Genomic DNA, 144,179 nt, shown 5'->3' on the forward strand with positions numbered 1-144,179 from the left:
TTCTCAATTAACCTAAATAATCTCAATTGATCATGATTCTATCATGGTATATGTATAATATGGAGTATGTAAAATTCAAATAGAAATATTTAAACTATGTTAGCAAATATTTTAACTGCAGAATAATAATTCAAGAAAAATGATACCAATAAATACAATGTTTATTATAATGCAAATATGATTATAAGAAGCATAGTACTCCTCAATTTTAAGATCGAAAAAAATTTACTCCGATCATTCTTCATATACAAAAATTATAAAAAAAAAAGTAAAACTAATATGGGATGCAGCGCCTGATGTTTTTGGGTATAGAAACGTATTTAGTATCTATGATGATATTTGTGGGAAAGGTAAAGTAATTATTGCAGCATATTAAAACTGTTTGCAAATACTATTTTTATAAGGCCATGTTTAGTAGGGGTGATAATCCATCTAGGTATGGAACAGATGCCAGCCTTATTTAGGAGGAGTTTTCAGTTCTGCAACCCTAGCCACACTTGCCGCCTCCAATATTTTCTCTCTGTATAACGCTCCCTCTGTTATTTTTCTAGTTTACTCTCCTCCTCGGTTGTAATCGACGCTTCTGCCATGTCTTTTGTCACCGGTGAATGCAGCAGTGGCGGTGGAATTCATAAGAGCATCTTCAAGGGAAGGGGTAAATGAAGAGATAAAGAGAAATAACTACCATATTTATCTCTTCTTGATAAAATTTCATGCTCCAAAGGAAAAAGTATTTGGAGAGGTATTATACTTTCTTTCATTTTGAGAAAGATATCTCTACCTCTTCTTGGAAGAGAAGGTAAAAAATTAGTTACTTTTGTTTGCCTTTTTAATTTACCTTATTCCCTTTGAGTCCATTACTTTTTGAGAAGGTAAATGAGAAATATACCTTCTCAACTTACCTTTCATCCTTGGAGATGCTCTAATAAGTATCTCCGGCAGGTAAAGATTGGACTTTTGATGAATCTCGAGATATAGCCTAGTAGCTGCAGTCGTCGTTCTTCTTTCTCTCTCTCCTCTTCTTTTTTGTCTTCTCACCTTTCCTCCCCATCTTTTTCGCTCCGGATACCTTACTTTCTCGCGGCTAACCGCTGCCTTGCCGCCACCACCCCTCGTCCCTCAGCTTTACCGCCCTCCCAACCGTCGTCGGAGCTGTCGCCACTTTGCTATACTGCAATAAAAAATCAAAACTCAGAAAATCAGTACACTAAAATGCAGGTTCAATTAGTGATGTGTTTATCTAAGCATTTAATCTTCTCTAAGAAGACACTATTTTATAATTGTTCCAAATCTTGATTGGGAAGCTATCACTTGACCAATTTTCTATCCAATAATTGTTATTTCTCAAAATGATCAAAAGAGCAAACAAAATAGCTTCATATTTTCCCTCCAAAAAGGATAAAATTATCTTTTCAATTAGAGTGTCACTTTATATTAGTAAGGTTATTATAAATAAGGGCAACTGCATTTTAAACAAGTGACTAAACTTCTCTTTTGGGGTATATACTTGTTATTCATTTGAAATATGGAGTAGATATTGATGCCAATTTTGGACGTATTTGGGGTTTTTTTGCGAAACCCGTCTAATTTTGATATTTGCGAAACCCGTCTAATTTTGAAAATATCAACCGTTAAAATATTATACCTTCTTTCATTTTGAAAAACTATCTTTACCTCTTCTTGGAACAAGAGGTAAAAAGTTAGTTATTTTCGTTTAATTTTTTTATTTATCTTATTTCTTTAGAGTCCATTACTTTTTAAGAAGATATAATTATCTTTTTGAGAAGGTAAATGAGAAATATAACTTCTCAACTTACCTTTCCTATTTGGAGATGCTATAAGTCAACTTAGTTTTAACAATTTTAAAAAATTAATTCGCGCTGTGATATAAGTGCATATTTTCAATGAATGGATTATACAATATATGATTATATGTTGATATGCTGCTCAAAGCCTCAAACTTTGGCCTACCAAGTATAGCTGGATTATTTGATTGAGTAAAGCTTATACTTGAAGTTAATTATAGGCATAATTAACATAAATATGGTTTGATTGATAACTACGAAACTCGAATAGGATATTACCTTTTGAATTTATCATTCAAAACGATAATACAGGGGAGTGATCCTAACTAATTAACCATACCAAACTAAGACTAAATCTTAGTCATTTGATTAGAAGATCTAATCGTTGAAATAATGTTACATTATAGTTAAAAAAATTAATAAATAAAATTAGAGGGTATTAATGTCAATTCACTCTCATTAAAATCATCTTCAAACTTTAAATTTACGTAACTCTCTCGATTTAAATTATTTTTTTACAAAAAATATATCAAATTAAAGATAATTTTATAAGGATTCCAACGAGATCTCAATTGCATATGTTCCGACGACGTTCGGATGATGAAATTTGATATTTTTTATTTTAGTTTTCGTAAATGTTGATAACCAGATTTTTATCAACAAATACATCAAAAAAATCTCAATAAAACCATGTAAAAATCTCAATAAAACCATGTAAAAATCTCAATAAATATGTGTTGATATTTTCTTGTACAAGTGTTGATATTCTTATGTCATATTGTTGATATTTGTAATACACTATATTAATATAAAAAAACATTCATGAAAATTGTCATATGATGACATAATGACGATATTATACCCTTTTGTTGATATTTTGTTTACTATTTATTGAGATTCATAAGATTTAATCTCATCCACTCATTTTAAAATCTAAGGGTGGAGATTTGGTCTTGATTTTGGATTAAGGTGATATAAGCATTACAATATGATCCCGATAATATATACTTATAACCCTTCTACTTTATCTACTAGGAGTATTATTTTTTTTAATAAAAGGAGCATTAATTCTTTAAATTTAAAGACGAATAAAACGTGTAAATATAAATCTGATAAATAGCTAGATACTAGTCATTGAAATCTTTTAGTATCAAAATCACAGTCTTTACTACAGATTATATATCCAAATCTGATACCAAAGCCGAATTCTTGTAGGAAAAGAGTTTTTTTTTAAACATATAAAAAGAGACTCTCTCTAACAAGAAAGATACATAGACATAGTTGTTCTTAACTTTTAATAATAGTTTGAATTTGAAAGCATGGAGATGGAGATGGTTGAGATACACGACACAAGCATGATGAGCGATGAAGTCCTGCAAAATTTTACATGTGAAATATGTGTAGAACCAGCAATGTTGACGCAGAAATTTGGCCATGGCACCAATTGTGTTCATAATATTTGTTTCATGGTACGTTGTGGAGTATTCTATTAGTCCCTCATTATTACTTAATTATTTTTGTTTGCTACAAATTTATAGAACCGTAAACTAAAATTACATAATTAGGGTTTCATTGTTTAAATACTCCATGAAGTAATGAATGGTTAATTTATGAGTTTAAGTTGAACAATATATATTTATGTATGTCAAACTTTGTGATATACTATTGATCAGTGCATAGGCAGCCACATCCAATCAAAGCTTGATGAGAATATAAGTAGCATCCACTGCCCAGATTTATACTGCGGAAAAGAACTGATTCCTATGGAATGCCGGCCGGTAATCCCATCTTCGCTCTTCGTAAAGTGGTGTGATAGTCTGTGCAGATCAGCCGTTTCAGGCGTCACAAGCTGCTATTGCCCTTATTGGGACTGCTCTGAGTTGATCCTCAATGAGTGCAACGAGGCGACCACACAATGTGTGTGCCCCGGATGCAAGAGGCTCATATGCTACTCGTGTAGAGTTCCATGGCACGCCGGGTTTAGGTGCAGCGAGACCTCCCAAGTAATGGATGAAAACGACGTTGAATTCGGTCGTTTGGTTGAGAAGATGAAGTGGACAAGATGCCCGAGTTGTGGCCAGTCAATAGAACGCCTTGGTGGCGGATGTCGCGTTGTTATATGCAGGTATTCTATCTTTTATAGTACTATACTACTCTTATATACTACTTTTTTTTTTTTTTGTCTAATTTGCTATATATAGGAGTACTATTGATAACCAATTTAATTATTGCTTTAATCAATTTAATTCCGTCTTAAATTCAAATTTTAGAACTGTACATTTTAATTTCTTATATTTTCTATAATTAATTTAATTTCCCTGCCATGCAGATGTCGTACACTATATTGCCATGACTGTGGTTCAGAACACTGTACACACGTGCGTCCATATCACAGAGTAGCTATATTTTGTTGCATAATGATTCCATTATTGTTTTGTTTGTTCTGTGTCTCAATTATTTTATATTTAGAGCGTAAATAGAGTCGGAGGAATTTGAAATTAGAATTCCATCGATTATTTCTGTTTTTCCTAGATTTTTTGTTATTAATACTACGTTTAATTTATTTCATGTTTTTTAAAGTAAATTATGTCATATGGATAATAATTCCTCTATACGTATTTAATTAATTATTTATTTGAAAGGTAAAACGCATTCGAGGCCTCCCTTCGATTCTAAGTCTCATGTGGCCATTTTTTTAAAAATCTAAACTGTTAATTCATACCTTCTTAAATTTTATTATTATATACACTTTCTTAATTTACATTAGAAAAATATGATATGGGTAAATATCTCATATCAGATGTCTTAGAAATCTTTTAGGGGTCTTAAATACCGCGAGAGAATAGATTCGAAATCTTTTTAAATCTTTTTTCCAAATACTAATACAAGTAAGTTTTTGCTAGATTAGTTAATATTTTTAATAATTTGTGCAGCTCTGATACGAAGCCGAATTCTTGGAGAGTAGTATATCTTTTTAAACGTATATTCTTAAGGACAAGTTGTATTTTCAAAATAGGTTGATTTTTTCCGTAATTTTTTTTTTTTTTGGTAATTACCCAGGGTAGGGCTGTCAAAATGGATATCGGGATCGGGTAATTGGATACCCGAAACCCAAATAATCGGGTTTCGGATCGGATTCGGGTATTCAGAATTTTGGATTTTCGGGTATCGGTAACCCGACGAATTATCCGATTTTTTTTTTTTTTTAAAAATCACAAATTATAAATTTATCATGAGGTTATATACCCTTTGACCAATTTAGTGCTTGCCTTTGCTAAATATGATAATTAGATAAATGCGTAGAACATTTATATATTCTTAAAAACTTTCTCTGGTTAATACCCGTGTAACATTCTCATTCAATGGAATCACCGGACTCAATCAAAGGAAGAGCCTCGCCTAAATGGCTTTTAGGTATGTATATGCGATTCGAGTTCAATTATGAAAAATCAAGCCATATCAAATTAAGTTTAAGAGTTTTGATGGTTGAGATACCATATAGTTCTATAAAACTAATCGTGATATGGTTCAAGATACTTTTGCTTATATATGGCACGATTATGGTTTTCAAGTTTTTTTTTTTATATTTGAATTATTTTTAACTTATAATGAATTCAAGTTCTATTTTTTAAAACAAAATATATATATATATATATATATATATATTCGGTAATTACTACAGTTCAATAATAGTACTCCATTTGTATATATTACAGTAATAATTAAGATTCAGATAGTATTGCAGCACAAAATTTGCAACTATCAAATTAAATACCAATCCAGCCATTTGAGTAATGAATCAATTGTTACATATTCAATTAAGTCAGTTACGAGAATTATTAATTATTTGATTAATAAATATGTTCAGTGATTATAGTTAATTTTTTTAAAAAAATCAAAAATCAAAATCACAATCGGGACTGGATACCCGAGTCGGGTATCCGGATACCCGAAATCAAATTCGGATCGGGTATCGGGTATTGAATTTTAGGAATTTCGGGATCGGATACCCGAAAATTTCGGATCGGGTATCCGCGGATACCCGATTTGACAGGCCTAACCCAGGGTATCCACCTGCGGACCCAGTGACTATTCCTGCGCTGATTTGTAGGCATCTCAATGGGTGAGACAGCTGGCCCACCGTAAATTTTTAATCTAAACTGTTAATTCTTACCTTCTTAAATTTTATTATTATACAACATTTAAAGTTCACCGGAAGAATCAAACTATTTTGAAAGTTCATGACTTTACACGCAATTTGTCCCTATTCCTAATATATATATAGAAAGATACATAGTCGTATCTTTAACTTTTAAAAATAGTTTGAAAGTTGAGAAAGACAATACAAGCATGATGAGACTCATGAGAGGGCGATATTTCACATGTGAAATCTGTACAGAACCAGCAAAGTTGAGCAAAAAATTTGGCCACTCCACCAGTTCTGTGCACAATATCTGTTTTATGGTACGTTGTATTCTTTAGTCTCTCATTATTATTTTTTCTATGCTTTCAATCTATATATAAAACCCTTCATTAAAATTAGATAATTAATTAGGGTTGGGTTCATTGTTATATTACGTTTCTTTTTCACAGAGAATATAATTTTATACAGTTTTAAGTGTTTAACATTAGGGTATATCATTCTGGATAGATAGTTATATGGTTATTGATAGCTATAATATCACTAATTGTAGTCAAATTTTGGATTTTCCCAAGAATTTAATGTGCTTTGATTTAATTGGCCTTAACCTAATCTAATTGAAGAAGAAGAAGAAGAAATTTGGGCAAACATGGGCATTGAACACACAATCCTAAATTTGGCAAAATATGGACATGAAACGACATCGTGTACAACTATTCAAAATGTCATTATTGCTTTTCCCATTCAAAACACGATTGAAGTTATTGATATTTAAGGAGATTCAGAAATTCATATTAGCAACCAATGATCCTAAAACTAATGGGAGTTAGTTTCTTGTTTATTTTGAATAATCAATAAAACATCATAAAACTATATAAGGTTTTTTGATGAGTTTGAGTTGAACTATTAATTCATCTAATTATTAATTTCATATCTATTAAACTTAATTTGTGATTGATTAGTGCATAGGCAGATACATCAAATCAAAGATTGATGAGAACATAAGTAGCATAAAGTGCCCAAAGCTGGATTGTGGAAAATCCCTAACTCCTCTGGAATGCCGGCCGATAATCCCATCAGCACTCTTCGTGAAGTGGTCCGATGCTCTCTGCAGATCATATGTTTCAGCTTACGCAAGCTGCTCCTGCCCTTATCAGAACTGCTCTGAGCTGATCCTTAACGAGTGCAACGAGGAGACCACGAAATGTGCGTGCCCTCGATGCAAGAGGCTCATCTGCTACAAGTGTAGGGTTCCATGGCACGCTGGGTTTAAGTGCGGTGAGAGATCTCAAGAAAGGGATGTAAACGACGCTCGGTTCGATCTTTTGGTTAAAAAATTGAAGTGGACAAGATGCCCTAGATGTGGCCAGTCGATAGAGCGCGTTGGTGGCTGTCGCTTTGTTGAGTGCAGGTATTTATAACTATCTACTTCCATCATCCCTTATTAATTGGCACCGTGTTTCAAGATCTTATAAAAGTTTAAAATGTGAAAAGAACCTCATGCATATATAATTATACTGGACCAATGCTAAACCATATAATTTCTTAGTATATTACTCCCTCCGTCCCAGATTTGTAGTAACATTTTGCCATAAAAGTCCGTCCCACATTTGGAGTAACATTTAGAATTTACCATATTTGCACATAAAATTTTACCCCATTATTCACTAAAATTACACCCAAATGCCATTATCTATATTAAAATAAATCAAAACAAAAATAAAAAACCAAAATGTCAAAGAGGGACTCACTTTCAACTAATTCACTTCATTTATTACACACTCCATCATCTCACTTCATTTATTACACACTTCATCATCTCACTCCACCATCTCATTTCATTTATCACACACTTCACCTCTCACTTCATTAATTACACACTCCACCAATTTCTTAAAACCCGTGCCATGACTAAATGTTACTACAAATGTGGGACGGAGGGAGTATATACTAATTGCATTTGTTTTTCATGTGCCATGTAGATGTCACACAATATATTGCCATCAATGTGGTTCCGAAAGATGCTATAGTTCACGTGGTTATGCAGAAGGATGTTATTTACATGCTATTGGTACATGGCGTCGAGTAATTGCTCAATTGTTTCCAATATTTCTTCCACTAATGTTCTGTGCGTCAATTATTATATACTCCTTATATTTGTGACGTTTTATCTTAAAATCAAAATTAATTGTTGACAGGAGACGATGTGGTTTTTATAGAATAGTGGTTTTTATTTACATGGTGATGCTATTGGACTTTATTTTTTTTATAATGATGGATTAAACTAATCCAAATTTAATGCTTAGATATATTATTGGATCATTCATTTGTTTTTCAGTTTCAATTTAGATATAATTTTGGATTTACTTTGACTCCGAAATTGTCTTTCTACATCAATATAAGATATGATTATGTATTTATGTTTCGATTACCAGCATTTTGTGTAGCCATCATAAATGCAGAGTAAATAAAAAATTCCATCGATTATTTTTGGTTTCGGAAGATTATTTGTTATGGATAAAACTTTGTGTGAAATGGTATACAATTAAAATCACTTTTAACCATTCTAAATAAGTGAAAACTAAATGTTGGCAGATAAACAGAATGCTTGAGGTAGGTAGTTAGAAACTATACATGACTAGTTTGCAACTCACCCAATCCAATCTAAAGGAGAAACATATAAATCTATATATAGATTTATTGGATTGGTATATGTATAAACTCTAACCGTCTCATTATTCAAGAGACATATTCGTTTTTAAGCAATACAGTATAACATTAAAAAAAAGCAATACAATATAACATGACACATTACCTTTTTAAGACATTTTTATTACTTGCACAACTTTAAATTGCGGCAAATTGCTGTGAATTTTAGTCAAATTCTGATACGTCGTTCGCAACTTTGAAAAGCAGTAATAAAAACCATGATTTTTTTTTTTTTATCAATTTTCCCAGTTGGACTAATTGAAATTAAATATAATGTGGCACCCAAAATATTCAATGAGGACAACAATATTCGTAAATTTTATATTATTTTTCTTAACACAATTAGCAAATAATCATCATTAATTTGAAACACGTGTGCATCACAACATAATACAAATAGAAAACTAGATTTTTTTTGTCATGGAAAAATTGGGGAAATTGTTAAAATATATTTTTACGACCAATTTTCAAAGTTGCGGAACATATACTAAATATGACAAAAATACATGGTTTCCGGCAAATTGCCCTTTAAATAATAATCACACCACTTTTGAACTTTTCTAAATATCCATGTTAAAAAAAAATCAATTATAAATAATGAGATGGAGGGAGTACTATATATACTGTGAAAGCGTCAGAGCCTAGCTTGTTTCCTACATTGCCGGGTTATCTTGATCGGCTGGAGTTGGAAGTGCCTCTGCTGATGGCCTTCTTGGTTTAGTACTGTATTTCTTAAGTAGCCTATCCTTGTTTTCTTTCCACCATCCTTCTGCCTGCTGCTCTGCAAATCTTCGCTTGCTATACAGATAATCAAACATGTCAGCACAACTACTTCACTCTTCTCAGAATTTTTCTTCTTTTGCATGTTTATACCAGAAATTTAACAATGAATCCAATGATCAGCAGCCGCATGCATGTATACATATTGACAAAAATTTTGGATAAAGGCCATAACTAATGTATGCAGATTGACTAATTCTCACAACTTTAATGTGCTAATGGGACTTAGCATGTAGACTTTTTTCCAGGAGGCAAATGAATCCATCAAGAACTTTATTGCTCAATGATGTTTTGCATTTCCTTTTCCTATTCAGCTAGCATGGATAATAATTACAGTTTGTAAATTCCTCTTGTATATTTTATTTTGAGGCAACAAGCAGGGTCGATATATATTTCACTCTGATTCAACTGTACTTGTGTAGCAAAAGAAAGAGCAATGGTGCTGGTGCTGTAACTAATGTGCCGGCACTGCACTGAGTGGTACGAGATAAGAATGAAAACTGAAGGGCTTATTGTCTCAGCTTCCATCATTTTGTATTACGTATATTCTATGTGCATTATACAAACAGGAAATTTGTTACAATTCCTTCAAGCTTCATAAAATCCATATCCAACTTTACATATGAAAAATACAAGTATATTAGGGTCCATGAGATTACTCAAGGATTGCAAGTGAAAATATAAATTTAAAAAATCAATCCTGCTGAGAAATCAGCAGAGTGGAAGATAGGTGAAAGTTGGATTCATTAGAAAGGTCTAAGCTTAGATCCAAATGAAGGAATTTCCAACTTTTCTTGGATGTAACAGACTCACATATGGGGCATGGTGATAGTTAGAGCATGCCAATTTTTTTTAATATGGAAGAGTCTAATACTGACATACCTGAATCTAACCCCTTTGAAGATCTTGGTCCCATTTGCAAGTTGGATGACTGTTACATAGACACCTGGTTCAAATTGTTCGATAACTTCCTTCTGTCCCTCCATTTGAGCGACTTCCGGGGTCCCTGAGCTGGACTGATGTGTAGCTTTTGCATAAGAAACAGCTAATCCATTGGTCTGTGACATGTCCTGAACCGCTGTATTCCCAAGGTAATTTTGATATGCTGGAAATGTAGAGTTGTCATCAGATACTTGCATACGAACTGTTTCCAGAAGATACTCAATTTCAGAGTGCAAGTTTTTGTAAGATTCATTCTCAGATATCTCTGGAGGCAACTCATTTCTAATCTCCCTCATCTGCAAAACAAAGAGAATTTTTTTCACATGTATCAGTATTAAAATTAATTTGATGGTCAAATTTGACAAATTTATGTACGAAATCATGCTTATTGTATATCAAAAATTTGAAACCTCATCATGGATATCAAAGGGATTAATTATGGAGTAGTTCATAGCATGGACTTCTATTTTTCTTTTTCAGTTTGTAGTCTCTAGTTCGACTTATATTTATATAACTTGAAATTTGAGTAATTGTTGAATTTTCAAAAGAATAAGAATATTATATGCACAATCAAAGTTTACAAGAATAGAACTAAATAGATTAAAACGTTATAAAAAAAAGGAAAAAAATACCTGAGCCGTAATTGTCTTGGCTGCTTGCGTTGCTCTGATACATTTGAAAGATCTATCTGCAGCCAATAGAGTTGCATCGTCTGCAGATTTCTTTAACTGCTGAATTTCTGTTTCTTGAATTTCGCTCCTTTGTCTTAAATTCTTAACCTGAGGATAAGTTGGAAGCAACAATACTATAGGAACTCACAAACCAATGTATGACAATCAACATAATAAGGATGATGAATCCATACTTGGTTCTGCGATTTGGAAATCTCTTGTGTTAATATATCATTTGACTTTTTTAAAGAATCAAGAACACCCCTCGAGTATACCGGAGTAGAAGAGTGTGGTGGACTTGGTCTTCTCGAATACGGGGAAGAAGACTGATATTGTGGCTGAGGCTGTGAAGATGATGGTAGAGTAACAGGCCTTAGAGCATATTGGAGTGCACTGAGTGAACTTGGGAAAGCAACGTCCCTCAGCTGCACAAGAGATGGAACTTGCGATTCACGAACAATAGAATAGGTATCATTCTTCAGTCCACCACCTCCTGACTTGATCTCGAGGTATTTAACTGGCTCCATAGACGGGGGGATCAGAACTCGTGAGGTTTTTGTCTCTCGGTCTATTCGAGAACTAGTAGTAGATGTTTTGCGATAGACAATTGATGAAATGCCCATTTCCGCTGCCTTTTTAAGTTTCATGTAGCAAGAGTCACATACTCGGTGAGGTTTCCCAGGTGTAGGAGCAAGAGCTGCTTTTATTGCCTTCTTCGTACTGCAGTTATGGCAATGCACCATTCCACAGTTATAACAGTTATGCCGTTTTTTAGTAAAACCAAAAGCCTGCCTGCAAGATGTGCATACTGACTGATCTACTCCAGATACCCACTTGTGGATGCATATACTCGTCGTGTAATTTGATCCACATGAGAGATTTTTGACATGTTTGTCTTTAAGTGCTTCCACCAATGTGGGAACATTACGATCTTCAGTGTCACCGTGTCCTAGTCTGCCATTGGCTCCTCTCCCCCAAGCAAATACGTCGCCTCTTAAAGTGAGGACTACAACATGATCCGCCCCACATGCGATCTGTTCAACAAACTCCCCCACCAATCTGTCTTGTACCAAACAAGGAGCCTTTCCATCGGATTGCGGATTTCCTAGCTGACCATATGCATTATTTCCCATACTGAAGACATGACCTGATGTTGTGAGGGCAATGGTCATGTTATGGCCACATGCCAGCTGCATCATGTTATAATCAATAAGGGTGGAGACACAAGTTGGGAAAAGATAGGCGTCCTTGTTTCCATGACCCAATCGATATTTATCCCCATCGCCCCAGGTGAATAACTTCCTAGACGAAACATTTGCTCCTGACTGATTACTAACTTCTATTATTGCAGCAGTATGCCATGCGCCACAGGAGACAGCAACAGTTTTAAGTCCATTCAACGAGTTGACCTCTTTTGGGAACGGAACATTTTCACGATCACCATGACCCAAAGCTCCAAACATTCCATCACCAAATGTAAACAATTTTCCTGAAGAAGTGACCACTGCTGAATGCCAGGTACCACATGCAACTAACAAAACTTGAAGGCCTTCTAAAAGTCCAGAAACTCTTTTGGGAATCCAGTGGCTAACATCATTTCCATGACCAAGAAGCCCTGCATTGTGGGCACCATCACCCCATGTGTATAAATCACCAGATGAAGAGACAGCACCTGTATGAAACTCTCCACAAGCAATGTAATCAATATTGGTAACAGCCAAAAATTCTATTAGCCGAGGACAACTAAAGTCCTTTTCGATGCCGTGACCCAGCCTACCCCCGGATTCTTCGCCCCAAGTGAAAACCTCACCTTGTCTTGTAACAAGAGCAATATGCCGATCACCACAAGCAATCTGTTGCACATCAAGTACTATATTTGTTTCCAATGGTTTCGGAGTCAGTACATCAACCTTTATTGGAATAGGTTTCCCAATTACATCTTTTTCCCCTCCATCAGACCAGATCTCTCCCCAAAGAAAAACATCACCAAGTGATTCTATGTCATCTGGCCCAGAACTTTGACTTGAGCTACTAGGATTACTCGAGACACTAATCCGGAAACCATCTGCACAACTTGTCCTTTGCATACTGTTACATTCAGACCCAACATGTGAGCTTGAAGAACTGACGCTACTATCACGAGAATCAGTAGACACTCTGCGCGGTGTACCGTCTAGTACTCCGAATGTGCGATTATCTTGAGAGATATCACCCCCACCATGTAACTGAAAACACATATGTGAATCAGAACATGAACAACAGGACTGTAGTTAATGTTTAATCAAATTTATGTGGATCAGAATTTGAAGATTTATTTAAAAAAGATACAACCTCCGTCCCACAAGAATATGCACTTTTGGTTGGGCATGTGTTTTAATGCACAATTGGTAAAGTAAGAGAGGTGGAAAGAAAAAGTAATTAAAGTATTGTTAGTGGAGAATGGTCCCACCTCAATATAGAGAGAGTTTCAAAAATTAGAAAGTGCATATTCTTGTGGGACGGACTAAAAACGAAAGAGTGTATATTCTTCTGGGACGGAGTGAGTATTAGTGTAGCATCCTTGTTAAATTCATGGAAGACCATATAGAAAAGTGGACATAATAATGCTCTCTAAAAAAGATGGAAACAACGGTATAACTCTACGAATAATAGCTATAACAAAATTACATCATTAAAATCGCTTTTTGTACGCCTACTGCGTGATTGGCCAGTTGATATTAAAGATTTCAGACCAGCAATCCAGATTTCAGCCTCAACTTTGTCCTTGCAGATCTGTAAAGGACGAGACAGAACTAGTGTGTTTTCTCATTGAAATGTTTGCTTCAATTATTGAAAAAAAAAAAAAAAAGAATTCTGACCAGATCAAGAGATCTCTCTCCGTTATGATGTATCAATGAAAATGACAAGTACTCCTTCTCTGGACGCAAATATCTTTTGAAAACAGGCTATACAGAGATACATGACAACAAAAACAGCATTCTGAGTTAATCAGTTTCTCCATGTGATAAATTATTTTGTTGAGGTAGTATAATCATAACTCATTAGCAAGATATATACTCCCTGATCCTGGTAATTCGGTAACTCACAGTTCTCTGTCCTTGAATAATCCGTGAAACAGAAGATAATGTTAGCTGCCTTTCTGATCCATGCGAGTACCAGATTAATGTTGCTTCATCCTGGAAACAATAAAACCCCTATCTTGTTACTCATACTTTTTGAGAACTAATTAAGTATAAATAAACCAAAGCGAATTGGCTGGAACAAGGAAAGGAAAACTCAAAGTCGCAGGGAAAGATATATTTTCATGTCTTTCTAGAATTGCTTTCTCCATCAACTTAATAAGTCAGTATATTTTTATTCTTCCATTTGAAACTTATATACATATACATGAGATTATCTTACAGGATCTTCGTATACAAAAACTTCATTTTAAAAAATATAATAAATAGATAGATAATCAAGTGAAACTAGTTTGTGATTTTAGAATAGTAAAGCTAGAAAACTATCTCAATAAGTAAAACAATGAAAAATGATAGTAATTGCTTACTGGAGAAAGTCTGAATGCACAAAATTTAGGCTTCCCTTTTCTGCTATACTTGATTAACTGTGTTCCCTTCTTCAACAGAATGAGTGCCTTCAAGGAATACATAGAATGACATGAGGGGATAAGCATCCAAAATAATCACTATTTAATTGGACGGTTATCACTTTGTATCTAGTAATATCACTTCGTTGACTAACAGTTTATCATTTCATCAGCTATATTCTATCTGTATCTTCTGAATTTGAGCTACTATAATGACTTGTAGAAATTATTCTATTCTCACAATTTTCATAATATATGAATTACAAAAAATGTATAATTTTTCGATTGAATATTCAAATTCCACATTGTCCAAGCATCTAGGAGTTTTAATTAAAATTTCTGCAAATATGAAGTCTCTAACACAGCTTAGGGAGAATCACATCAACTATATATTCTCAGGATTAGGGAGAAGCAAATGCACAATACGTGAATAAATTTATCAACTCACTAATAGGTAACTACGAGAGGGGAAATCCCAAGACAAACACAATCTGGATTTAGAAGAGGTTAATAGAGTGGGTTTCGACCTGATCAATGTCGAAGCCAGCAGGATCTGCCATTCCATCTGAAACAAATCAAGCCCTATCCACCGAACAAATCGATTTCTCGTCCCAATTGTCTTCATAGATGATGCAAATGCACTCTTCCTCTAAAGATAATCATGAAATCCCTAGAAACAGGGGTAAATTTAGTGGCGCATTACTAAGATTCACCATAAGAAATCAAGAATTTCGATTGAATTCATAGCGATATTTGGAGAATTTTGGTAAATGGGTTTGGACAGTTTGGTGATCATGAGATTTGGAGAATGTTGGGAGCTCAAGCGGGCGATTTTGGCGCGCTTATTGCCATATGTTAAATCACAGCCCGTTTATGGATCAAATAAATTTAGTATTCACACTTCTTTTTAAAATATTGTTGTCGGTGATACTAAAAATAATTAAATTATACTCCGTCCAAAAAAAATATGTTTAATTAAGAACAGTTTGTCTGCAGCTGCTGCTGTTGTGTTGTACCCGTCTCGGTTTACATGTTTTTATATTTGGATGATTTGTATATCAAAAAATGGTAGGATAGATTTGGACTCAAATTTATCATATTTCTTTCACATGACATAAATCGAGATAGATTTAAAGTTTGCACAGTACTCGAATCGAGTACAAATTATAAATTTAAAAGTTAAAAGTGTGCAATATGCATGATGCATGGATCATGCCATATGTATGCAAGTCATAGGGCCCATGAAATCAGCATGCACCAACAGTCTAGGTCGTGTGCTAAGCTCAATTTGCGCAAGGTCGGTGCCACCCCGTCGCTAACTGATAAATATACACACGATATTTAGATTAAAACGAGAACTTGTGGAAAGTTTCTATCCATTCTTTCACACAGGAAGTAGGAGTGAAAGAAAAGAGGTGAAAAAGATCCACGTTGTAATCTCCATCATCTCATAGTTTAACAAGTCGGACGAGTGTAGAACATCATATTTATAAGGGCAAATACGACATTTCACATATAATCAATAAATTAATTTAAGCTATCTAACTTTTAATTTCTTTTTATTTGATTCTTAATTTTCTAATTAAGTAATACTATCATTAAACCCTTAGTTTCACTTTTATCGCAATTTTTATCTTAAAATCTATCTTGACATAAGAAAACTATCGTCATATTCTATTGTGACTAACAATTATGTCTAAAAGGTCAGGGTTCAGACCATAAACTAATCAACATGATTAAACGTAACTAAAAATGGGGAAAATAGCAATATTTTGATTAAAAATGTAAATTAAAATTAATGTTGAGAGTGGGATTTGAACCCACGCCCTTTCGGACCAGAACCTTAATCTGGCGCCTTAGACCAACTCGGCCATCTCAACATGTTGCCATTTACACAACAATACTTACATGATCTACTCTTAATTTAGTAATTTAGATAACGGTGGGTAAACTTCAAAAGAATAATTAATCACAGCTTTCCGTCTTATCTATATAGTCGATAAGTCGAACTTCGAACTTGACTTCATTTTTGGATTTTTATCTTTGCCTTGTTTCTGAATCGAGCTTTAATGTTTATAAAGATAAGCATCAAAATTAAATCTTAGAATATATAATTAGATAAATCGCCCATGTAAAATATGATAAATTAGCGTTTAATTTCACACGATAAGATAGTCATACAAAGCCTAATTTATGCTCTGCACATGGAAACTATATAGTAAGTAGTATAACATAATTTACCAAGCCAAGCATGAAATAATAGAGATAAACATACAAGTGGGAGGCATGCAAAACCATTGTTCTCCTCCTCTAAGCTTTTTTGCACTCAATATTTTTTATAAAACTGGTACAATCTATCAGGCATGACGAAGTTGATGTCGGTGCCATCCATTTCACTTCGCATAAACTTGAGCACTACGCGGCCCCAAACCCTCCTCACTGGCTTCGACACAAGAAGAAATATCTTGCGCGCGATTCTCCAAAACAGTAAGAGCATGCATGAAATCACATATTGTATCATCTTCCTCATTATAATATATTCGATGGTGTAGCTAAGCTACCTGCACCTTGATATATATCTCACACAAGATTTATTTTTGTGATAATGGAAATTTCCAGACTTATCACAACAGCCACATATATTTCAATATTTGTTGAATATTTTGAAGACGTGAAAATTTGAAAGAAAAAAAGGGTTTCTGATAATGTGTAGAGTTAATTTTCAAGTCCACAAGTTACAAGCTTAATAGTGATGCGATTGCTACGTATGTCAAGAAAACTATAGAAACTGATTTTGTCTCTTTTATGCGCCGAAAGAGAACCACGGCTCACGTGGTGCTTTCTCATTCATTGTTATCTAAATTCATCACATCAAGTACTAGTATATTAATTTTTAGGTTACTAGTGGCGACCAAAATTCGATATATTAATTATTTGGATTCGAATTTTTGAATTTTAGGATCATTTTATCTTTTTTTTTTATGTAAAATTTAGATTTTTGATTCGGTTTGGATTGATTTTTCCAAAATAAAAAAAAAATCTGAAAATTCGAATTTTATTATTATTATTATTATATATTCCATTCATCCATAAAAAAAAAAATAGTTCTATTTATGGACAGTACAAGGTTAAATGAAAAAATGGGTAAAATAGGTCCACTCCACTCCCCTCTATTATTTGCAAGGCTAATAGCCACTCTTACAAATATTGTAGTTTTGATGATTAATTAGGATCAGTCCAAGAAGTACAACCACATGATTAATTTGCAGTATTGTGTTTTATACTGTTGTTTGGTAGATAAAATAAAAATGAGATACTTTTAGCAATGTTTTTGACGGATTAGATATTTAGATTATTTCGTAGATTTAACCGTAAAATAACATTTTCGTAGATTAACTGAAACATAACACTGTTGAAGTGCCTTAGCTGGATAATAAAGATGTGATAAAAATACTGCACAGCTGTAGCCATGATAATCTTACAAAAAAAAGAAGGCTGCGACAAACCAAGTAAAGCTGAGTACGGGTTAATCCTAGCTAGTTGGTTTTTGCTTTAGTGGCCTTCTTCTTTGGAGATCTCCTTTGCAATGAGTTCTGCATGCCAATGTAGAAGAGAAGAGCTCCAAGCAATGCCAAACCCTAGAGAAAACATATGTGCATGTAACATCCAGAAATAAATCAAATTCACTTAAAACTTGTGAGGAGAATGGTTTTCAGATTCAAAGCATACCTGTGTGAACTTGACAAAGAGCTGATTAAACTCTTTCTTGTCAGCTTCGTAGTTGTAGAAATCGAACAGGATGGGAGTTGAGATTGCTTGATGCAGTAGCTATTACAAGAATTGGAACCCATTAGAAACAGGGATAAAGCCCACAAGACCAGAAAATACACATAGAGTGGATGATGAATACACGTACCAGGATCGCAGCTCCAAAAGTGCTGTCAAAGACGAATAGGAGGCCTCCGAGAGATTTCATGATGATAGCACCCAATATCAAATGTTTCATCTGCAGTCATAGTTGTCCAAGTCAAATGCGGCATGAACAATAAGGCTTTGCTACATTTAATTAAGTAGATAGAAGCTCCTTACATCTACATGAGGGAATTGGATTCCAGTTTGGGTTGTGACATGCTTGGAAAAAACGTCGTATTTCAGCTTCAAACTCTTTGCAGCCGGCCCACCATCAACTCCAAATTCGTTGAACCTGAAAGCGTAGGACGCATAAGAAAAGTACTTCACATATGTATAGCTACTAATCTAGCACAACTGAATGGCTAGACCGAAAGAGGGCTCGGATGTCCAAATATTCAGCCCTTTTTGTAATACACTCAGCATACTGAATGAAGTGTGTATGTATATCATGGCACCAGTTCCACAGCTAAATTGCTTATTAAAACTCCAATCATCTCATATAAAGAGAAGTTGACTTGTCGTTAATTGACTCAGAAGAACTTGATGAACACGTACGTAATAACCATGCCTTGTGCATTAGGACAAACACTGTTTTATGACAATGGAAATATCTCAAAGATTACATGATCGCCACAGTTACTAACATTCACACAAAACATTCAAAACAGAGATGCAAAATATTTAAACTTGATGATAGATTCAAGACCTACAATTCAAAGACAACAGTCATATCACATCACAAACTTCAGTTCTAATCCTTCAGGTGTCGACATCCAAGCTAAAAAGCAATTTGAGCCAATAGAGGTAAATGTTGAAATGAATTAATGTATTGAATACACTAGTTCATTTTCTTTGTTAACACAGAAAATAATTTGATTATACAAGTTCCAATCCTGATCTCAAAATTGTTGATTAAGATTCTAAAATTTCCTAACTAAAGTGCCACACATTCTTCAACAATATGTTGGATAGTAGCAGAAATCTCTCCTGTTGTTAGGACAGAGAAATAAAAATGTATCAATAAGCATAAAGTGACATTTTATAAGCAGCAGCTACACAAGTTTTCAGCAAACTATTACATCCATTTAATGATCCTGTGGCTGAAACATTCCATGAGATCCTAAACCACTAACAACCAGTTTCAGGATTGAGCCCAGTTCATGGTCCAGAGTAGTACTATTATTTTACTATGTGTTAGACATTTTGTTTGGTGGACCACGGGTAGTTTTTTATGTAAATACTAAGTGTTATTGTGAGATTGAAGAACCAATGGCATATGTAGGGAGTACTAAATTTTGTTAGAAAAAGGGTCATGTTAAAGTAAATAATGTGAACTAAACATAGGGTAGACCTGCTATCACTGATCTATATATCCAATCTTCCATTGATAATGAAAAACAGTGGATCTATCAAAAAAATATGAAAAATAGAAAGACCAATAAAATAAGACAGGAACCTGAATTGACTAACCACTCCTATTAAGCATCCTCACACTAGAGTAAACAATATTCTCTCATGATTTAACTCAAATTGAAACCCAAATATTAGTTTCATTTTAACATGAATGGAGCTCAAACAAGTCCAATCTGCAAGTTAACAGTGCACCAGTAAGCAAGAAACAAGAAAAAATCAAGTCTTTATACTCCAAACATAAGCAACACACAATACTATTCAAATTACAGAGTAGAAAATCAACAATTGTGACAAACAAGAGCAGAATAAGATACACAAATCGGGAGCATAATGAAGAAGAGCAGATCTGAGTGAGAAACAGGTCTTACTCTTGATAGGCGGAGAGAGCGAAGAAAGAGACGAAAAGCAGTCTACCGAAGAAAGATATGAGCGCCATTGCAGAAGTGGAGATACCTCTCTCCGTCCCCCCTCCGAAATTGGAGTCTGGTTTCAGAGCAATTCAAAAACAGAGATTCAAACGTGGGAGCAAATGGACTACCTTTTTTTATACCTTTGAAAATTAAAAGTTCCACAAAAATAAAGACTGAAATTTGCCCAATTTTGAAAAATGAACCTTTTTTTTATTCGTTGATGCATGATCGCCTAATTCCAATTTAACAATATTTAGTTTATTTTTTTGACTTAGACATGAACTTCTTGTTTCAAGCTCCAACTCTGAAAATACAAAGGGGAGAAAAATAAACGAATAAAACATTTGATTATCATATTTTCAAAGTGCATATAACAAATAAAATCAATAATTTGAACGTCAAAGTGGCTAATATCCATTTGGTCAATTCCAATTGGAGAAAATGCTCAGTGCTTGCTTGGACCGTCTATATATTTAGGTTTTTGCTTGGCTATTGATGTTATAGGTACAAAATGGTTTATAATGCGACACTGAAAGGGTTTTAAATATTATTGAATTTGTATAATAGTACTCCCTCCATCCCACATAATTTTATCCAGTATTCCATTTTAGTCCGTCCCATATTTCCTACTCACATTTTATTATAAAACCAATACTTTAAAAGTAGGATTCACATCCCACCAACTTTTTCAACCCACTTTTTATTACATTTCTTAAAACCCGTGCCAAGTCAAACCGTGTAAAATTATGTGGGACGGAGGGAGTAATATTCTTTATTATAGTGTTAGATATACAAGTACGAAGTATATTTTCAAAAAATCATACTAGTACTATTTTGCAATTCGACTCACGGATTAATTCATAGATTATAATTATAAAAACATTTGAGTATATAGAATATGAACAAACCCATGTAATTGCACGCTAACTAGATGTAATGAGACAGATCATAGATCTTGATTTGTTCTTAGTTTACTATGTAGATATACATATACATCATAGGTATGGAATAGTGATTGCAGTGCAATCAAGATACACGTTCTTACCGTTGTTTCAAATTGAATGATTGTTAATTCAACAATTAATGAATTAATTAATGTTGGCCGACGACCTTAACGTGACCTTGCTAAAGAACAGGGAGTAGTATTTAATTTTAAGGCTACCTAGCTTGAAAGATCGCCCATATAGCTTATTACTAATTCTCCAAAAGTTTAAATTTTATAGAAGTAAACATTATTCCAAAAAATATTTTTATCTGTTGTATCCGAAGAAACATCTTAAAAAATGAGTTATGTTTTTAAATGAGGTGTCTGCATGTTGGTTGTTTTGTGGAACCAAGGAGCAAATAATCGTAAATTTTGGGGTGGTCACTTACAAGTTGATTACGCAAAGTATATAAAATGTACTCCACTCACTTTTTCCACTAATCGGAATATTGGAGTGTGCTATGAGTGGGTGGGGAAAGTTATAGTTAAATGGATTGCATGAGGTATATACTTAATTACTCCATGTATGCAATTGGTCTAATTGGTCACTGTATCGGTGAACGACAGAACTGGGCTCAAATTCAACAATAAGCCCAAAAGGCTCACTGTAGTAATGGAGTATTGAGTAGTATTAAGTACTCCCTCCGTCCCAGAGAAGTTAACATACTTTGAAAATGGCACGAGATTTTAGGAGATTTTGTTTTGTATGTTAAATGGAGAGAGAAAATATAATTTTTATATTCATGTGAGAGAGAATTTTTTTCAAAAAGGGAAATGTGACATCTTTTGTGGGACAAACTAAAAAGGAAAGTGTGCCAACTTCTCTGGGACGGAGGGAGTATTAACCAACCCAATATTATACTACTCCTTCTACAGTCCTGCTATGTTATTCGTCTAATCTATTTTTAAGAATATACACATACCGTGATCATTCATCTAATACATAGTGCGATCTCAATAACATTAATTCCTCCAACCTAAATTTTAGTCACGAGAAATTAATAGTGACCCTCTAAATTAAGTAATGACTTGCACTATCACTCCAAGCAGTCAAATTGTTGGAAAAAAAACGTAAAATAAAATATAATGCAAATAATCGCATTAGCACGGCCGCCTAATAAGAAAATTAATCATTCCCGCTTCAATGATAATTACTTCTAGATGCCCACACATATAACTCATGAACTGAATAAACTAAAAATATACTCACTCCATCTTACAATACGTATAAACAATGGAAAAAGTTATAAACCTTATAATTATTATTAATATTGTTAAAAATGTAAGAAAAATATTAAATTAATGTATCAAATAGTTAGAATAAAATGAAATAGTTAATAATACATGATATATTGCTAATTTAAAAGTGAGAAACATTCTGATACTCATAGTAACTTAATTGACACGATTAAATAGAGACGTCAATTAAATGAAGCTACCCTAATAAAAGTGAATCTTAATAAAAAATTTGAGTGCTACAAAATTTGCCGCAACTTATAAACATCATTAAATCAAATTATCTATAAAGCAAAACCCAAGTGAATTAAATAACTCCCCAACAAATTACCCAACTTGAATATCGGTCATTCCTTCTCCCCATTTACACACAACTTCTTCCAATAGCGAGAAGAAACACGCACAACACACAGTCAAAGGCGAAGGGCCGGAGAAATGGGTTTCTTTTCTTTCCTTGGACGTCTGCTCTTCGCTTCCATTTTCATCCTCTCTGCATGGCAAATGTAATCAAATCCTTAACCACTCCTATTATATGTTCGTTGCCTTTGCTTTTTGCTCAGATCTGTTTTTCTATTTGCTTTTGCTTGCCAAAAATTGTTGATGCATATTCCCAGGATTGCTGCTCCAGAAATTTTCTTAGATCTGGATGCCCCTTATTTGGCTGTGAATCTGAATTTTCTGTTTTCGTGTGAACTTTAAAAGGTTGAATTTGTTGTTTTATTGGATTTTTGTTGTTTGGTTCATGCATTTGGTGTTTTGATCTATGAATTAAAGTATTATTGTTGCACTGAAATGGTTCATTTAATATTCTAATCCACATGTTTTTAAATTTTGAATTATCCAGCCTTCTCTGCGTTTTTTTTCTCTGTGGATTTTATTAAATTTTCACTTTCGGCTCTTGAATAATCGTTGTGTTCCTGGAGATTTGACTCTTAGGAATTGTTTTCATTTCGAATTATTGTTTCATGGTCTAAGACAATCATATACATTTTCAACTTTGATACTCATTAATATGGATTCAACTTAAAACTGATTTTCCCGCATATTTGGAGGAGATTTAGCATTGATAGTAGCTTCATTTGGATAGGGTCTCGTTGGTAGGAGCATAAGGGAGTGGAGGGTAAATTCCAACCTACTGAAACGGATAGACGTTGGGGCAGTTATTGCTTCCAGTTCTTGTTTGGTTGTTTGTGCCCCGGTCAATTTTGACTTCCTTTCATTCATGTTGAGAACATTGATTCCTTTTTAACTGCCTTGAGAAAAGACAAGTAGAATGATTCTAGGCAAAGATTTGTGTGTGATATAATTTTCTGTAAAGGTTAATTAGAAAATTACTTTATCTGTTGTGTCCTGGATTTTGTTGTTTAAAATGTTGAGATTGGAAGACAAATATGCAAATGATACTGGTAAATAAGAATTAATAATGTTACTCATTAAACACTGCTGATCTCTGAAATTTGATGATACGTCTAAATTGGGATGATACTAAGCTGCTATTCTGCGCACACACAGAAGTGGTTGGTTAGGGGGTTTAAATGACATGTGTCACAATACTCATATATCACGTGAAACGTACTTGTGAGTTGTGATTTTTGAGTTCACACTGTTTATGGGTCTTCATGTATGGTTGGGGGTGGTAAATGACCTAATTTGTACATAAGCTGGGGCTTGTGTGTTGTATCCTCAACTGCCTAGTGCCTAGTGCTTTCATAACGTTTTATAATGTTGTTTAGCATCTAAAACTGGTTTAATTGCTTGATATGTTTCCTACGTTAGAGATGTTTGTCTAGCACCCCATCAGCATGAGTGGTTTTAACTTGAGAGGCCTAATGTCATATTTGTTGAGTAGATCTCTTAAGTCATTTTCTGTAACTGTCTTTATGAGCATATTAAATAATTTATTGCCTTGTTTTATGCATGTGTCTCGTAGTTATTTGGTTGACGTTAAAATTAAACTCGTCCGCGGAGATGCTGGACCATCCCCAGTTGTTTGGCCCACAGTTCTTGGTCTTCTTTCTATTTTTATTTCTCTTTTCGGAGTTGTATTCATTTTCTTGACGTATTTGCTTGCCCCTTTTCAGGTTCAATGAATTTGGAGACAATGGTGGACCTGCAGCAGAACAGTGGGCTCCCAAATTGGCTCTTGTCAAGAAGCATATTGATGGAATAATTGGGAAAAACAATTTCCACATTGATGTAAATCTCCAATTAATTTGTGTTACTCTATTTTCCTTGAACACTCTGAATCATTGGGTGTTCTAATGCCATATGATGTCTGATAATCAAACATACAGGCCAGGACTTTCGTTGCTGCATCCATCTTCCTAAATGGATTTGGAGGACTTCTATTTGTTCTTGGCAGCAGTTTTGGTGCTTATCTTCTGGTGAGAAACCCTATCCTGTCTTTGCTCTCCGATATTTGCCACTCATTCGATCTTTAAAAGCAAAACAACACAAAAGCTAATCTTGTCTGCTCCTTGCAACAGATGTATTACTTGATATTGACAACTCCTTTGATGTATGACTTTTACAACTACGAAGCTGGAAAGCCAGAGTTTTTCAGAGTCTTATGTGAGTTCCTTCAGGTATGGAAAAAGAAAATCTCAACATTGGTATTTCCTGTGGTTGCATGTAAAGTTGAGCTCGCATAACAGTTTTCATGAATTTCCTATCAGTGTGCGGCGCTTGTTGGTGCATTGCTGTTCTTCCTCGGAATGAAGAACTCGATTACAAGGAAGCAACCCAAGAGAAAGATCACCAAATCGAAGGCTGCTTGAATGCAATGAGAGAAGCAGGCTCTGGGAAATTGTTTAGGGGAGGTTGGATTCAAAGGCATAGGTTAAATTAGGCAGAGTCGATAAACTATTCAATGTCAGCTCCTATTTGCTAAGCCAACATCTGGTGCTGTATTCTGTTTCCTTTTAGTCAATTTTTTAGACTGTAACCCTTTTTTTTAAAACAAGCAATTTGATATTTTACGCCCAATTTTTTCCTCATTTGTTCACATTCAAGGCTTATTATTGCTATTTTTTTTACACTTGATTTAGTTCTAGCATAATCCTTTGGTATTCTCAGTAGCCGTTTCCAGGTGTTGTCTTACTAGTTTATATTGCGCTGAATGTAATAGTTCATAGTATGATATAAAGCTTAGATTGTTGAACAAGTAAAAAATAAAATTCACTCCTCCGGCAACCCCATTCTTTCATCATCTTTGTTGCACAGTGTGTCGGGGTATATATGGCCAGTAGCTAATAGTCTTTGGGATCCTGCCAATATCGAGCGAAAGATGGCTTGACTAAAGCTTTCTGGTAATTTCAGTAGTGAGATGCCTAAATTACACAGTTCTTCTAAACACGTACGTACCATAGGGACCTTCAGCAATTTCTACAAGCTTCCTCCAATGTTTTCTGACCTTTCTTGGAGTTATGTCTGGTGCACGTAGCTACCTGTTTCAAAGATGTCTGAAATTTTTTTGGTACAAAAACAGTGGCTAGAATATGTGACTTGTACTGTGGAACAAGAGAAATGATCTATCAGGCTGGTGTTTCCAGCCTCGTGTAATATCAGAGAAGTTTCAGTTGGTGATGCCTCAGTATGGCTAAGAAGATCTCTACTTCTCTTATAATGCTTAGTTCTATCCTGCTGATTTGAGGCCAAACAACAGATATAAAACTCACAAACTCTCATCTGAATATTCATGGAACAAGGCTTATCCAAGTCCCCAGATCAGTCCTATAATATAGACTTCAAAACATTTATAATTTTTTGAATAATTATCATAGGTGAAAGAAGATAACCATCAACCATGGAACGAGATTATGGATTTTACATCCTTCACATGTTGTCCTAGATTTTCCCATGCATGTACATGAGCCCCCTCGCGCGATAAGGAAAACATGATCAATGGTCACGTTCTCAGTGCAAGAACAATATCTGTCAACTGGAAAGTAGTACTCCCTCCGTCTCACATTTGGAGTCACTTATTGTTATAGCTCGGATTTTAAGAAAGAGTTGAAGTGTGTAATAAATGAAGTGAGATGGTGGAGTGTGTAATAAATGAAGTGAGATGGTAAAGTTGGTTGAAAGTGGATCCCTTTTGACTTTTGATTTTTGTTTTGATTTATTTTAATATAGATAATGACATTTTTATGTAATTTTGATGAAGAATGGGGTAAAATTGTATGACCAAATATGAAAATTTCTAAAAGTGACTCTTAAATTGGGACAGACTTTTATGGCAAAAAGTGACTCTTAATATGAGACGGAGGTAATATTTTATTTCTTACAACCTCTCTATCATTATAATAAAATGTAACATGTTTATGACTACCTAACTTTTAATACTCCCTCTGTCCCTGATCAAGAGTCACACTTGCATTTTTGCACTCATTTTGTAAAAATGATACTCCCTCCGTTCCATAGTAGTGGAGGCAAAACTTTTCGGCACGGAGATTAAGAAAAATTGTGTTAGATGAGTTAAGTAAAGAGAGAATAAAATGAAAAATGAAAAAGGTAGAGAGATGAAGATAGAAAAAAGTAAGAGAGAGTAAAGTAGGTGTGGAAAAATGTGTTGACTTTTACTAAAAAGGGAAATGACTCTATTACTATGGAACGGACGGAAATGGAAAAACGCCCATGTTACTATGGAACGGAGGGAGTAATAAATAGTTAAAGTGGAAAAATGGTAAAGTAAGAGAGGGAATAATGTAAAGAAGACTCTTCTCTACCTTATTCTCTATCTTATTTTACTATTTATCGACTTTAACTATTTATTATTATTTTTACAAAATGAGTGCAGAAATGCAAGTGTGACTCTTAATCGGGGACGGAGGGAGTATCAAGTTACGAATGACCATTACTTGACAACAAAGTCACTGTGTAAGAAGACCGAGGTTATCAGATAAGATATGACTGTTGAGCTAGATAATATTTTGAATGTTCTTTAAACGCTTGCACGTGCTAGTAATTTCGTTTAATTAAAGTAAGATGTTATGCTTTCGAACCACACGTACCATGTTTTGGAAATGAGTTGTGCAAACGGTGAATATATGCATGCTCTTCTTGTTTGGATCTCGAAGTTGGATATGTGCTTATGTTTATTGTGGGACGAAGGTATTACTACTCAAATTTCAATATTATTGGTCAACTCTTGACAAGTATGTGAACCCTAAAAATAAAAGGAAAATGGAAAAGAAAAAGGAAAATTGGTCCCTAAAATCATAAACTTTGCACAAATTCTGATTTTTTTCATGATATTTTAAATTGGTACCATATATCATAAACATTCAAATTGTTGGATACTTCCCACGGGCCACGGCAGGTCAAGAGTAAAAATCCGACTAGCTTATGTGGAATTTTGAATCCTATTTGACAGAATTCTCATACATGGCATGTTATGTTGGCACATCTATTTGGAATATTAAATACACTACTACTTTTATACAATAACACAAAATCTGAAACAAAACAAATTTAATAAAACACATTATCCCAAATTAAAAACACACAGACCTGTGACACTAAAGAGATCAAAAATACGTTTCTCTCTTTTACAAACCCTACGATGCATTTTAGGAAATTTCTTTAGGGCATCCGCAACGCTGTCTCTTATCCGTCTCTTAACCGTCTCATCTTTTCACTATTCATGGGCCCCACTATACTTTTCAGCTCATCTCTTAGGGCATCCGCAATGGGGCGGACGATGGGTAACCCATCGTCCGCGCCCGATACATCGTCCGCGGACGATGCGACGCGGTTTAGTTTTTTTTTTTATTATTTTATTAAATTTTCAAAACCTATATATATCAAATTCACTTCATTTTTCACACTTCATTTTTCTCACTTCACTCTCATCAAATTCACTACATTTTTAAGCAAGATGGATTCCGGAGATTATCCGAATAGTCCGATGTTCGGTGGTGCACGATGGCCGGGTACAGAACCCAACGAATACCGGCCATTCGACACCAACACCGAGTACGATCCCGACTTTTCCACCGACTCATACGGGCTGTCCGATTTGGAGCCGTCTCCACACCGCCCCTCCGCCGCCGCTGCACCCCGTGGCCGGCCCGCCACCGCCGCCGCTGCCGCTTCTGGGTCCGCCACCAAGAAGAAGCGGACAAAGGCACGAGCCCAGAAGTTGCCTACAACGGAGGTGTGTGAAGAGTTCGCCTCGGGCAGGACGAACTACTCCGACCCCGAATCCATCGTCTTGACGAGATGTTGGATTGATGTTTCGGAGGATCCGGTGTACGCCAACAACCAGAGGGTGACTGAGTATTAGGAGCGCATCGCCGAGAAATACAACGCGGCCAAGCCGGCGAACGCGTACAAGCGCCATAGGGAGCAGCTCCGCAAGCACTGGGATCAAATAAAGAAGCAGGTAAATTTGTTCGCGTCGGAGTACGAGAAGTGCGAGAGGGAGCAGGGCAGTGGCGAGAGTCTCGCGGATGTGCGGGACAACGCGATGCAGTCGTACATTTCATTGTACGGCGATTTCAAGCACTACCAGTCCTGGGCGCTCTTGAGGGACAAGCAAAAGTTCGTTGGTGGTGTGATTCCCCAATCGACGGCGGCGAGGAGGAGGGCGTCGAAGCGCACCTTCAATGATTATACAAGTAGCGATAGCGGCGCGTCTCCGATGGACCTCAACAGTCCGGTGTTCGAGGATGAGAGTTCCGTCACACCGATGTCCTCCCGGCGTCCCCCTGGCGTCAAGGCTGCCAAGGGCAAGGGCAAGGCCACATCCTCCTCCGTCGTGCCGCCTGAGCAAGCCCCGTTGCCGACCCCGAGTTCGACGCCGTCCGCGACTTCGACCGCGGCCCATGCGTACGCGGATTTGGCGGCCTCCTCCGACTACCGGACGTTGTTGGACGCGCACACCGCCCTCATGCAGGCGACCAACCCGGCTCAAATCGAGGGCATCCAGCGGATGATCGATGGCCTCAGCCGCAAGTTGGGACTTCTTTAGACTAGCCTCCTTTTTTTGTATTTTCAGCTTTTTTTAATTTCTTATTTTGTAACTTTTTTTTAATTAAGTAAAATTAGAATTTCCCTTTAATTGTGTTGTTTTTATTTGTTTAATAATTTTATTTACATTTGCAAACATAATAAAAATATAAATACAAAATAGTGAAATGCTTAGGGCGTCGCTTAGGGCGGGCTATAGTCCGCCCCACTGCAGGTGGAATAGGAGGAGGATAAAATGCTGACGTGGCGATGCATAGGGCGTCGCTTAGGGCGTCCCATTGTGGATGCCCTTAACTAATAGACAGCACCTGCATCCCTCCATCTCTTAACCATCTCTTAACTATGCATTCAATTTCATTTTTTATTTTTAATTCCAACAAATTCAATTAATAAAAAACACACTTCATTATAAAAAAAATAAAATTACAATTTAAATACCTAAAAAAATAAAAAAGACATAATTAAAAAACTAGAAATTACAAATTGCACACTTAAACTCAAATAAAAAAAAATGGAGGCAAAGAAGCAGAAGAAGGTGTTCTCTAGTGACGATCATCTAACGGTTGCCAAATTTTGCCCAAATGTGCTCCATTAGATCCTCCTGGAGTTGGGCGTGGGCGGTAGAATCACGTGTCCTTGCCCGAATAGACAACCGCTCTTGCAAAGACGGATGCACTCCCGTTCGAGGCGGACTACTTGCGGTTGAGCTTCCCGGGGTTTCAGGGTCGAACCAATTTCCCGCCTCAGGTCCTTCGTCGGCGACAATCATGTTGTGCAAGATTATGCACGTATACATGATGTCGACCATATTCTCCATAAACCACTGTCGAGGCGGGGCTTTGATAATGTTCCATTGAGCTTGGAGAACCCCGAACGCTCTCTCCACATCCTTGCGAGCAGACTCTTGCTTCTGCGCAAAAAGAGACTGCTTTTCGTCCGCAGGCCTGTTGAATGTCTTCACGAAGGTTGGCCACTTCGGATAGATGCCGTCGACAAGATAGTACCCTATTTCATACTGGCGATTGTTAGCGACGAAGTTGATGGCCGACGCTTTACCATTCAGAACTTCAGTGAAGAGGTCGGAGTTGTTGAGCACGTTGACGTCGTTGTTCGAGCCGGGGACCCCGAAATACGCATGCCAAATCCATAGACGGTAGTCGGCGACGGCCTCGAGTATAATGGTGGGGTGGGTGCCTTTGTGGCCGCTCGTGTATGACCCCCTCAACGCCACAGGGCAATTCTTCCATTGCCAATGCATGCAATCGACACTCCCGAGCATCCCGGGGAATCCGTGCACTTGTTCGTGAAGACGGAGCAGAAACTGACAATCTGCGGTGGTTGGCTTCTTCAGAAATTCGGCGGTGAAGGCTGCCCGGACGCCTTTGCAGAAGTTCAACAAACAAAGTCGCCAAGTGGATTCTCCAACGTGTAGGTATTCGTCGAACGCATCCGCCGTATGCCCAGTAGCAAGCTGACGGATCGCCGCAGTACATTTCTGGAGTGTCGTGTGGCTAGGACGGCCAATGTACTCACGATATGCAAAAATAGCGGGCATGACATACGGAAACGGCGACGGAAGTAGATATCTCCCCACACCGGGTTCGGATTGAAGTAATCACGTTCCAACCTTGCGGCGCCTTCCTCCCGGTTACGGTGGATATATGTCCGGCGTCGCCTAGGAGGCGCGGCGACTTCCTCCTCCCTACGTCGATCTTCTTCTAGCGATTCTTCCATTATTCGACGCATTTGCTCGAATGGATCCATAATTGATTAAATTTGGGAGAAGAAAAAAATAAAGGAATGATTTTATAGAAGTGATTGGAGAGGAAAGAAAGAGAGATGAGAGAATAGATGTGTGTTTGTGTGTAAAATGGAGAGGAGTATATATAGAATAAAAAAAAAAATTAAAAATATGACCGTTGAATGGTCATATTACCGTTTTTTTTTTAATTTTTTTTTTTCGAAAAATCTGATTTTTTTAAAAAAAAATTGAATTATGACGTCATAAATCCGACGCCCACTCGCGGGTCGGCGAGTGGGCGTCACGCCGGGCGCGTGTCTCACCAACTCGAGGCTGGCCTCGTCGGGACGCGTCGGGCGTCGAGATATCTCGTCTCGTCGAGACGAGACGGGAGCCGCAACGCTGTTTCGATGCCGTCTCATCTCGTCGAGACGAGACCGAGACGGTATCGCGCAGCGTTGCGGATGCTCTTAGGGATTCGTGGATTATTGATAAAAGAAAGAAGCAATAACAATTTTGGTTTTCTATTTCAGCTTGTGGTCGCGAATTACCGTCCTCAATGTCAATGGGGTGGGTGTTAAACATTACATGATCAATGGACATGGGAGAATTTTACTTTTACTGTTATGTTTTTATTCATTGTATAATACTCCTCTTATATAGAGGTTCAATACATTTGTACACAAGGAAGGTTTCCTATCTAGAATAAATAATACCAATCTATTCTACGACAATTATACTACCAATCTTCTAGATTGATTCTAGATTGATTCCCACAAATCATCTTAATTGATTTGATGAAATCTTTCCATTCTAACACTCCCCCTCAAGCTTAGTAGTGGGGTCACCAATACATAGCTTGCTCAACGCATCTTCAAAATTCCTAGAACTGACTGCTTTGGTGAGAATGTCCGCCAACTGATCCTCTGACCTCACAAATGGAAATTCCACGATTCCTTTCTCAATTTTCTCCTTAATGAAGTGTCTGTCGACTTCCACATGTTTGGTTCTGTCGTGTTGCACCGGATTTTCCGCAATGCTTATTGCCGCCTTATTGTCACAATACAGTTGGCTTTTCTGAGGTTGAAAGCCAATTTCTGTCATCAATCTCCTTAGCCAAAGTAATTCCGTTAACCCACTTTTGATTCCTCTGAACTCTGCCTCCGCACTGGATAGTGCCACCACCTTCTGTTTCTTGCTTTTCCAAGTCACTAAGTTCCCTCCAACGAAGGTGAAGTAACCGGAGGTGGACCGTCTATCTACTGGATTGCCGGCCCAGTCCGCATCCGTATACCCATTTATCTCTAGATGTCCTTCCTTTTTGAACAACACTCCATGACCAACAGTTCCTTTCAAGTACTTCACAATTCCCAGCGCAACTTCCATATGATCAGTTTGTGGTAAATGCATGAACTGACTTACCACTCCGACTGCGTAGGCGATATCTGGTCTAGTATGGGAGAGATAAATGAGCTTCCTAACTAAACGCTGATACCTACCACGATCTGCCAGCTCAGCACCTTCCACGATCCTCAGCCCATGATTCACCCCAATTGGTGTATCAGGAGGCTTGCAATCTAGTAGTCCAGTTTCAGCAAGGATGTCGAGAATGTATTTCTTCTGTCTCAAAAATATTCCCCCTTGAGATCTCAACACCTCGATCCCTAAGAAATATTTGAGGACGCCTAGATCTTTCATCTCGAACTCCTTAAACAAACTATCTCTCAGCTTCTTGATTTCTTCCGCATCATTACCGGTAATAATCATGTCATCTACGTAAATGATCAGACACGTTACTTTCCCTTCTTTCCTTTTGATGAACAATGTATGGTCCGAGTGACTCTGGTGGAATCCATACGAGACCATAGCATCAGTGAACCTCCCAAACCACACTCTCGGTGATTGTTTTAACCCATACAACGTCTTCTTCAAGTGGCAGACTTCTCCCTTTCCAAACCCCTGTGTAAAACCCGGTGGTGCCTCCATATATACCCTCTTCTTTAATTCTCCATGCAGGAAGGCGTTCGTGACGTCGAACTGGTAAAGAGGCCAGTCCTGATTAGCCGCAATCGAAAGAAGAACTCTTATTGTGTTCATTTTCGCGACTGGCGAAAAGGTTTCTGCATAGTCCACACCATATGTCTGAGTATATCCCTTTGCTACCAGCCGTGCTTTATACCTTTCAATGGATCCGTCTGGTCTCCTGTTAATTGTGAACACCCATCTGCACCCAACTTGCCTCACTCCCTCTGGTAACTTGCTCTTATCCCACGTCTGATTTCGAGCTAGGGCATCCATTTCCTTCTGCATGGCTGCCCTCCAGTGTTTGTGCTTCATAGCTTCCTCCGCTGAGTATGGTATATCTTCCTCCTCACACAGTGCAACTTCAAATGCTCGTGCCATCTCCGACAAATGACTGATGGCACTATTTGCTATCGCATAACGTGTACTTTTGCCAATTTTTTCTGGGGAATACCTTTTCGGCGGAACTCCTCTGTTTAACCGGTTCGACAATATGTACCGCCCAATAACCTCATCAACTGTGACCTCCTCAGGTATGGAGATGTTCTCGGTAACCCCTTGTGACTCATCTCCCCCTGCCTCATTACTAGCAGTTCCAGATGATTTATCAGAATCAACAGTATCGGAGTTAGGGAGAATACTTACATTAGATATTAGGGGAGGATCTTGATTCGGGGCACTGAGTTGGTTGGGCTGTTCCACTGAGACCTGCTCGGTGATTCCGACAACCTTCTCGGGTGGGTTCGCAGTGAGGTAGCTTGGCAATGGCAACCAACTTAGTGGGTCACTATTTCTGCTCTCCCCCTCTCTCCTCTAATTTTCACTCTCCCCCTGACCACTAAGGTGATGGAAAAAATATTCTGATTCCAAGAAATTACAATTCATTGTGACATGGATTCGTTTGGTTTTAGGGTCATAGCAACGGTACCCCTTTTGACTTACCCCATACCCCACAAAGACACATTTCACAGCACACGGTGAGAGTTTGGTCCGTTCGTGTTTTGGAATATGGACAAAAACTGAGCTCCCGAAGATCCTAGGTCGGAGGGTCAATGCTTGTGGAATTTTAGCTTGAGTTGAGAGAACTTCAAGCGGGGTTTTAAACTCCAGGGTTCGTGTGGGAAAACGGTTTACTAAGTAGGCTGCAGTGGCTAGAGCTTCAGGCCAGAAATGTTTTGGTGTTTGGGATTCAAGAAGCATTGCTCTAGTCATTTCGAGGAGGATACGGTTTTTTTTTCGGCTACACCGTTTTGTTCCGGTGTGTGAGGACAGGTGGTTTGGTGAAATATCCCATTATCACTACAAAAGGATTTCATACCCGAGTTGACAAATTCTCCCCCATTGTCAGACCGAAGAGTTTGGATATTTTTTTGGTACTGATTTTGCACAAGTTTACAAAAGTGTATAAAATGAGACACGACTTCAGACTTATTCTTCATAAAATAAACCCATACCATACGAGTGCAATCATCCACAAAAAGTAAAAAATATCTAAACCCTTGACCCCCCACCACTGGTGCGGGTCCCCATATATCAGAATGCACTAAAGAAAACAAAGTCTCAACCCGTGTGTTACTTAACTGGTAGGATTGTCTATGGCTTTTGGCCAAGATACATGTTTCACAATGCAAATTCTGGGAAAAACTGGGAATTAACAAATTTAAATAACTCGCAGAAGGATGACCTAGGCGACGATGCCACAACCAAGCTTCTCGATTTGCGGACCCGTGAGTCAGCAATGCGGTTCCTTTTTTAGCTATCTCGTCGACGTAGTATAACCCATCCCTCTCAGTGCCACGTCCAATAATCTCCTTCGTCCTGATATCCTGTAAAAGGCAAAAATTTGGCTGCATCAGCAAGGAGCAATTCAGTTCTAGGGTGACATGGCTAATTGACAATAATTTATGCGACAGAGACGGAACATAAAGACAATTTGACAACTTCAACGTCGATGATATATTTACTGTCCCGACCCCTTCAACAATTGACACTTCTCCACTGGCCGTCTGAATGTACGCCTTTCCCGGCTTTGTAGGTTAAGTGATGTCGGAGGCATCGTAAGTCATTGTATCCGTCGCACCACAGTCAAAGATCCACCTGTCATTTTTTTCCTCACAATTTGTGGATACTGCACATGCAGTTGACACATTCCCGAGTATTTCAAAACGATTTTTACATAAAATAGTTTCACTATTGCCCATTTCTTCACAAATTGGGGCCTGATTGCGGTTTTCGAAATAATTGGGGTCATTGTGTACAACTTCCAAAGTTAGAGGGTCTGGGGGTAAACAGTGGGGTTCAATGTAGGGTTTATAGAAACTTGGGGGGCTTGGGTGCAAAAATGCCTCAAGCCCTAAATTACCTTGTGGAGCTCGTATTGTGTCCGCCGCTTCCTCATTTTTTCCATTTGCCATATTTGCACTGGCGACTCCTCCGTTCACATCCTCCGTCGGTCGCCGGTCGCCGTTGTTGCCTCGGGTTGATGCGGCCTCAGTGTTGCCCCTGATGGTGGCGGGCGCTCCATCTCCGGCTACTGTCACAGCCGCACGTCCACCGCTGCCTCTGCCCGAAGTCGGATGTCCTCCTCTATTCGAACCTGGTGGCGGTGGTCGGCCGTTCTTGGCTTCCCACCACTCTGGGAAACCGACTACCTCGAAGCAGGTCTCCTTGGTATGTTTTTTCCGGCCACACACCGAACAAACCATCTTCGATCGGTCATCCTCCGTTCGCCGATTCCAGCCACTATCGCCGCTGCTCCTTTGTGATTGAGGCGGTCGGGTTCGCACGGCTAGTCCGGCACCCACTCCCTGCAGCGAGTTCTTCTCCTCGATGTAGGCAAGTTGTAAGACGCTCATCCTTGCATCCTCCCTCCTTATTGTGGCGTACGCATCATCTAACGATGGAAACGGTTCCATCTTGAGAATTTCCCTCTTTGTGTTTTCATATTTGTCATCTAAGGCTGTGAGTAATTGATACACCCTATCCTCTTGCGTGCAGTTTTCGTAGATCTCGACATCCTCCTGGTATTTCATCGGATTTGGTGATTTTTGGTCGATGGCAAGCCATAGTTCCTGCAATTGGCTCCAAATCTCCTCTAATGTTTCTCCTTTCTGTTTCAGAGTGGTCGCGCGGCGACGGAGGTCATAAACTTGTATCCTATCTCCGCGCTTGAGTAAGTCACGGCCAGGCTCTTCCACACATCACAGGTTGTTGCGTGTTTGGATATCCGGCTTACAATCTTTGGTTCCATATTTTGAACCAACCACGTGAAGACACAGTGGTCCGCCTGTTGCCACCGTGCAAAGGCCGGATCTGTCTTCAATGGGGGGGGGGATGCCCGGTGATGTGGGAGATCATTCCCCTGCCGCTGATGGCTCTCTCCATCAACACGACCCAGAACGAGTAGTTCTCATTATTCAGCTTGTACCCGATATCCAGTGATTTAGTATCCACCACAATTTCCGGCGGTGGTGGTGGTTGATGGTTGTTGGTCGCATCTGTGTTCGCCATGGCAAAACTATTGCGCATGAAGTTTGCAAACATCCTTGCAAACTCTTCTGTCTCGTTTTTGTTGGTAATGATTTGTTTGGCTTCATCAGATTCTGACATCCTTTTGCTGTTTTTCACAGGTTTTAGTTACAATTGGTCGGGGAAGGTATAGACGATTATGAGATTTCTCTGAGTCACAGAAAAAATCCTGCTCTTGATACCATGTTAAACATTACACGATCAATGGACATGGGAGAATTTTACTTTTACTGTTATGTTTTTATTCATTGTATAATACTCCTCTTATATAGAGGTTCAATACATTTGTACACAAGGAAGGTTTCCTATCTAGAATAAATAATACTCCCTCCGTCCCAAGTGACTTATATTCCTTTTTGGGGTGTCCCACTATAAGTGATCTATTTCCATTTTTAGCAAAAAGTTATCTCTCTTACTTTATTCTCCACCTACTTTATTCTCTTCTCTCCTCTACTTTTCCCTCTCTCATACTTTACTCTCTCCACTTTAACTTATTTAAATACAATTCCTTAAATCTCGTGCCCAAAAGAAGTAGGTCACTTATCTTGGGACGGAGGGAGTACCAATCTATTCTACGACAATTATACTACCAATCTTCTAGATTGATTCTAGATTGATTCCCACAAATCATCTTAATTGATTTGATGAAATCTTTCCATTCTAACAGTGGGTCCTTGATTTTATTTTATTTTTTCCAATTTCTGTCGTTTTTTTTCCAACTTGGTGATGGTGAGTACGTGTTTTAACTCTCCCTTGTTTGTTTGTGTTTATATTGGTCAAACATATAAAAAGTTTGATTTGGACCACACGATTGACTTACCAAGTTGAGCATTGAATCGACATGTTTATTCATGTGCTTGAAGTTTTAATAGTTTTATAAACACCATGAATTAGATTACAAAGTATTTTTTTATTACAAGTTGATTGTTTGTACAAATTAATTGTTGATTGAAATTTTAATTCTAACTTGCAGGCTTGAATTTGATATACATTTTCATCATGGTGGGTTTATTGTAAAAGATGGTAGCTTGGAGTTATATGTAGGGGGAATATAATTTCTAAGGTTGATTTTGACAAAGATAAATTTGGGTATTTTGATTTAGTTGATGAAGTTAAGCAGGTGTGCTATAACAATAAGTGGAGTAAACTCCACGTCTATGAAAAATAGTACTCCCTCTATCCTATAATAGATGTCACAATTTCCCTTTTAGTTTATCTCATAAAAAATATCACATTTCCTTTTTTGAAAAAAGTTTTCTCTCACATTAATATAAATATATTGTTTTCTTTCTCTAACTAACACACAAAACAACATCACCTAAAATCTTGTGCTAATCTCCAAGTGTGTCATCTATTATGAGACAGCGGGAGTACTAGAGATGACAAAGATGTGATGGTGGGCTTAGAACAAGAATTTTGAATATGTATTTTATTGGTAGAACAAAATTTGGTGTTGGTAAGCCTAGCGTGGGGGTTCCTGGCGTTGTTGAGTTCAGCGAGGGGGATCCTAGCGTGAGGAAGTTTAACCGGGGGTAGGGGGTGCCTAGCGTGGGGAAGTATACTGCGGGGGATCCCGGCGCTGGGAAATTTACAAAGCGGTGTTGTATGAGAAATCGAAGAATGCTAGTATGAGTTTAGTTGATGGGGAAAATAAAAGTTTCATTTACAACTACTTGATGTAATACCAAAGTACTAAAAGAATAAAATACTCTATCCGTCCCATAAAAATAAGGATACTTCTTTTTTTAAGTCCGTCCCATAAAAATATCTCATTTTCATTTATGGAAAGTTCTCACAAACTCATTATTCATACACATCAATTTATTTACAACTTATACCACTATGGTCTACTAACACAATTTAAACTAATCTTCATCTCATCTCTTTTACTTTACCAATTACTATGTATTAATTCTCGTGTCGTCCTAAATGTCTTTATTTTTTTTGGAACAAGTGGAGTATTACAAATTAATTACTCCCCTCGTCCCATTCAAGATGTTCACCTTTTCTTTATAGTTTGTCTCATTCAAGATGTTCAGTTTCTCTATTTGAAATAAAATCTATCTCTCCTTATAAATATTATTCAATTACTTTTTCCACTCTACTTTATATAAACAACTATTCCACCTAGAACTCCATGCCACTCAAGAATGTGACCATTTTGAATGAGACGGAGGGAGTAATATTCTACTCCTTCCGTCCATGAAAAATAAACAAAGTTCAAAAAGGAAAGTTTTCAACTAATACTAACCTACACATCATTCTAAATGTGGACCCCACAATCCACTAACACCCATTCCACTACATTTTCTCTCCCTCTCTCTTACTTTTTCCTATTTCTCTCTCTTCATTTATCAATTATACATTAAAACCCATGCCGTTCACAATTTTATCTATTTTTCGTGGACGGAGGGAGTACTTGAGCAAAAGTAAGAAATCCAAATAATTAAGCGTATCATCTTTGTTCTAGAGTAGTAATTCTTACTTTAGTTGGGGCCACTTTTGAAATCAGTTCCTATTTCAAATTGAGTAAAAGTTAATTATGGTTGTAAATATACTGCCGATATACGAATTTGGTCTAAAACATTCACTTTTTGAAAAATGGGTCCGTAACAAATGAAATTCACGCCGATCCGGTCCATTTTTAACGATTCCGTCAATTTTTACGGTCATCCGTTAATAAGTGTTTTGTTGACCGGATTAGCCATTTTTATTACCGTAGCTAATTTTTCTTTTTTTAAATTCCAGAAATATTGTAAAATAGAAAATCTTTAAATATAAACATGAAAAATATGAATCAAAATCAAATTTTTTTATTCTCCCTCTCTTTCATTTCTTCTTCCCCACACCACCAAGAATCTAATTTTCTTTCTCTGCAACTTGGTCCGAAACCCGTTGGGCTTGTCGGATATGGAGAGGTTGCACTGTCGTAGGAGTTCTGGCGACAACGACGGGCCATCGACGAGACGAAGCCGTCACCGTCAACCTAAGTTGCCGTTTCCGACGAAGCAATTGAATTTTGATTTTGAATTTAGACTTTTGAATTTTGAATCTTAAATGTAAGCCCCTGAACCTATGTTCCTGAATTCCGACAATGTTGAAATGCAAATGAAGGTTCTGAAACTGGATTTGAAACATCTACATAGTATCATGGACTACAATTTCGTCGAAGATGAAGCTGAAAAATAGAACAAAATACTGTCAAACTAGTCCAACATATTCATTATCAATATCAAATACCACCTGAACATTTGCAATAATTAGATGACTAATAATCTGAGATTAAGTTTAATCGGGTCAAAATTTTGCTAATCGACGGTTGACCGTCAAAAATTGATGAAACCGTTAAAAATAGACCGGATCGACACGAATTTCATTTGTATTGACTCATTTTTCAAAAAGTGAATATTTTGGACCAAATTTTTATATTGTTCATATGTTTTAAGACTAAAATTTACCTTTCCTCTTTCAAATTTTAGTCAAACTTTTACTCAAACAGTACCCAATTTCATTCCACACATTTTCATTCATTCATAGCCCCACAACTGAAAGATCTTCAAACAAAAATAAATCAAATCCTTATTCATCCTTCAACTCCACACCGAGAAAAGGAGCGAGTGAGAAGACCGTGATTTTCAGCAGTCCATTCTGCTGTTGATTTCTCCCTTCCACAAAAGGTATATTCTTCTCAGTTGCATGAATACATAATCTCTATTAATTCCATGATCACAATTTCTTAATGTCACAGTTTGAGAAGATCGTGAATTCAATTTCTTCCTGCAATCTCAATTTGTTCTATCCAACAACCGAAGGTATCATTCCTCTCAATTAGATTTTTCCCCATGTTTATTCCTGAATAATGATAGTAGTTCATACTCCGTACATCCTAGAAGCTAGAACAAACATTGAAATCCTCTCGTTTTACGTCTTAGGTTCAAGTCTCAATTGCAAAATTCAATACTCTGAATAAAAAATTGAAATCGAACAATTAGAAAACTTACCGAGAACTGAGAATTAAGAATTAAAGGGTAGGGCTTACCTTTTGTGAGAGGCGGCGCTGCCTGACTGAATGGCGGACAGCAGCTACTCTGGACTTCAATGGCGAAGGGCTCGGAGAATTGGCGTGAAAGGAGAGTTGCAGCTCTGTGCTTCGTGTTTAGGGAATTTTTAAATCGGGACTTTCTGATTTTGAGTTGAAGGTGTGCGACTGACGGCGAAATGAGACTGATTTGAGATACCAGAGAGACAGTGAGATACGTGTAACGTATTGATGGGTGGGAGTATTTTACTTTTATTTTCTTTTCCATTTGTTTAATAGTATTTGGGATGTACACATTACGCGTTAAACATAGGCCACTTAATTATTTTGTGTTGGGTCGGCAGTTTGGAATTTTTCTAGTAATGGGTTGGAAATTCTTTGGGGGGGGTGGGGTTAGATCATTTTCCCCGTCCAGTTAATTAAATAATTTCTAAGCTAATGTTGGATCGAGCTTTAACTTATGGAATTATGTTTTTCCTAATGAAAAGATGAAGAACAAAATAAACACACATGCAGATGCATGCATTTTTTTTTTTATAAATTAAATAATTTTTCTAAAGTCTAATTTTTAACATCTTATGTTCTTTTAAAAGAGGGTGATTTTTGCACACTATGCTTAAAGCCGGAACGAAAGGTCAAGTTGAGGAATTAAGCGAATGAAGTGGACTTTCTTTTTAAATACGAACTATTATACTACCTCTGTCCCTGAAAATTTGATACATATTACCATTTCGGTCCGTCCCTGAAAATTTGATACACTTCACTTTTACCATTTTTGGTAGTGGACCCCATATTCCACTAACTCATTCCTACTCACATTTTATTATAAAACTAATACTTTAAAAGTAGGACCCACATCCCACCAACTTTTTCAACTCATTTTTCATTACATTTCTTAAAACCCGTGTCGGGTCAAAGTGTAGCAAATTTTGGGGGACGGAGGTAGTATGTGTTAAGTTTATTTTTATGTGAAAAAGGAGGTGAAGTATATCCGTCATGCCATGTTTTGTTTTTAGATGGAACTTATTTGAATTGGCTTTGCCATGTATATTTAATTGAATTCGGGTCCCAGCTGAGCCGCAAACCCTACTCGGATTAGTGTACACCCAGATCGTGCACCATCTTTCGAGTTGGTCAGTCTAGTGACTTAGAATGTGGCCACGTACCCTGTCTTGTATGATTAGATATGGTAGGATGATGGTGGATATAGATGAAAAATGGTTGCGCAACCAACCTTACGATGAGATGTTTTAGTCAATGTTTTAAAAACCGGATCGGCCGGTGAACCGGTGAGGCTACTGGTTCACGGTTCAACCGGTCCGACTGGTTCAATCACTGGTCGAACCGTTTTACCTTGCAAATATAAAATTAAATATGCTCTTACAAAATATATTAAATTTAGAGAGTAATATATTACAATTAATATTAACATATAACAAAAACATATATTAAACATTTTAAGTAAATTAAATATTAAGAGTATTTAAAGTAAGTGAATGATAAAATCTAGATATTTATTAAATATATAAATTTTTAATTAATGTAGCCAAAAAAAGTACATATTTTACATATAATAAATAGATAAAATTCATATTATCTCAAAACATTTATGTGGTGAAATAATATTATAGACAATATATAAAACTAAACATCAATTTTTAGTTAATTTGGATAAATATATTATTATAAATATAATAGTATTATTAGTTATTACATAAAATTAAACTTGAATTATTAGTAAGTTTGGAGTAATATATGGTAAATATGGAGTAATAAACTATATTAATAATGTATATATTACATCAATAAAAATAAAATTTAGTGGCTTATAATTAAAATTAAACATATCATAACTAAAAATAATTTTAAAGTATAAAACTAAACATAAATTATTAAATTGTGTGGACAAAAAATTATAGAGTTAATATATAAAAATAATTAATGTTCACAATATTTCATTCAAGACCACGTGGTAGAGTGGTAAAGGTGTTGGTTTCTTACCTAGAGGTCTAGGGTTTTTAAAATGTCCAGGTTAAGCGGCGACAAACTAGGTGAGTATTGTCAATGCAGAATGTCTTATTTAGTATTATGGATGTGTGATGTCTTCATACATAACATCATTCCATGTCTTAAACGCTTCCGCTAAGAGTCTCTCTTTTTTGAATTGTTTTATCATTGAGAGACTAACTCTATTAGATTGATTACCGTCGAGTCATTGTTTATTTGGAGTTTATGTTTTGATGATATGATACTATGTCATTGTCAAGTTATTTTAGTTATTCAAGTGTTTTGGTCAAAGTACATTGTTTCCCCTCTTTCTTCTCCGTTCTTTAGTCTTTCCCTAATTGCGATCAACCATATTTTCTATCTTTAGAAAGTGTGGTCATATCAGAGTGGTATCAGAGTTGTGTTTTTTCTGCTCTAGATCCAAGAGTCTTCTTTCAGTCCTAGTTTAGATTAATACCCCCTAAACTTATAGGTTAAACATTAAAGACTTAACATCCCGACTCGTCACGCTCAACCGCAACAATGAGGTAAAGAAGCATATTTTTGGAAGGAGACGTAAAAGCTATGGTTATGAAAAGATTTTTTCATCTGGAAAATGTTTACGTCTTGAAAAAAAGATTTTGAATTTTTTTTGAATTTTAAATGAAAGGATTTTAGTTCTATTCTTTGGAAAATCGAGATCTTGAAATGAATGAAAAGTATGATGTTGTTGTGACTTGAGATGTCAAAGTGATATAAGTTTATGCATGTTTAGTTATGTGGTACATGAAACTTTATGATTTAGTATTCCAATTTCAAATGTTAAAGCATAATTTAATCGAATTTCATTATTTAAATAATACTCCTTGATACATGTATATGGAGTAGTTCAGAAAGTTCAGCATTTATCATGCAATTATTTCTAATAAAATTTTGGAACTGTCGGAAAAGGGGAGAAATGCATGTACAAGAATGCTTGTAAACTTTATTAGTTTCAGAGCATTCTGTTTGTAAGATCTCGCTCTGTCTCCACATAAAAACGCAGCTCACAAAAATGGAAGAAGCAACTGCCTTGGCATTCATTCAAGCTGTAATTAGAAACACGATCAACATCTCGGAGAAGGACGTCTTGATGAAGGTTGTCTTGAAGAAGGATGTCTTGAAGAAGGAGATGTCACTAATATGTGGTCTGAAAACTGCCAACAAGTTCTTGAACAGCCTAAAACGAACCCTCAGCAATGCTGATGTGGAAGACTGGGTGAAGAAGCTTGGAGCTGTGGTGTTAGATGCTGAAAATGTTGTGGATGAAGTCAAATATCATATTCTCTCCAAAGATATCAACATTTTCAAACCTCACACCAATAAAACTAAGCTCCTAGCACACTTATCCTCGCGTATTCTGTATGGAAGCCAGGGACCACTGGCCCTTAGAATCAATAAAATCAATGAAAACTTGGAATCTCTTAACCATGAGGCACCAAGAATTGGCATTGAAGATTTGGATTATGCGATTGCAGAGCAGACTTATGGAAGTGAATATACTGATTCTTTTCCTGGTTATCGTGTTTTTGTTGGAAGAGATAATGATTTGCTAGAATTAGCTGACCTGCTCATCACCATCACAGAACAAGAGGAGCAGGTGTTCTCCGTCCTTGCAATTCAGGGCACGGGTGGAATTGGAAAAACAACTTTGGCTAGAAAACTCTTCAATCATGAAAACATCAAGAATCGATTTGGCGAATCACGCATTTGGGTGCATGTAGGTCCATATTTTGATCCAACTGTTCTTTTCATGAAAATCCTTGCAGCATTTACTTCTGATCGAGTTGAGACTAGGCGTGACATTCTCGAAAGGCTTCAACAAGCTTTCATAGGCAAAACTTATCTTCTTGTTCTTGATGATGTCTGGAATCATGATGTTTCGAGATGGGAAGATTTTCTACATTCGTTGGCTGGAGTTATTTCTACCAAGGGAAACAACATCATCATCACGACCAAGAGTACAAGGGCTGTTGAGATAATGATGCCGAATCACATTTATCAAGTAAATGGCTTATCAGATGAAGAGTGCTGGTCCATAATCAGAACCATAACTTATGGAAATCTATATGTGCCATCAGGTTTAGAGATCATTGGAAGAGAGTATGCACGAATTTGTAAGGGTTTGCCGTTAGCTGCTAATATAGTTGGGGGAGTTTTTCGTGGTGCATCTGAAGATTACTGGATGTCGATGCTGGAGTATCATCAAGATCAGGAGGAAACTATCTTAGATTTATTGAGATGGAGTTTCAGGGATTTGTATTCATCGCTGAAGACGTGCTCCGCATACTGTTCAATTTTCCCACGAGGTTGCAAAATTGTGAAGCAGGAGCTGATTGAGCTATGGATGGCAGAAGGATTTCTTCAACCAGAAAAAGGAGATGACATGGAGTCTGTAGGAGATATGTTTTCAAATGTACTTCTACACAAGTCACTACTTGAAGTTGTTGAGAGAAATGAAAATGGAGAAGTGGAAAGTTTCGTGATGCATGATTTAATGCATGATCTATTATCGTCTATTTCAGGTCCTATCACAAAACAAGTGGCAGAATATAAGCGCACGTTATTCTTGGAAGGTGAAGTTTCTGATGACATGTTATTAGACTATCCAAGTCTGCGCAATCTTAGTCTTACAAGAGTTAAAGAGTTACCTGATTCAATCAGCAAATTGATACATTTGAGAAATCTTAATATCTCAAAGTCATGGATTACACAATTGCCAGAGTGGATTGGTGAACTCCATTACTTGCAAACGCTAAGAGCAGATACGAAACATTTGTGGAAACTGCCAAGTTCGTTGAAGTACTTGATTAACTTGAGGCATCTTTATGTTCTCTCTCGTGTAAAGTTACCGGCTGAGATGGGGAGGTTAACTAATCTTCGAACACTGAGGCACTTTGCAGTGGGTGAAAATAAGGGAGCTCAAATTGAAGAGTTGAAGAGTCTGAACAATCTTCAAGGAGAGATGCATATTTCTAATTTGGAAAAGGTGCATAACAAGGAAGAAGCCATGGAAGCAAATATATATCAAAAGCAAAATTTGTATGAATTGGTGCTCATATGGAGTGAAGAACGAGAAGGTGCAGGAAATGATAAGAGTGTATTGGAAGGCCTCCAACCTCACCCGAACCTAAAGAAGTTGGGGATTGTAGGATTCAAAGGAAAAACATTGCCTAAATGGTTAGGGAGCCTCTCGTCGCTAAGTCATTTATCTCTTTCTAGTTGTAGCAAGTTGAAGCGTTTGTCCCCCTCGGCAACATTAGAGCACCTCACCGAATTACGACATTTAGATATTAAAGACTGTCCAAAATTTCATATTGGATTTGAGTTGCGCAACACTCCCCATCTCACTATCAAGATTGATGACCATTGCACCAAGTAAGTATCGATTGTTTCTTCTTTGTTCAAGGAATTAACTATTTCAACTACTTCCCAATTAAATCATATGTAGAAATGTCTTCTTTAATAACATGCCTCTCTCTCTCAGTCAAATCGTGGATGGAGAAATGTCTTCTGTGGGTAATGAAGTTCTTACTGAGAGCCATGGAAATACTCCCCATATCACCTACAAGGTTGATGGCCAGGAGATTGAACCTTACACCAAGTAAGTATCAATTGTTTCTTCTTATATAAGGAATTAACCACTGCAACCACTTCCCAATTATATCATATATATACTCTCTGCTTTGACAACATGCATCTCTCTCATTCAGCAAAATCTTGGAGGGAGATAAGTCTTCTATGGCCAATGAAGGTCTTACGGAGAGCCATGGAAACACTCCCCATCTCACCAACAAGGTTGATGACCACGGAGATAAACCTTGCACCAAGTAAGTATATAAATTGTTTCTTCTAAAAAAGGAATTAACCATATTACACCTACTTTCCAATTATATCATGCTATATATTCGCTGCTTTACTAACATGCATCTCTCTCTCAGAGAAATCGTGATGTCATCTGCTGCCAATGAATTTCTTATTAAGATCCTTGGCAACACATTAAAGGAAGAGTACTCTAGCGTTGGAGATGCCAAACAGCTGCAGAGAACTTTGGGCACTATTCGGAGTTACTTGAGTGATGCCCAAAACAAGTCCATTGGCGAAGAGGGTGTCAAGTTCTGGTTAAGGGAGCTTCAAGATGTGGCTTTCAAGGCTGATAATGTTTTAGACAAACTCAACTATCATTTTCTGCAAAACCAATTGAAGAAATTGAAGAAACCCAAGGCCAAGGATAAGCTCCTATCATGTTTCTCATCCTTTAATCGCATTGCACGTCAACCAAATATGGCTTCGAAGATCAAAGAAATCAATATGGCATTCGACTCTATGATCGAAAGGGCAGAGCAGCTCGGTGTTCAAAGCAAAATTGTGGAAGAACCATCTGCGGCTAGTGTTTCCTCTGATTCATTCACTTCCGTTCCAATCTTTATTGGAAGGGGTGATGATGTGCAAATACTGGTTGAGATGCTGATATCTGACCCAGGTAAAACGACATTCTCCATCCTTGCGATTGTCGGAGCGAGTGGGGTGGGAAAAGAAACGCTGACCAGGAAAGTTTTAAATCATGAAGATGTCAAGGCTCGATTTGGATGGCATGTTTGGGTTCTTGTTACTCGAATTTTTGATCCAGTCATGCTTTTAAAAAAAATCCTTTCAACGTTGACGTCAGAAACTAATATTGGTGGAACTGAGACTGAGGAAAGTATCCTCAAGAAGATTCAACAAGTTTTGAAGGCTAAAACTTATATTCTTGTTCTTGTTGATGTTTGGAATGAAGATGTTCCGAAATGGGATAAATTTTTAAAATCTATGTCAGGGGTTACTTCTACCATGGGAAATGCGATTATCATCACTACCAGGAATTCTGAAGTTGCTTCATTAGTGAATCCAGTTCACACTTATTGTTTGAATGGCTTGTCAGATGAAAATTGTTGGTCCATAATGAAAGCAAAATCTTTTCAAAATGGAGATGTGCCACCGGGACATGAGGTCGTTGAAAGAAAAATTGCAAAAGGATGTCAAGGATTGCCATTAGCTGCCAATATACTTGGCGGAATGCTTAGCTATTATAAATCAGAAGAAGAGTGGCACTTTGTTGAAAAAATGCTTTCAAGTGGTAAAGAAGCTGAGAGTATATCAAATATACTGAAATTGAGTTTTGATAGTTTGCCTTTGTCATCACTCAAGATGTGCTTCGCCTATTGTTCAGTTTTTCCTAAAGGTTGGAAAATTGTGAAGAAGGAGCTGATTGAACTGTGGATGGCCGAAGGGTTTCTTCAACCAAATGAAGGAGATGACATGGAGTCTATGGGTGACATGTTTTCAAATGTACTTGTACACAATTCTTTAATTCAAGTTGCAGAGAAAGATGGTTATGGAAATGTTTTGAGTTTTGTGATGCATGATCTTGTGCATGATCTTGCAAGTGCTGTTTTAGGTTCTTCAGATGGCACAAATCAAGTTCTATACTTGTTTCATGGAAAGGATCATTCAAGTATCATCCCAAATGTAACAGCAAAATCTTTGCGTACGTTAATTTACCAAGGTGAAATTCTTGATACCGCCATGTTCTCGAGTTACAAATCTCTGCATGCTCTTAGTCTTGACTGCGATCAAGTTAAAGAGCTGCCAAGTTCTATTAGAGAGTTGATACATTTGAGAAATCTTAATGTTTCAAGAACAGGAATTGAATATTTGCCGGACTGGATTTCTGAACTCCATTACTTGCAATCCATAAATGGATCTACAGGATCCTTGAGAAAACTGCCAAGTACGTTGAAGTACTTGATTAGTTTACGACATCTTTATCTGTGCCAAGATGTAGAATTGCCAGCAGAGATTGGGAGATTAACTAATCTGCAAGCACTCAAGTTTAGAGTAGGGGAGCGCAAAGGATACAGAATTGAAGAGTTGGGGAATCTGAACAATCTCAGACAACTATCTATCTATGACTTGGAAAAGGTGTGTGATAAAGAAGAGGCTCAGCAAGCAAATATATCTCAGAAGCAAAATTTATCTGAGTTGAGTTTTGAATGGGATGCAAATATTGAAGGTGAAAGAGAACATGATGAGGCTGTATTGGAAGGCCTCGAACCTCACCCACACCTTAAGATGTTAAAGATTGCAGGATTCGCGGGCAAAAGATTTCCATCATGGTTTCAGAAGATGGTAGCTGGAGATAAGCCTTTGATAGGGCTGATTGAGATAACACTGAGTGGCTGCAAAGTATGTGAAGAAATCCCAGAGCTGGGGCAGTTGCCAAATCTCAAAACTCTTAGTTTGTGGAGATTGAGCAAAGTGACGTACATAAATTCTCAATTCTATGGGAATATTGTTGGAGGTGACAGTTTTCCAGCGCTTGAAACCCTCTTATTGAAAGGTATGGATGAGCTGAAAGTGATACAAGGTTTTGGCGATAAAGTGAAAGTATTTCCAAGGCTTGTATCTTTGAAAATCTACTGGTGCCACAAATTGGAATGTCTCCCAAGTTGGTTATTCGTTAAGGCTTGTGGTCTCAAAGAACTGGATATAAGGCATTGCTCCAAGTTGAGTAGATTACCCGATGAGCTAGTCAAGGCTCGTGGTCTTAAAGAAGTGGATATATGGCATTGCTCAAAGTTGAGTAGATTACCAGATGATCTACACACTCTCGATTATCTAGAGTCAATGACTATAAAAGGTTGTCAAAATCTGAAGTCGATAGTGAATCCAGAGAGCGGAGGAACGTTCAAATCCCTTCGTAGTTTGGAGATTCATGATTGCCAAAAGCTGACAGCAATGGTAGAGCCACATGCGCCTTCGCTCAAGAAAGTGTCTATGATGAGACTAAAATGCCTTTCGAATTTATCCAAGTTTCTTGATTCATTGCAACACTCAACTTCGCTAGCACAATTAACCATTTTTGGGGTACCTAAATTCACATCCGGTAATGAGATTTGGCCTTTCCATTACTTGCAAAAATTAGAGATTGATGTTAATATGGAGTCGTCAAGCGAGACTGTTGAATTGATGATGAAAAACTGTCATTCATCTCTTGGTGAGCTAAAGTTGAGAGGAACTCTTGGGAATGTGCCTGAATCAATTCAGAATCTCCCCGCTCTTTATAGTTTGGAGTTGGAGAATTTTGGAGTAGACAAGCTGCCTAAATGGTTTAAGGATCTCTCATATCTGAAAAGGTTATGTCTATCTAATTTTCCAGAGTTGGGTAATCTGCCCTCATTGAAGCGCCTCACCGAATTGCAGGAGTTGCACATTTGTAATTGTCCGAAAATGAAGATTAATTACGAGGGGCGCAAGATTTCCGATGCTTGTGTCATCTACGTTAATGGTCATGCGCTTTAGATCTTCTCCTCAATTGTAAGTACTACTCCTACTTCGCTTGCTTATATTATTGTCCATTTTCCACTACATTTAAATGAAATGGCTTAAGGCTTATGTTGAATATTGATTAGATAAATAAAATTAGGTTAAAAGCACAATTAAATTAAACTTCAAATAATATCAATAGATAGTTTAGTGTATATTTTGAAACAAATCAAATTTAGTAACTACATTGATACAAGCTCTATAGTTTAGTACTAACAATTTATAAAATTAACCATTCCTCTCCCATATTGTACATAGACAAGTATGTCTAGAGTAAAAGAGTGTTATCCATCTTTTTTAACACACCCATGTAGTAGTAAGTAGTATTTTCCTCGTAACATTTTTAAGACTGTAGCCACTTTAAATGGAGCCATGAAGAAGGTAGTGTGGCCGGACAAAAGAAGAGATTTAGAGGAACTTTAATGCTAAATGAAAGGTTGGTTTGGAAACTCTTTTGTAATTTAAAGTTTAAATTAGTGTGGGATGGATTTATGATTATGCATATTTAGGATGTTTATATTAGGCTGATTAGTCTTAATTATTTAAATTTATTCTAGACTGATAAAATCATAGGAAAGGTAATGCATGTTCGTAAAAAGAAATTTTGAAGCTAATTATGAATGTGTGTAGAAATTGAAATGATCTAGAGTCTAGACCACTGCATGTTAGATCCAAGACTTCTTTCTTAGGTGATTTTTCTCATATACTGGTTATTATTAGTATATATGTGTTGTTTGATGATTACAAATGCTCAATAGTGGGTTAATTTGAGATGTTAATTTTATTTTTTTTGGTATTTGGTAAAACTGCCAATAAACATATATACTAGCATAGTGCAGCAATATATAATTGTTGAGTAGTGGTAGATCCAGAACTCCAAAATAAAAAGGACAGAGTTAAATACTCCATGATTCAATATATTTTTAATTATTTAATAAATTATATATTATTGTTAAAGTATCACTTGCTTGAGGAGGTAAATCCATGTAGCCTAAATAAATACTCCTAAACATGCATTAGGTTTGCACACATATTATTCATCGGATTTAAATCATAATGATTTGATTGGTTTTCTTATTATAATTAGTTGATTTTGAAACATGTTTGAATACATATCCATTATTACTCCTTATTACATTACTAAGAAATGAACGAGGTTACATAAAGTTGTAGTTCCAGATCCTTCTGATAATTTGATAGTATATATGTATTGGCATTAGTGATGTAAAGACAAATAGACAATCAATCAACACATTATTAACATTCTCTTTCAAGTAATCTGCTCACTAAGCTTTCTTCTCTCAGCAATGGTTTCCTATCTATTCTTTTAATGAATCCTTTGTCGGTCTTGTCGCATGGTGTGCAGGTTCAACGTAGCGTGAAGTCCATGGATGACCGGGCGCGAAGAAGCTGGTCCGATCAAGAGGAAGAAACATTATCTCACTAACTGAGGAAGCTGGCAGCAAACGGCTAGAAATCTTATAAGGGTCCGTTCAATAAAAAAAATTGGAATTAGAATTCTATGGAATTGAATATGAAGGAATGAAATTGTAATTCAATGTCAAATCATGTGTTCGGTAAAAATGATATACGGAATTAATTTGAATGAATTGATATATAGTGTGTGTAGTGTGTGAAGGTGCACTATTTTGTATTCCAATTATTGATATAGGATTAAAATTGTGAAATTGAAAGAAATTGAAATGGTAATTCAATTCTGAATCCAAATATAAATATTTTGTGATACCAAATGGAATTCAAAGCTCAAATTCCACGAGCTCAATTCCATGATACCAAATGGATTCTAAGGGATTTCGCATAGGCTATTTGTTCAAACTGGAAGAAGTGTTGAAACATGTGTTGTTCGCATTATACATTAAGACTACCTCGCATATAATTTCAAAGATAACTACATGGAAAAAAAACTACTGCTCGTTTCATCCTGGAATACAGTGGGGTGGGATTTAACCATAACAGGGACTACAAAATTGATCGCTCTCCTACACATTGCTTATGCCTTAAATAGCAAAATAACTTCTTATTCACAAACGCACAATCCATTCGAAGATTGACAATGCAATACAAATGTTGGACTGGTGATGGTATAATATAACGACCGAGAATGCTACACGGACGTGCCATGCGCCTTATATTTATCCTCCTATGACACCGCGTACGAAATATAAAATTGAATAGATCACACAATCTCTGCACTTCATAATTCCGCAGAATATCCTTCAACAAAAAAACAACGGAAGCAACTAATTTGCTTTTCCTCGTGCAAACTGCGAACCAAAGGTATATAATCTCATAATGTCGTTGACCTTTTGAGATTTAAGATTTTTACTTTTATTATTTCTTTTCTCTTCTTTTTTAATTGACTAAACTTCTCTTTGATTCAATGGCCTTGGTAAGAAATAAGAACTCACCATCCTCATGTCCTAAAAATTCGCTTAGAATTAATAAACCTTGAATCAAATACACACAACAAAGATGTGAGATTGCCAATTACTCTACATGGCTGAAAACTTATGGGTCAAATTATATACTCCCTCCATCCCGGCTAAGATTACACGTTCCTTAGTCGGTACGAGATTTTAAGAGTTATTGGTTAAAATGTTTAATATGAGAGAGAAAATGTGGGTATAAGTATTAAAATAGAGAGAGAAAGAAAGATGAATATTTTAATAGGAATGAGAAAAAGTGGTTGAGTGTTATTAATTGGAGAGAGTTAGTTTCCAAAAAAAGGAAATGTGTCATTTTAGTTGGGACAAACTGGAAAACGTGTAATCTTAAGCGGGACGGAGGGAGTAGTATACCGGAGAATGGAAGCAGTAGCAATATTTAATAAAGTGACCAAGTAGGTCAACTCTCAACAAATACGTACATGGCTGCGCAGATGGTTGATTGACTTGATTCAGCAAAAATATATAAGTATGACCGAATGAGAGGCTGAGAGAGCTCGGAGACCGTAAGTCCACTTCAACAGTTGTTTGAGTTAGGCAGCAAATAGTACATAATTAGTCAACAGTTTCATAACTGGTTGGTTCATGTAGATTAACACAATTAATTTGATTCCCCTCATCTTTTGTTTTTTATGTTTCTTTGTTGCTGTGGATTAATCAACTACTTGGATCCTGTTTCTGAGGTGAGCCCTATTTACAATTGAGTTTATTTATGTTGAGTAGAAATGATCATGACTAGCTGGGTTTCAATTTGTTGTCCGTGTCGTGTCGCTTAAAACAAGCAAATTACTTGAGATTTTAATTTTTGGTCTTATTTTTCTATTTATAAGTATCTTTTGATAAACTGAACGATGAAAGCCGCTTGCATTGGATTTTCTTTCTTAATCATCAAAAGAAATTGTCAAACGTCTTGCTACTCTCTAGGATGTTTGAACTAAAGCTTATATAGACGTCTTCTAAGTTCCAACAATGTTTCAACAGTTTCTTTAGTTGTCAAGTGTTTAATAATTGAGCTTAAAGAGACAATTGTGGTTTAGAAAAGAGAGTCCTAGTTAGATGCAGTTGGATGATTTATGTTAGAAATAACAAATAGTAGAATGATTGTGTTTGTAAATTGATTGTTTATTATAAGTTCATCGAAAACATAAGATGAGATCAAACAACTTTTTTTTTTATTGAACTTATTTTCACTTCTTACATGCTACTACTACTAATACTTTAAGAGCTTATAAATCAAACATTTCTCAAGAACTGATCACTTCCTCCCAAACACCCTCTTTATTGATTAGCTCAAGTGCACCTTCTTCATGCATTCATGTATGTAGAATTCATTTATTTGTTATATTGCCGGATTAAGTTATTGTCCAAGGTGTACTTTTCTTTACGAGAATGTAAAACCAGAATCTTATTGTAGAAATCCGAAAACAGAATAACTAAAAAGTGTAGAAAATAAAAACAGAGTTCTTAATTACTTGTTTGAGTATTTGATTGTAGTCTCTATAAATTCTAACAGGTCTCATAACCAGAAGATGACATCTGCCAAAGAAGATTCGCAGACTCAACTAGTTGAGACATTAGTATCTTCCCTCCAGAAGATGACATATGCCAAAGAAGAATCACAGAGTCAACTAGTTGAGACATTAGAATCTTCCCTCCATAAAAAATTTGAAAAATTGTCCGCAGATCCTTCATATTCCTATGCAGCATCTATCTATAAAGTTTCTCGGACACTTAGGAAAAAGAATGAAGGAGCCTATACCCCTCGATTAGTGTCAATTGGTCCATTACATCATGATCTATCGCAACTTCAAGACATGGAGCCTTTTAAATTGAGATTCACACATAAGTTCTTGACTAGATGTGGAATTGACCTAAAAACCATAGCTGAATTTGCAGCTAAGGAAGAGAGTTTTGTTCGTGGGTGCTATGAGGGTAGAGTTGAGCTTCCTCGTAACAGACTTGCAGAAGTGATTGTGTTGGATGGAATATTCATTGTTGAACTTTTCCTAGAAAACTATTTCATTCAACTGAGGGACAAATATGAAAGAATATTCGATATTCGATCCTGCATGTACAATGATTTGATTCATGACATGTTGTTGGTAGAGAATCAGCTGCCTATGAAAATAATGGAGAGCCTATTACATTTTGTGGATCTTTCATTCTTTAATGAAGGCACCATGGTCACCATCTATGATCTTGCTCACAAGTTCTTCAAGAACATTGGTTATACAAGTGAGGTGCCATTGACGGCATTTTGTTGTCAGGCTAGGCATTTTGTTGAGTTCCTTCTATTTCTTCATGCTCCACCAGAGATACATGCTTTGCCTTATGCACCTGCATCTGAGAAGTTTGATTACACTTGTAGTGTAGGAGAGCTTGTCAAAGCTGGAGTCAGACTTCATGCTAGAGAAGGAAATTGTTTATTTGATGTCTCTTTCAATAATGGTGTGCTGACTATCCCCAAATTGACAGTAAATGGATCGACTGAGACGTTCTTCCTCAATCTTATAGCCTTTGAGCAGCAGGGCTATTATGGCTACTCTTCCAAGAACATTACGAGTTATGTGATGCTCATGGATAGGTTCATAGACACTTCTGGTGATGTTGATCTACTTGTTAAGCATGGCATCATCAAGAATGAATTAGCTCGGAGTCAACAAGTAGCAGACCTTTTTAATAATCTGCACACAGAAGTAAACGATTTCTATTTCACTGAGCTCTGTGGAGAGTTAACTACTTACAGCAAGAGTAGGTGGCACCAGTGGAGAGCCAGTTGGTATAGATGGAGTGTGACGCCGATGCAAGAGTTCGGAGGCAGATGGGACAAATGGAAACAGATTTTGGGAAGCGAATATTTCGGCAACCCTTGGTCTGTCTTATCTGTTATCGGTGTGATTTTGATACTCGTTCTTACAATAACACAAACAGTCTTTACAATCCTCCAGGTATTAGTTTCACATCTTATGATTGCATTGTATTACTAACTTTTTCCCATTCAAAATTTTGTATTCCCTCTGTGTCTAAGTTAATCTATTTGTATTCCTGTTCCATGTTAAATGAGTCATTTTCTCCTTTTGACAAATCAACTTTATTCTATTTTCATTTTTTTTCTCATTTTATTACCTTTTTCACTTATGTACTTCTCATTCTATTTAATTATATCTCTACTTAATTTACTACACACAATTTTTTTAACACGTGCCAAAAATAAATGCTTCAATTAACTTGAGACAAAGTGATTATTATTTATTTAGTTAAATGGTCCTTGTGCATTTCTTGATAAGGTAGTACTGATGAACTTGCACTGTAAACCATAATAGCTTGATCTGAATAATAGCCCAACAGCCTCTACCTAAATAAGCTTGGCTAGAAATCGAATGTGTGGGTGATTGACATTTCACTACGGATAATCTTGGTAATGGATGATATAAGTTTTGATGTAGAAATAGTGAGAGTGAATAAATAAGAGAGAAACAAAAAATGTACTCCAAATATTTTTGGGAGTAATAGAGAGTAAAAAAGTAGAGAGGGGAGAAAAAGTCGTGTTTATATTACCAAAAATGGAAGGAGATTAATTATTATAGATGGATATAATGAAAAAGATTATTTGTAAATGGAGTAGTATAATGTTACACTTACTATTTCAATGCCAGCTATTGATGTCCAAAACTCTTAATTACACTAGTGCTGCTCTATCCTTTGTCACTTAAAGCTGTTTTAGCTCATCCTATTATCTTATTTTTTGTTTAGGTAACGTCAGCTGATTGACAAAGCTTTGCTGGTTAATCCAAATAAATGATCTTGCTCAAATTCTCCTTAATCATGTTCTGGTGAGGTTTACCTTGAGTTCTTATTCACCTTCTACCTATATTATTTAACTTTAATTTGAATTGTGTTTGGTATGCTGCAAATGACATTTAATGACTATTGTATATCGAGATCAATATTTCAAGTATTGAATCGGTGTTTTGTCTAACACTAATTCATAATAGGAAAAGTTAATGATAGGCGAAAGATGAAACTCATACAGTAGTTTCAGTTTTTTATTATTTACGTTGATTTAGGATAGTTATATTTTATTATTGGGGTAACTGCTTTTAAAATCATGAACTTTACACGAATTCCGGTTTTTCCCACGAACTTTAAAAAGTTCATATAATACCACGAACTTTGTAGTTGGTTGCCGATTTCCCATATCGGGTTTTCCGGCAGAGTAGGTCGCCACGTGGATTATTTTTCTACGTGGCAATAACATGTGGCAATGACATGTTAAATTTTTATTTTTTTTACAGACTAATTTAACTTAACCTAAATTATAGTTTTACCCAATTTTACCTCTTCAGTCCCCAATTTCACGCCGCCGCCTAATTGTGAGAGAAAGAGAGACGCCTAACTTCACACTGCCGCCTAACGACGACTCTTCGCCGCCGTCGAGTCGCACGAGCAGCAGCAGCACAGGAGACAACTGCAGTAGCGATTTCCATGGTGCCAAACCCGTAAGTCTCTCCCACCCCCATTCACTGAAATTAGACAGCAGCATGAGCGATTTTCTGTCCTCCTATTGTTTGTGTATACAAATTCGTGTGGTATGGAGTGAGATTAGTTGGTCTTTTACTATTGCTTCAACTTTGGTAAATGCAATTTTGCATATATATTTGTTTATTGCGTTTCTGATTCTGCCCTAGGGGGCATCAATTGAGGGAATTTTAGTGTTTATGTTTACATTATTGTATTGTTGGTCCCCACAGTATTGAAAACTGAATTTGTATATGATATGGTCCCCATTTACATAAATTAAAGATGACATTTTTATGGGAATCTGAATTTTTGCTACTGTCCCCATATATTTGGCCCCACTGGCATTGTTTTTCTCGATATTTGTTGGATTCTAGTATATTTTGGCTACTGCCCCATACAAATTGCTACTGCCCTGTTGTTTTTTTGTTTATTTTAATTCTAATTTTGCTTTTTTAACCTTGCCAGGAAGCCATTTGGCATTGTTTTTCATCATGGAGGAAATTTTATTCCAGATGGAAAGTTTGAGAAATATATAGGTGGTGAAAGGTCAGTAGCAAATGGGTTTGATCCAGATAGGTTTGGCTACTTTGATTTGGTGGATGAACTGAAGAAGTTAGGGTTTGAGAGATGGAGTAGGCTTTCCTTTGAGAAGCCATGGTCAGTATACCAAGTTCATATAAAAGGTGATGCTGAGGTTATGCAAATGATATCACTTCTAAGCCAAGTGAGAGCACGAATGTGTAATGTTTATATTGTGGATGAGAGGAAGTGTGAGGAGCAGCTAGTGAGTGATAATTCTATTGGTGGGAGAAGTAGTGTGCTGGACAGTATGGGTAGTGAAGGCATGAAGCAAAGTGTTATTGAATCTGTGGGTGAAGGGGTAGGTGAGGGCATGAGAGATGGAGCTGGTGGGGATGTGGGAGATGGAGCTGATGCGGCCATGGGAGAGGGAGTAGGAGATGTAGATGCGGGAATGGGTGAGGGAGTAATGCAGACAGATATGGGACTATTTCATGACAGTGATGAGGATGATGGGAATTATATACCATCGTGTGGAGAGGATGAAACTGACGATGACATGGATGCTGAGGAGTTAGTATCTGAAGATGAAGAATACACACAAGGCAGGATGAAAGTAAAAGAAAAGAAGATCTTTGTTATAACTGATGATATGTTCTTTGGGATAGCCGATGGAGGTTTGAAGAGTGACTATATATCTGAGTACGAGAATTCTGAAGAAGATAATATATTATACTCCGACTCAACAGATTCTGAAGATGAAGGTAGACGAAAGAGGGACAGACATGCTAAGGTGATGTATGATCCAAGGTGTGATCACAAGACACTGAAATTCACTGTGGGAATGGGGTTTGTGGATGGTTTTCAAGCCAGAGATGCGTTGACAGATAATGCAGTGGAAAATGGATGGCAAATTCATTTCAAAAGGGCAAATAAGACACAATTTGAAGCTGCTTGTCAAGAGCCTTGCCTTTGGTTTTGTTCTGGAAGTTTGTCTACGAAGCATCAGGCAGTGATAATTAAAAGACTAGAGAATGATCACACTTGTCCAAGAGCTATGAGGAATAAGATTGTGACCTCTACTTGGATTGCTAGGAAATATTTACATGTCTTTAGGCTAAATCCAGCACTTACTTGCAAAGATTTGGGAAGAGACCTAATGGAGAGGTTTGCATTCGATGCAACAAAGTGGCGGTTGTATCATGCCAAAAGGAAGGCCATTGATATGTTGGTGGGAACTGTTGAGGATCATTACGCGAAGTTGAGGAGCTATACATTGGAGTTGGGAAAATCTGACGTTGAGGGCAGGTTCGAACTTCATGTGAATGTGGGGGCTGTATTTAAGGCTATGTATATTGGATTCAGTGGGTTAAGAAAGGGTTTCAAGGAGGGATGTAGGAGGGTAATTGGGCTAGATGGTGCTTTTCTGAAGACGTACCTAGGAGGGATCTTGTTGTCAGCAGTTGGCACGGATGGTAACAATCAGATGTATCCTATAGCATGGGCAGTGGTTGAAGTCGAGAATGAGGTGTGCTGGAGTTGGTTTGTTAACATTCTAACTCAGGATTTGAACTTAGGAGATGGAGAGGGAATTACAATCTTAAGTGATCAACAAAAGGTATGGTGAAAGTCATTACATCAGTAACCAGAGATGTGTTTACTACTACTTATACTTTAACAACCTCAATTTTTGATGATAGGGACTTGAGAATGCAGTGAAGGATCTTCTTCCAATGGCTGAGCATAGGAATTGTGCACGGCATATCTATGCAAATTGGAAGAAAACTCACAAAGGGCCAGCACTAAAGCAACATTTCTGGAAGATAGTTAGAAGCACATATATGGAGGAGTATGATGGTGCATGCCACGAGTTAGAGAAGGAAGATGGGCAGGCTTATGCTGATTTGATGGATAAGAATCCTAGCAAATTCTGTAAGGCCTTTCTAACTCCGGTCCAATGTTCTGATGCAATTCTAAACAACGTCTGTGAATGTTTCAACTCTTATATCCTTGAGGCAAGGAATAAACATATAATAGATATGCTTGAGGAAATTAGAATTGCATTGATGGAGAGGTTGTATAGAAAGAATGTTGAAATTAAGAGTGCTGAGAGGAGTTCAAGCATATGTCCAAAAATAAGGAAAAAAATTGAAGCTATGGTTTATGAGAGTAGAAACTGCACAACTATTCCTGCAATAGGGGGAAAATTCGAGGTTAAACACTTTCAGGACAGATTTGTAGTTATTCCAACATTGAGGAAGTGTGGTTGTAGGAAATGGGAATTGACTGGCATTCCCTGCGTGCATGGATGTGCTGTGATTAATTTCCTTAAGCAAAATATGGATGACTACGTCAATGAATGGTTTTCAGTGGGTAAGTATAAGTTGGCATATGGGTATGGGCTCCCAGCTTTAAATGGGGAGAAATTGTGGCCGGCTGCAGAAGGATTGCCTGTTATCCCACCACCTATTAGGAAGATGCCGGGTAGGCCTAAGAAGGTTAGGAGAAGGGATCCATACGAGAAAGAACCAGAAAGACCAAACAAGCTTAGGAAAACATGCCAAATGACTTGTCAGAATTGTTTCCAAGAAGGCCACAACAGTAGGACTTGCAAAAATGATACTGTTCATTTGCCACCTAAACCAAAGGTAACTGATTTATATACTCACACTTATTAGTTGTAAATGCTATTTTAATTTGAAAAATGATGAGTTAGTTGTATATTAGTATGAGCAAAAAAATGATCAATCTGACTTTGAAAAAAAACAAAATAGTCACTAATTTTTGAAATATCAGCAAGTTTGAATCAGTTAGGTGATTTGTTTTGGTTTGATATTAGTTGATAAGTACTCTAATTTCAGGGAAAAAAGGGGAGGCCTCGCAAAGCGCCGCTGCAATCAACTACACCTGCAACAACTGCGATTCCAGGGAGAGGTCGTGGTGGAGGTCGTGGTGGTGGAGGTCGTGGTGGAGGTCGCGGTGGATCTATTCCTACGCAAGAAAGTAACACAAACACCTGAAGAAATGAGTAGTCTCACTTTTGACTTGGTGATGCAGTTTAGTAGTGAATGATATGTATTTGGATGTTATAACAACACTACTTTTGGAGTATATGTATTAGAGAAGACAATCTGTACTCTTATCTGCAGCTCAGTAGTAAATGATATGCTTTTGGATGTTATAATCATGTTCAGCTAATTCACCTTCTCAACACCCTTTATCTACACTATGTTTACTATTGCTGTTAGTGTTGTATTGCTGTTACTAGCTGTGCTTCTTCCTTGTTTCTTGGCTCCTTTAAGGTTTGGAAAAATTGGTGTTTTTTTTTTCTTTTGCATTCTGATTTATGAGGGTTTGTGTTTGGTGTTTTGATGTTTGCAGACATGGATTTGAGTGGTTTGAGTTGTGGCTGGGGTTGTATTTTAGCTATGTGCTTGTAATCTTTTTTATGTTCTCTGCCCATTTTTAGATTCCTAAAATATACTAAAAAATAATGGCTTTGTGTTTATGTTCTCTGCCTATTTTTGATGTTTGCAGATCATGGATTGACTTTATATTCTGCTTTTTCTTTTAAGTGATGTTCAACTAAATTTATCTTTAGATCACATCAATGCCTTCATTAAATTTACATATACCTACAACCTTCTTGCATTTTGCATAAACAGCATCTCAAAATTGTTGAATTTTAGGTAGCATTCCTAACCTCTTAGAAATGGCCATATTGAATAGGATCAAAAGATATGCCTAGTTAGAAATGGAAAGATTATATACTTCCTTTTCAAGAAAGCAATGCCTTGATGAAAGTTGCTTTAGAATGATATGACAAATTAGTCTATTTCTGGTGGAACCCCCACCGATAGTTTTGATGGCTAACAAATCATAGAGGCTCATTTCTTGCAATAACAATGGCTTCGTTGCTTTTTTTTCTTCATTAGGTGAACCGTGAAAAGGTCTCCCCTATTATCTGATACCTTACACAAAGAAAGGATCTTAAACTCACAAATATTATCAAATGAAATTAAATAGGCAACACCACACGTCACACAATCCAACACTAATATCAATTTATTAGTCTTGTTAAATGCAAAGTCAATACTCCAGTGCACATTAATATCAGCCAAAAAATTTCTCATTGCATTCATATGAGAAAATCACTACAATAGGTACTTGTCTATAGTCTATTACAAATCAAAGAGGGGAAGAAAGTCCACTACATATTCTACATAAATAGACAAATGAAAACACATAAAACCACAATAGTAACTTTCAAGTAGCGGTTTGTGCGGCTCATATTGCCAACAACTTGCTGGAGTGCTTCGAGCTCTTCAGTTTTTGAGCGTATTTTGTCCTGAAGTTCATCCTGCAGAGCAACACTCTTCTTTAATGCCTCTTCAATACCTTCCTTCTCCATCTTCAATTTCTGAAAATAGTACTCTTGATTCGGCATATCAAGCCAACGAAAGTATTTGCAATCGTCATGCTTCCATACTTGGCAGCGATAAAAGCGTCGTCCAGGATTCGCCTCCGTCTTAGATGTCACAATTTCTGCTTCCAAACCATGGTTACAAACCACAACTTCAGGCCTTGGCCAAGTCCAGCTCGAACGCGACGATGTAGACATCCTAAACCAAATACAAGCCCAATTTAACCATTCATTTATCATCCAAACATTCTAAGATAAGCTATATAAGCTTAGGTAAATGGTAGTGCAGATTCAGCAAATGTCCAAAGTACAAAAATTGAACTAGTAGTAGATTCAACAATTTGCATTAACTAATGGCAGATTCAAAAATCACATGTTTCATTCAAATGATGGCAGATTTAACTAATGAAATATTCAACTAATGGCAGATCCAACAAGTTGCATACAACTAATGGTAGATTCAAATTCAACTAATAGCATATTCAACAAGTTCAACAAAACTGCATCACAAATTCGCATATTCAACAAATTCAATAGATATACATCACAAATCGCAGTTGAATGCCATTCGTCGAATGAAATTGATTCCATAGACAAATGAAATCGACAGCTATACACGATTCAAAATCAGATATACACAAATTCAACAAATTCAAAATCGGATATACACAAATTGAACAAATTCAAAATCCTAAATTGAAGCCATATACTAATGCAACTTGTTGAAATCGACAGATATACACATTCGAAATCGCAAACCCGTCGCTGCTGCTGAATTCGCAAACCCGTCGCTGCTACTGAATTCGCAAACCCTAGGTTGTTGAACAAGCCAAGGGATGACGGATTTAAACTACAAATCGGAACGTTGTTTGGGCGATTCTGAAATCTCTGAAGTGAAAGCGGGATTGAATACAGATTCTGAATATCGCGATTGAATATCGCGATTGATTCCGAAGAATTAGGTTGAAATCTCTTAATTATAAAATTTATGAAATTTGAAAGGTTGAAACTCTGAAACGACGTCGTTTTAGAGGTTGAAATCTTTGAAATTGTACATATTTTAGACGGTTTGCCACATAAGATTTCCGGCATGCCCCGTCAGCACTATTTCTGCCGGAAAAACCCCGGGTCGGGTCGAATGGGAAAATCGCAACGCCCGACAAAGTTCGTGGTATTATATGAACTTTTTAAAGTTCGTGGGAAAAACCGGAATTCGTGTAAAGTTCATGATTTTAAAAGCAGTTACCCCTTTATTATTTACGTTTGACTTTTTTTTACTGATTAGTTGGACTAGTACTTTACTCATTCGATCTATAAAAGCAAAACAGCACAGAAGCTAATCTTATCTGCTCCTTACAAAAGATGTAGGAGTATGACTTAATATTGACAACTTCTTTAATGTATGACTTCTACAACTACGAAGCTGGAAAGCCAGAGTTTATCAGAGTCTTATGTGAGTTCCTTCAGGTACGAAAACAAGTCTCAACACCGTTATTTCCTGTGGTTGCATGTGCTCCAATAAACACTCCATAATTTGAGGCCCTACTAGTTGGCCATTTACATTCTTCAACAGATTTGAGAGAGGTGCTGCTTCCACTCCTCCGGACTCCCGTTCTGTTTCATCTTTATTACTCAGTGTGTCAGGGATATGGCCAGTAGTGAGATGCCTAAATTACACTATAGAGTGTTTCTCTGCTCTTTTTGGTGATTCAATTCTTAGAAAACGTGTACCATAGGGACCTCCAGCAATTTCATACAAGCTTCCGAGGCTCACGCAGCTACCTGTTTCAAAGATGACTGAAATCTTTGGTACAAAAACAGTGGCTAGAATCCGTGACTTCTACTGTGGAACAAGAGAAATTATCTGTCAGGTTGGTGTTTCCAGCGGGCTTGGATCCCCTGTGGAGGAATCACAGCAGGGGATGTTGTTCCTCACATCCCAATTTTTAAAATTTTTTGTTTTTTTTAAGTGTTATATTTTAAGTTTAAAAAGTTGGGATGTGAGGAACAACATCCTCTGCTTGATTCCTCCACAGCAGTGGATCCACGCCCGTTTCCAGCCTCCTGAAATATCAGAGAACTTTTGGTTGGTGATGCCTCAAGTACGATTACGAAGATCTCTACTTCTCTTATAATGCTTAATTTTAGTCTTCTAACTTGAGGTCAAGCAACAAGATATTGAACCGAGCCATACACTTGAATACATTTACTCCCTTCTAATGTTATCTTACGATATTTTCCCAGATATAAAATTTTGTATAGGTGAGTGAAGTTAACCATCAAGCATGGAATGAGATTATGAATTTCTACATCCTTCAAATGTTATTTTACCAGATTTTCCCATGTCCACTTCCCCCCTCGCACAATAGGGATAGCTTGATCAATGGTCACGTTCTCAGTGGAAGAACTATATCTGTCCAGTGGAGAGATAACGAGTCAAATTATAGGATTCAGTTGTGGAAGTGGTCTTTAATCTAATAAGACTTTTTAAATTTAACTGTTTAACCTACAAATATATTTTGTTGAATTTGAAGAGGCACAATCAATAGTGTATTTTCCCTAGAATGCCTAATAATATCTTATCAGCTGGAGAATTTTTTAGCAACCATGTGATGTGAATCAAATGGATGACAAATAAGAGAGAAAAAAATGACAAATACTGTTAAGAGCTCACTGACAAGTGCAGTTGTCAAGTTGAAAAATATTTTTTCGACTTGGGCCTATTTTCACCTTTCTTCTTTTTACTATTAGTGGTACATGTGGAACCTGAGAGAGTTAATTATGCACAATTATGATTGATTAATGCAAAGTGAGTGATGGAACTAAACATTGCAAAAGTTAAATGTAATCACCAGTAAAGGAAATTTAGGTAACTTACTATTTCAAACAGGAGGCAATTATTCTTATATGGTGTGATACCATCATCAATTCATCATGATTCGCAGCAATCAAAACTGCCAGAGGTGTAACCAATAACATAATCAGAAACTTGAATATGCACCCCCCCTAAAATCACAGGCAGAAAGCTAAAAGCAAACTAATTAACCGAATTAAATCCTCTAAACATAAGAGCAATTTACGATGAATAAACGTGTGTGGATTTGAAAATTGCAGGCAGACCTGTAAGAAATGTCTAATACTAAGTCTCAAAGATGGTAATTGAGAGGAGTATAGTAAGATTGGTAAGACATATTGGAAGTAGATAGAAGAATATTTGTTGTGTATGTTTTTGTTGTATTAGAACTGCTAATTTCCCTAGTATTTATAGGGAAATTAGTGTCTTGTAAATTACACCAATAAATGATAATTGGAAACATACAACACTAGGTACTCTACATTTATTCAATGCTCTAGGAACTCTTCTACAATTAAGTTGATCGGCCATCTTCCTTTTTCCAACACTCCCCCTCAAGTTGAGAAACGGTATCGCCGATACTCAACTTGTCAAGAAATCCTTTGAAGACTTTTGGACACAATGCCTTAGTTAATATGTCCGCGAGTTGTTCCTCAGATCGAACGAATGGAAATTCAATGATGCCACTTTCGAGTTTTTCTTTGATGAAGTGACGATCAACTTCAACATGTTTCGTTCTGTCATGTTGTACGGGATTCTCTGAAATGCTGATTGCCGCTTTGTTGTCACAAAAAAGTTGGCTTTTTCGTGTGGGTGGAAAGCCAATTTCAGTTAACAATCTTCTAAGCCAAAGTATCTCCATAAGGCCACTCCTAATCCCCCGAAATTCGGCTTCCGCGCTAGATAGTGCCATGACTTTCTGCTTCTTGCTCCTCCAAGTGACTAAGTTACCTCCAAAAAAGGTAAAATACCCTCCAGTGGATTTTCTATCAACTGGATTACTCGCCCAATCGGCATCGGTGTATCCATCGATTTCTAGATTTTCCTTCTTTTCTAAGAAAACCCCATAACTAGCCGTTCCTTTCAAATACCTCACAATTCTCATGACAACATTCATATGATCCTCCTGAGGCTGATGCATGAATTGACTGACGACTCCAACTGCATATGTGATATCTGGCCGAGTATGAGAAAGGTAGATAAGCTTCCCTACTAACCATTGGTAGCTCTCACGATCTGTGGGTTTGGCTCCATCCATAATTTTCAACCCATGGTTGGGTACCATTGGAGTTTCGGCAGGTTTGCATTCCAGTAAGCCTGTTTCAGCTAACATGTCAAGAACATATTTTCTCTGTCTTAGGAATATCCCGTGTTTGGATCTTAACACTTCAATTCCTAGAAAGTATTTCAATGCTCCCAAGTCCTTCATTTCAAATTCTTTGAACAAGTTTTTCTTCAGATTTTGGATCTCTTCGGCATCGTATCCTGTTATGATCATGTCATCAACATATATAATCAGACATGTCATTTTGCCGTTCCTGTTCTTCAGAAATAGTGTGTGATCTGAATGGCTTTGTTTGAAGCCATGTTTGAACATTGCTTGGCAGAATCTTCCAAACCACACTCTGGGGGACTGCTTTAACCCATAAAGGGGTTTTTTTTTAATCTGCACACCTGCCCTTCTCCAAATTCTGCATAGAATCCTGGGGGAACTTCCATGTAGACTTCTTTATTTTTCTCCAATTCTCCATGAAGGAAGGCATTTGTAACATCGAACTGATATAATGGCCATTCTTTACATGCAGCTACAGACATGAGAGTTCTTACTGTATTTAGTTTGGCCACAGGTGAGAAAGTCTCTTCATAGTCTACTCCATACACCTGAGTATATCCCTTAGCAACCAATCTTTCCTTGTATCTCTCGATTGAACCATCTGCTCGTCGTTTTATGGTGAAGATCCAACGACATCCAACTGGCTTCTTGTTCGGAGACAGAGAACACTTCTCCCATGTTTCATTTTTTTTATCAAGGCATCAATTTCTCTCTTCATGGCTTCCCTCCAGTGTTTGTGCTTCATTGCCTCTTCGAAGGATTGCAGAATTTCTTCCTCTTCGTAAAGTGCAGCTTCGAATGCCCTCGTCATTTCAGTGAGGTGACCCTGAGTAAGGTTTGCCACAAAGTATTTAGATTTCCGACCCTTCCAATCTGGTGAGTATCTTCGGGGAGGAACGCCCCGTGTGTTTCTGTGGGGTAGCCTGTCAGGCCTTGTCACTTGTTCTGGCACTGATTCATTGGTATCACTTCTGGTTTCCCTGTCACTGTTAGTGGATTCAGGAAAGTGACCAATATTAGGATCAGGAGTATTTACCTCAGGATTCAAAGACTGGTCAGACAGCTTGGCAGCGCCCTGGAGTGGCATGTCCTGTACTTGGGAATCTGATTGCCCGGTATTATTGTGAACTTCGGCTGTTGGGCCCATTTCTGTGACATGATTTGGCTCTAGCATGTTAGTTTGGTTATTCTCCTTTTGAGTATCCTCCCCTTGAATGGTTTCTCCCCATAAAGTTAGCCAATTTAGTGAGTCGTTGTTTGGGTTTCATTTTCAACAAAGTCACAATTCATAGTAACGAACATGCGATCCGTTGATGGGTCATAACATCTATATCCTTTTTTTATTTTTTCCATAACCCAAGAAGACACATTTCACAGCCCATGGTGAGAATTTATCACGGTCATGTTTTGGTATGTGAGCAAAAACAGTGCACCAAAAAATTTTGGGTTCCATGTTAAGGGATGATGGGATTGAGTGTCGGGAAGAAAAGACCTCTAAGGGGGTTTTGAAGTTTAGGATACCTGTGGGAAGACGATTTAGGAGGTAAACGGTTGTTGCAATTGATTCTGGCCAAAACGACTTAGGGATGTTAGATTCAATAAGGAGTGCACGATTGATTTCAAGGATATACCGGTTTTTTCGCTCAGCTACCCCATTCTGTTCGGGTGTATATGCACAAGAAGTTTGATGAACGAGTCCTTTTTCAGTAAAGAAGGTTTTCATTCTAGAGTTCACATATTCCCTCCCATTATCGGATCTAAGGATTTGAATTTTGGAGGAGTATTGAGTTTGAACAAGGGTATAGAACTCGGTGAATTTCTCATATACATCTGATTTAGTTTTTAAAAAATAAATCCAAGTCATACGAGAAAAATCATCAATAAACGATAGAAAATATTGAAAACCTTGACCCCCATTAACCGCGGCAGGACCCCACACATCCGAGTGAACCAAAGCAAATGGAGATTTTTCTCTAGTATTGTTCAGTTTGAAGGAATGTCGATGACTCTTTGCCAAAACACAAGTTTCACAATTCAAAACATGCGAAGAAGTAACTAACTCAGGAAAGAGAAGATGGAGATATCCTATAGATGGGTGCCCTAGCCGACGATGTAAGAGCCAAATATGTCTATCATTTAGTCCATGAGTTAGCATCGCGGTACTCTGATGGGCAATCTCATCCACGTAGTACAGTCCACGTCGCTCAGTGCTGACTCATGCTAAATTTGCAATAAATATGTCACCCACAAGTGTATGGGGTATGTAGCACGTGGAAAGTTGAAATTATCGATCCTCGAAGACTAAATGCCGGCTTGAGTACTACGATGCAACTTTGAACACTATTTAGACTAATAGAAGGGGTTTTTGGTTTTTCTTAACTAAGATCAAAGAACAAGTAAAAAAATAGCAAATTAGGAAAGTAAAGCAATTAAAGGGTAGATTTTACTCAAAATGGGAAGGTAGGGATATGGATCCGTTGGTATGGATCACGGGTGTTCACCTAGGGATCATGCTCATCTAAATGGTCTTATGTGTGTCTAGGAAGGTCGGGTTAATTGGTTAGACCCCCTCTCGGGTGCACCTAACGCGTTGATCGGCCTCTAATGTCGGAGTCTCCTCCCTACACTTCGAAACTGACTCCTAAAACCTACGGACCCAAGCCCTCTCTCTAGCTATGCCTCTCTCGAGCACATACAACGCATGGAGTTGTTGGTTATTTAACAATCTAATCAAGCATCTCTCAATGACAATAATTAGAACAAAACATATCCAATTGGTAGCTAATCAATTAGACAATGAAAAAGCACAATAACCAACAAAACCACCACAAAAGAAATAGATGAGCATAAATCAAGGTTTAACCCATGGATTCCTTACAAACTTCACCAATATCTCTAATAAAGACTTAGCCACTCATAGTGGAAGCTAAGACAAAGGAAAATAGAAAAAAAATCAAAGGAAAACATAGTAAGAAAAGATAATAGAACTTCCTAAGGTGGACTTGATGTTGGGGAGAATCTTTCTTCTTCAATCTCTTGAAGATGGAAGCCTCCTTGCCTTCAATCCTCTTGGATCTCTCGATTTTTCTCTCAATTTGCAGTGGGGGAAGTTTGGGTTTGAAAATGAGTGAGAACCCTTTTATACTCGTGAAAATCAGGATAAAGTGAGCACGTATGCAAAACACTCGGTCGGGTGATTTGTAAGTGACAAAACACCCAAACCGGGTTTTCTTCTCGAAGCCAGTTTTATGCAAAACACCCAACCGGGTTTTCCGAGAAATGAAAAACACCCGGTCGGGTTTTCCTTCTGTAGTCCCTAAACAAGAAGAAGAAAATAAGAAGACAAACTCATGTAAGGATTTTGGAGTGTCATCATTGCCTCAGTAGAAATAAAGTAATCAACAAGTATCAATGGCCTCGTAGACAAGTATAACATTATAAAGTATTGCTTTAAGCTACTATCATGTACTCAACCTTGCCAATTCGCCCTCACAAGGAGAAAATGCAATGTGAATTTTAAAAATTTCACTCACTCTCAAGGTGTATAGGCTCATGACATAACTCTCAAATCATCAAATCATGCATAGTTTACCATATGCTTGCTCGAAATCTTCACTCTCCTCTACTACGGTGTGATTAAAGATCTAAGGTCCGAAAGGTCTTTTCTATAGGTTGTAATGTAAGCTTTTTGGATAGGTGAGGTAATTTTTGGCTAAAGTGACTTTAATCCCCAAGATATGACATATTCAACTTCACCAACTTTCTTCCCCAATCTTAGCTAGTACTAGGCTTTGCCTAGACTCTTCCCATCTACCAATATTCCACTTTTGTTCAATACCTCTTTTTCAACATTCTCACCAAATGTCAATTGCTCACCATTTTTCGCTTTCATTTTTTTTTCATTTTTTTTTCTTTTTCCTTTTTTATTTTTATTTTTCTCCATGCTTTGCATGGTATCGTCACTATTTTTTTTCTTTTTCTTTTTCTTTTCTAACTCAACAAACTTGTTTTTCATTTGCCAACACCACTTCCACATTTCTCTTTGATTTTTCAAAAGTACCACATGACAATTCCAACCCCTCGGTGTGTCAAAGAAAAGGTTTATAGGCTCAAAGTGGGCTAACAAGGATTATTAACATAACGGGTAAAGCTAGGATTTGGCTAATAAAAATGGCCTAACATCCTCCCTTATCTCTATAGCCACTATGTAGACTCTGTTGGTGCACGCAGCGGAAGAGCATGTAAATAAATCACATAATAATCAGATCTATTTAGCAGATTATTTAGACAAAATCTATTCGCGTAATTATCACATGTATCATGCTCATAACTTGAATTAATCATGCTTTAAGAATATTGAAAACCTAAAACATGCTTTTCTACGGAGTAGAATAATACCTAATTAATTCTCCAAAGAATTGAAGATGGCTAGCGACTTCTCCACGTGCAGCTTTAAGTACTAGACCACAAATCTTCTCTCTGGTTCCCGAACTGTACTCTAATATCAGTGTGGGCTGATCTTACTAGAATACTAGGACTTAAATAAAGAAGACAGAAGAAATCCTTTTTGGAATAGGAGAGGAATTCGAAAATCTCTACAGCTTGGAGCTATAATTTTCGAAAATTGCAATATGAGATATTGTGTATTTTCTGTCTCCTTTATTCTCCTATTTATATTAAGTTCCTTTTGGGCCCAGACAGGGATCTATGGAAGGCTTTGGATATGGGCTCATCCAATTTACTTTTTACTAATTAAATTGAACCCACAATTTAATATAAGTTATAATTGGAATATTACGAGCAGCCACTACAGAAGTAATATTGAACTCTCCCCATCCAAATCCGAAATTATAAGTAATCCGGGTTTCCGTTTATCTTTCATTTCCCGTGCTTAAGATTAATATGTCCATTAATTAATTAATGTCTGCTATTGACTTAATTAATTAACTTCTTATTAATTCCAAGAGTGGACTTAGCATGAAACACTCATTTATTATTCATAGAGTAATCATACTCCAACTAGCTAGGTTCCGAATAATAAAACTTAGTTTCGAGCTCCTCTTGAGGACATTATCAAACGAGACTCACCTCGTGCACGATTCAATATAATAGCAATCCTAGCACCGCTAGATATCGATCACCACTGCCCAATATATCAGGATAATTGGGCTACGAAAAACCCGCACCATTTGATAAGTCAAAGCAATGCATAATCAATACCGTATGCTCAATGCTAACCTACATTGATTAAGAAATAAATATTTATCAAGACCTCGCCTTTCAGTAGATAGCCCAAGGCAAGTCTTGCTGTTAGATCCGTTCAGTGCTATACCACACCAATGTCATCTTATTTCAGTAAGGCTTAGAAATATACGGACTGACATTGCAACCTTTCTCGATGGGTAGTCTAATTCCATCTAGGTTGTGAAATTCATATTTTTCTTTGTTTAGAACTGACCGTATTACCTTAAAGTGGACGACGCCCACAACCGGTCTACTAAAACAAAGACTTAGACTTTGTTAAGTTAACTTATACATTTAAACATGCATTAACATCCATTAAATGTAAAACATAACAACATTATGACAAAAATAATCTGTTTTATTCATTGGAAAATAAAATAAGAGTTTTACAGTATTCAATCACTCGAAACGTGATTTCTAGTATACAAACTCTAACAATCTCCCACTTATACTCAAAACACTTTCGAGTATACAAAATGTGCTAACGTCTAAATCTCCCACTTATACTGAAAGCGGATTGAGGTCTTGAATTAGTCGAACTCCCATTCCTTCAACATGGCTTTCATACGGCTTTACCGCTAACGCCTTCGTGAAAGGATCTGCCAGGTTGTTTTCTGACTCAATCTTGACCACTTGTATGTCTCCTCTCTGCACTATATCTCGAATGATATGATACTTCCTCTCTATGTGCTTGCTCGCCTTATGAGCCCGTGGTTCCCTCGAATTTGCCACAGCACCAGAGTTATCACAATAAACGGTGATGCGCTTGGGCATATTCGTAACCACACCTAAGTCCAGAAGGAAGTTCTTAAGCCATACAGCCTCCTTTGCAGCCTCCGAAGCGGCTACATACTCGGCTTCCATGGTAGAGTCTGCAATGCATTTCTGCTTTACACTCTTCCAAACTATAGCTCCACCTCCTAAGGTAAACACATATCCGGAAGTTGATTTTCTCGAATCCAGATCAGCCTGAAAGTCTGAATCTGTATATCCTAAAGGACAGAGCTCGGCTGCATTGTAAACTAGAACATAGTCCTTAGTCCGATTAAGGTACTTGAGTATGTTCTTTACGGCAGTCCAATGTCCTTGGCCGGGATTTGATTGATATCTTGCTACCATGCCAACAGCAAAGCAGATATCGGGTCTAGTACAAAGCATAGCATACATGAGACTACCAACTGCCGAGGCATATGGTATTCTTCTCATCTCTGCTATCTCAGATGCTGTCTTAGGACACATCTCTTGAGACAACTGGATGCCATGTCTAAAAGGTAGGAAACCTTTCTTGGCATCTTGCATGCTAAAGCGTCTAAGTACCGTTTCGATGTAAGATTCTTGGGATAAGCACAACATTTTCTTACCTCGGTTCCTAAGAACCTTGATACCGAGAATGTGTCCCGCATCACCCATATCTTTCATCTCGAACTGGCTGGACAACCAAGTTCGCACTGATGACAACATCTTTTTATTGTTTCCAATTAGAAGAATGTCATCTACATACAAAACTAAGAACACAACATTTCCTTTTTCAACCTTCTTATACACGCAGCTTTCATTAGGGCATTTTTCGAATCCAAACTTTTGAACAGTTTGATCGAAACACTGGTTCCATGATCTAGATGCTTGCTTGAGACCATAAATGGCCTTCTTAAGCTTCCAAACCATGTGTTCCTTGCCCTTCACTACATAGCCTTCGGGTTGTTCCATGTAGATGGTCTCCTCAAGACTCCCGTTTAGAAACGCAGTCTTAACGTCCATCTGCCATACTTCCCAATCCATGTAAGCTGCTATAGACAAAAGTATACGGATCGATTTGAGCATGGCCACTGGGGAGAAGGTCTCATCGTAATCGATACCTTCCTTTTGGGTATACCCCTTAGCCACTAGTCTTGCCTTGAAGACTTTAACTCGTCCATCGGGTCCACGTTTACGTTTGTATATCCACTTGCTCCCAATGGCAGTACAGCCTTCGGGTAGGACAGACAAATCGTAGACGTCTTTGTCTAACATAGATTGTAGTTCCGAATCCATTGCTTTCACCCATTCGCAATGATCGACATCAGCCTGCGCCTCTGCAAAATTCCAGGGATCCAGTACATTGCTGTCCGAGGAGTGATCCATACACTCACCCAAACCAATGTATCTATCGGGCTCATGAGAGACCCTCCCACTGCGGCGCGGCACTACAATATCTGGAGTATTAGTTGAAGTTTCTGGAATTGTTGTTACACTTGGTAATTGTTCTTGGTTAATGGAAGTTGAAACTTGAGTTAGCTCTTCTAGAGCAATCTCACTGCTGGACTTATGATTCATTACATAGTCTTCCTCTAAGAATGTGGCATGAGTGCTCACAATCACTTTCTGATCTCTGAGACTATAGAATTCATAAGCTTTCGTTCCTCTAGGGTATCCTATAAACACGCAAACCTCAGTCCTAGATTCCAGCTTAGTTGGATCCTTTTCCAATACATGAGCCGGACACCCCCATACTCTGAGATGTTCTAGATTGGGCTTACGCCCATTCCACAACTCATATGGGGTAGTAGGAACAGATTTAGAAGGTAAGACGTCTAAGAGATAGTTTGCAGAAAGCAAAGCATGACCCCAAAACGAAACAGGTAACCGTGCATAACTCATCATCGATCTGACCATATTTAATAAGGTCCTATTCCTTCTTTCAGCCACGCCATTCTGCTGGGGTGTGCCCGGCGCAGTCGTTTGGGATTCAATCCCAGCTACCGATAAATAGCCCAAAAACTCGGCACTTAGGTATTCGCCTCCGCGATCAGATCGCAGGCATTTGATACTCTTACCATGTTGCGTCTCTACTTTAGCCTTAAACTCCTTGAACTTGTCAAAAGTTTCAGACTTGTAGCGCATCAAATAGATGTATCCGATTTTCGAGTAGTCATCTGTAAAGGTGACGAAATATCGAAAACCGCCCCTTGCCTCGGTTGACATTGGTCCACACACATCAGTATGAATGAGCTCAAGTACTTCTTTGGCCCTATTCCCCTTTGATCTAAAAGATCTCTTAGTCATCTTGCCTTCGAGACAGGACTCACACTTCGAAAACGGTTCCTTCTCAAGACCTTTAATAAGATCTTGATCAACCATCGCATGAATCCTTCTTTCGTTGGCATGACCAAGTCTAAGGTGCCATAAGTACGTTTCATTCATTGAAGTTGAAGGTTCTTTTCTTTTCTTAGAAATTTTCGATGTAGCATTGAGTTCTGATTTACGTTGATTAAATTGTGTAGAAGTGATCGTGTACAGATTGTTTTCCATGATACCGCGACAGATATAAGAACCATCTTTCTTAATAACGCAATTGTCATTAAAAGAAATCGAATATCCATCATAAGACAATTTAGAAACTGAAATTAAATTTCTTCTAAAAGAGGGTATCAACAAAACATTCTTCAAAATCAAAAATCTATCACTAGAAAAACGTAAATAAACGTCTCCCACTGCAACGGCCGCCACTTTCGTAGCGTCGCCCAGCTGGACCTCTATCTCACGATCATGTAGCCGTCTTGTCACCTGCATCAAGTCAGGATCAAAACATATATGATCAGTTGCTCCAGTATCAATAACCCAAGTATGAGTAGATGTCAAAGCCAAACATGACTCGACTACTAGAGCATGGTGCATACCTGTAGCCTTGCCCTTTTTAGGACAATCTGGCTTCCAATGACCTTTCTCTCCACACTTGAAGCATTTTCCAGTTTGCTTCTTGTCACCCCGCTGTTTCTTCTTTCCCTTAGCATTGTTGACTGCTACTTGGTTCGGTGCCTTTTTCTTTCCTCTTCTAGCCTTAGAGCCAGAGGAATTAGGCGCGATACTCATCATAGCTACTTTAGCTTGAACCATAAGGTCCTCCGCCGACTGAAGTTCAGTCAGCAACTCTGCTAAAGTATAATTCCGTTTGTTCATCTCAAAGTTGAGCTTGAACTGCTGGAAGCTAGGGGGAAGACTCTGAAGGATTATAGTAACCTGGGACTCGGGATCGATCGTCCCTCCCAATACCTCAATCTGGTTGAGGTGACTCATCATCTCGAGGACGTGTTGCCTCACAGACGAGCCTTCCTTCATAGACTTCGTCATGATACTCCGAAAGGCTTGAGACTTAGCCGTTCGATTCTGAGTACCAAAAAGATTTGCGAGATTTGTCATGATCTCGGCGGCAGTTTCCATGGCAGAATGCTGATGCTTGAGTACTGATGACATAGAAGCCAACATGTAGCACTTAGCCATCTCATTCGCCTTATGCCACCGTCTATGCGCATCTCGCAATGCTTGGCTGGCACTAGCAGCCGGGACAGCTGGGCGTGGAGTAGTGAGTACGAACTTGTACTCTTCTGCTGTGAGAACGATATCCAAGTTTTGTTTCCATTCGATGTAATTTTGGCCTTCGAGTTTGTTTTCTTTGAGAATGGCAGAAAGAGGATTAAAAGACATCTTGACGAATTTTATTGCACTTAAAACAGAAGATTTTACTATTTGTCATAAACTTATGTAAGGAAATTGAGTAGATTAACCATAAAACTTTTCAAAATCTTACAACAGCCAAATTAATAAATTGTATCCTCCTCTGGAGGTTAATACGCATTAAAATTTTGACGATTTACTGGTCACAACACCGACATATCAATAGCTTCCTCCTCTGGAGGTCGACATATCTAATGCTGCCTAAGCACGACCATCAGGTTTAGCATTACAGAATTTTATTTCTACAACACACTCCCATAACAATATTCATGTGTTGATAACAAAACCAAGCTATCTCATAAATTCTGATTGAACCCTGAAACTCGTAGTTCCTTAGGATTATTGTCCCTACTCTGTAGGTGGCGATAATATTAGGAACCACTTTCTAGTTCATTCTATTTATTACTTGAGAAGTCCGCCCTTATGAACTTACTGTTTTCGTAGGATTATTGTCCCTACTCTGTAGGTGGCGATAATATTAGAAAATCAGCTTCACAAAATTTGGCAGTCCAACCGATGGAGACCATATATAAACCATTAGTTCATAATTATCGCTTAGATATTTGGGTTATGGTTTTAATTAATTATCCTTTAGCCTTAAGGCAGATTAAGACTAATTAAATTCTGTTGGTATTTAATTTGACTGGATAATTAAAACTTTTATTATCTTTAATATCTTAGTTTAGGAATTATTGTTCTAGAATTTAATTCTTATTCATGTCATACTATAAGATATATCTAAAATAAAGTACATTATTTATAATCTTAATTAGACATGAAAAATTAAATTCATATAATTTCCAAGTTCAAGATTTAGGAAGAAAATTAAAATATATTATTTAATGTAATCTTATATATATCTTATCTTATTATAGATTCTAGATATATTATATTTAGGAAACTATTAAATTATTCTTATCTATATCATCTAGGATATAAAATATTCATAGATATAGAAAATAATCCAAATATTCCTAAAACCTAGGGAAATCTTCCCTAAATATTTTATTTCATTAAATAATATTATTTTTAATGATTTCTATTAATTTAGGAATTAAATAATCATTAAAATAATCTTTCGTCACTATCTTGCGTTTCGAGGTTGGCACGAATCTACACGACGAAGATTTGAACGTATCCTCCGGAGACTATCGCCGGAGCCGCGTGTTCGCCGCCCGACAGCCGCCGGCAGTTCGCGCCGATGGCGCGCTGCTTCCTTCTCCCTTCCGCGGCATCGCCGCATCTCCCTCCGTCGACGTCAAGCAGCCGCGCAGCCAAGGCTGCCCAGCTCCGTCGAGCTCCCACTGCTCCGGCGGTCCTCGCGAGAACCAGCAGCTGCCTCGAGAGGCATGGCTGCTCTTGGTCCAGCGACGTCAGGGCTAGGCGACTAGGGTTCTAGGGTAAGGGTTAGGGTTTCCGGCGAAGAAGGCCGGCGCTACTCTCGGACGAGCAGCGCGTTCCGCCTCCTTCCACCGCCGATGCAGCAGGTTCCGGCTGGGGTGTGTGGTCTCGATCGGCGGCGCGCACGAACCCTTGCTCGTCAGCGCGTCGCCGCGTGATCACTTCCCTCGGCTCCCACTCGTAGTCGGTCATCGTCGAAATTGATCGGGGCCGTCTAGGGTTTCGACGGATTTTGGCCGGCGTCGCGCGCGAGCCCTTGCTCGCCGGCGCGTCGCCCCATAGTCGTCGACCCTCGGCTCCCACTCTATCGACTACCCTACTCCGATCGCACGTAGTGCGATTCGTCCCGGCGCAAGCGCCGACGAATCGCACATCTCGCCCGTTCGAATAATTCAAGTTCTATGATTCGAATGTTCTTGAGTTCAACATGCATAAACATAAAAAATAAAAACACAAGAACATGCTTCGTAATCAATCAAGACATGCATACATGAATTTCGCGAAATTTAAATCCAAATAATCAGAGCCAAAGACTGGCTCTGATACCAATTGTTGGTGCACGCAGCGGAAGAGCATGTAAATAAATCACATAATAATCAGATCTATTTAGCAGATTATTTAGACAAAATCTATTCGCGTAATTATCACATGTATCATGCTCATAACTTGAATTAATCATGCTTTAAGAATATTGAAAACCTAAAACATGCTTTTCTACGGAGTAGAATAATACCTAATTAATTCTCCAAAGAATTGAAGATGGCTAGCGACTTCTCCACGTGCAGCTTTAAGTACTAGACCACAAATCTTCTCTCTGGTTCCCGAACTGTACTCTAATATCAGTGTGGGCTGATCTTACTAGAATACTAGGACTTAAATAAAGAAGACAGAAGAAATCCTTTTTGGAATAGGAGAGGAATTCGAAAATCTCTACAGCTTGGAGCTATAATTTTCGAAAATTGCAATATGAGATATTGTGTATTTTCTGTCTCCTTTATTCTCCTATTTATATTAAGTTCCTTTTGGGCCCAGACAGGGATCTATGGAAGGCTTTGGATATGGGCTCATCCAATTTACTTTTTACTAATTAAATTGAACCCACAATTTAATATAAGTTATAATTGGAATATTACGAGCAGCCACTACAGAAGTAATATTGAACTCTCCCCATCCAAATCCGAAATTATAAGTAATCCGGGTTTCCGTTTATCTTTCATTTCCCGTGCTTAAGATTAATATGTCCATTAATTAATTAATGTCTGCTATTGACTTAATTAATTAACTTCTTATTAATTCCAAGAGTGGACTTAGCATGAAACACTCATTTATTATTCATAGAGTAATCATACTCCAACTAGCTAGGTTCCGAATAATAAAACTTAGTTTCGAGCTCCTCTTGAGGACATTATCAAACGAGACTCACCTCGTGCACGATTCAATATAATAGCAATCCTAGCACCGCTAGATATCGATCACCACTGCCCAATATATCAGGATAATTGGGCTACGAAAAACCCGCACCATTTGATAAGTCAAAGCAATGCATAATCAATACCGTATGCTCAATGCTAACCTACATTGATTAAGAAATAAATATTTATCAAGACCTCGCCTTTCAGTAGATAGCCCAAGGCAAGTCTTGCTGTTAGATCCGTTCAGTGCTATACCACACCAATGTCATCTTATTTCAGTAAGGCTTAGAAATATACGGACTGACATTGCAACCTTTCTCGATGGGTAGTCTAATTCCATCTAGGTTGTGAAATTCATATTTTTCTTTGTTTAGAACTGACCGTATTACCTTAAAGTGGACGACGCCCACAACCGGTCTACTAAAACAAAGACTTAGACTTTGTTAAGTTAACTTATACATTTAAACATGCATTAACATCCATTAAATGTAAAACATAACAACATTATGACAAAAATAATCTGTTTTATTCATTGGAAAATAAAATAAGAGTTTTACAGTATTCAATCACTCGAAACGTGATTTCTAGTATACAAACTCTAACAGACTCAAGGAGATCGCGAGCAAGTTCTAGAAACATATGACATGCTTGAGATAAAACACACATTTAGTGATAGTATAGGCTTAATTCTCACAAGGTCATTTTGGCAAAAGACAAGGCACCATGCGATTCACTTTAGGCAATTTGAAATGAGAATTACATGTTACTTAGCCATATCAACAAGATTTTTGAAATTTTTTGCACAAAATCATCATTGGCAACTCCTCCAACAAATCCTCACACTCGTTCAAACATCACTTTCTCTCACCCTACTATCATTCTACCCAAGGGAGATTATTAAACACACTAAGAAAACAAGAAAAACATTCCTAAAAAGAAACAAAAACACAAAAACAATTGGAACAAAGAAACAAGGAAACACTCCCCAAAATCCACAATCAAGAATATCATGAGTTAAGATTACATGCCCACATATCATCATCAAATAGCATCAAAAGAATAGGTGTATAGACGGGGTATCATCAAATAGAGAGTATGAGAGAGAGAGAGATAGAAGAGGGAATCCACTAGACACCTCCCCAAACTTATTCCAAGCAAAGCTAGGATAAGTTTGAAAGAGAGTGGATCTCCCATGGACCTTCACTGTGGAGGCGGAGGTGGATACTGCCAAGGGCCGCGAAATTCATCGAACCGAGCATTGAGGTTGGCCCATTGTGCGGTGTTGAACTTGGTAAATTGACTCCAGTTCCCATCATACCGGTTCCATCGCGCATCATTCTGAGCTTCGAACTGGTTCCACCTAGCCTCATACCGGGTCAGCCGTGCATTGTTCCAGGCCCACTGTTCTTCCTGCTGAAGCTCCATACGTGCCATCCTCTTGTTGATCGAGCTGTAGTCCTCTTCTTCTCTCTCTTGGCGGCTTCTTTTCCTCTAAGCGCTTGTCCCGGCTCCTTCATGACCATATGGCGGCATCTCTTCACCGGGTTCCTCGTGAACCTCATCTTCATCTTCATTCGCCTGCCCTATTATCAAGTGCTCAGGGACCTCGGGAGCCTCAGGAAACGCCGCATGTTCAAATTCTTCATACTCATCCGGATCAACTTCTTCAAATCTTCTATTCGGAAATCGGGCTGCGATGGCTTGGTGGATTGGGGAATTCATCTTCCAATTTCTCTTCTCCACGGGCCCTTGATTTACGTGTTGATGGGGTCCAGGAAAGGAAAGTGATCCTTCAACCTCTGCAAGAAAAAGGCCTGGCCTCCATCTACTCCAAGATCATGTGATCTCCGGAGTGTTTCAATGTCCATAACCGTAGACCCTATATCATGCTCAAATCCCCCCATGTTCACATCCAAGTGGCGCGCAATTGCGCCCACCACGGCACCGCAACATATAGTCCCTGCACTCCTCCTCGATACTCGCTCTAAGTTCTTCACAATATAGTGAACCATATTCATTGGCCTTTTGTGTACAAGGCACCATAACAAAAATAGCTCATCTCTTTGTAAACTCCCTGTTTCGGTACGTGCAAAGGGATGATTGCTGCAGGCCTTCTGAATCATCCGGAGAACTGGGTTCTGGATCATGGAGCTCTTAGCCCGGGCAGCCTTGAACCCCTCTGTCTCAAGAGTAATGTCGTTCCAGAATCTACTGTTCTTGAACTCCATCGGCATTTCATACTCATCCGTAGTAATCTCATAAATCTCCTTAAGCTCTTCCATGGATAGAGCGTATTCTTTGTTCCTTAGCCGGAACCTTATGGCTACAATACTCCTTCCCTGCATCTGTACCACCAATGTGGTTAAGAACTCAAGAGTAAGACGATGGTAGGACACGATCTCCCTTGTGAAGATTCCATTGAGTTCTCCCACGTTACATAGCTCATCAAAGCATTATAGTAGGCCCAGATTATGTAGAAGTGCCCGACAAGATTGTCTCGCTACCCGGTAATCTTGTCGGGCTAAAACCTTCCATTTTGCCCGTTCTTCTGCAGTTCTTAGGGCGACCGAGCATGCTGATGCTGAAAGGACCATTGTACCTACAAATGCCAAGTATTAGATTGCAATGTAATCACAACCTAGAAAAATCTATCAACCAAAGTAAAAGTACTCCCCCAAACTTAGCTCAAGGCTAACATTCAACAAGTTAACATCATGGAGTACTTTTCACTAATCTCTATCATCAAACTAATCATTTAAAACACAAGAGTAGGCATCACCTCCTAATAATTGCTTATATATCAACAATCAAAGCATATAACAAAAGAAACTAAGCACAAAATCACAATTGAAGCTCAAGAGATGCACAAATTCATCCTATCCTTGTTCTAACATGTAAAGCTCAAAGATTTCACTTCAAAATATCACAAAAATCATCATCAATCCTCATGCTTGTAGCCAAATTCTCCCCCAAAACCAATCAATCACAATTGTTAACAATTCAAACCAATATTACTCACAACTACACCATCCTTTGATTGTATTATCATTCTACAAACCCAACTCTTCATCACATTAAACAAATGGGCAACAATGTCCAATAAGGCAACATATCAACACATTCAACTTCTCATTATGCACACAAGTTCTAAATTATCACTCATTCTAGCAATTCTACATTAAATCCACACTTAATCCTCAAAAACCCACAATTATGCACCAAATTCATCATAATCTTCCATAAATCACTCAATAAACAACAATAATACATGGGTAGAGAAGAATAAAGGGAGAAATTCATACCTTTAGGGCTTAATTCAAGTAGAACTCGAAAATTAGCTTCTTGCCTTGTTCTCACAAAATTCTACCAATTAAATGGTTTAAAATATGTAAAAGATGAAGTAGAAGAGATATTAGAGTGTAGAAGTGAGATTAGAAGGGAGAAATTGAGAGGAATTCACCGGAATTCGGATTTGGGGGTTAGGGTTCGAGAAATTAGGCGTCGGGTGTTTCTGCCGGGTGATTCTGCAAACTGCCGGTTATATATACGGACGAAACACCCGACCGGGTGATCTGGAAATCACAAAACACCCAGTCGGGTTTTCTTACTGGAATCCGACGGTTTCTTCAAAACACCCGACCGGGTTTTTCAGGAAATCGAAAACACCCGGTCGGGTTTTCTCTCTGGACTCCCGCTTACTTCGGCAAAACACCCGGTCGGGTTTTGCCTCTGGACTCCAACCCATTTTTTCATTCCTTCCATTTTTCACTCTTTTGTTCCCATTTTCCTGTTCCAACACACTAAAACAAAGAAAAATCCTAAAAATGAGAGAAAAACACATTGACACAAAATAAAATTGTACCTACTAGGGGTTGCCTCCCCCATAGAGAAATTGTTTAACGTCGTTTGCCCGACGGTCTTCAAGCTCTCATCATTCGGTCAAGATCACAACGAAGACCGCATCTTGTTGCTCCCTTGTGTAGAACCTCTTGATGTTGTGGCCATTTGCCATGAAAGTACTTCCATCGGCCCCAATAAGCTCCATTGTTCCATTGGTCATCACATTTTTGATAGTGAATGGCCCCGACCATTTAGACTTGAGCTTGCCCGGGAATAACCTCAATCTATGATTGTAGAACAGTACCGCATCCCCCGGGGAGAACTCTCTTTTTTCAATCATCTTGTCGTGATAGGTCTTCAACCTTGCCTTGTAAATAGAGGAATTGGCATAAGCCTCATTCCTAAATTCATCTAGCAAATTGAGGTGGAGCATTCTTTCCTTTCCGGCCTTCAAGAAATCCAAGTTCAATTTCTTCACACCCCAATATGAGCGATGCTCCATCTCTACCGGAAGGTGGCACGACTTTCCAAATACCAATTGATATGGCGACATCCCAATGGGTGTCTTATAAGCCGTTCTATATGCCCACAATGCATCATCAAGTTTAAGTGACCAATCCTTTTGATTTGTGCTCACCGTCTTCTCTAGAACTTGCTTCACCTCTCGGGTGGTAGGGTGTAATTACTCTATGCTTCACTCCATATCTAGTAAGCACACTTGCCAACCATCGATTATTGAAATGGGAACCTCCATCACTAATTAGGGCTCGTGGGGTGCCAAATCTTGTGAAGATATTCTTTTGGACAAACTTAATCACAACCTTGGAATCATTGGTGAACCAATTTTTAGGTCAAGCTTAAGAGCAATGAGAGGCAATTTTCACACCTACTGTGTGCGATTTTCACACAGTGTCTTCTCCTAATTCTTTGCTTCTCTAGTTTCCTTCGATTGTTACTGTTCTTTGATGGTTTCGTTGTTCTTTTTGTTTACTGTTCCATTGCCGTCGTCTCTGGCGGGAGTAATTGGTGCTGTTTTTTGGGAAGCTGCTGGTGTGGTTGGGAGTTGTCGGAGGGATGGTTGAGTCTGGAGCGTTGGATACGGTTCCGGTGGAAGGAGTTGTGTTTTTTGGGGATCCTCCCCAGGAAACGAGGCCCAATATCCCCTGAGTCCGATTGAGGAGGGGGAGTCGATTGAACCCAAAATTAGGCAATCTGAAAGGAGGAAATCTTTGCGATCTCTTTCTGCGAGGGGTCGTTTAGCAAAATCTTGCCCGAGGTCGCCGTTAATGAGAATGGTGGAGATGAGGAAGGGTGTTTTGAAAGGAAAAGCTCTGTGTACTTCGTCGACGAAGGGTTTGGAAAGACCTGATTCAAAATTGAGCAAGGGAAAAAGGGGTGCTATGGGTAAGGGCCAAAGGGCGTTGGAGGTAATTCCAGAGGTGAGTGATGTGGAGGAGGGTGCCATGGTGGGGGCGGGAGGGGAGATAGCGGAAGGCGTGGGTGGGAGAGAGGGAGTTGTAGGTGGTGCCGATTTGGTTATGGAGGTTTTAGGTGAGACCAAGCTAGGTGTGGCGATCGATAGTCTGGAGCCTACTGAGGAAGGCCTAATCTCGGTGAGGAATGAATCTATGGTGGTTATGGCTGACATTGATAGTGCCTTGGACCTCTGTGAGGCCCAACCTCTGCAAAACATGGCGTTTCTTTTACAGAAGGAGAGTTTGGATGCAGGGAATTTCACTCAAGGAAGTGAGGTGGGTGAGGGAAGTGTAAGATGGGCAAAGCTGAAGGAGGTAAACCAACATGATGGTCTGATGAATGAGATGTTTACTAATGAGGAGTTTCCCCCTCTGAACAAGGACATTTTAAGGATTAAAAATGGTAGTGCTAGGAATAAGGAGGTTCCTCTCTCGCCTGAGCTTAAGGGAAAAGATGAACTAAGGAATGAGGCTAATGGGGGGAGCAGACCGGTCTCCTTTGTGCAGCAAGGTAACAAACCCCCAGTTCCCCAGCAGAACAGTAAAACAGGGGCATCTAAAGGTACAAATGGGGCAGATCAGAAGTAGTTTCTGGTGGACATCATCAAGAATGGAGGGAAAGAACCTTTATACTTTGAGCCGGGAAAGATAAAAAAGATAGGCCTTGTGGGGGAATCTGCAGGCCTGCCCTCCATATATTTCTCTGGCTCAGACACAAATTTCCTCACAGAGAAGCTTGGCTATGCAATCGTTGGGAAATTCTCTCATTCTATACCCTCCGCTCAGCAAGTTCAGAAAGCTTTTCAGGGAATGAAAATGGTTGGTGAGTATTTTTGGAGCTCTATTAATGCTAAACATGTTCTTGTGCAGTTTAAAGAGATAGCAGATTACGCGAAGCTCCTTAATGGTTCGAATGGGAGGCCGGTTTGGTTCATAGACAGACATCCTATGCGTGTGTTCAAATGGACACCAGAGTTCGATCCGTTTTTTGAGTCACCTATAGCTCCTATCTGGTGTAATCTGGTGGGCCTTCCAATACATTTGTTTGAGATATCGGCTTTATTTGCCATTGGAGGGCTTCTAGGCACACCAATTCAGGTGGATCAGGACACCATCTCCCGGAAACTCCTATCCTTTGCAAGATTATGCATTGAAATTGATATCTCTGCATCCCCACCTAAGGAAATCGTGCTAGAAATACAAGGGAGAGAAATTAGACAGAGGGTTAAGTGGGACCGCATTCCACAATATTGCCATGATTGGAAACATGTAGGACATTCAAGGGAGGACTGTTATTTAAATGGAAAGAAGGAAAGCCGGCCAGAAGAGACTATAACAAACCTAATGATAGAAGACAACAACTAGAGGTGATAGCACGGAAGGAGAGAGGAGGGGAAAATGAGATGGAAGTGGAGACACCAGTCATTCATGCGTCTGTAACTGAACCTGGGGTTGATCCAAGCCTGGCAGATGGGGTTTTTGAAAAAGGAGAGAAGGCAGCGCTGTTTGTAGGGGAAGGATCTTCAGAACCGGGTACGGATGGGGAAGGTTTTAGAACTTTCTGGGGAAAGAAGGGGAGGTTTGGAGATACGAGGGGCAGGGGCCAGGTTAGGGGCATGGGAAGATCTTTCTCTTTTGACAGGGAAGGGTTTGCCTCAAGGTGTGGCTGGCAAGAGCTTAGAGGATTCATCTTATAGGGCAAGTGGTTTCCCTCCTTCTCAGCAAGGGAAGAACCCTGGTGAGTCTTCTGGGGACTTTCTGCGGAACCCCTTATCCAATCCTAAGTTTTTTAAAATGCTTCCTAATGGAGATTTTGAGAGTGAGGCATATGAAGATGAGAAGGATTGGGAGCCTGACGATGATCAGGAGGACATGGAGAGTTCTGAGGCTGGAAGTTTGTTGGAGAAAAGGGAAGCTGAGTCTGAGGGCCCTCGAGGTCTTCTTGAAGATGGTAGTAGCAAGAAAGGGAGGTTTGAAGCCTCGGAGGAAACCAACTTGTCTTGATGTCAATCAACTTATTGATATGGAATGCTCGTGGTGTTGCCAACAAAAGCACACAGAGCACTATTAAGTTTTTGATTAAAACACACAAAATTTCGATCATGGCCATTATTGATCTACTCACAGCACCAAAACCAAATTTTTTTAGCAGGATGTTCGGCCTGGATTTCAAGGGAGTCAATGATAATGGGCAGATTTGTCTCTTTATAGAAAGTGGAATGGAAACTGATGAATGGAATATTTCGGAGCAAGTCCTATATGCTCGGATATCCTCAGAACTCACCATGTGCCTATTCATTTGTCAGTGGTCTACGGGAAATGTTGGAGGGAAGGGAGATTTCCTTTGTGGGACAAGTTAAGGGAACTGGCTGTGCAAATGGAGGGTCTTCCGTGGCTAGTAGGTGGGGATTTTAATATCTTTCTTTCGGAAGATGAGAGACAAGGTTCCAACAAAAAAAGAACAAGGGAGATAGCGGATTTTGCCAACGCCATAAGCGACTGCCAACTTCTAAATCTTGAGGCAGATGAAGCACAGTTTACATGGGCTAGAGGGAGCACATTCGAGAAATTGGATAGAACACTGATTGGAGAGGGGTGGTCTGACCTCTTTGCAGCAACAAGAGTCACTAATCTTCCCAGGGTGATGTCGGATTACGGACCACTAATTATCCAATGTCAGCTTCCAGGTCCTCCTATCCAGCCATCTTTCAGATTTCATAATATGTGGGTTAGACATCATACTTTCTTGCGTGAGGTCGAGGAGAGCTGGCTTGAACCCACAGGGGAACGAGGCATGGTAAACTTACAACTGAAGCCGGGGAGGGTGAAAAAACGGCTGAGGTGGTGGAATAAAAATGTGTTGGGAATATCTTTGAGAGGGTGAAACAGGCTGACCTCGAGGCTCAGAAGGCTCACAAAAATTATGAACTAAACCAATCCCCTGTTTTTCGGACTGAAATGAACAGAACTGCGGCTGAACATGTTTTGAAACTAAAGATGGAGGAGGATCTCTGGAAACAGAAAGCGGGTGTGAGATGGACAGTGGAAGGGGAAAGAAACACCAAATTTTTTCAAGGATGGGTCAAGCAAAAGAGGGCAAAGTCTAGATTCATGCTATTGAAGAAGATGGAAGAATCATAACAGAAGATGGAGAGCTCCGCTCCTCGGCTGTCAAATTTTTCGAAAGCTTGCTAACCTCTGATGTTGAGTCTTTGCAGGATCCGAATTTGGAGCTCCTATCCTCTCTGCCCCAGAACTTTGATATGAGTTCTCTGGAAAAACTCCCTACAGAACAGGAGGTCAGAAAGGTTGTTTTTGAGATAAATGCTGATAGTGCTTCGGGGCCGGGTGGATACTCTTCCCTGTTTTTCCAATCATGTTGGGATATAGTTGGCTCGGATGTTACTGAAGCGGTTATTGATTTCTTCCGTGGAACTGAGATGCCAAGAGGCCTGGCAGCTACCATGATCGTTCTGATACCCAAAAAGAGAAACCCCACCATGTGGTCGGAGTTTAGGCCAATAAGTCTATGCAATGTTACAAACAAGATCATCTCAAAACTTTTGGCAACGAGGATGGCACCGCTGCTCCCTGATCTCACGGTGCCAAATCAGAGTGGCTTTATTAAAGGTCGACTGCTTAGTGATAATGTGTTGCTTGCACAAGAATTGTTCCACGAATTGTGGAAATGCAACCCTTCACCAAATATGGCACTTAAGTTAGATATGGCCAAGGCGTATGACCGCGTTCAGTGGCCTTTCTTGCTTAAAGTGTTGAGGAAGATGGGCTTTTCAGAGATGTGGTTGGGGTTGATTGAGAGATCCATAAACCCGTGTTGGTTTTCTATTCTTATAAATGGATCTCCAGCTAGGTTTTTCAAGTCTTTGAGGGGTTTACGGCAAGGAGACCCTCTTTCTCCATCTCTTTTTATCCTAGCGGCTGATTACCTTTCCAGAACTTTGGACCGCCTCATCCTGGGGAACAAGAAAATGAGATATTGCACAGCTAGACACACAATGGGGATTTCTCATTTGGCCTATGCGGATGATATTATCATCTTCACACAAGCTAGACGAGCCTATCTCCGGAAGCTTAAGGGATGTCTCAGACACTACATGGAAGTCTCAGGGCAGAAAATTAATGAGGGGATGAGTTGTTTCTTCATTGACAAGAAGCATGAGGGATGGGCTGCGGGCATCACTTCGGTGGGAGGATTTCAACAAGGTATCTTACCTTGTACCTACCTCGGGGTTCCTATTTTCAGAGGTCGGAAGAAAACAAATCTTTTCTTGTTTATGCGAGAGAAAATCTCCCAGAAGATTATGTGTTGGAGCCATAGACACCTTTCTTTTGGGGGTCGGCTCACTTTGGTTAAAAGCATCCTTGAAGCTATCCCGGTACATATCTTCCAAGTCCTTGAGCCAACAAAGGGTGCCCTTAGAATGCTGGAGCAAGTTTTGGCCAGGTATTTCTGGGGGTCGTGCAACACAACAAATAAAACTCATTGGATTAAATGGAAGGATGTATGTAGGCCTACTTCGGAAGAAGGTCTTGGGTTACGATGCATGGCGGATATTGTTGAAGCCTACAGTTACAAGTTGTGGTGGAGATTCCGGGAACAAAACTCTTTTTGGGCTCAGTTTATGTACAAGAAATACTGGTCAATATCTTCTTCCTTAAACATCTATAGATCCAGCAGGTTTAGTCCCATATGGAGAAGGATGTTTAAAGCTGGAATCAAATGCCAGAGCCTTATTAAATGGATGTTGGGAGTAGGGAAAATTAGTTTTTGGGACGATATATGGGTTAAGGATCAACCGATCAGTGCTTTTTGCTCGAGAGCAGGGACTCCTCCTTTCGTAAGAGTAAAGGATTTCTGGGCAAGCTCCGGCTGGAAGAAAGAGGACATCTCTGTTCTCCTGGATGAAAGGGGTGTGCCGAGGGAGGTGAGTGAGGAGATCATGGATATTCCTTTCAATGTGGAGGCCAGGGATTTAGGCCGATGGGCCTTTACACCTCATGGTAATTTCTCAGTGTCCTCGGCCTGGGAGTTGGTCAGAAATGGGGGAGAAGAAAGGGAAGTGTTTGAGTTCATTTGGGATAGATGCATAGGTCCAACAATATCGGTGTTTCTTTGGAGACTCTTAGCCAACCGAATCCCGGTCGATGAGAAAATCCAATGGAGGGGCGTCTCTCTTGCATCTAGGTGCCGCTGCTGTGTGAATCCAGACATTGAAAAAAGTTACATCTCTTTGTAAACAGTGAGACAGCTTTTAGGATATGGGAACATTTTGCAAGATGGTTCCTCATGCTCCGGAGTTTGCCAGGAGAGGGAATAATTTGGAAGGTCGATTGAGGTGGTGGCAGAGGCAACGGGGAACAAGAATAAACATCACCTTTGTATTTTGATCCCTTGCCTGATCTGCTGGTTTATTTGGACCGAAAGAAACGGGCGTGTTCATCATGAAAATGTCTTCAAGGTAGAAAATGTTTGTAAAAGGGTTGTTGCATATTTGAGAAACTTGGTGTTAGCAGGGTTCCTGGGGCCAGATCAGTGGGTTGGCTGTGATCCGAAGGTGGAGTAAGGTGCGAAAGGTGGAGAAGGTGGTGTGGAGGCCACCTGAATGGCCATGGCTGAAGGTCAATACTGATGGGTCGTTTGAAGGATGCACGGGTAGGGCAGGGGGTGGAGGAGTGGTGCGCGATCACCTTGGAGACATCGGAGGCATTCTGCATCCCGGTGGCTGCATCCTCAGGTTTTGAGGCTGAACTGAAATCTCTTTTAGAGGGTGTGAAAATGGCTAAACGTCACAGTCTGATGCTGTGGCTGGAGACGGATGTTGAGATGGTGCAGTCTCGACTAGAAAAGAGGCAGTTGGGTCCTGCTGATACAAGACACACTATGGCAAAAATCGGCATGGAGCTAAAAGAGCTTTAATGGAGAGTTTCATGTATCAGGAAAGAAGGTAACAAAGTAGCGGATTTCCTTGCAAAAATGGGAAGAGTTAGCCAGGAGTTGGAGAGATTTGAAGGAGGTGCTGTCCCAAGTCGGGCGAAAGCTCTTGCTAGGCTTGATCAACTCGGCATGCCGAGCTTTAGATTTTGATTTCCTTTTCGTTTTAATGTACGTCACTTGTATGAACCATCCACTTTTGGGAATGGTTATTTTGTAAAACCTTGGTTTACATGATATAGATGGGATGAGGGACCTACTCAACCCTCCACCAAGGTGTTAACTAAAAAAAAAAAAAAAAAAACCTTGGAATCATTGGTGTGGGTAGGAATAGCCTCTACCCATCTAGACACATAGTCCACCGCCAAAAGAATATATTGATAGCCACATGATGATGGAAAGGGGCCCATGAAGTCGATCCCCCAAACATCAAACAACTCAACTTCCACGATAGGGGTCATTGGCATTTCCTTCTTCTTTGACACCCCCCCGGTCCTTTGGCACTCATTGCATTGCATCACGAACTTGTGGCAATCTCCATAGATACTTGGCCAATAAAGGCCGCTTTGAAGCACCTTCATCGCGGTTCGGTTTGCTCCAAAATGTCCCCCACTTGGTGCGGAGTGACAATGCATAATAATGGATTCTCATTCATCTCGAGGAGCACATCTTCTAATCACCATGTCGGCACATCTTCTGAAGCGGCAAGGCTCATCCCAAAAGTAGAACTTCACATCGTGGAAGAACTTCTTCTTTGCATAATCCGTGAGCCCATCCGGAACTACCTTAGCAACAAGATAATTCACTATGTTAGCATACCATGCCACCTTGCCTTGAGCCACATAGAACAAGTGTTCATCCGGGAATTCTTCATTTATGACCAACTTCAACTTCTCCTCTTCACTAGAATGCTCCAATCTTGATAGATGATCCGCCACTACGTTCTCACACCCTTTTCTATCTCGGATCTCAAAATCGAATTCTTGAAGAAGCAAGATCCATCTTATAAGTCTTGGTTTCGCATCTTGTTTTGCAAAAAGATGATGGATGGCGGCATGGTCGGTGAAGACAATAGTCTTGGCCCCAATGAGATAAGGGCGGAACTTGTCAAATGAGTGGACCACCGCAAGCATTTCCTTCTCGGTAGTGGTGTAGTTAACTTGAGCCGAGTCCAATGTTCTACTAGCATAGTATATCACCCGGAATAGCTTGTCTCTCTTTTGCCCCAAAGCCGAGCCTACCGCTACATCACTTGCATCACACATGATCTCAAAGGGTTGCGACCAATCGGGGAAGATCAATATTGGAGCGCTCACCAATGCCGCTTTGAGCTTCTCAAACGTCTGCACACATTCAAGAGTGAAATCAAATTTTACATCTTTAGCTAGTAAATGACAAAGGGGTCTAGCAATATGTGAAAAATCTTTGATGAAACGCCTATAGAACCCCGCATGGCCTAGGAAGCTTCCTCACGGCCTTCTCACTAGAAGGAGGTGGCAATTGCTCAATGGCCGCTATCTTGGCTCTATCCACTTCAAGTCCCTCGGATGAAATTTTGTGCCCTAACACGATCCCATCTCTAACCATAAAATGGCACTTCTCCCAATTAAGAACTAGATTGGTCTCCTCACATCTCTGCAAAACCTTGGTTAGATTATCCAAGAAAATATCATATGTCATGCCAAAAACAGAGAAGTCATCCATAAACACCTCCATAATGTCCTCAACCATATCATGAAAAATAGACATCATGCATCTTTGAAAAGTAGCCGGAGCATTACAAATCCCAAAAGACATTCTTCTATATGCATACACATCATAGGGACACACAAAAGCGGACTTATGTTGATCCTAGGGGGCTATCAAAATTTGGTTATAACCGGAGTGTCCATCAAGAAAATAATAATACTCATGTCCGGCTAGCCTATCCAACATTTGATCAATAAAAGGGAGGGGGAAATGGTCTTTCCTAGTAGCCGAATTTAAAGCACGATAGTCAATGCAAACTCTCCACCCGGACACCACTCTAGTAGCTATCAACTCATCATTTTTTCCTTTTACCACGGTGGTACCTCCCTTTTTAGCTACCACTTGAGTTGGACTCACCCACTTACTATCGGATATAGCATAAATGATCCCGGCATCTAACCATTTCAACACTTCTTTTCTAACAACATCTTGCATAATAGGATTTAATCGCCTTTGGTTTTGTACCTTAGGCTTGTACCCCTCTTCTAAGTGAATCCTATGCATGCAAATGGTTGGGCTTATTCCCTTGATGTCCGATATGGACAACCCAATAGCACTCTTGTGCTTTCTAAGAACTCTCAACAACTTATCTAACTCAGAACTAGAGAGGGAAGATGATACAATTACCGGAAAGATATCATTCTCTCCAAGGAAGGAATATTGCAAGTGCGATGGTAGTGGCTTCAACTCAAGCTTCTTGCTTTCCACTTCTTCCTTGCTATCTTCACTTTCATCCCTAAGAGGTAGAAATTGTGGACGACGTGATCTAGGAACCTCCTTAGTCGAGTCCAAAGCACCTACAAATTCCAACAACTCAAGGTTAGCATCTAAAATATCAAGAGAGTGAGAAGAATAAATAGAGTGAGAAATGCATCTCTCTAATTGATCATCCAAGTAAGAGGCCGGTGCCACTCTTCCAACACACTCATCCATCACGGTCACAACATTGCAATGTTGAAGACTTCCTCCCTGTTCCACATCATGCCTCTTCAAGGCCTCATATATCGAAAATGTCACACTCTCATCATTAAGGCGGAGTGTAAGCTCTCCCTTTGAAACATCTATCATGGCCTTCCCGGTAGCAAGGAATGGTCTCCCCAATATAAGAGGTACAGCCCTATCCTCTTCCATGTCCAACACCAAAAAGTCAACGGGGAATATGAAGTCATTCACCCTCACCAAAATATCTTCAACTATGCCCGAGGGGTATGATATAGATCTATTGGCCATTTGCAAAGTAATGCTAGTGGACTTCAACTTGCCAATATTCAACTTGTTGAAGAAGGACAATGGCATAAGATTGATGCTAGCACCTAGATCGCAAAGGCATTCTCCACAAAGCAATTTTCAATAGTGCACTCAATAGTAAAGCTCCCCGGATCCGACTTCTTGGCCGGTAACTTCTTTTGAATAATTGCACTACAACTCTCCGTTAAGTTGACCGTCTCATATTGCCCCCATTTCCTCTTTTGTGAGACAACATCCTTGAGGAACTTTGCATAGCTCGGCATTTGTTGAAGTGCTTCAACAAGAGGGATGTTGATTTGAACTTTCCTAAAGATATCCAAGAATCTTGAAAATTGTTCATCCTTCTTCTTTTTTTGTATCATTGGAGGAAAGGGAAGCTTAACTTCCATGGATTTGGGAGGAACAAGTATCTCGGGTTGAACCTTAGGCGAGCTCTCCGGTGGTGTTTCCATCTCTATTTCCTCTTCTTCTTCGGGTTGAACAATAGCTTCCTTTTCGGGCATAGAGGGACCCTCATAGCTTGTTCCACTCCTCAAATTAATTGCCTTGCAATCTTTTGGGTTAGGAATAGTGTTGCTTGGAAATTGCCCCGGTTGATGAAGTTGACCCACGGATTGAGCAATTTGACTCATTTGGTGCTCCAAGGCCCCCATTCTTGTAGCAACTTCTACCACCGCCTTCTCAACTTTATCAATTCTATTGGTAGAGTGTTCCATAATCCCATCGGTCTTCTCCATCAAAGCTTTTAGAAGCTCATTGGTAACATCACTTGAAGACTTTGAAGTGCTAGGTGCATTGTTAACCCCACTTGGTTGAATAGCATTATTCGGATTCCCATAAGAAAGATTTGGATGTGCAATGAAGGATGGACGATAATTACCACCCCCATTGTTGGGGCGATAATTGTAGAAGTTCCTTTGATTTCCTCCTTGGTTTCCCCCTTGATGCACATAATTAACATCCTCTACGGTAGGTTGAGGCTCTACATTGGGTGTTATCCCCAAACTTATGCTATCCACCTTTTGATTGAGAATCATCATTTGTTGGTTGAGGAGATTGAATGCATCCGAATCGACAACCGAAGCTACCGGCATTGAGCCATCTCGACCCGAGCTCCAACTCTTGCTAGTGTATCCAAGCCTTTGAAGCATCTTCTTGCACTCTTCGACCCCCTTGTCCAAGAATGATCCCCCCGAACCAAAGTCTAGTTGACTTTTGATAAATTCCGAGCATCCATTGTAGAAAAGACTCACTTGATGGCCCGGAGATAGCCCATGGTTAGGAAACTTCTTCAACAAAGCGTTAAATCTCTCCCATGCTTCAAACATAGACTCTTGGCTCTTCATATTAAAATGGGAGAACTCCGCTTGTAGGTTGAGAGTAGAGCTAAGAGGGAAGAACCTCTCCAAGAACTTTTTGGCTAAGTCTTCCCAACTTATAACCGAGCCTGACTCAAGGTTATCAAACCAATCTCTAGCATATCCCGTCAATGAGAAAGGGAATAACCTAAGCTTGATTGTATCTTCGGGAACCCCATTAAGCTTGGTTGTGTTGGCAATTGAAGCCTGCTGAAATTTTCTTCTTGTTTTCAGTTTAGAGACTGCATGCACAGAAAGGAATAACAAGTCTCCTAGGTCCAGCGAATCCACTAGATCACAGGGTCTAGGAACTCACGGAACGTTGGAAGATCTTGGTCGTCGGACACACAAAATATCGCTTCAAAACCCTCAACCACGTATACTAAAATTAGCACAGGGAAGTAGGGATCGATCCCACAGAGATGAATGCGCAATTAAACATGCTCAAGGATTCGGGACTATTTTTGGGTTGGCTGCTGCCACGCATTTTTTGGGTTGAGGAAATTAAACTAAACTTGGAGTTGAAATCTGCTACGCTAACAACTAGATCTAGACAGAACAGAAATCATGCATATAACTGGAAAAACACGACAATCACTAGATCTAAGAAACTAATTCCTAAATTACCTAGACCTGGGAAATGAACTGACGGTGGGGACCATTTGCTGAAAAGGCAAAGTACGGATGTAAAGCTGAAAAACAACTAACTAAAGTACCAACTAACAACGACATCATCTTCTCCAATCAATTTGCATAAAACTTCAATAGAAACAGAGACGGAACGTGAATCGGAAATGAAACAGACTGAAATTTAAGCAATTAATCGAAGAACAATTTAAAACTAAGCAGATCTGCGACTACTAGACGAAGTAAAATGAAAGGAGAGCAAAAGAGTTCGAAATCCATGCACAACTTGATTCCCCTGTTCAGATCCAACCTCGGATGCTAAATCCACTCTGGATCCAAGCATCCAACACAAACTCCGACCAAAAGTATATCCATAGCTACAGATTCGCCAAAAAAAAAAACACCGATCAACAACAACAACACAGATCCACAACCTCTTTCCCAGATCAAGCACAGAATTATCCAAAACAGAGAATGACATTCAACTTCCGAAATTAATCCTCAAAAAACACAGAATCAATGTAAATCAACACAAGATAAACACCAATATGACATAAACTAAATGCATAGATAACCGATAAGTAGCCAGCAACCAAATCGACTTCCAAAATGATGAAGTTCGACGGAATAAAAGTACGAAAAGCTGAATGTAAACAGATTGTTTCTTCGCCCTCCGTGAGGACGGTGTTACCACTGACTTTTGCCGAAGATGAACCCCTAGAAACACTAAACTATCTCAGAATTCCCATTTCTCAAGTGTGTGTGTGAGTGTGTGAGCTAAGAGCAAAAACATGTATATGGAGTGTGCTGCATGCTCCTTTATTTATTGGCGTTGAAGTGGGTCCAGCGAGGTATGAATAGTCTTTGTTGCCCTCAGCTATTGACCTCCTTCGTCTAGCCATTTTTTTCTCTTCAATTCTGCTCACTTTTCTTCATTTTCCTTTGCTAGTCCATTGCCTCCAGCTCTTCCTGGATCTAGCGTCTCCTTCACACACCTGGCTTAAAAACTGCGTTAGACCCAGCAAAATAAAGTGTTTTTCACCACATAACCGATGCATGAAATTAGCCTTATCAGCAATCTCCAAGAATTTGGCTAAGTGCATATTAGGATCCTCCGTGGGCCTTCCCGAGAAAACACGTTGCTCCACAAATTGGATCAAGGCCGTCTTCAACTCAAAGTTGTTTGCATTCACTCTTGGATCAATGGGTGGCATTGGGATATTAACGTTCCCAAATGCATTTCTAACCGGTGCCTCTCTTCTCCTTTCCTCCTCTTTTTCCCTTCTCATCTCCTCCATTTGTTGTTGTAGTTGGAGGATGATTTGGTCTTGATTAAGGGGAGGTGGAGGTGGAGGTGGTACTTCCTCGTTGTTCCCATTTGGATTTTCCATTGGCTCAACTAGATGTTGAGCTCGTGCTCTCCTCCTTCGTCCTCCTCTTCTTCTATTGGCGGCTTCTATCTCTAAATTAATCGGCTCAAGGGGTAGATGCCTTGAGCGCGTGAGCATAAAAACCTACACAACAAAAGAGAGAAAACAAAGGGAAATTAGAGCTAAACTAGAAAACTAAACTAAACAAAGCAAGTAAATGTCTAAACTAGTATTCTCTATCTTATCACAATATCAAACACCAAAGCAAATTAGTCCCCGACAACGGCGCCAAAAACTTGACTCATGCTAAATTTGCAATAAATATGTCACCCACAAGTGTATGGGGTATGTAGCACGTGGCAAGTTGAAATTATCGATCCTCGAAGACTAAATGCCGGCTTGAGTACTACGATGCAACTTTGAACACTATCTAGACTAACATAAGGGGTTTTTGGTTTTTCTTAACTAAGATCAAAGAACAAGTAAACAAATAGCAAATTAGGAAAATAAAGCAAATAAAGGGTAGATTTTACTCAAAATGGGAAGGTAGGGATATGGATCTGTTGGTATGGATCACGGGTGTTCACCTAGGGATCATGCTCATCTAAATGGTCTTATGTGTGGCTAGGAAGGTCGGGTTAATTGGTTAGACCCCCTCTCGGGTGCACCTAACGCGTTGATCGGCCTCTAATGTCGGAGTCTCCTCCCTACACTTCGAAACCGACTCCTAAAACCTACGGACCCAAGCCCTCTCTCTAGCTATGCCTCTCTCGAGCACATACAACACATGGAGTTGTTGGTTATTTAACAATCTAATCAAGCATCTCTCAATGACAATAAATAGAACAAAATATATCCAATTGGTAGCTAATCAATTAGACAATGAAATAGCGCAATAACCAACAAAACCACCACAAAAGAGATAGATGAGCATAAATCAAGGTTTAACCCATGGATTCCTTACAAACTTCACCAATATCCCTAATAAAGACTTAGCCACTCATAGTGGAAGCTAAGACAAAGGAAAATACAAAAACATCAAAGGAAAACATAATAAGAAAAGATAATAGAACTCCCTAAGGTGGACTTGATGTTGGGGAGATTCTTTCTTCTTCAATCTCTTGAAGATGGAAGCCTCCTTGCCTTCAATCCTCTTGGATCTCTCGATTTTTCTCTCAATTTGCAGTGGGGGAAGTTAGGGTTCGAAAATGAGTGAGAACCCTTTTATACTCGGAGTGAAAATCAGGATAAAGTGAGCACGTATGCAAAACACCCGGTCGGGTGATTTGTAAGTGACAAAACACCCGACCGGGTTTTCTTCCCAAAGCCAGTTTTATGCAAAACACCCAACCGGGTTTTCCGAGAAATGGAAAACACCCGGTCGGGTTTTCCTTCTGGAGTTCGCAAGGCTTTTTTAAAACACCCCACCGGGTTTTCCGAGAAATGGGAAACACCCGGTCGGGTTTTTCTTCTGGAGAACTCCTCAAATTTCAGCTTCGGCTTGTTTCAACCTGTTTTCATCACAAAACTACGACAAACCCATTAACTTACCTAATTAGTGTATATGTGGTGAAAACCTTGTATTTAACATCTTAAACCATCAAAAGCACTCTCTAATCACCCATAAAACAAGCCTAAACTATGAGTTTGTCAAGTGCCACGCCCAACTATCATCCCCGTCTTGATATCCTGTAACATGCAAAAACGAGGTTGCATCAGTAATTTGCAGTTAAGATCCTTTGTGACGTGACTCACAGATAAAAGTTTATGTGATAGTGAGGGAACATAAAGACAATTTGAGAGGCGGAGGGTTGGTGAAATAGTGATAGTTCCCGCCCCTTCTACTTGTGCTAGATCCCCACTGTCTGTTTGGACATAGCTTTTCGTGGATTGAGAAATATCAAGGAAATCAGAGGCATCAAATGACATTGTGTCAGTGGCCCCGCAATCAAAAATCCAATGATAATCTTTGGGTCCTAATATTGAGGATGATGAGTATGCTAGAGCTTGGTATGAGTTGGAACAAGGAATGGATGGCTGAAATACGAGACCGGGGGGTGTATTTTCAAAATAATCGAATGTGTGGGGTGAATTTTTGGGTTTTTGGATAAGTGTGGGTATTTTATGGGATTTTTCGGTCAACATGGGTGGAATTTGAAGGATGGGGTTTGACTGGGGTAATATTTGGAAATTGGTTTCAGAATGGGGTAGGTTTTGGGGTAAAAACAATTTTAGGGGGTTTATTTGCAAAATAAAGTTTGGATTAAAAAAATCCATCCTCCCCAATTCAACCCTAGAAGCCCCCTTCGTGATTTCAGCTTCTGCCATTTCCAATCTAGCCGCCTCTACTGAGGTGGCTGCTTCTGCCGGACCTCCGCTCCCCCTCCGGTTACCTGCACCACCTTCACCTGTCGCCGGAACCATAATCACCGAACCAATTTTACCTTTGGTCCAATTTTGAGTGACCGCGACTGATGCTTTGGCTGTGTTGGTTGAGTTTTGACCGCTTCTGGCTATGTTGTCGACTCCGCCGCCGATGAGTTGGTGTAGAGGCGGAGGAGGCGGTGGCGTGGAGGTGTTGATGTCGCCCATCGATCCGTCGGTGTAGGTGGTTCTGTCTCCACTTGCTACCGCCGCAGCTGCCCTTCCCCCACCATTGTTGCCGCCGCCGCGCTTTCCACTTTGCTTTGCGCGTTTCATTTCGTGCCACCATTCGGGATATCCATTGAGGTGGAAGCACGTCTCCTGTGTGTGCCGTTTTCCTCCACAGTGTGTGCAAATTAATTTGATTTTATCTTCCTCCCCTTGCCTTCGATTTGGGGTGAATTTGGTCACTTGAGGGGGAGTTGGTCGATTTAGTCGACCCCGCTCAAACGTGCCGAGTCCGGAGGCGATTCCAGATTGATCGGGCTTTGGTTTGAGTACTTTCTCATTCACTGCTTCTCTCCGTACCATTCAATATGCCTTCTGGACGGATGGTAAAGGATCCTGATTTAATCATGTTTTTTGTCTAGTGCCCATACGAATTGATATATAGCCTGTGCCTTTATGTAACTTTGTTGTATTTGTCGATGCTCTTTGGGCTTTCCATGGGATTTGGACCTCTGGCATCAATTGAGATCCATAGATCTTGGAATTTATTCAAGAGATCTTCCAGACTCATCTCCTCCTACTTCATTGCCATTGCCTGTCGGTGTAGATCGTGGACTTGAAATGGGTCTGCTCCACTCCCGTATGTGACCGCCAGACCTTCCCATAGGTCCTTCGCGGTTTCGTATTGAGACACTTGATTCACCAAACTGGTTTCAAGGTTCTTTATGATCCAGCTAAAGCAACAATGATCCCGTTGCTGCCATTTTGAGTAGCCGGGATCGTCGGTGAGGGGGGGTTCTGAACCTCCAGCAATGTGAGAAGTCAGCCCCTTTCCTCCTATGGCTCTTTCCATCAGATTAGCCCAAATGGAGTAATTATCTCCATTGAGTTTTTCCTCCAGGTGGATTTCTCCCAGAGACTCAAGTTGATGTTGTGGCTGTTTTGGAGGGCTTTCTGACTTGGTTCCAGATTTATTCATGAATTTCATGAATTTCATGAATTCGGCAAATTGGGCAGCAAAATCTGCCATGGTTCCGATTGAGATTGGTTTGGTATTCTCTGTGTCAGAATCTGACTTGTTTGGTTTTGTGTTGGTTTTGCAGGATAAACAGAAGAAAAGGCCGAGAGGGGTATGGGACTATGATGACATTGCTCTGAGTCCCCAAACTACAATTTCCTGCTCTGATACCATCTCAAAGATGGTAATCGAGAGGAGTATAGTAAGATTGGTAAGACATATTGGAAGTAGATAGAAGAATATTTGTTGTGTATGTTTTTGTTGTATTAGAACTGCTAATTTCCCTAGTATTTATAGGGAAATTAGTGTCTTGTAAATTACACCAATAAATGATAATTGGAAACATACAACACTAGGGACTCTACATTTATTCAATGCTCTAGGAACTCTCCTACAATTAAGTTGGGCGGCCATCTTCCTTTTTCCAACACTAAGCCTCCAAAAGTTGATCAAACACTCTTAACCGCTTCAATTCGGAGGCGTGCGCTATAGAAACTCAGAGATTGTGTTTGTGATGATCGCCCTGGAGCGAGCAGCTGAAATCGCCGGCGCCGAAACAACTCTACAACTGCGGTGAAATAAGACCACTTCATGTCTTCATCTCCTCTGTACATGCATGCTCAATGAGTTTTTCTTGATATATAGTACTCCCTCCGTTCCATAGTAATAGGGGCGTTTTTCTATTTCCGTCTGTTCTATATTAATAGAGTCATTTCCCTTTTTAGTAAAAGTCTACACATTTTTCCATACCTACTTTACCCCCTCTTACTTTTTTCTATCTTCATCTCTATACCCTTTTCATTTTTCACTTTATTCTCTCTTTACTTAACTCACCTAACACAATTTTTCTTAATCTTCGTGCCGAAAAGTTTTGTCTCCATTACTATGGAACGGAGGGAATACTAATTTTAGTAATATATTATATTAAAAATAAATACTCCCTCCGTCCACCAAAATTTGTCCCATTTTTCCATTTCCATCCGTCCCCTAAAATTTGTCCCATTTCACTTTTACCATTTTTGGTAGTGGACCTCATATTCCACTAACTCAATCCTACTCACATTTTATCATAAAACTAATATATAAAAATAGGACCCACAATCCACTAACTTTTTCAACTCACTTTCCATTACATTTCTTAAAACCCGTGCCCGGTCAAACCGGGACGAATTTTCATGGACGGAGGGAGTAATTTATATCAAATTTATACAATAATTTTTTTATTTTTTCATAAATGAAGAACCAATTTGCTTTAAGTATGCAATATATGATAATTAGGATAGACTTTATCTATAATAAAATAGATAGTCTAATAATTAGCTTAAATTGCTAATAAATCATAGCCCCACAATGGCCAACCTCCAACCCGCAATCGCCTGCCCGCTGACTTTACCTAATCAATGGCGGACACATGTGGAGGAGGTGAGGGGCTTAAGGGCATCTGCATCGCGTCACGATGCGGTCCCTATCTCGTCTCATAGAGACGAGTTGGCATCGAGATGGCGATGCGGAATGCATCTCGTCGCCAGCCCGTCGCCATCTCTTTTTTCTTTTTTCTTGTCTTTATACTTGAGGACAAGTATGGTTTAAGTGTGAGCAGTTTGATAAGGCTAATTTCATGCATTGGTTATGGGGATGAATTTTGTGATTTCCTGGGTCTAACAAGGTTTAGCCAGGTGTGTAGAGAAATCGCTAGCCCCAGGAAAAAGACGATGATTGCCTGGAAGAAGAAGTTGGCGGGAAAAGTGAGCAGAAGAAGGAAGAGTTACTAGACGAAGGAGCATCCAAATGGAGGGCAAAATGGGAATCACAAGAACAGTCTAGAAGCTCTACCTACTATAAATAAGAGCACGCGATCAACATGAAGAGAAACATTACATCTCTCAACATCGGATCTTAGCAGAGTTTTTTCCATTTTTTTCTACACACACTTTGAGGGGAATCACTTGGGGAGTTCACGTTTCGAGTTCAGTTGTGGTGTAACACCGTCTCTACGGAGGCGAAGATACAATCCTTTACTGCTTTCTGTTTACATTTCGTATTTCCCCGAGTCTTCGCTGTTCGAAGCTCGGTTGTGTTTTGTTATTTTCTCGTGAATACCTCGTATTTTGCCATGGATATTGCTATATTGGTTTATGTTATGTTCGTAACGTGTTATCTGTTTGCTTTGGTGGATATTGTTGGTTGATCTGAGTTTGGAGTTTGAATTACATGGAGATTTGTAGTTAATCGGTTGAATCTAGTCGAATCTATAGAAATCGGAGATGGAAAAGGAGTTTGATCGTTGTGGACTGCTTGGATCCGGAGTGGATGAAGCATCCGGCGTGTAGATCTGTTCGCATTTGCATGGTTATGATATTTTGAATTCTATTTGGTTGTTTACCCCGTCTAGTAATCTTAGATCTGTCTTAATTTCAGTAGTTAATCGTGTTTATCGGTTTAATTTTGTTCGCCTTGTTTCGATCCTTGCTTGCTCTGTTTTTCACCGGTTATTTCGTGATAAAAGTTAGAGAAGATGATGTCGTTGTTTGTTAGTCCTTTAGTTGGTTAATCTGCAGTTTTTTCGTGATAAAAGTTAGAGAAGATGATGTCATTGTTTGTTAGTCCTTTAGTTGGTTAATCTGCAGTTTTTTCCATCGTACTATGCCGTTTAAGGAAATGGTCCCCACGTTTCGCTTTTCCTCTGTCTAGGCTAGCTTAGGAAGTCGTTTACCCAGTCAAGTAGTTGTTTCAAATACTTTTAGTCATTATGCATGTAGATGCCTAGATCTAGCTGTTAGAATAGAGTATTTCATTTACCAAGTCTAGGAATTAAAGCTCAACCCTGAAAATTGCGTGGCAGCAGCCAAAAATAGCTTCCAGGTCTTTGAGCATGTTTACTTACACATCTGTCTCTATGGATTTGATCTCTACTTCCCTATAGTAATCTTTTTAGCAATAGCGGGTTGAGGGTTTTAAAAGGCGAAAGAAGTGATTGTGTGCCCAACGACTGGTTACCCAAAGATTCTCTGAGTTCATAGACCCGATGTCTTGTGGATTCTCTGGATCGGGAGATTTTATTTCAAACACACCTCACTGACTTTTCGACCTCTTCAAATGGCGTCGTTGCCGGGGATTGATGGCGTAGTTTGTTTACGTGTTTAAAGATTTGGTTGAGGGACGCTCAAGTCAGGTGGCAGGTTAAGGAATCAACATCCAAAGTCACCACCAGATCAGGGTTTACGACAGTAGATCCATTTCCGTTCGAATCAGAAAGTGAAAAGGAGTGGAATTCGTCGGGAGGAGAAGACCCGAAATCGTCTACAGAAACAGAGCACTCCGAAACAGAGGAAGAGGCAGACGTAGATATGGCACACCTGGAGGATCCTGACCAGGAGATCGGTTCACTCACCGCGCATCTGGATGGTGAACCCGCCCATGCCATAGTCTCGAATCAGCGACAGAGATCTATTGATATTAAGACAAACGTGCTGGGTGTTTTGCCTATGTTTTCTGGACGGAGGAATGAATGTCCTTACGAGTTCCTAAATGATTTTAGTAAGCTGTGCAGCATCCAAGAGCAGCCCAACGATGCCACTGAGGAGGACCACCGCCTGCGTGCAATCCCATTTGCCCTTAAAGGGGAGGCCAATACTTGGCTGCTGAGGCTTCCACCCGACTCGATAAACACATGGAAGGATTTCAAACTGGAATTCCTGGACTATTTCTTCCCGTCCAACAAAACAAATGCCTTAAAGAAGGAGATTCAGGAATGTAAGCAGGACTACGATGAGTCCTTGAGCCAATACTGGTGTCGGTTCAAGGGGCTACTCGACGCTTGTCCTAATCACAGTATGATGGAGGTTGAGACTTTTTACTTGTTCTATGAAGGAGCTAATCCTGAGTCTAAGGATTTAATGAATTCCTCGAGCGGGGGGAATTTTACCAAGAACAAGGCTAGTGAAGCACGTGAGATCTTGGGAAGGCTGATTGATGCAAAGAAGGCGTACGACCACCCACGTATCATGAGGAGAGGTTCAGCTAATGCAATTAAGGAGCAAGAAGGAGAAGGAGTCGGGGACAGGATAGATCGGTTGGAGAAGGCACTTCTGAGCGCAATTGAGAAAAAGAATTCCCCTACCTCGCAGGAAAAGGAGAAACCGCCAGGTCCAGAGGAAAATCAACTCCAACTCTATTATGGTCCACCGCCCGATGGAGAATTCCAAGCCCAGTTGAATGCAGTGGGGAATTGGAATCAAAATAATCATAATACAAGCTGAATCAGTGGAAGATTAAGGAAGCACCATGGAGAGACAACCCTGTTTCAAGTGGGTAGATGGGAACCAATAGCTCCAGTTACAGTACCCAGGTCCAGCAGAAGCCCAGCAGAATTGGCCTAACCGCAGTCAAGATGGACCACAGCATAATTCGAACTGGCCGGGGAAGAATCAGGAAGGGCAAAACAACTGGGGTAATCGTAATCAAGGGGATCAGCCCAATTGGAACACCATGAACAAGAGTAGTCGAGGGAGTTCTTATGTGCCACCACACCAGAGGAACGCCACGGGAAACAATCAGAATTTCCAGCATACACACCAGGGAAATCAAGGGTCAGGGAGTCAGTTCAGCAACAATCAAGGAGGTTAAGGGAACTATCGCCCAAGTCAGGGGAGTGGACCGGGCCACAATCAAGGGTCGAGTTCAAATCAATCGAACTATAAGCCTCCGAGGAATCTGGATGATATGGTACACGACCTAGTCAGCTCTCAACAACACATGCAGAACAATATGCAGGCAACCAATGATATGGTACACAAAATTCAAGATGCACAACAAGAGCAGAAGTCTGCCATGGATATGTTGGCCAAGCAAATGTCGCAATTGGCCACTTCGTTGAATGAGATGAGGGCACACGAGGGAAGGATACCAGCTTCAGTGAAACCACCTGACCGGGCAAATATCAGTCAGATCACTCTAAGGTCAGGACGGGGCTATGAGGGTCCAGTAATGATAGATGATGAGAGTACACCTCCTATGACAAGCCAGGTAGACGGGAAACTGACCACTGTTCAAGGGGATACAGAGATAAGGAACACCAGGGTAGAAGACGACCTTCAAAAGGGTGATTTGGAGAAACCACTACCTCGTATGACTAATCCATTTTTCTTAGATCCAGAACCTGGAGTGGAAATTGAGGAACGGAGAAAAGAAATCGGAGAATCTTCAGTCGGGGGTCCAGCGGGGACGTTGAAGCGCATGAAGCCATTCCCTCACCGGGGGGAGGCTAAGAAGAAGAAGGATGAAACTGAAGACTTCATGGAGATCTTCGGTAAACTGGAAATCAACCTACCCTTCCTACAAGCTTTGAAGCTGCCTACATTCAGTAAATTCATCAAGGAGTTCATAGCTGGAAAGACTAAGCCCGACGGGAAGATAGTAATTGGAGAAAATGTGTCGGCTGTTATACAGAAGATGAGAATGGCATCAAAATGCACAGACCCAGGTATGTTCACCCTGACCATTTCTCTTGGTGACATTAAAATTGAGCATGTAATGTGTGATTTAGGAGCCTCGATAAATGTGTTACCACTTTCGATATATAAGAAATTGACAGGGGTAAGTCTGGTTGATACGAAAGTAGTAATTCAGTTAGCCGATAGAACATGCATTTCACCCGAGGGTGTGCTGGAAAATGTAATAGTAAAAGTGCATGATTTCATGTACCCAGCTGATTTCCATGTAATAAAGATGAGTGACAACGAATTTGCTGAGTCTAGCGGAGTGCTTTTAGGAAGACCATTCCTGCGCACCGCTAAGACTATTATTGATGTGTTTGACGGTACTATATGCCTAGATTACCATGGGGAGAAATACACCTTTAGCATTGATGAAGCCATGAAAAAACCATTGGATGTGGAAAATTTGCATGCTGTTAATGTTATTAACCCCCTGGTCCAGGAGTACCTTGAGACCGAATTAATGCAGGAACAGTTCAACAATTCGGAGTTGAGTCAGTCTGTTGACAAGGAGGTGGCAGGGTGGTGTGAATCCTTATTAACTCGGAACATGACAGACGAACAGATCAATGAAGCGATCATGGCATTCTGCCACCAACCATTGTCATTTGAATCTACAGGGTCTGTTCAAGTGAGGAGCCCAGACGAGGGAACTGACTTTTGTGAAATGGCAACCAGAGGCCTGGAGAAATATCCCCTGCCCTAGGAAGCCGTCACACCAAAGAAGAAGTTGAAGAAACTACCCGAGACCCTAAAGTATGCCTACCTTAGGGAACATGAAACATTTCCAGTAATAATCAACAACCACTTGACAGCGGAGTAGGAGAATGATCTACTGGAAGTCATCCGGAGAAACAAAAAGGCCATAAGATGGACTCTCTCCGACCTGGTGGGAATCAGCCCCGACCTTTGTATGCATCACATCCGACTGGAAGAAGGGGCAAAGGCTCGTAGAGACCCGCAGCGTAAGCTAAACTCAAACATGAGGGAAGAGGTTCTGAAGGAAGTTTTGAAGTTGCTATCCTTGGGGATTATTTACTCTATTCCAGACAGCGAATGGGTCAGCCTAGTTCACATGGTGCCAAAGAAGTCAGGAATACAAGTGATAGAGAACGACAAGAATGAGTTGGTACCTACTAGATTGGTGACTGGATGGAGGATGTGCATTGATTACTGGAAGCTTAATGAAGCCACCAAGAAGGAACATTTTCCTTTACCCTTCATTGACCAGATGTTGGAAAGATTGGCCGGGAAACAATACTTTTGCTTCCTAGACGGATACGGTGGATACTTCCAGATATATGTGGACCCTGAAGACCAGGAAAAGACAACCTTCACCTGTCCGTTCGGCACTTATGCGTATAGAAGAATGCCGTTTGGTTTATGCAATGCACCGGGCACATTCCAGCGTTGTATGATGAGCATATTCTCGGATTTGTTGGAAGTGTGTATTGAAATCTTTATGGATGATTTCACGGTGTATGGAAATTCCTTTGATGCGTGCTATGCCAATTTAGATCTGGTATTGAGAAGGTGTCAGGAGAAGAATCTAGTCCTAAATTTCGAGAAATGCCATTTCATGGTGCCTGAAGGAATAGTCTTAGGTCATGTGGTTTCTGAGAGAGGGATTCAAGTGGATAAGGCCAAGGTGGATGTGATCTCGATGCTACCCTACCCCACGAATCAGAAGGAGGTTAGAGGGTTCCTGGGTCATGCAGGGTTTTATAGAAGATTCATCAAGGATTTCGCAAAGATTGCCCAGCCACTTACGCATCTCTTGCACAATGATGTGCAGTTTGATGTTGATGAAGGCTGCAAGAAGGCTTTCCAATTGTTAAAGGATAGACTTGTCTCTGCCCCAATAATTAGAGCACCAGATTGGAACTACCCTTTCGAGCTGATGTGCGATGCAAGTGATTTTGCGGTAGGAGCGGTCCTATGTCAGAAGATCGACGGGAAAAGCTATGTCATATTCTATGCCTCGAAGACCCTCAATCAGGCTCAGAAGAACTATGATACCATAGAAAAGGAGATGTTGGCAGTGGTATACTCATTCAAAAAGTTTTGACCATACCTGCTAGGGTCAAAGGTGATAGTTTATACTGATCACGCAACCATTAAGTATCTCCTGGCCAAGAGAGAGTCTAAACCAAGGTTGATTAGGTGGGTGCTACTACTACAAGAATTCGACTGGGAAGTAAAGGATAAAAAGGGGACAGAGAACAAAGTTGCAGATCATTTAAGTCGAATACTCCACGAGAGCACAGACGCACAAGGACCAGAGTGCAGAGGGTTCCTGGCCCCAGGAGCGAGGAGCATGCAGGAGGGAGAAACTCCTGAGTCTGAGGAAGAGGTGGACGCCGCAGAAGAGCGTCGGGTGGCCAGAGAGCGCAAGAGGAAAGGAAAGACAGCAATTACCCCTCGGCCTAGGAAGTCACAGAGACTCACCTCAGTCAGGGAATCTCCTCGCACGCTACCCAAAGCTTCTGAACCTGGTGATGTGGACATCGAGTCAGAGGAAGAGTCAGAGGGAGAAGACGAAGTCCCTAACTTCGAGCGGGAGGAGATCTGGATCACAAAGAAGCTCTTGGGGTCCATGGCTAAATTTAATGACTCCAGGAGGGCACAGACGCACAAGTACCGGAGTGCAGTGGGGAAGCTGGCCAAATCGGGAAAGCGATATGACAGCGACTCTCTGAAGCAGATAGAGTCGGAAGAGGAGTTCCTTGGTCACATCAAGGGAATCGATTTCGAGTGGCTACTGAACCACAGCGAGCAGGACGTACCAGTGGAAGCAGCACGAGAATTTTTCTCCACTTTTCGCTTCAAGGCAACTACCGATCCGGATGCAAACTCCACCTCTTTCCGACTCTTTACCATCGAGCAAACAATGAGTGTCAGGGATTGGTCCCTCAGAATGGGGCTATTTACAAACGCTGAAGATGACGAGGGCATTTGGGATGACAGAGTGTATGGCCCGCCAAGAGACACGCCTGGATTCATGCCGCAAACAGCTTGGGAGTATTTAACACATGCAAGGAGTGGGACCTTCAAGACCAGTGTGTCGAAAAGGATCCACATTACTGACCACCTCCTCCGGTTTGCCCAGGAATTCATTGGCTACAATTTGATGGGCACTGCCAGCTCCAGCATCACCACCACTGAGCTCTATTTCACATGATGTATGTCTAAACGCATCAAAGTCCACCTCGGGTATTGGTTAGCCCAAGCCTGCCATCAGATGAGAGCCAACCCCTCCCGCCACATGTACACTTGCCATCTCCTGGGCGCCTGTATAGAACGCAACTTTGTGATGAAGATTGGGAAGGCGGAGCCCAGCGTGACGATGTGCGAGCCCCCGGAGCTATTTAGCATGGAATACTTCTTCAAAAAGGGGCTCTTACACATGGAAGGGCAGGAGTTGTGCTTCTACAATATAGGGGCAAATGTGGACAAGGTGAAGCGTGAACCGGAACTGGTGGAGGATGTGGTGACTGTGGACGTGGCAGAGCTGCGGAAAGTGATGGTTGTGATGAAAGAGGAGATCGCGGGTGTCAAAAAGGAGCTGCAGGGAATTAAGGGGAGTCTGGATGCCCTAGCCGAGCGATCATCTGCCCAGAATGATAGGATGGCCGATGCGGTCAGAATTATGATGAAGATGGCAGAATGGTTGGGGGAGATGTTTCCCTAGACCCAGCAGAAGCTGCCCTCTGGACCCAGCAAAACGGTCCGGCAGCCCGGTCAGGGAAGCTCCTCCCAACAGCAGCTTCCACCCCCTTCCAATCCATTGGTAGCCCCCCATTTGTCTCCAGCCCTTGCGTCTGTCTCTGTGAGAAAACCCCTGACAAAAACCCCCATGATTACTGAAGAGGAAGCGCCGGCGTCGCCGACAAAGAAGAAGTTGAAAGTGAAGCACCCCATCGTACCACCCAGGTCTGGCTCCCAGGGGAGCTAGACCCAGAATTGAAATCCCCTAATTGACCAAGTAAATTTTAATTTCAGTCTTTTAGTTTTTTTTATGTCTATGTTTTAATTGTGCTGAGCATGTGTAATTGTTTTTCTGTGTGTTCTCCCACTAAGCCCAATCTCTGGTCTAAGTGTGAGAAGTTTTTGTGTAAAAGAGCATGTTGTCTGTCAGTTGCAATGTGTTTTCTTCCCCCACTTAGCCCAATTCTTGGTCTAAGTGTGAGAAGTTTATGTGTTTATTCAACATGTTGTTTTGTGTCTTTGTCTTCTCCCACTTAGCCCGTTGCACGGTCTAAGTGTGAGAAGTTTTGTGTTATTTGTTTTGATTGTGTGCACCAACTCCCTTATTTCCCCTCTTCACTAGGACAGCTTGGAGACAAGCTAGAGTGAAGTGGGAGGGGGTAGGAGAGTTAGTGCAATGTGTGCTCAGCGTGTGTAAAAATCCCTAGGTCTAAGAGTTTATTTTAGGTTATGTGTTTGAAGCATGAATTAGCAAGGATAATAAGGCAAGATTCCCTTAGGGAGAGTAATTGAAAATAGGGTACATTACAACTTTGAGGCCTCTTTCCTTGATAAGCTAAAATTGGTTTGGAAGAAGTAAGGAAGATAGAAGATGCCTTAGCAGACCTAGTTGTGAAACCCCGTAATATCAGTAAGTTATAAGCCTTAACATTGAGTGCTAACAATCTAAAAAGGGGGACTGCCACCTGATGCTTAGGGAGAAGAATATAGAAGGGAGAATAGGAGAAGAAAAAGATAAATATATATATATATATATATATATATATTTGGAGGGATAAGTTGGACGAAGTCCAGAGGAGGGAAATAATAAAAAAAATTAAAAAAAATAGAAAAAAGGAGAAAATATATATTTTGCAGGTATAAGCTGGACGAAGTCCAAAGGAAAAAGAAGGGAGGTTAGAAGGAGAAATTCTCATATCCTGAAGCATCGGTGGCAGAAAATAACTTAGAGCGTTTGATCCTGACATCCCTGGTGAGGAATGAGTGATCGAGCGAATCCAACAATTGATGAAGCTAAAGGTTATCTGGACAAGCTGGCAAACCGACTAGGTGGAAGAAGGGAAGGGGAGGATTTGGAGAGTGTAGACTATTGGATTTGACCTTAAACGTGTGGGGACGGATGCTTAAAAATCTGAACTATTTCATGCCTATGTGTTTTATTTTCTTAAGTGTTTTTTTTCTTTTGTTTGTCAATAGGATGTCTAGGTCTAGGAGTTTTTAATGTGTCGGTCAGGGAATAACCATGCATTAAAATTCGCCTTATTTCTTTTTTCTTGTCTTTATACTTGAGGACAAATATGGTTTAAGTGTGAGCAGTTTGATAAGGCTAATTTCATGCATTGGTTATGGGGATGAATATTGTGATTTCCTGGGTCTAACAAGGTTTTATAAGCCAGGTGTGTAGAGAAATCGCCAGCCCCAGGAAAAAGACGAAGATTGCCTGGAAGAAGAAGTTGGCGGGTAAAGTGAGAAGAAGAAGGAAGAGTTACTAGACGAAGGAGCATCCAAATGGAGGGCAAAATGGGAATCACAAGAACAGTCTAGAAGCTCTACCTACTATAAATAAGAGCACGCGATCAACATGAAGAGAAACATTACATCTTTCAACATCGGATCTTAGCAGAGTTTTTTCCATTTTTTTCTACACACACTTTGAGGGGAATCACTTGGGGAGTTCACGTTTCGAGTTAAGTTGTGGTGTAACACCGTCTCTACGGAGGCGAAGATACAATCCTTTACTGCTTTCTGTTTACATTTCGTATTTCCCCGAGTCTTCGCTGTTCGAAGCTCGATTGTGTTTTGTTATTTTCTCGTTGGAATACCTCGTATTTTGCTATAGATATTGCTATATTGGTTTTAGTTATGTTCGTAACGTGTTATCTGTTTGCTTTGGTGGATATTGTTGGTTGATCTGAGTTTGGAGTTTGAATTACATGGAGATTTGTAGTTGATCGGTTAAATCTAGTCGAATCTGTGGAAATCGGAGATGGAAAAGGAGTTTGATCGTTGTGGATTGCTTGGATCCGGAGTGGATGACGCATCCGACGTGTAGATCTGTTCGCATTTGCATGGTTATGATATTTTGAATTCTATTTAGTTGTTTACCCCGTCTAGTAATCTTAGATCTGTCTTAATTTCAGTGGTTATTCGTGTTTATCGGTTTCATTTTGTTCGCCTTGTTTCGATCCTTGCTTGCTTTGTTTTTCACCGGTTATTTCGTGTTAAAAGTTAGAGAAGATGATGTCGCTGTTAGTTAGTCCTTTAGTTGGTTAATCTGCAGTTTTTTTCCGTCGTACTATGCCGTTTAAGGAAATGGTCCCCATGTTTCGCTTTTCCTCTGTCTAGGCTAGCTTAGGAAGTCGTTTACCCAGTCAAGTAGTTGTTTCAACTACTTTTAGTCATTATGCATGTGCATGCCTAGATCTAGCTGTTAGAATAGAGTATTTCATTTACCAAGTCTAGGAATTAAAGCTAAACCCCGAAAATTATGTGGCAGCAGCCAAAAATAACTTCCAGGTCTTTAAACATGTTTACTTACACATCTGTCTCTGTGGATTGGATCCCTGCTTTCCTGTACTAATCTTTTTAGCAATAGCGGGTTGAGGGTTTTAAAAGGCGAAGGAAGTGATTGTGTGCCCAACGACAGGTTACCCGGAGATTCTCTGAGTTCCTAGACCCGGTGTCTAGTGGATTCTCTGGATCGGGAGATTTTATTTCAAACACACCTCGCTGACTTTTTGACCTCTTCAGAAACTCCAGCGGGTTCGGCTTGAACGCGTTTGGCAATTGGGGGGGCATGTACAACGTTTTGGGTGCTACCGGTTCCAGTTTGTCGCCGGGAACCCAAGGCTCGACGACGCCGGCGGCATACGAAACACCACATTTTGATGTGGATACATACTATCGTCCCCCCCAGAGGTACGGGCAAACGCCAGGATTATCCCAAATTCGGGAGAACATTCCAGATTAACACACTTCGGGAAACCTTCCGATGGGAGGAGGCTCCGCCAGTCGCGACGTCAATGCCGAGGAAGAAGAGGGTGACGAGGAGGAGGTGGAGGATCTAGACCGTCATCCATACGGGGGCAAGGAGACGTTGGCTCTGTACGACGCTTGGGTCAGCATCTCGTACGCTCTCGTCGTCGGGAATCAACAAACCCGCTTGTGTTTCTGGGAAAAGTCACCGAAGCTTACAACTTGACAAAGCCGAAGGGGGCCCGCTGCCGCAACGTGAAGATGTTTCGCAGTCATTGGGATCGATGCGACAAGGATGTCAAAATATTTTGCGCGATATACATGGAAGAAGCGGCGAATTACCCGGCGATGCGGGTCTTTAAAGAAGACACCGGTAAAGATTTCAAACATGTCGATGGTCGTAAGTCCACCACCTTGAAAGGTGGGCTGGCGGTGTCCCGCTGGCACGGGGTCGAACTCGAAACACTCGAAGCATACGGAGGGTGTTCAATACTCGTCTAGTGATGGCTGGTCAAGCAACACCTCACAAGAGGTTGAGGGCATGGCCCCCGATGCAGGGGGCCCCTCCGGTTTACGCCGTCGGCCGTAAGGGACCAAGGCGGCGAAGGCGGATAGAGGCAAGGGGAGGGGCCAAGGCGAATCAAGCCAGGCGGGCTCGAACACCCTAATGTCCATGTACCTGCTCACCACAATGGCTGACACTTCAAAAATGACTCCTCCCAAATATGAAGCCCATCTGGATGGCATTTAGCATCTGAGAAGTCAACTTGGTATTCGGCCTCGATCTAACTTGAGTGCACCACCACTGACTTCGGGGGATGATTCGCCGGTGGAGTAGTTTTTATAATTTAATTTAAATTACTTTAAATTATGTATTTTTTATTTTTTTTAGAAATTTAATTATGTATTTTTTTTTTTATTTTTTTAGGATTTTAAATTGTAATTTTATTTTATTTAATGAAGTGTGTTTTTATTAATTGAATTTGTTGGAATTAAAAATAAAAAAATGAAATTGAATGAATAGTTAAGGGATGAGATAGTTAAGAGATGAAGGGATGCAGATGTTGTCTCTTAGTTAAGAGATGGGGTGAAAAGTACAGTGGGGCCCATGAATAGTGAAGAAATAAGATGGTTAAGAGATGAGTAAGAGATAGGGATGTGGATGGCCTAAGCCCTTTCCAAATTATTTTTTTTAATAAATTTCTACTAATTTCTTTTTCAAAATTCTTAAATACTATCTTCAGCACTTCACAAATTAGTATCTTTGGGGTTTAATGGGAAATAATTTAGTGAGGAGGGGCTGAAAAATAAAATTACAGAGAAAATTTCTTGTAACAATGGCCGCATAGAGTTAAGATGAGGAAGACGATAGAAATAAATAAAATCTCTTAAACTTAAATGAATATAATAATAATAATAATAGTTGAAAAAGTCAATCCTTACTCCATACTTTAACGGTGGCACAATTTAACTAGGGGTGGATTGGTATGGTATATCGTACCGAGAGTGTCATACCGCATACCGTACTGAAAGTAACGGTATGACAAAATTCCATACCGATACCTTACCGAATTTTTGGTATACCGGACTTCGGTATACTGAAAATTCAGTATGATAATTTTCAATACCATTATCATACCGTTAATGCGGTATGTCGTACCGTATTACGGTATACTGTAATACCGTTATACATGTTACAAAAAAAGCTGTCATAATTTTATATCCAAAATATTTAAAATAACATTTCCAAGTGTTCAACTATTTGAAAAAATTCCAAAACAATAAAACTTCAACAATTCAAATCAAAATCCAAAACAACCAAACCTATACCCAAAATATTTAAAATAACATTTAAAATTAAACTTGATGAAACCATCATAACCTAACTACTTATATTAATATTAAAGATAAAATTGGACACAGTTTAGGTTATTGTTCAAATATGTGCCAAATGAAACTAAAGTAAAATAATGGTAATATGTGCCAAATGAATCTGCGTGAGATGTGGGGCGGAGGGATTAAATCTGAAAGTAGGGTTTGAGGTCTTTTTTATATCCCTCTGTCCCAATAAATATGAAACGTTTGCTTTTCGGCACAAGATTTTATGTAGTGTTGTTTTGTGAGTTAAAGAAGAGAGAGTAAAGTAAGAGAGAGAAAAAAATAGATATAAAATGATTTCTATTTTAAGAAACGTTTCATTTTTAATGGGACAACCATAAAAGGAAAACGTTTCATTTCTAGTGGGACAGAGGGAGTAGTATTTAATTAGATTATGTATATATACATATATTAAATATTTTAAGTTTATATATATAACGTATATATCGAAGATTCGGTATACCGCGATATACCGCATGTATGGTATATACCGAAGATTCGGTATACCACGATATACCGCGTTATGGGATATTTGATACCGTTACCGTACCAAAAGTTTTCGGTACGATATGATTCTGTACCAAAAACTACGATATACCGAAAAATCGGTGTTTTCGATATTCTTCCAATATGGTAACTCCGGTATTTCGGTATGTCGGTATTTTTACCCACCCCTAGTTTTAACTTTTAGCTCTACAAATATTTTGTGTAACTACGTTTTAAAAAAATTATACTGTAACACTTTTAAATTGTTTCCTAAATTTGACACTAACGGTTTATTCAAACGAGAATTACAACTTGTAATCGGTGAGGTGAGGTCAATTTTTTCTTTTCTTTTGTTATTCACTTCATTTCTTCAAAATAAACTTTTTACAAATAATACAAATTTTAATGTAAAATTATCTAGGAGAAAAGAAAAAGAAAAAAAGTAATAAAACTAATATTAAAGGATTGTGTAGTCCATTTCTTAAGTAGGGAGTTTCTATTTTTAGGAAAGAAACTGAAAGAAATAATTTCTATTTTTAAAAAATGAACGGAGTAATTTACAAAATCAAAGTATATTAGGTAATTATGCATCTTTATGGAGTATTAGATATTTATTGCTTTTGCAAAATAAACATAACTAGAACATGAATTGTATTATTCTTTTTGTTAAACTTGTGTTAGAATTAATTTTATATACTCCTTCCGTCCCACTTTAGGAGTCCCGGTTTACCATTTTTGGACGTCCCACTTTAGGAGTCCCGGTTGGAATATTCCATGAATGGTATTAGGTCTCACATTTCACCAACCTTTTTCCACTCACATTTTATTATAAAACTAATATAAAATAGTATGACCCACATTTCACTATCTTTTTTCACCAACTTTCCTTTACATTTCTTAAAACTCATGCCGAACTCAACCGAGACTCCTAAAGTGGGACGAAGGGAGTACTAGATATTTATGTATTTTTATAATTTTTATTCTATCCGTCTCCAAGTAGTTGGGTAAAGTAAGATAAATGAATAGAGTAAAGTATGAGAGATGACGGCACAAAAAATATAGTCTCATTTGTGGAAAATACGGGTTTTAATGAGAAATTAATAAAGTAAGAGAGAAAGAGAAAAAATAGGTAAAGTAAAAGAGATAGAAAGAAAAGTAGATAAAAATATGAGAAAGAAACTTTCAATTTTTACAAATGGAACTAGTGGATATCCCAAAATGGCAAAATGAGATTATTTTTCGTGGACGAAAGGGAGTATGAAAAATTTTAGTGAAGCCCCTGCCAAATTTTATTTCTGCGTCTGCCACCGCCTATTTCCATTCACCCAAACTGCAAATTTTTATATTGGTTTTATGAAAAAATGTGAGTAGAATGAAATAGTAGAATGTGAGCCTTTTGGGGTTTGTATACTAAAAGATGCTTCGAGCGTACATGCCTTTGTACTGTCAGCTTGTGCATGTATACGAGAAACGCCACGTCCACTTGTTTACCTATTTATGAGAATAAATAATATAATATAATGGTTTATTATTGAAATATAATAAACAAGTGTAAGGCTTTTTACTAAGAAGGTCAAGTAGGGAAATTCGATGAATCTCCTCATGAGTTTTCCAGTATGGGACTTGGTCAGATCTAGTAAGAAGAAAAACGTATTCACAACCTAGATAGGCTTTGGCTACCTATTGGTACGGTTGCGGTGTTTGTGATAATTCTCTCTTACCTAAGAAGAGATTAGTAACACCGGTGTGGTAAAGCACTGAAAGGATCTAATCCGAAATGTATTCTTTATTGCTATCTACTGAAAGAATATATTTCAGAAAGTTTAGTATTTTCTAGTCTATGATATTAATATCAATATTGTTTATTCAATCAAACGCCACTTTGACTTATCAATATGTGAGAGTTTGTACGTAACTCAAGTTCATGATATCTTGGGTGGTAGTAATTGAATAACATGAAGGTATTGGAATATTATTTCATAGAATTCGCGTGCCCAGTGTGGTATGATTAAATCCCTAAAAGGGTGATCCCCAATGAGGTGTTTGAAAGAGGAATTTATTATTCGGAAATCTGCGCAGTTGGAATTTATTCCACGAATAATAAATAAAGTTTCATACTAGAAAAACTCTTTGGAGAATTAATTTAATTCTAGTCACATAGCAGACAAAAGAATTAAATTGACGGATCAAGATAATCTTAAACGCGGGAAATATTATAAAATAAAATGGACCCAAGTTATTTGTAATTTGGTAATTTAAGTGGGAGTGCAATATTATTCTTTAGCGGAATAAAATAATATTTCATTGATAATATATTAAATCATGGGTCATTTGATTTAATTAGTTAATTATCTAATGGGTGAGCCCAACACTTAAGTCATTCCATGGATCCCCATCCTAGCCCAACAAGTTCATTATAAATAGTGATGAGATGTGGAAACCCTAGTACATCATATACAAGACAACACACTCCAAAACCCTAACCCTAGCCGCCTAGAAATCGGCGCCTCTCTCTCTCTCCCTCTTGGTCTCGAATTTCGTGCCTAGCACGTGGGAGAATTAGGGTTTTGATTATTGTTCTTGATCTATCCTAATTCATAGGATTAGATCTAGACAATTTCGTGTTTGTATTGGTTTTTCCTAGATCTCTTCAAGACTATTATTGATTATTCAAGATCCGCCCACACGGATGAGTGGTCAAGGACAATGGAATAGGTTTGAAGATTCACGGTCGATAAACCAAGGATCTCCGGGTGGTACAGCTAGCAACTTCGATTCTATGATGGATCAAGAAGAGGTAACAATCGAATCTACATCAAATTGCATGATTATGTGTTTATTTGATGTTATATCTATAGATCTATGTTTATTGCATGAAATTGGAGTCGAATGCATAATCACCTAAATAGATCCGTTAAGGACCTGTTTGTTTTCCGTGTCTTCCGCTGCGGTAGCCCCAACAACTGGTATCAGAGCCAATTTTTAGGCTCTGACTATGTATTTGATAAATTGAATTTTTCAAAAATTGTAGTGTAAGAACTTGGGATTTTCGAAAATAATGCAATGTGTGTTGGATCTATATTTTTCTTGATTTTATTTTTGGATATATGGTATGATGTTCTAGATCGATGAAAGAATATTATGAATCCTAAATTTTATTCAAGTTTTTCACAAAAATATTCTAGATCTATGATGAACATCATTAGATCTATATATTCTAAGTAATATGTACTAGATTATATGTTTGTTGATTACATATATGTATGTGTTTAAGTGAATATATGTGTTTGAATCAAGAAATAAATGGTCCATGATTGAATACTTGGATCGATGAAAGAATATTATGAATCTTGGATTTTATTCAAGTTTTTCACAAGAATATTCTAGATCTAAACAAGTATTCATTAGATCTATAGTTTTATGTTCTTAATATGCTAGATCTATTTAAATTGCTAAACGCTTGAAATTTAAAGATGCATATGTGTTGAACATAAAAGATTGTTACAAATTAAGAAAATGATTAATTAAGATTTAAGATCGCGGTCAAGCGAAGCGACCGCGATGAGTCAAGTTGATTAAAATCGAAAACGAATATATGAACGCGATGGTTTAAACCCTAGATGTGTTCAAGTACCGGGCTGCCTCATCAGGGATCCGAGATCCAGATCCGGTGAGAAGAGGCAGCGGCGGCTTAGGCTGGTCGAAGGTGTCAGCGGCGATCTGCATCGTCTCCGGGCAGCCCTCGCGGTTGCAGATCCGAACAGCAGCAGCGTTGGCAACGGATAGCAGTTCCGGCAGTACCTGCTTCGTCTTCGGACAGAAGCGTCGGACATGAGCTGTGTCGTCGACGAACAGCAGCAACTCCGGTCGTGGACAGCAGCAAACAGCAGCCTCGTTGGACAGCGGCAGCCCTGACTTTGGATAGGGCAGCAGCCGCGGAGTTCCAGGCGACGGAGGCAGGACGGCGTCGCGAGAAGCTGTTCCAGTGGCGGTCTTCGTTGCTAGACAGCGGCGGCTGTTCCAGTGGGAGCGATGGCGGCAGCGGCGGTCTTCGTTGCTGGTCAGAGCTGGCTGCTCCAGTGGGAGCGGCAGAAGCGACCGGTGGACAGGAGCAGCAGCGGCGACGCTGCAGTGGCAGCAGCGCCGGCAGACGCGGGAGGCGGCAGTGGCTAGACGCGGCAGCAGCGGCTGCTGCGTGGCCCGTGGCGGCCCAAACCCTAATTAGGGTTTTGGGTTGCATTGTCGTGTCGTCTCGTTTTTCGTTTTCGTGTTTTTGTTTCTTAAGGCACAACTTATTTATAATTGTGGTTTAAAATCCTAAACCTAGAATAATTAAATATCTTGTGGGAATTAGAATGATTTTGCAATTAAATCAAGATTCTAATTTAAAAGAGAATAATTGCTTTCTTTAAATATTGCCAATTGAATAATTAGTCAAATAATTGATTTAATTTGTTAATTAGTTGATTTTGGTGGATTGTTTCCATCTAGATAATATCATGGTAATTAACATAAGGAAATTCAATATTTGTTTGATCTAATTTTTGGCTTTTCCATAATCGGATGGAATTTTAAAGAATATTCTCTCTATATGCTTTCATGTTTTATTTTAAGGTTTAATTGAAAATTGTCTTTATTTTATTTGGTGTGTTATGGAATTATTTCCTAAAAATATACCTTGGTAAGAGACATAAGTTTTCATTGTTTAAAACCTTAAAATTTTCGAAAATTGCAGTAGTAATAATGAGATGGATTTTAATTGGAATTTATTTCCTAGTTTGAATTTTGTCTTTAATATGATGTAGGTGAATTTTATTTCATCTAGATAACATCGGATTAATTAAAGAAGTGAAAAATTCATTTGGCATTAACATGCTACTAAAATCCTAAATTATTAAAGTGTTAAATGATTAATGGATTTTAATTGGAATTCAATTCCTAGTTTAATTTGAATTTTATCTTTAATTTTGATGAAGGTGAATTTGTTTCATCTAGATAACATCAAATGTGATTTAAAGGTATGAAAATTCATAGAGCATTAATTTTGCTATTAAAGTCCTTAATTATTTATTTAAGTTGAATTTTGTCTTTAATTTTGATGAAGGTGAATTTTATTTCATCTAGAAAACATCATTTTGAATTAAAGATGTAATAAGATTCTTCTTGTCATGTGATTTTATTTGAAAGCTATGAGAATTTTAATTCTCTAATTTAATTGGTGTGTTTTAAATGAATTTAGTCTTAATTGGATAAATGCGGATTTATATATCCAAGTGGGCATTTTAAATTGAGACTTAGCTAATCTTTTGTGATATACGCCTAGACATTAATTTTAGGATAAGGATGGATTAATTCTAACTAAGAAAATCCTAATAGTATTAAAAGGTAATTCTAATAATCAAGATACATTATTTTAACTAATAATGTATGATTGTTTAAGATTGGACTTAATGTCTAGATAATCTTGTTTATGTGAAGATAGAATTTTAATTCTATCTATTTATTTTAGATGCTTAATTAAATGATCAAAGTTTCGTCATTATGTTTATGTGAACCTTATGTAAATGTGTTTACATGTTTTATTGATGAATGATGGATATTTAATTTGAGTTATGATTTTATTTGTTAAAATCTAGCTTTAACTCACGCATCGCCTATGTACTTATTGCCTTGCATGCATAGCTAGTACATGTTTAATTATTCTTTGAATGTGGATATCTGCCTTATCTGCTTAAGTGATAATTAAACTATTAAAACCACCAACAAGAAAATATGAAGCGATAATTACAACACGTTTGTATATGGCCTCCATAAAATTGGTCTTAGTGCGAAGTAGTGACCGGCCTGTCTTTACGGGAGGAACATTACCAGTTCGTAAGTTTGGACTTCTCTAGATAAAGGTTATTAAAATCGTAAAATTAGTTTTTCAGTAATATCGTGACTGGTCTTTACCGGAGCAATATTGCTGCGAAATTATAAGGATTATATTTTAATAATGCTTAGAGGGAGCTATAGGAGGAGGTGCTTGTCTGGTTCGACCTTTCTTTAAAGGAGTTCACGCACAAGTAAAGAATCCTTAGTGCTTAATTTTATGGTTATACGCTTTAGCATTGTTAGTCAGCCATGCCATTCTTATGGTCTCTGGACTATCTGCCGACATTGTGGCCAGTAAAAATAATGGATTTCTTGCATGAATATGACACGGCTTCCTAGTAGAAGAACGTTTGTGCTTAATTTTTGTGGATGTAAAATTGATGAATTGTTTTGTGGTTATTTGCAATTCCTTGAAATTTTACATGTTTATATTATTGGTATTTGTTCTCAGCTTGAACGAAAGATGTTTACTACTTGGGAAGTTTATAGTGCGACCCTTAAATCAAAGGAACGTGATTCTGATTCTTATTTGGATTGGAAAAGGAGACTTGACATTGATTAGTTGGCTAGCGATTTGAGGTTGGTCCTCACTAAGGATCGCTCCTCTGCTTATTACATATCAGACAAGGAAAAGGATGCTTGTGATCGATGGGATACCGCGAGCGGTCATGTCAAGAGGTTTTTGTTGGCCTCGGTCGGCGATGCTCTTGGCAAGATTGACAAGCCCGACAGGTCATTGATTGAAGAACCTAAATGGTTTGATGAAATGTCCACCAAGTGTCTTATGAGATCGGTGGTGAACATTTTGAGGAGAACGGTCTTGAAGGAGAACCAAAACATTAACGACTATGTCGTGGAAATGGTTGACGATTTTGATAGACTCGAGGCGTTGGGTGGGAAAATAGGCCCAGAAACCCAACAACTCATGATTCTCGACGGACTTCCAAAGAGCTATGAGAAAGTAAAGAAAGAGATAATGGACAAGCTTTGGCCAACATCTCTTCTATTACTCTCTAGCAAGCTCATTGAGGTACAAGTCCAGATAAGGAAGATGGAGGGTGGGATGGTCAATAACTCCACTGACCTAAGACGCAAGTCTGACATGGCAGAGAGTTCGAGCCAACCCAATGTGATTAGGAGGAAGAAATGATCTTAATCTAGCTATGACATTTATGTTTTGAACAATGAAAGTCTTGTTTTGCTTTATTTACATTGTTGAATTTTTGAGGATTTTTGATACTTGTACATTGTTTGGTTTTGATATCATATGGATTATTGATGTGGAATTTTATTCCTAGACTATCAATTGTGTTTTTGGATTATCGATGTCATTTTATAATGCTTGCATTATTAGATAAATGAAATTTTGATCATCCAATCATTTATGACATCAAATGTAACATGGTGAATATCAAAATGTTTACTTGTGATTAAATTTGTTGATTCAATTATTATGAAGTTTTCTTCTAGAAATATTGATTATTAAGTTTCTTTAATCCTTAAGTCTTTTGAACCATTATTTTGTTGATGAGTCAATAGAACATTAATATTCGACATGGATTCAATACAAAATAAAATGATCTTATGATCGCGTTTGTTCAAATAAAGGTGTAAGAAAAATAATCATAATAATTGATTACAACACAAGTAAATTAAATTCAACTAGAAACAAGATAAGTATTTGTTATAAATACTAGAAGTTCTTGTATAGTAAATATAGTATGCACATTAAATTTGTTTTAATGTTCCAAGCCTAGAGTTGACTATTTGATTAGTTATTGTTTTATTTATTTTGTTGTGAAAGTGATAATTAAAATAGTGGGAGCTTTTCTTAATGAATGATTAAACTCTGAGTGTTTAATAAGAGCTTCATAGCTCGTTTTATTAAACTAGAGTGAATTTAACTTCAAGCACTATTTAAGTTGTTTTTATAGCCTTAGAGAATATTGAGGCTGGTATTTTTCTACTTTTAAAAGTGGGAGCTAAATTTGTCTCATAGAATATTCATAAATGGAATTAAGGTAATGTTTGATAGAGTTAAAAGGGTTCACACCCTAGAATGAAAGAAGTGATGAATTGCACACTTTCTAAGACTCTAATAACATTAGAAGACATTTCCAAGTTAGCTATTAAAATTAGAATTGCTTTTGGATTTTCAAAGAAAGTATTTCTAAAGATCACAACAAATGGTTAAATAAATGAACTCTTGGAATTTATGACTATAAAACAAAGAATGCAATCATTCGGTTTTATTTTGTCATAAGGACTAATTTCCAATTAGTCATTGTGATGAGGTAATTATGTTCATACATAAATTTACATCACAAATTATATAGCAAGGTTAATACCAAGTTAAGTTGGTATTGTATAATTAAAGTTTTGGGAATCATATTCAACTTGATTAAAACTTTATATATTGCTATAAGTATTCTATTTTAATTAGTAGAAATTCAGAAGGATTAAAATAATGGATTTTGATAGAGGAATATGTATAAGTGCACTTGAGAAAGGCACATAAAATTATTCCACTGGATCAAATGGCCTAGAAATATTTTGATCAAATAATCGTGCTCCTTAGCAAGAATTAAGGTTATAAATTACAAGTATATTTTCGTTTTATGTACTCTAGAAAACTATGTTGGTAGATTCTTTTAAAGAATTATAGTTTTGAGTACATAGTGGCCAAAGCCTGCTTTGAGTATAAATGGGAGAAAATGTGTGTGAATGTGTAGCATAAGGCCAATAAAGCGGTTGGTATACTCGAAAGCATTCTTTGAGTATAAGTGGGAGATTGTTGGGGTTTGTATACTAAAAGATGCTTCGAGCGTACATGCCTTTGTACTGTCAGCTTGTGCATGTATACGAGAAACGCCACGTCCACTTGTTTACCTATTTATGAGAATAAATAATATAATATAATGGTTTATTATTGAAATATAATAAACAAGTCTAAGGCGTTTTACTAAGAAGGTCAAGTAGGGAAATTCGATGAATCTCCTCATGAGTTTTCCAGTAGGGGACTTGGTCAGATTTAGTAAGAAGAAAAACGTATTCACAACCTAGATAGGCTTTGGCTTATCAATATGTGAGAGTTTAGTATTTTCTAGTCTATGATATTAATATCAATATTGTTTATTCAATCAAACGCCACTTTGACTTATCAATATGTGAGAGTTTGTACGTAACTCAAGTTCATGATATCTTGGGTGGTAGTAATTGAATAACATGAAGGTATTGGAATATTATTTCATAGAATTCGCGTGCCCAGTGTGGTATGATTAAATCCCTAAAAGGGTGATCCCCAATGAGGTGTTTGAAAGAGGAATTTATTATTCAGAAATCCGCGCAGTTGGAATTTATTCCACGAATAATAAATAAAGTTTCAAACTAGAAAAACTTTTTGGAGAATTAATTTAATTCTAGTCACATAGCAGACAAAAGAATTAAATTGACAGATCAAGATAATCTTAAACGCGGGAAATATTATAAAATAAAATGGACCCAAGTTATTTGTAATTTGGTGATTTAAGTGGAATTGCAATATTATTCTTTAGTGGAATAAAATAATATTCCATTGATAATATATTAAATCATGGGTCATTTGATTTAATTAGTTAATTATCTAATGGGTGAGCCCAACACTTAAGTCATTCCATGGATCCCCATCCTAGCCCAACAAGTTCATTATAAATAGTGATGAGATGTGGAAACCCTAGTACATCATATACAAGACAACACACTCCAAAACCCTAACCCTAGCCGCCTAGAAATCGGCGCCTCTCTCTCTCTCCCTCTTGGTCTCGAATTTCGTGTCTAGCACGTGGGAGAATTAGGGTTTTGATTATTGTTCTTGATCTATCCTAATTCATAGGATTAGATCTAGACAATTTCGTGTTTGTATTGGTTTTTCCTAGATCTCTTCAAGACTATTATTGATTATTCAAGATCCGCCCACACGGATGAGTGGTCAAGGACAATGGAATAGGTTTGAAGATTCACGGTCGATAAACCAAGGATCTCCGGGTGGTACAGCTAGCAACTTCGATTCTATGATGGATCAAGAAGAGGTAACAATCGAATCTACATCAAATTGCATGATTATGTGTTTATTTGATGTTATATCTATAGATCTATGTTTATTGCATGAAATTGGAGTCGAATGCATAATCACCTAAATAGATCTGTTAAGGACCTGTTTGTTTTCCGTGTCTTCCGCTGCGGTAGCCCCAACAGACCTACTATCATTTATGGTAAAAGTGAAACATGACTCTAACTGTGGGACAGATTAAAATGACAAAATTTGACTCTTATTATGAGACGGAGGGAGTATATAATTTTATAGAAGTAAATATTTTAACATTATCATTTAAGGAAAAAGTCATTGATTAAACATATGACTTAATTATGGTAGTATTAATACACTGCACAATTAAACTACAGTACTATATTTAATTGTAAAATAATATTATAATTTAATATAATACTGTATGTTTTCAAATAGTTTTATTTGATTATTTTAGAGTATCTAATTCATTTATCTGTCTTTTGTGTTACTATCCTATAGTTTCATTTTTTTTTCCTTAAATTCTCTAAAACAAATCAACACAGGATATCAATGAAGTAACAATAAAATCATTTATCTCAATATAAAAAAATAATTAAGCAATTTATACATTTTAAAATGTGACTTACACAATTTAATAAAATAATATTATCATAATTTTTAAGCATTTTATTTGTACGATATCTTTTGTTTCTTGGTATTTTTCTTTTGTAACTTATTTACTTTTTTTATAATATTACTGTATTAAATATCTGAAAATAAATATATTCCGTTTGCATGTTCTTTTGAGTAAAAGTACACAAGGAAATCAACTTAATAATCATTAATTGGTTTGATCATAATTTTAAGCTACTAAGTTTATATACATGTCGTTTTTATAATTTGCAATATTTAGAACTATTTAATAATAAAATATTTGAATGTGAATCACTAATACTCCATTCGTCCAATAAAAATATGTATATTTGAAATGACACAGAAATTAATGCTCATTAGGTAAAGTAAGAGACAAGAGAAAAAATCTAGTTAAAACTTAAAATAGTGTTAGTGGTCAGACACACATTATTATAAGTGTTTAATGAATTGTAATGGTGCGTCATAGTGAAACAAGTTGTAGTATATAAATTGATATATAATATATATGGGCAATAAGTTGGGGACAATTTTCCATAAATGACAATGCACATATTTTTATGAGACGAGGGAGTATTATTTAAATTTATTTTTTACTATTTTATTTTATATTAAATTTAATTTTGTTTCATTATTTTTGAGTCAGTATGGAGCATACAAGAAAAATCAAATTAATGAATATTCATTAGTTGAAGGATAGTAGTAAGAAATTAAGTATATGTACACATTGTCATTTTCAAAATTTATTATTTCTAAAATTATTCGATAATATAATAATTGAATGTGAAAGATTAATATCGTTTTAATTTATTTTTTAAAATTCAAAGTATCATATTTAATTTCATTGTATGGTTTTTTTGTCATCATATAGAGTACAAGAAAAATCAACTTAAGAGCACCTGCAGCGGTGCTCTTATGCAAGAGCACCCGCTGTGCCGATGGCACGGCAAGAGCCGTGCTCACCGTTGTGCTCTTGCCGACGGCACGGCCCTGCTCTTAGCTAAGAGCATCGTCGTGCCGACGGCAAGAGCACGGGCAATGGCATGCTCTGATTGGCTGTTGGTTTATCATTTTTTTTTTGTTTTTTAATTCAAAAAAATCTGAAAATTCAGATTTAATAAAAAAAATATTTTTTCACTTCCCTATAAAATTACCAATTTTTTCCACACTTTTAATTTATTTTTCAGTATTTTTATCTCGAAATTCACACTTTCATCTATAAATACCTTCATTTCAACACAAAAAATCACACTATACCAAAAAACTCTCTCAACCTCAATTTTTAGGATTTTAATTATGTAAATTTTAATTTTTAGGATTTTAATTATGTAATTTTTTGTTTTTTAGTAATTTGTAATAGTATTTCAGTTATTTTTAATGCATTTTAATATTGTGGAAATGTTTTAAATAATGGAAGTATTTAAATTGAATAATAGATTGGTGGGACCCTTGAGCATGCTCTTGCGGAAGAGCATGTGTTGTACTCTTGCGGAAGAGCATAGAGAAAAAAAATAAAAGTGGGTTTGGGTCCACATCCATGCTCTTTGACAAGAACGTGGATGTGGATGCTCTATCATCAGCTAGGATGATGACGTTACTAATTAAGCAAGCATAGAATATGGAGTAAATAGTTGTTTATATAATTTACTTTATCTATCCAGAATTAGGAGTCCACCGAGTTCAACACAAGTTTTAACAAATATTTCATACAGAAAAGTGCGTGGAAAAAGATTCTTCACTTATAATAACATGTGAAAATAATGAGTTAGTGGAATATAAGATACACTAAATATTTATAGTGAAGTGAATCGAGAATCCTAATTACAGATGGGCCAAAATATAAATCAGAACTTCTAATAGCATACAAAGTGTAATTTTAAAAAATTAATACTTAATAATAAAATATTTAGATGTTAATGACTTGTTGTTTCAATTTAATTTTAACTACATATCGAATTTATTTTGGTTTCGTAAATTTAGAGTTAATATGTAAAGTGTATAAAAAAATGATTTAATGTTTAAGTTCGATTGGATGATATTCCATTTAAAATGAATTATATATGCATGAAGTCATTTTATAATTATAATTTTAAAATTATTTAATATTATATTTGTCCTATTCAGAGTAATACTTCATACTTTTTAGTTTGTCCCATAAAAGATTTCACATTTTCTTTTTCATTATAATATAAAAATATATTTTCTCTCTCTACTCAACACATAAAATAAAATCTCATAAAATTTCGTGTCATTCCGTAAGTGTGACATTTTTTGTGGGACGAAGGGAGTACATTATTTTGGGATAACTGAATCTAAATGACCCAATTTTTTTAAAAATGAAAACATTACTCTATGTTCTTTTTCTCTCGTACTTTTTTCATCTCCATTTAACTTGCAAAATAAAATTATATAAAATTTTGAGTAAAGAATGCTTAATTTAGAGCGAGACTGGGAGTAATGAAATAGTTCTATGTGCTAAAGTACTTCAAATATAGTTAAGTATTTGGTCAAAGACCTCTGATGGAGTATTATTTTATTATGCAAATTAACTTTTCAAGAAAGGGTATGGACGGCTCGGAGTTTAGTTATTTTATGAGGTGTTGAGTTCGAGCCATGTTGACATGAGCTGTAATTTCTTCCTTTATATAGAAATTTATTTAAAAATAAATTAATAAAAATAAAAAAAAAAGTTAAAAGAAAAAGAAAAGAAAAAACACAGAATGAATGGTGACAAAGACCAAAGCAATTTAAGTCGTCGACCAACCAAGGTCCAAAATGAGAGCAGATTCAGATCTAGATCTAGAGAACTGATCACTCACTCACAAATTTGTTAGCACTCCTTCAATTCCATTGGCGCATCACTATATCCTGCTTCATTTCTACCTTTCCCGTAAGTATTTATTTAAGAAAATATCTGGATAGTTCGCAACTTATCATGCTTTAAATTTTTTGAATGTTGTCAACTTTAAGTGTAGCATTTTCCCGAATGTAATGCATCTAATATCACTTTCTAAATCAGTTAAAGATGGTAATGGACCACATTTTAAATATGGAAATATTTTAAAGACATAATGTCTCCAAGCCATAATGCCATAATGGGGATATAATAGTAATTTTCACTATATATTTAGTTTTTGATTATTTTTACATTTTGTATATATACCTTGTTGCCCCTAAACCATTAATAAGGAGTATTAAATGAGGTCATGAATTAGAATACCTTAATCATGAGAAATATATGTTGACAGCATATTTACGTAAAGTTGGGTGAATCTTATGATAATTAAATCTTTCAGAAATTTATAAAAAAAAGTATATTAAATACGTAAAAATTTTCTAATGTGTAAGAATGAATAGTATGAAAAAGTTTAATAATTTCACTATTATACAAATATAAAATTTATGGAGTACTACTTTTTCTTTTGGTCAAGTTTATTTTGGTTAATATCAATATTATTTTTATTTATAAAAATGTATTCTCAATTTTTTTTCCTCTCCTACTTTATCTATTAATATTTAGATGTCAAAGCTCATAAAAAAACAGATTTTTTTAACTAATTTGTTTAATACAAAAGCTATAAAGTTAATAATTTATTTTTCTTTCTAAAGTATCAAAGTTCTTAGGTCAATTTAGGTATAGCATGGAAGAAGTTGAATTTTTATATATGCAATAATACTAATTGAGTTTACGGTTTGATTTTGTTTTAATTTAAATTATTTTCCTTTCAAAATATTAATTTCTATAAATTCTTAAATTTTGGAATAGTATGGTCACTTTAATAAAAATAATCTCATATTCTTAACTTATATATTTATTATTTAAGACTATATATCTAATACTTTCTCTTTTTATTTTTAGAATATTACAGCTTTTAACTCAATCCGTATATCATGCAATAAATTAAAATTTAATACTTCTAATTATCAATTTCTAATATTTTGATTCTTCACTTTCTAATATTAATTATTTAAATTCTTGATCTTTGAAACATTACATCGAATCTTATAAAAAATACTAATTATATATTTTAAACTCACCTATTTTATACACTAAAACTATAAAATTAATATGTTCTCTTTTTCTTTCTAAGATATTAGAGTTCCTATCTTAGTTCATTATAACATGCAACATATTAAAATATTAGTATTATATTGTAAATAAAAACTGTTAATTTACTGTTTTGATTTTTAGGATTTCATAGTTTTTAATTTAATTCTTCACTTTCCAAAATTCTAATTTCTTTAAGTTCTTATTTTAGTACGTTACATTAAACTTCGTTCCAAAAAATAATCACTTTCTCATAACTCATGTATTTTATATCTTAAAGCTATATTGCAACTATTTTATTTGTTTCTTGTAAAATATTATAATTCTTAGCTCAATTCACTATAACATGCTACAAATTAAAATTTGATATATGATGAGTAGTTTATGAATACTGATGGGGTATATATACTGTTGATTTATGAGTTTTAGACAAAAATTTAATTTATTTATTTTTAATTCTTGGAATGTTATAGTCGAACCACGTTTAAAGTATTTACATGTTCTTAACCCATCTATTTAACATTTTAAAGCTATATAATTAATATTTTTTTAATCTAATTGTAAAATATTAGAGTTCCTAGCTCAATTTACTATGTTATCTAACAAATTAAAATTTGATATTATATGATAATAGTAAATATGTTTAAGGTTTAATTTTAAGAATTTTATAATTTTAATTTGATTTTTTTACTTGAAAAAATTTTGATTTCTTTCATTTCTGAATTTTTGGAACATTATGTTGAACATCGATTACAAAATAATAACATGGTTTTTGACTCATCTGTTTAATAATACTCTAGTTAAAAAGATTTTATAATTATTCACTATATTATGGAATATATAATATATTAAAGCAAATTGAGTTTACAGTTTTAATTTTAAGAATTTTTTAATTTTAATTTTAATTTTAATTCTTATTTTCTAAAGTTTTAATTCTTATGTTTGTGAAGTTTAATGGAAACAATTTAAAATAATATTTAAAAAATTGTGTTTTAGGAGAAAGTTGCACAAAGAAACTAACTTTAAAATTAAAATTAGTTGATGTTTGTTTATTGAAAATTAAGAAATGAATTTAGTATTCCTAACTCAAAACTAAAAATTAACATTACAATTTTCAAAACAAAATTTTTAAATAAAAGAAGACGTTTTGCACTTTTGCTTTCATAATCTAAAAAAATCACTTTATCTATACTTAGATTAAATATATAAACATGATGCTAGTTATTACTATTTACTAACTTTTATTTTAATATCAGATCTTATAATCGGATTAATTTTTTTAAATCTATCTTAGTAATTTATAAATACAAATCTTGTTCAATATTCAAAGAAGTGAATATGTATAATGAGTAGTATTCAATGGTATAAATCTATCTTTAAATAGCACTCTAAGGATAAATTAGTCAAAGGAAAATGTTTTAGAGACATAATGTCTCCAAGCCATAATGTCATAACGAGGGTTAAATAGTAATATTATATTATATTTTATTTTTAATAAAATTTGCAATTTATAAAGGTTCTTTTTTGCCCCTACATCTAGAAAATGGAAAATTTGAATAAGGGGTATTAATTACGTATGATATAAATAAGATGACTTCATTATGGGAACTATATATATGGAAGATATGGATTAATATTCCAATACATTCCTATATAAGTTCGAAGATTATTTGTATAAGGGAATAATTTTTATACATAGTTGATTTATTTATTTTTTTAATTTGCTGGAAAAATAAATTAATGAATGTATAAGTAAAAGTTTATCAATTTTTAGCTATTTTCCATTAATATGAAAAAATAATAAAACAAATAATTTTAAAATATTAAAAAATCAAATGCTTTAATAATTTTACAAAAAATATAAATTTAATATTTTCCTTTTTGGACATATTAATTTTGGTCCGTCCACTGCAATTAGTACCCTTTTTATTTGCGGAAATTTGTTCACACTTTTGATTTATTGGTATAAATTAAGTTTGTGATTTTGATTTTAGGAATTTCATAGATTTTATTGTAATTCTTTACAATCCCAAATTTAATTTCATTTAATTCTTCATTTTTGAAACGCTATAGTCATATCTTAATAAAAAAAATATAATCATATGTTATTAACTCATTTATTATTTACTATTTTTAAAATTAAAAAAATTGAGTTATTATAACCATAATATTCAACTTCAAAGTCATACATATAAAATTAAAATAGTTACTTATTTTATAGCACAATTAAGAAAACAAGTCATATTATGTAAAACTAACAATATTATAATCACAAAATAAAAAATAAAATACAAAATACGGAGTATATCTTATATAAAAATTAAAATACAAACTAACTAATGGTATATAAAAAGTATAAAAAATAGAAAGATAATCTACAAAGCACATTACAAATATAATTAAGATATAAAAATAATATAGTAATAAAATATACTAGCTTCCTAATACTACTCTTAAGAAAATATAAAAATCTGCCTAATATTTGTAAAAATAATGTCTAATCTAATGCATTAATGAAAACGGAATATTACAATTTAGCTAAAATCAATACGGATATATATACTTTGATTTGGCATGTATAATCCAATTAGGATATATTAGTCCATATTTGAATTAATTTTATGTCAAAGAGACATAGGGGTATTATGGCTTGAAGACATTATATCTCTAAATCACTACTCTTAGTCAAAATAAGAATTATACTTATGGCATAAAGACATTATATCTCTAAATTACTACTCTTTAAATATTTAGTTTTTTATTTTGGCCAGGGTTTCTTTTGTGGATGGAGTCACCAATCACCTCCCTGATTTATTGGCATTTCTAAAGGTAACATATCTTACTACCAACAATTTAATTTTGTTTTAGAATCTTCCACTCAATAACATTCCTTTTGTTAATTTTTAAATCTAGATCGGATATACTGTTTCGATAGTGTAAAGTTACACATAAAAGTTACACCATCAGCATTTTTTCAAATTTTCACGTCAGTTAGAAATGACTTTGTTTAGCAGAGTTTTTTTATGCCGAAAAAGTGAGTCCGTTGTACATTTTGAAAAGAAAAAAGAGCAAACTTTAAGGGCACGTTTGTTTAAGGGCACGTTTGTTTGGCTGGAAAGTAAAGTTATTAAGGAAAATGATTATCGGGATTATAATTTCTAGGATTGTGATTTCTAGGATTATGATTTCTGATATTTATGATTCCTTGGAAAATGATTACAGAGAATATGATTGATGAGAAATATTATTCTTGCGTTTGGAAACATGGTAGGATTTTAAGACTATAGTATTCAAATTTTGAACTAAAAATTTATGAAATTTAACAATGACTAATTCATATACACAATGAAACTAAAATATCATACTTAACAAAACAAAGACGATCAGTTGTATACTTGTATTGTGATTTTATGTATTGAAACATGTGAATCTTTGGATGATTAAAACTAATTTAAAGATTGTGATCAATTTTAATTCTTTAGATTATCTTCGCCAGACTAAGAAAGAGATGGAGGAAATAAAATATGTTCCAAAGAAAGAAAGAAAGAGGCGACAGATTTTAGAGAGTGAAAGGGGAAGGCGATAGATAAGAGAGAGAGAGAGAGGGAGAGATAGAGAGAGATTTAAGAGAGAGTGGCGATTTGAGTGAGAGGTAGGTGAGATGTTTGAGGAGTGGAAGATTACCGTTTCTCTAGGAAAAAGAATAATTGGGTTTAGAAGAGGAAAAAGAATCCACACAAATTAGTACGTAACTTTCCCTAAATTTAGGAATCAGTTTCCTTTCCTTATTTTCATATAATTTCACCAAACATTGAAATTTAATAATTGGGAATCATATTACTTTCTACATTTTCATCAAACACTGGAATTTAATAATTGGGAATCAGATTACTTTCCTAGTACACAATCCATGTCAAACAAACATGGCCTAAAAGAATTTATTTTTCGAAATCTCAACTCCAAACACGGGCTAAAACCATAAGGCTCCGTTTGGTACAAGGAAATGGTACACATAATTAGAATTGATATTGCAATTGGAATTGGAACTAGAAGAAATTCAATTCAATTCCACTTCTTATGTTTGGTAAATCAAAAGAATTGATATGAAATTGAATGTTCATATACACTGCACGCACACTTAGGGCTAGGGGTATATGTCGATAAATTGTTATATGTTTAACTTGTTAACCCAGTTGGTCAGGAACTGCGTCTTTTTTCTAAGTGGCCCGAGTTTGATTCCCTTTGTAACAGTTTTCCTCTTTTATTTTGTCTACTTTGTATTTATACAATTTTCCCCCTCTTCTTTCTGTATATGCAACTTTTTTTATTCTATTTATGTTTATGTAGTATAATGTGTATATTTTATTTTTTTCACTTTCAATATTTTAGAACATAATTTCTATTTGTTCTGTTTTGTACCACTAATTATACTAATTTAATTCTTTGTCATTTTATAATCATAATAAAAAAGATTAAAAAATAATTATTGTATTCTATTTGTTATAAATTATATTTTCATTAATATTTTCTATGGTGGCATTTAAACATCATAAAAAAATTATTTCCATCCGTTATACTTATGCAAAAACTAAAAATATCAAATAATCGAGCTTCCGACGGCATGAACATCGAAAAAATCCTATAACTATTAATAGTAATTTGGGCCCCCATCGTAAAACTTCTAGCTTCGCCACTGCACTCACTATACACAAAATACATACTCACACACACTTTACACAAAATACACACACTACACACACTTCACATGCTATACACACATTGCATACACATTATACACAAAATACATACACTTCACACACTTCACATGCTATACACACATTATACACAAAATACACACTCCATATTAAGGCTGACAATTTTTGGCACGACACGAATCCGCATGAAATTAATGGGTATGTGTCAAAGCTTATTGGGTTCGTGTCCTTATCGTGTCGACAAGTTAACGACACGAAAACTCGTGTCATGTTCGTGTTACACGTTAATAAATAATATTAACATATTATAATATTATTATTTTATTATTTATTTTAAAATTTTAAAATTTTATAATTAAAATTTAAAATTTAATATTAGAAATAATATTAATATATAATAATATTTTTATTATAGTGTCATTATTGTGTTGTGTCATATATGTGTTGTTATCGTATCGTGTTGACCCGAAGTGGTTCGTGTCGTTAATGAGTTCGTGTCGTGTTCGTGTCTGAGGGTAGCGGGTCGTGTTCGTTTTCGTGTATGGAGTTTTCTTAACGGATCGTGTTAGTGTTTGTTGTTATCGTGTCGTGTCGTGTCGTTATCGTGTCGACACGATAACGACACAACACACATGATTTGCCACCCCTACTCCACACTATACACAAAATACACACACTACACACATTTTACAAAAAAATACACACACTACACATAATACATACACTATAACAAAATACACACATTGCACACAAATTCATGCACTATACAAAATAACACACTCCGTACATTGCACACTATACACTAAATACATTGCACACACATAACACATGAAATACACACACTTACAAATTTTATACAAAATACACGCTTCACACAAACTAAAATTTCAAATTTGATTTTGTTTTACAATTTTTTGGTTTGATTTAGTTTAAACTTTTGAAAAATTTCTGTTTATCGATTCGGTTCGGTTCAGATCCAAAAAAGCTCTAAAATCTAAAAAAAAATTAAAAAATAGAATGCTTGAAATGTGATTAGTGTGTGAAATGTATGTAGTGCATGAAATGTGTGTAGTGCGTGAAGTGTATAAAATGTGTTTAGTGTGTAAATTGTGTGTAGTGTGTGCCGTGTGTATAGTGCATGAAATGTCTATAGTGTGTGAAGTGTGTGAAATATGTGTACTGTGTGAATGTGCATAGTCTGAGAAGTGTGTGCAGTGTATGTAGTGTGTGAAGTGTGTGTTGTAGATATATAGTGAAATTTTATGACTATTTGGAATTCCAATTTTCTACTTTTGGTATGAAATTCAAATTATTGAATTGAAAGATTTGGAATTCAATTCCAAATCCAAATATTTTTATGATACCAAACATTTAATTAAAAATTGAAGGCTCCAATTCCAATTCTACGTCTCTAATTCTATGTTACCAAACATAGCCTAAAAGAATTTATTTTCTACAAATTGAAAAATTGATACGAAATTCTTGAAATGAGCTCATTTGGAATTCCATGGCGGGGCCCTTTTTGTTGAATCTGCTTTATGGAGTTCCGCATTTGCTAAATGCGGAGTTAATTACACATTTTCAATGTCAATGCAAAACTCTATTGACATATTCGATAAATCGTATTGATATTTTTTATACACTATATTGACATTTTGATCTAAAACTCTAATTATGGTAGTTTTTTTTTATTTTTCTAAATTCTAATAAATAATAAAACTAAATTATATATGACAATTTATAGAACACTACATCTCTATAAATCTTATGATTTTAAATTAGTTGTAGTTAACAATTAAAAATTGAGTTAATAATTGAACATCTCCTGGAATACTCCATCTGTTAAAATCTCTACTCAAATTTTTGGCATCTGTATCATGAACTCAAATCCCATGGGCAATACAGTCATATATATTATTAGTATTAGGTGGCTAATAGTATTTCTTATTGTACCTAGATATGTAAGAATGAAACTAAATATAACAAGATTTGCTGAAAAATCTAATGAAAAGAACACGGTAAGAAAATGTTAAAAATAACAATAAACGTAGCATTATATCAACTTATACCGCCGTAGTGAATGCTACTGCCCTTAATAAGGGAGTTATGCATTTGTTAAATGTGTAACTCCCTAAAGCAGAAGTAAAAAATGGCCTGTTTCAGGCGGTGGTTCCCAAACGAGCGTATTTTAAGAATTTTGATGTAAAATTGGGTCTGCCAAACAAGGCGGTAAAAAGAAGAAATATATGAAAGATGAAAGTTTGGCACCATTTTTGTTTCTAAAATCTGGCTCTGTCACTACACATGCAGGATCACAAAAATGGAACTAGAAGCCGCTGCCGCCTCCATTAATGTTGCAATTGAAAACGTGATCAACTTCGGGACAAAGATTCAACCAAGCAGTGGTATTTACAAGAATGTGGAAACGCTGATGAGGAGTCTGAAAATGTCCAACTGTCCTTGTGCAATAAAGAGGCTTTCAACACTACCGGTTTCAAACAGTGGCTGAAGAAGCTTGGACCTGTCATTCTCTCTCCAAAGAAACCAACATTGCCAAACCTTCCACCATCAAGGCTAAGGTACTAACATACTTGCCATCCCCTATTCTGGCCCAAAGAATCAATGAAATCAATGAGAAGCTGGAGTCCATCAACAATGACGGTAAAAATCTTGGACTCAAGGGGAGTCCAGTGGCTGCGCCTAGTCAGCCTCATGCTAGTGGAGAAACTGATTCTTCCCTTTCTGATCATGTTTTCGTTGAAAGAGATGATGATGTACTCGAATTAGCGGACCGGCTCATCACCAACACCACAAATCAAAGAGAGCGGGTGTTCAATATCCTCGCAATTAAGGCGAGGATGGAACGGGGAAAACAATGTTGGCTAGTAAACTCTTCCATCATGAATGCATCAAGACTCGATTTGAACTACGCATTTGGGTGGATCTTGATGATATTTATGAGCCAGACGACCTTTTAACAAAAATCCTTGCAGCATTTACTTCTGATCAAGTTGAGAGTAGGCAGGACATTCTGTAAAGGCTTCAACAAGCTTTCATAGACAAAACTTGTCTTCTTGTTCTTGATGATGTCTGAGATGATGATGCAATGTGGGAAGATTTTCTAAATTCTATGAATGGAGTTATTTCTACTATGGGAAATGCCATTATCATCACTACCAGCGATACCGATGTTTTTGAGAAAATGAAGCCGTTTCACATTCATCGGCTAAAGGTCTTAACAGTTAACGAATGCTGGTCCATAATCAAAACCATAACTTTTGGAAATCAAGATGTGCCATCAGAGTTAGAGAATACTGCAACAAAGATTGCACAAAGATGTATGGCTCTGCCGTTAGTAGCTTATTTAGTTGGAGGAATTCTTCATGGTAAATCTCAAGAGGACTGGGTGTTGACGGCAGAAATAATGCATTCAGAAGATGAGTTGCAACTTATCTTGGAAATATTGAGATTGAGCTATCTGAATTTGTCTACATCATCAGAGAAAATGTGCTTCGCATACTGTTCGATTTTCTCAAAAGGTTACAGAATTGTGAAGCAAGAGCTGATTGAGCTATGGATGGCAGAAGGATTTCTTCAACCAAATGGAGTAGATGACATGGAGTCTGTGGGAGAAAAGTTTTTAAATGTACTTGTAGAAAAGTCAATGCTTCAAATTGCTGACAGAGGTGAAAATGGTCAAGAGGAAAGTTTCATGATGCAACATTTGTTGCATGATCTAGCATGTTCTGTCTCCAACTCTCCTCTTGAAGAAGGCTTGATCCCAGTGCGGTACTCCAACTCTCCTGTTGAAGAAGGGGCGAAAGATTTGCGCACGTAACGTTATTCTAGAAAGGTGAAATTTCTGTTAACATGCTCTCAGACTATCCAAGTCTACGTACTCTTAGACTTACCAGAGTAAAAGATCGGCCCAGTTCAATTAAGAAATTCGTACATTTGAGAATCTTAATATTTCCAAGTAATGGATTTCACAATTGCTAGAGTGGATTGGTGAACTCCATAACTTGCAAACACTAAGAGCCGATACAAAAAGTTTAAAGATATTGCCAAGCACATTAAAGGACATGATTGACTTGAGGCATCTTTATGTTCTCTCGGATGTAAAGTTGCCAGCTGAGATGGGGAGATTAACTAATCTCCGAACACTAAAGCACTTTGTTGTGGGCAAAAACAAGGGCTGTAAAATTGAAGAGTTGAACAGTTTGAACAATCTCAAAGGAGAAGTACATATTTCTAATTTGGACAATGTGTGCAACAAGGAAGAAGCGGAGAAAGCGTGCAATAAATGATGAGAGTGTATTGGAAGGCCTCCAACCTCACACACACCTCCAGAAGTTGGGGATTGTAGGATTCAAAGGCCAAAGATATCCATTATGGACTCAGGAGATGGCTGTACGCGATGGGCCATTTATTAACTTGATACAGATAACACTGGCCGGGTGCTCAGAGTGTGAGCAAATTCCGAGGTTGGAGCACTTGACAAATCTCAAATCTCTTTCTTTGATAGGATTGAAGAAGGTGATTTCCATGAATTCTTCATTCAGTAATGTAGTATCGCTCACCATACGTGATTTACAAGGATTGGGAAGTCTCCCAGACTACTTATTCTCTAAGAATCCAAATCTCTCAAAATTGGAGATTATTGGATGCGCCAACTTGGAAAAGTTACCAGATGAGCTGGACACCCTTAATTGTCTGGAGGAGTTGAATATAATGAAGTGTCAAAATATGAAAGATGATTGGCAAACCAGGTGATGGAGGAGGGCAGTCTTCCAAAGGGATCATCCTCCGTGTGCTAAGGATCGCAGATTGCGGAAAGATGACAGAAATACCACGTCAAATGGTGGAGTCCTGGACACCGTCCCTTGAGATACTGGAATTGTTTGAACTAGGAAGCCTAGAGAATGTAACAATGGTCATGGACTGCCTCGCAAAATCATCTCGTCTTAGAGAACTGAAAATTGGATGTGTTCCTCAATTCATGAATACTTGTAGTGATGAAAATCTCCAAAATTAGCCCAAGACTTATTCTTGTAAAAAGTAACAACACAATTAAAAACTAGTACAAACTAAAAACACTACAACAATAACATAAAAACACATTACATTGAAACTTAAATAAATATTACACTAAAAAAGATAGGTGTTCCATCCCACAAAAAGATAGAACAAAAATAAAATGGACGAGGGGGATCGAAATGGAAGAAATTGAGGAGTGAACAAATGACCTCTTGAAGACCGAAGGACCTCCACCAAAAAGATGATGGCAACCCTTGGCAACTTTCATCCAAGTAACCATTTATATCGACTCACTCGCTAGCTACACGATACTAGGGTATACTTTCGTTCGAGCTCCGCCACTAGAGGTATACTCTTTCGAGCTCCGCCCCTAGGGTATACTCTCATTCAAGCTCCGCCACTAGCTACGTGGTGCTAGTTGTGAATTTACCAAGTGGCTAACCCCGGGCTAACCACAAAGTAACCATAGCCCGACCATGGATTTTTCCAAACATTCATCTCACCCAACATGGGGAAGGACTCTCACAAAGGAGACACTCTTTTTCTAAACTCAACTCTAATCTCTAATCCATTACAAAAGATACAAAAGGCCCTATTTATAGATGTGGGAGATTAGGAGATGAAAAGTCACTCAAAAATAATTCAAAATCCCGCCTTGTTGAAGTCTTCTCGGAGATAAAACGCCCGGCCGGGCGTTTTGGGGCCGTGCCCGGGCGTTTTCACTGTTGTCGGGCGTTTTGCTTATTGGACTGCGCAGCTTTTGTAAAACGACCATAACTTCCTCATCCGAGCTCCGATTGAGGCGTGCAAGGTACTCACGCGAAGCTCTTTCGATGGCAAAGACAATGGTGGTCTTTGACAAGCATTTGGACATCATATGGATAGGAGAACCTTTGCTCGAATCTGACCCCAGTTGCGGCTTGGCTCTTTGTGACCTCTTTCACCTCACTTTCCTTGGTTTAGCGCTACCCGGATTCGTATCATGTAGTGTTGAGAGTTCGGATTTTGGCGGCTTGCAAAAGTTGACTCTAGATGTCAGTGGAGAGACTGGTGATTTTATTGAAGGGAAGCTTAATACCATCTTGGGAGTTTGTTGCAAATCACTTACTCAGTTATGCTTACGGGGAAACGAATTTTGGAAGCAGGTGCCAGAATCAATGCAATATCTCACTGCTCTTTCCAAGCTAGAGTTACAGAATTTTGGGATTGAAGAATTGCCTGAATGGTTTGAAAAACTCTCGCCACTAAGACAGTTATCTCTGTCCAGTTGCAGCAAGTTGAAGCATCTGCTCTCATGGGAGGCATTAGAGTGTCTCACTGAATTACGACGTTTAGATGTTATCGAGGTCGATACCCACACAAAGTAAGTATCAATTTTTTCTTCTTTGCTCATGGAATCAACCCTTTCCCTTTCATCTACTCTGCTCTCATAACATGCATTTCTCTCTCTCAGTGAAATCTTGGAAGGAGATATTTCTTTTGCGGCCAATGAAGTACTTATTAATAGCCTTGTCAACACTTTCAAGCAAGAGTACTCTTCCTATGGAGGTTACAAACAGCTGCGGTCACATTTGGTCACTATGCAGAGTTACTTGAATGGCGTTCTGAAAAACTCCATTTGCGAAGACATTGATGTGCAGATCTGGTTGAGGAATCTTCAAGCCGTGGCTTTCAACGCTGATGATGTTTTAGACGAACTCAACTATCATGCCAATTATAAGGTCCAATCAAGCTTCTCATTCTTTAATGCACGTCAACCAACCAAACAAACACGTCAAGGAATTTCTCAGTCTTTAATGCACGTCAAAGAAATCAATGAGAAATTCGTCGGTATGATCGAGAAGGCAGGTCAGCTTAATGTTCAAAGAAAAACCGTGACACTGACAGGACCTGCTGCTTCAAGTGCTTCCTATAATTCAGTCATCCCCGATCCAATCTTTACTGGAACGAAAGAAGATGTGGAAATACTAGTTAAGAAGCTCGTAACTTGTATCCAGGGAGAAGCTATCTCCATCCTCGCGGTTGTCGGAAAGGGTGGGGTGGGAAAAGAAACGTTAACTAGGGAAGTTTTAAATCATGGAGATATCAAAGCTCGATTTGGATCACATGTGTGGGTTCATGTTTCTGGAATTTCTGATCCAGTTATGCTTTTCAAAACAATCCTTTCGATGTTGACGTCAGATACTAATATTGGTGGAGTTGAGACCGAGGAAGATATCCTCAAGGGGCTTCAGCAAGCTTTGAAGGATACTACTTATATCCTTGTTCTTGATAATGCTCGGTATGAAGATGTTAAAAAATGGAAAAAAGATTTAGATAAGATATCGAAAGTAACTTCTACAAAGGGAAATGCAATCATCATCACTACTAAGAATTCAGAAGTTGCTTCATTTGTGGAACCGTTTTACACTCATAATTTGAATGTCTTATCAGATGAAGATTGTTGGCTCATAATTAAAAAAAAAAAGCTTTTTCCAAATGGAGATGTTGAATCAGGATATGAGCTTGTTGGAACAGAAATTGCAAAAGGATGTCAGGGATTGCCGTTAGCTGCTAATGTAGTTGGTGGAGTGCTTAAAGGTACATCAATGGAATAGTGGAACGTTTTCAAAGAAAGGTGTCTCTCAGATACTGAAAAAGCCAAGAGTATCTCGAATATATTGAAATGGAGTTTCAATCGTTTGCCTTCGTCATCACTCAAGATGTGCTTCGCGTATTACTCAATTTTTCCTAAAGGTTGCAAAATTATGAAGCAGGAGTTGATTGAGTTGTGGATTGCGGAACAGTTTCTTCAACCAAATGGAGGACCAAATGATATGGAGTCTGAGGCCGACACGTTTTCGAATGTACTTGTACACAACTCTTTCCTTCAAGTTGCAGAGAGAGAGATAGATATGGAAATGTTTTGAGTTTTGTGATGCATGATCTTGCAAGTGCTCTTCAGAAGATCTTACGTTCTCCAGATGACACCCATCCGATACTTGTTTCATGGAAAAGATTGCTCAATTGACATCTCAGTAAAAACAATAAAATCTTTGCGTACGTTAATCTTCCATGGTGAAAGTCATGATGCCATGTTCTCGAGTTGCGAATCTCTGCATGCTCTCAGTCTTGACTGTGACAAGATTAAAAAGTTGCCGAGTTCTATTAAGTAGTTGATTCATTTGAGAAATCTTAATGTTCAAGAACAGGAATTGAATATTTGCCGGACTGGATTTCTAAGCTCCGTAACTTGCAAACCTTAAATGCATCTACAGAATCTCTGCGAGAGCTGCCAAGTACGTTGAAGAACTTGATTAGACTACGGCATCTTTATATCTGCCATGGTGTAGAGTTGCCTGCCGAGATAGGGAGATTAACTAATCTGCAAGCACTCAGGTTTAGAGTGGGCAAGCACAAAGGATACAGACTTGAAGAGTTGGGGAGTCTGAATAATCTCAAAAAGCTGTCTATCTATGTAACGCCCCACTTTTTCAAACCCTAATTTTCGGGTTATAAAATTTTTGCATTAAATGCCTTAAATGCTATGATATGTGGATTAATTGATGAGTGATTAATTACATGATGTCTTTGTACCTAATTGTGTATGAGAGTTGAGATTGAGTTGAATAGTCAACTTGTTGAAAATATGACATGGCTATTGAATAGTCAAAGATGTGAAAAATATGACGTGACCGTTGAAAGGTCAATGCGTTGAGAAAAGGAAGAGAAAGTAAAGAGATGATTGATTTGGTGTGAATATTTGATGCGGAGTAATATAATTGTGGGGAATTATTTTCCCAAGGGTTGAGTGAGATTAAATAGGATTTTCATAAATATCCTACCCAATTATTTGAAATATTCGACCATCACTATTATTGGAGAAGGAATCCTATTTTCTTGGATTTAATTATTTGCTTGGGATAATTATCCGAATTAAATCCAAAGTCCAATTATACTTTAATTCCACCTTGGAATTTTCGAAAACTCCACCTTTGATTACCATGAGATTTTCGAAAATCTCATATAATAGGGAAGAAGGAATTGTTTATTATATTATTTGATCCCTTATTTATTCTCTTCCATGAATAAATATAAGTATGCTAGAATATCTTACTCCCTCCGTCCGCGAATAGGAGTCCCGATTGGCCATTTTCATCCGTCCGCCATTAGGAGTCCCGGTTAGACATTTTATCTTGGGAGTATAAAAAATGACCCCACTTTTCCCTTAATTTAGAAGCTGCAATTAATTTTAATCCACTTTGATTGCAAATAATAATATAAATGAGTCTCGCATTCCACTATCACACACTTAAATTATTACACTCAAAGTTTTCTTTAAACCCACACCCAACTCAACTGGGACTCCTATTCGCGGACGGAGGGAGTACCAAATCTTGTCATATCTAAGAAGATATTGACATATCCTAATTAAATTAGGATTTGAATTTAAATTCCTTGTGGGAGAGGCATAAAAATTGCCTACTACTATTATTTGGGGAGGATTTTATTATTTTATTCTGCTCCGTGATATATTATTCTACTCCGTGAAATATCCAAATTAAATCATAGGCTAATTAAATAGCCTAAGAAATTCGAAATCCTCCCTTTTCTCAACGGTTTTAACGCCAGTTACACCAACAAATCTTTCCAAATCTTTATTTATTTAATTAAAGATATTATTTTTTTGGCACTCTATAAATACATGAGAGATCCTAAACCCTAGCAACACAAATCACGCCTCCCCCACTCCCAAAATTTTGAAACCTCTCTCTCCCACTCTCTCCAAAAATTTCTTCTACTTTCTTCAAGATTTCTTCATCAATTGAGAAG

The 144,179-nt window shown here is 37.8% G+C and overlaps 10 protein-coding genes, 1 long non-coding RNA gene, 1 other non-coding gene and 2 pseudogenes across 19 annotated transcripts; 8 read left to right on the plus strand and 6 right to left on the minus strand.

The window, feature by feature from the left end:
• Window positions 1-3,124: 3,124 nt before the first annotated feature.
• Window positions 3,125-8,035, plus strand: LOC125195286 (E3 ubiquitin-protein ligase RSL1-like). Its single transcript, XM_089056807.1, has 4 exons — window positions 3,125-3,274; window positions 3,479-3,930; window positions 6,920-7,224; window positions 7,929-8,035. Exons 1-4 carry the CDS (start codon window positions 3,125-3,127, stop codon window positions 8,033-8,035), a joined length of 1,014 nt encoding a protein of 337 aa, XP_088912933.1.
• A 1,049-nt stretch (window positions 8,036-9,084) lies between these two features.
• On the minus strand, window positions 9,085-15,550 carry LOC125197045 (PH, RCC1 and FYVE domains-containing protein 1-like). Of its 2 annotated transcripts, XM_048095738.2 has the most exons (9): window positions 15,162-15,550; window positions 14,596-14,682; window positions 14,135-14,224; window positions 13,907-13,993; window positions 13,716-13,820; window positions 11,243-13,273; window positions 11,010-11,156; window positions 10,318-10,673; window positions 9,085-9,453 (listed from the first exon to the last, which is right to left on the minus strand). In XM_048095738.2, exons 1-9 carry the CDS (start codon window positions 15,192-15,194, stop codon window positions 9,309-9,311), a joined length of 3,081 nt encoding a protein of 1,026 aa, XP_047951695.1. In that variant the 5' UTR covers window positions 15,195-15,550; the 3' UTR covers window positions 9,085-9,308. The 2 variants fall into 2 exon arrangements, with proteins under 2 accessions (XP_047951695.1, XP_047951698.1); XM_048095741.2 differs by lacking the exon at window positions 15,162-15,550 and having other exon boundaries at window positions 11,243-13,136; window positions 13,219-13,273; window positions 13,907-14,224; window positions 14,596-14,647.
• Window positions 15,551-16,433: 883 nt separating this feature from the next.
• On the minus strand, window positions 16,434-16,514 carry TRNAL-AAG (transfer RNA leucine (anticodon AAG)). The gene has a single exon. It is a non-coding gene; the product is annotated as a tRNA-Leu (tRNA).
• Window positions 16,515-18,026: 1,512 nt separating this feature from the next.
• On the minus strand, window positions 18,027-20,518 carry LOC125196562 (uncharacterized). Its single transcript, XM_048095124.2, has 5 exons — window positions 20,328-20,518; window positions 18,724-18,838; window positions 18,551-18,640; window positions 18,364-18,462; window positions 18,027-18,272 (listed from the first exon to the last, which is right to left on the minus strand). Exons 1-5 carry the CDS (start codon window positions 20,393-20,395, stop codon window positions 18,171-18,173), a joined length of 474 nt encoding a protein of 157 aa, XP_047951081.1. The 5' UTR covers window positions 20,396-20,518; the 3' UTR covers window positions 18,027-18,170.
• Window positions 20,519-22,915: 2,397 nt separating this feature from the next.
• On the plus strand, window positions 22,916-25,586 carry LOC125192954 (HR-like lesion-inducing protein-like protein). The gene is made up of 5 exons (XM_048090638.2): window positions 22,916-23,093; window positions 24,672-24,786; window positions 24,885-24,974; window positions 25,077-25,175; window positions 25,266-25,586. Exons 1-5 carry the CDS (start codon window positions 23,026-23,028, stop codon window positions 25,365-25,367), a joined length of 474 nt encoding a protein of 157 aa, XP_047946595.1. The 5' UTR covers window positions 22,916-23,025; the 3' UTR covers window positions 25,368-25,586.
• Window positions 25,587-35,158: 9,572 nt separating this feature from the next.
• On the minus strand, window positions 35,159-36,771 carry LOC148929342 (uncharacterized). The gene has a single exon (XM_089057143.1). It carries the CDS (start codon window positions 36,355-36,357, stop codon window positions 35,362-35,364), a length of 996 nt encoding a protein of 331 aa, XP_088913269.1. The 5' UTR covers window positions 36,358-36,771; the 3' UTR covers window positions 35,159-35,361.
• Window positions 36,772-40,401: 3,630 nt separating this feature from the next.
• LOC125195750 (uncharacterized) lies at window positions 40,402-51,935 on the plus strand. 4 transcript variants are annotated; one of them, XR_016128923.1, is made up of 8 exons: window positions 40,402-40,530; window positions 40,602-40,665; window positions 43,924-46,295; window positions 46,405-46,521; window positions 46,631-46,747; window positions 46,859-50,273; window positions 50,638-50,718; window positions 51,649-51,935. XR_016128923.1 is itself a non-coding variant. In XM_048093950.2 (8 exons), exons 4-7 carry the CDS (start codon window positions 43,933-43,935, stop codon window positions 50,256-50,258), a joined length of 5,997 nt encoding a protein of 1,998 aa, XP_047949907.1. In that variant the 5' UTR covers window positions 40,402-40,530; window positions 40,602-40,665; window positions 43,372-43,426; window positions 43,924-43,932; the 3' UTR covers window positions 50,259-50,273; window positions 51,649-51,935. The 4 variants fall into 4 exon arrangements, 3 of the variants coding, with proteins under 3 accessions (XP_047949907.1, XP_047949906.1, XP_047949903.1); XM_048093950.2 differs by lacking the exon at window positions 50,638-50,718 and adding an exon at window positions 43,372-43,426; XM_048093949.2 differs by lacking the exon at window positions 50,638-50,718 and having other exon boundaries at window positions 43,830-46,295.
• Window positions 51,936-53,203: 1,268 nt separating this feature from the next.
• On the plus strand, window positions 53,204-64,493 carry LOC125193766 (UPF0481 protein At3g47200-like). 4 transcript variants are annotated; one of them, XR_007171624.2, is made up of 5 exons: window positions 53,204-53,430; window positions 54,261-55,695; window positions 56,501-56,580; window positions 63,573-63,677; window positions 63,760-64,493. XR_007171624.2 is itself a non-coding variant. In XM_048091637.2 (3 exons), the coding sequence occupies exons 2-3, from the start codon at window positions 54,277-54,279 to the stop codon at window positions 56,516-56,518; spliced, it is 1,437 nt and encodes a 478-aa protein (XP_047947594.2). In that variant the 5' UTR covers window positions 53,204-53,430; window positions 54,261-54,276; the 3' UTR covers window positions 56,519-56,796. The 4 variants fall into 4 exon arrangements, 1 of the variants encoding a protein (XP_047947594.2); XR_007171622.2 differs by having other exon boundaries at window positions 63,573-64,493; XR_007171623.2 differs by lacking the exon at window positions 63,573-63,677 and having other exon boundaries at window positions 63,678-64,493.
• Window positions 57,233-60,917, plus strand: LOC148929343 (uncharacterized). Its single transcript, XM_089056808.1, has 4 exons — window positions 57,233-57,246; window positions 57,734-59,405; window positions 59,488-60,435; window positions 60,649-60,917. The coding sequence occupies exons 1-4, from the start codon at window positions 57,233-57,235 to the stop codon at window positions 60,805-60,807; spliced, it is 2,793 nt and encodes a 930-aa protein (XP_088912934.1). The 3' UTR covers window positions 60,808-60,917.
• Window positions 63,609-66,280, plus strand: LOC148929344 (uncharacterized; annotated as a pseudogene).
• Window positions 66,281-80,145: 13,865 nt separating this feature from the next.
• On the minus strand, window positions 80,146-81,290 carry LOC148929345 (uncharacterized; annotated as a pseudogene).
• Window positions 81,291-82,876: 1,586 nt separating this feature from the next.
• LOC125195287 (uncharacterized) lies at window positions 82,877-83,287 on the minus strand. Its single transcript, XM_048093460.1, has one exon. It carries the CDS (start codon window positions 83,285-83,287, stop codon window positions 82,877-82,879), a length of 411 nt encoding a protein of 136 aa, XP_047949417.1.
• A 45,022-nt stretch (window positions 83,288-128,309) lies between these two features.
• Window positions 128,310-136,842, plus strand: LOC125192609 (uncharacterized). Its single transcript, XR_007171435.2, has 3 exons — window positions 128,310-128,457; window positions 132,387-132,444; window positions 136,641-136,842. It is a non-coding gene; the product is annotated as an uncharacterized LOC125192609 (long non-coding RNA).
• A 639-nt stretch (window positions 136,843-137,481) lies between these two features.
• On the plus strand, window positions 137,482-138,168 carry LOC148929346 (putative disease resistance RPP13-like protein 1). Its single transcript, XM_089056809.1, has one exon. It carries the CDS (start codon window positions 137,482-137,484, stop codon window positions 138,166-138,168), a length of 687 nt encoding a protein of 228 aa, XP_088912935.1.
• Window positions 138,169-144,179: the final 6,011 nt, after the last annotated feature.

This window comes from Salvia hispanica, chromosome 4 (assembly GCF_029641045.1).
Source record: "Salvia hispanica isolate PSC_SH4W2 chromosome 4, Shi_PSC_v1, whole genome shotgun sequence".
In the NCBI taxonomy this organism is placed as follows: domain Eukaryota; kingdom Viridiplantae; phylum Streptophyta; class Magnoliopsida; order Lamiales; family Lamiaceae; genus Salvia; species Salvia hispanica.

Bases quoted from the DNA above. Each gene is read 5' to 3' on its own strand.
- LOC125195286 (XM_089056807.1), top strand. From the start codon at position 3,125: ATGGAGATGGAGATGGTTGAGATACACGACACAAGCATGATGAGCGAT. The intron at 3,931-6,919 runs GTATTCTATCTT...GTGCATAGGCAG, and splicing joins TGTCGCGTTGTTATATGCAG to ATACATCAAATCAAAGATTG. The intron at 7,225-7,928 runs GTGAGAGATCTC...TGTGCCATGTAG, and splicing joins GCACGCTGGGTTTAAGTGCG to ATGTCACACAATATATTGCC.
- LOC125197045 (XM_048095738.2), bottom strand. From the start codon at position 15,194: ATGGCAGATCCTGCTGGCTTCGACATTGATCAG. The intron at 13,994-14,134 runs GTGAGTTACCGA...ATCTCTGTATAG, and splicing joins TTATTCAAGGACAGAGAACT to CCTGTTTTCAAAAGATATTT. The intron at 13,274-13,715 runs GTAATTTTGTTA...ATGTGTTTTCAG, and splicing joins CAAAAAGCGATTTTAATGAT to TTACATGGTGGGGGTGATAT.
- LOC125196562 (XM_048095124.2), bottom strand. From the start codon at position 20,395: ATGGCGCTCATATCTTTCTTCGGTAGACTGCTTTTCGTCTCTTTCTTC. The intron at 18,463-18,550 runs GTACGTGTATTC...TTCTTGTAATAG, and splicing joins CTTTTGGAGCTGCGATCCTG to CTACTGCATCAAGCAATCTC. The intron at 18,273-18,363 runs GTATGCTTTGAA...TGTTTTCTCTAG, and splicing joins TCTTTGTCAAGTTCACACAG to GGTTTGGCATTGCTTGGAGC.
- LOC125192954 (XM_048090638.2), top strand. From the start codon at position 23,026: ATGGGTTTCTTTTCTTTCCTTGGACGTCTGCTCTTCGCTTCCATTTTC. The intron at 24,975-25,076 runs GTGAGAAACCCT...TCCTTGCAACAG, and splicing joins GTTTTGGTGCTTATCTTCTG to ATGTATTACTTGATATTGAC. The intron at 25,176-25,265 runs GTATGGAAAAAG...ATTTCCTATCAG, and splicing joins TCTTATGTGAGTTCCTTCAG to TGTGCGGCGCTTGTTGGTGC.
- LOC148929342 (XM_089057143.1), bottom strand. From the start codon at position 36,357: ATGAAATACCAGGAGGATGTCGAGATCTACGAAAACTGCACGCAAGAG.
- LOC125195750 (XM_048093950.2), top strand. From the start codon at position 43,933: ATGGAAGAAGCAACTGCCTTGGCATTCATTCAAGCTGTAATTAGAAAC. The intron at 46,296-46,404 runs GTAAGTATCGAT...TCTCTCTCTCAG, and splicing joins ATTGATGACCATTGCACCAA to TCAAATCGTGGATGGAGAAA. The intron at 46,522-46,630 runs GTAAGTATCAAT...TCTCTCATTCAG, and splicing joins GAGATTGAACCTTACACCAA to CAAAATCTTGGAGGGAGATA.
- LOC125193766 (XM_048091637.2), top strand. From the start codon at position 54,277: ATGACATCTGCCAAAGAAGATTCGCAGACTCAACTAGTTGAGACATTA.
- LOC148929343 (XM_089056808.1), top strand. The intron at 59,406-59,487 runs GTATGGTGAAAG...TTTTGATGATAG, and splicing joins TCTTAAGTGATCAACAAAAG to GGACTTGAGAATGCAGTGAA. The intron at 60,436-60,648 runs GTAACTGATTTA...CTCTAATTTCAG, and splicing joins ATTTGCCACCTAAACCAAAG to GGAAAAAAGGGGAGGCCTCG.
- LOC125195287 (XM_048093460.1), bottom strand. From the start codon at position 83,287: ATGGAGCATCGCTCATATTGGGGTGTGAAGAAATTGAACTTGGATTTC.
- LOC148929346 (XM_089056809.1), top strand. From the start codon at position 137,482: ATGGGAAATGCCATTATCATCACTACCAGCGATACCGATGTTTTTGAG.